The 143,770-nt window shown below is 30.7% G+C and overlaps 17 protein-coding genes, 1 long non-coding RNA gene, 1 other non-coding gene and 1 pseudogene across 23 annotated transcripts in view; 9 read left to right on the top strand and 11 right to left on the bottom strand.

The window, feature by feature from the left end:
- The window catches only part of LOC8282426 (double-strand break repair protein MRE11), a 14,296-nt gene extending 8,071 nt beyond the window's left edge, over window positions 1-6,225 (top strand). For both annotated transcript variants that reach the window (XM_002525713.3, XM_015723347.2), the window contains 10 exons: window positions 1,291-1,353; window positions 1,451-1,511; window positions 1,901-1,983; window positions 2,330-2,443; window positions 2,668-2,745; window positions 3,450-3,521; window positions 3,621-3,910; window positions 4,155-4,272; window positions 5,096-5,281; window positions 5,956-6,225. In XM_002525713.3, the coding sequence (XP_002525759.2) occupies window positions 1,291-1,353; window positions 1,451-1,511; window positions 1,901-1,983; window positions 2,330-2,443; window positions 2,668-2,745; window positions 3,450-3,521; window positions 3,621-3,910; window positions 4,155-4,272; window positions 5,096-5,281; window positions 5,956-5,988 (1,098 nt within the window). In that variant the 3' untranslated portion in view covers window positions 5,989-6,225. The remainder of the gene's footprint in view (window positions 1-1,290; window positions 1,354-1,450; window positions 1,512-1,900; window positions 1,984-2,329; window positions 2,444-2,667; window positions 2,746-3,449; window positions 3,522-3,620; window positions 3,911-4,154; window positions 4,273-5,095; window positions 5,282-5,955) is intronic.
- A 1,558-nt stretch (window positions 6,226-7,783) lies between these two features.
- Window positions 7,784-9,023, bottom strand: LOC107261774. The gene is made up of 2 exons (XR_003079906.2): window positions 8,188-9,023; window positions 7,784-8,055 (listed from the first exon to the last, which is right to left on the bottom strand). It is a non-coding gene; the product is annotated as an uncharacterized LOC107261774 (long non-coding RNA).
- A 27,403-nt stretch (window positions 9,024-36,426) lies between these two features.
- On the top strand, window positions 36,427-42,353 carry LOC8282427 (cyclic nucleotide-gated ion channel 4). Its single transcript, XM_002525714.4, has 7 exons — window positions 36,427-37,147; window positions 39,159-39,374; window positions 39,994-40,307; window positions 40,419-40,527; window positions 40,954-41,190; window positions 41,582-41,668; window positions 41,761-42,353. The coding sequence occupies exons 1-7, from the start codon at window positions 36,563-36,565 to the stop codon at window positions 42,274-42,276; spliced, it is 2,064 nt and encodes a 687-aa protein (XP_002525760.1). The 5' UTR covers window positions 36,427-36,562; the 3' UTR covers window positions 42,277-42,353.
- Window positions 42,354-47,320: 4,967 nt separating this feature from the next.
- LOC125371232 (zinc finger protein hangover) lies at window positions 47,321-48,112 on the top strand. Of its 4 annotated transcripts, none has more exons than XM_048379773.1 (2): window positions 47,321-47,368; window positions 47,625-48,112. In XM_048379773.1, the coding sequence occupies exons 1-2, from the start codon at window positions 47,336-47,338 to the stop codon at window positions 48,018-48,020; spliced, it is 429 nt and encodes a 142-aa protein (XP_048235730.1). In that variant the 5' UTR covers window positions 47,321-47,335; the 3' UTR covers window positions 48,021-48,112. The 4 variants fall into 4 exon arrangements, with proteins under 4 accessions (XP_048235730.1, XP_048235733.1, XP_048235732.1 ...); XM_048379776.1 differs by having other exon boundaries at window positions 47,367-47,477; XM_048379775.1 differs by lacking the exon at window positions 47,321-47,368 and adding an exon at window positions 47,401-47,500.
- A 146-nt stretch (window positions 48,113-48,258) lies between these two features.
- Window positions 48,259-49,626, bottom strand: LOC107261769 (annotated as a pseudogene).
- A 3,060-nt stretch (window positions 49,627-52,686) lies between these two features.
- On the bottom strand, window positions 52,687-53,475 carry LOC8282431 (dynein light chain 2, cytoplasmic). Its single transcript, XM_002525718.3, has 2 exons — window positions 53,188-53,475; window positions 52,687-53,020 (listed from the first exon to the last, which is right to left on the bottom strand). The coding sequence occupies exons 1-2, from the start codon at window positions 53,323-53,325 to the stop codon at window positions 52,820-52,822; spliced, it is 339 nt and encodes a 112-aa protein (XP_002525764.1). The 5' UTR covers window positions 53,326-53,475; the 3' UTR covers window positions 52,687-52,819.
- An 8,384-nt stretch (window positions 53,476-61,859) lies between these two features.
- Window positions 61,860-65,086, top strand: LOC8282432. Its single transcript, XM_002525719.4, has 2 exons — window positions 61,860-62,919; window positions 64,486-65,086. Exons 1-2 carry the CDS (start codon window positions 62,449-62,451, stop codon window positions 64,843-64,845), a joined length of 831 nt encoding a protein of 276 aa, XP_002525765.1. The 5' UTR covers window positions 61,860-62,448; the 3' UTR covers window positions 64,846-65,086.
- A 1,387-nt stretch (window positions 65,087-66,473) lies between these two features.
- TRNAE-CUC lies at window positions 66,474-66,546 on the bottom strand. Its single transcript has one exon. It is a non-coding gene; the product is annotated as a tRNA-Glu (tRNA).
- An 807-nt stretch (window positions 66,547-67,353) lies between these two features.
- On the bottom strand, window positions 67,354-70,640 carry LOC8282942 (vesicle-associated protein 4-1). Its single transcript, XM_048379094.1, has 8 exons — window positions 70,125-70,640; window positions 69,795-69,865; window positions 69,003-69,084; window positions 68,762-68,880; window positions 68,064-68,141; window positions 67,853-67,972; window positions 67,712-67,772; window positions 67,354-67,620 (listed from the first exon to the last, which is right to left on the bottom strand). The coding sequence occupies exons 1-7, from the start codon at window positions 70,408-70,410 to the stop codon at window positions 67,713-67,715; spliced, it is 816 nt and encodes a 271-aa protein (XP_048235051.1). The 5' UTR covers window positions 70,411-70,640; the 3' UTR covers window positions 67,354-67,620; window position 67,712.
- A 7,907-nt stretch (window positions 70,641-78,547) lies between these two features.
- LOC8282436 lies at window positions 78,548-79,263 on the bottom strand. The gene has a single exon (XM_015723366.3). The coding sequence runs from the start codon at window positions 78,954-78,956 to the stop codon at window positions 78,654-78,656; it is 303 nt and encodes a 100-aa protein (XP_015578852.1). The 5' UTR covers window positions 78,957-79,263; the 3' UTR covers window positions 78,548-78,653.
- Window positions 79,264-84,060: 4,797 nt separating this feature from the next.
- On the bottom strand, window positions 84,061-84,634 carry LOC8282438. Its single transcript, XM_002525725.4, has one exon. It carries the CDS (start codon window positions 84,419-84,421, stop codon window positions 84,062-84,064), a length of 360 nt encoding a protein of 119 aa, XP_002525771.1. The 5' UTR covers window positions 84,422-84,634; the 3' UTR covers window position 84,061.
- Window positions 84,635-85,847: 1,213 nt separating this feature from the next.
- LOC8282439 lies at window positions 85,848-86,347 on the bottom strand. Its single transcript, XM_002525726.4, has one exon. It carries the CDS (start codon window positions 86,179-86,181, stop codon window positions 85,909-85,911), a length of 273 nt encoding a protein of 90 aa, XP_002525772.1. The 5' UTR covers window positions 86,182-86,347; the 3' UTR covers window positions 85,848-85,908.
- A 10,765-nt stretch (window positions 86,348-97,112) lies between these two features.
- On the top strand, window positions 97,113-97,566 carry LOC8282440. Its single transcript, XM_002525727.4, has one exon. The coding sequence runs from the start codon at window positions 97,234-97,236 to the stop codon at window positions 97,504-97,506; it is 273 nt and encodes a 90-aa protein (XP_002525773.1). The 5' UTR covers window positions 97,113-97,233; the 3' UTR covers window positions 97,507-97,566.
- Window positions 97,567-98,565: 999 nt separating this feature from the next.
- On the top strand, window positions 98,566-99,234 carry LOC8282441. Its single transcript, XM_002525728.4, has one exon. The coding sequence runs from the start codon at window positions 98,831-98,833 to the stop codon at window positions 99,098-99,100; it is 270 nt and encodes an 89-aa protein (XP_002525774.1). The 5' UTR covers window positions 98,566-98,830; the 3' UTR covers window positions 99,101-99,234.
- Window positions 99,235-100,145: 911 nt separating this feature from the next.
- Window positions 100,146-100,678, bottom strand: LOC8282442. The gene has a single exon (XM_002525729.4). The coding sequence runs from the start codon at window positions 100,532-100,534 to the stop codon at window positions 100,259-100,261; it is 276 nt and encodes a 91-aa protein (XP_002525775.1). The 5' UTR covers window positions 100,535-100,678; the 3' UTR covers window positions 100,146-100,258.
- Window positions 100,679-101,364: 686 nt separating this feature from the next.
- Window positions 101,365-110,023, bottom strand: LOC8282443 (diacylglycerol kinase 1). The gene is made up of 13 exons (XM_002525730.4): window positions 109,613-110,023; window positions 109,301-109,529; window positions 108,711-108,833; window positions 108,455-108,583; window positions 107,952-108,037; window positions 106,906-107,029; window positions 106,473-106,521; window positions 105,787-105,869; window positions 104,923-104,990; window positions 103,314-103,388; window positions 102,548-102,635; window positions 102,253-102,369; window positions 101,365-101,961 (listed from the first exon to the last, which is right to left on the bottom strand). The coding sequence occupies exons 1-13, from the start codon at window positions 109,693-109,695 to the stop codon at window positions 101,626-101,628; spliced, it is 1,590 nt and encodes a 529-aa protein (XP_002525776.2). The 5' UTR covers window positions 109,696-110,023; the 3' UTR covers window positions 101,365-101,625.
- Window positions 110,024-116,679: 6,656 nt separating this feature from the next.
- On the bottom strand, window positions 116,680-117,519 carry LOC8282445 (putative F-box protein At3g16210). The gene is made up of 2 exons (XM_015723349.1): window positions 116,974-117,519; window positions 116,680-116,874 (listed from the first exon to the last, which is right to left on the bottom strand). Exons 1-2 carry the CDS (start codon window positions 117,517-117,519, stop codon window positions 116,680-116,682), a joined length of 741 nt encoding a protein of 246 aa, XP_015578835.1.
- A 7,964-nt stretch (window positions 117,520-125,483) lies between these two features.
- On the top strand, window positions 125,484-127,275 carry LOC8282923 (transcription factor MYB41-like). The gene is made up of 3 exons (XM_025158560.2): window positions 125,484-125,672; window positions 125,899-126,028; window positions 126,473-127,275. The coding sequence occupies exons 1-3, from the start codon at window positions 125,540-125,542 to the stop codon at window positions 127,185-127,187; spliced, it is 978 nt and encodes a 325-aa protein (XP_025014328.2). The 5' UTR covers window positions 125,484-125,539; the 3' UTR covers window positions 127,188-127,275.
- Window positions 127,276-131,599: 4,324 nt separating this feature from the next.
- Window positions 131,600-133,694, top strand: LOC8282924 (F-box/kelch-repeat protein At3g23880). The gene has a single exon (XM_002525734.2). It carries the CDS (start codon window positions 132,086-132,088, stop codon window positions 133,139-133,141), a length of 1,056 nt encoding a protein of 351 aa, XP_002525780.1. The 5' UTR covers window positions 131,600-132,085; the 3' UTR covers window positions 133,142-133,694.
- Window positions 133,695-136,630: 2,936 nt separating this feature from the next.
- Window positions 136,631-141,089, top strand: LOC8282925 (G-type lectin S-receptor-like serine/threonine-protein kinase At4g27290). Its single transcript, XM_048378780.1, has 7 exons — window positions 136,631-138,366; window positions 138,698-138,844; window positions 139,063-139,218; window positions 139,451-139,663; window positions 139,973-140,210; window positions 140,296-140,446; window positions 140,524-141,089. The coding sequence occupies exons 1-7, from the start codon at window positions 137,097-137,099 to the stop codon at window positions 140,827-140,829; spliced, it is 2,481 nt and encodes an 826-aa protein (XP_048234737.1). The 5' UTR covers window positions 136,631-137,096; the 3' UTR covers window positions 140,830-141,089.
- The last annotated feature ends 2,681 nt before the right edge of the window (window positions 141,090-143,770 follow it).

The following is a 143,770-nucleotide window of genomic DNA, read 5'->3' as shown; positions in this document are numbered from 1 at the left end:
TTTGATCAACTTGTTGTGGAGTGAAGGAGACAGCTTCAACTTCATTCGCAAAAGGAGTCCGATTGAACTTGCCTTCATGTTTTCCCTTCCAGGTAGCTTGTTTTTCCATGAAGTTCCCAGCAGTTTTCACGTGTATGCTTTGGTTTGTTGCAGTGGTCACACCAAACACGGGGCTTTTCATCAAATTTCTTCACTTTTCTTGCATAGGATTCAGCTGCTGCTAATGCAGAATTTTCAGTGCTGCTGTTTGAGCCTTTTTTCCCCAACATAACCAGCCTGCGATTTTCCGCACGTCGAACTTCAGCAAATACCTCGCCAATATTTGGTGACACTATCCTCACCTTGATGGATTTCCCCTAGTTTTAGCATGATTCATATATCTGAGACTGATTTCCCACTTCTGAATACATTGAATTGACATTATCCCAAAGTTCCTTTGCTGTGTGATAACACATATAATTGAAACTTATGTCTTCCTCCATGGAGTTGACTAGCCATGTCATAACCATGGAATTTTCTGCATCCCAAGAAGAATAGGATGGGTCATCCATGTCTGGTTCCTTCTTCTCACCAGTTAAGTATCCACTCTTCCCTCTACCTTGAATATACATACGCACAGACTGAGACCAGTGTAGAAAATTCTCTCCATTCAGCCTAACAGTGGTTATTTGGACTAAATGAGAATCAGATGTGGCTAAGATTTTTTGTTGATTGGATGAAGTAGGTATTTCAAAAGGAGGATTAGTGATTGACCCATCAGATGGAGTTGCAGGCATGGTGGAATTGCAGTGGCTAGATTTTTCTTTCAGGCTAGGGTTTTTTTTTTTTTTTCCGGATGGCTCTAATACCATACAAATAAATAGAAAAGATAGGTTGTATTGCTTCTTAATTTACATATATTACATTGTATATATATATATAGGTACAAACATCACATAAATAAAGAAAGAACATAATCACAGCTATATAAGAAATTTGCCTATATAAGAAATCTACCTAATGATTTGCCTAATCTCCTTTAGTGTAGCCTAGAATTCCTATATTTACAGCTAGGTCAATATTTCCTATTCCAACACTACCTAATATTTCAACAGAGCATATAGAAGGTTTACTAATGGAGAAAGGAATTTTAATAGTACTTGCCATTCAGCCTTATTTAAAAACTCTAAATAATATGATTCTTGTTGCAATTTTCTGGACAATAATAGAAGACTTTGTTAGTGGCAAAGTACTATATCACCTCTCTGCCCCCAAATGGTCTTAATATTTGTTTTCTGATTCCTTTTTTAGGTAGATTACTCTGGATTTATGACGATAAATCCTCAAAGATTTGGGCAAAAGTATGTTGGGAAGGTAACTTCAGTCTATTGGTTGTCTCATTGGAGAATCTATGCTTTGTTATCTTGAGTTGAATTTAAGCGTGAATCTTCTATTTCTATAAATTTCTTAGGTTGCAAATCCTCAAGATATTCTTATATTTTCAAAGGCTTCAAGGAAGGGTCAGGGACAAGGTAATCTGAACCCTCCAGTTGATGTCTGTCTGGTTTTCCATGGGTCCCATATGTTCTGTTTGATCTAGGCAGCTGTCTAAAGATTTTCAACTATTGCACCGAAGTTACGAATCGAAATGTTTGCATGCATGCACACATGCACTCGGAAAAAAAGATTTAATGATGCACGTGTGGAAATTTAAAAAAATTCTTACATCATGAGGGACGACCAATTCCCTTCTCAGTCTTGATGGGATGGATTTGTGCAACAATCTGTCAGAACAAATTTCAAACTTCTTATTCATCTTTTAATAATCCTTTATAGTTGGTAATTCCCAGTGTGATACAAAAACTGCTAGTATAACATAGTGATTTGTTATTTTCTTAATTTTCTCATCTCTTAATTTCAGCTAAGATTGATGATTCTGAACGCCTTCGCCCAGAAGAGCTAAATCAACAAAACATAGAAGCTTTGGTAGCTGAAAGTAATCTGGTATTCATCAATATTTTTAATATGCAAGCTGACGCCTTTTTTTTTTTTTTAATTCTTTTCTTGTTATGCTTCATGTTACATAGAGCTTCACTCTAGTAGGAGACATAATATGATATTATAGAATTCTAGGATAGCATGGTCTATTTGGCAGCTAGATTTGAATATCTTGTTTCCAGCTTTAGACAGATGCCTTTCCTGGTTCAATACAATTATTTTTTTTAATGTCACTATTAAATAGAAAGAAAGGCTTGAAATGGAGATAAAATATATTATAACCAGAAAAATTGCATGCATTCTCTGATATTAACTTTGAGATGGACTCCTCGGGATGGTGTCTACCTTGCAGAAAATGGAGATTCTTCCAGTCAACGATTTGGATGTTGCGCTGCACAATTTTGTTAACAAAGATGACAAAATGGCATTCTATTCTTGTGTGCAGTACAATCTTCAAGAAACCCGTGTGAGTATATAATATCATCTTCCCATCTACAAAGAGATTATGTGTGAAATCTGTTGGGTTTTTTTTTGCAGTTGGATGGATATGTAATTTACTTTTTCTTGAGTTACATGGATTAAAGTGCCTGTACATTAATTTCTTATTGATGGTTGCCTTTTCTCAAGGTCAATGCTGGCATCATCTGTCTTTTCATTTATCCTGATGCTTACAGTTGATTCATTCTGCAGAATAAAATTGCGAAGGATTCAGACACGATAAAGTTTGAAAAGGAGGATATAATTCTCAAAGTTGGAGAATGTTTAGAGGCAAGAACTTTGTGTTTTTGATATTTGTCTTTCTAATTGCAATAAAGATAACTACTATTCAATATTATCTGCATATCCTAGGCATCTTGAGAAATTAGCTATATTTTTTAATTTTTTACTGAAGCATGATATGGAAGTAGGTGTATTGTGTAGAGCAGTTCTTTAAAGTGCATTTGTATGTATATGTAATGTGCATCTGTGCATGTATCTACAATTATCAATATTATATATTTGCACATTTTATTACGAGTTAATGGATTTAGCTTAGCTCTGGGTGCATATATGAGGACTAAATTATGGAAGTTAAGAGCGCACCCAGTTTGTTTTATCTTTCTTGGATAGTATTGCTGTTGAGTGAACAAACCAACACTAATGCTGTTTGTTCATTTAGCAGATCCTACCAAAACTCAGTATGGGTTCTCTTATCTATATTCATATCCATGTTTGTCTACTCTCTTTCTATCTACTATTTCTTTAAGTACTCTCATGTTCACTGCTATTAAGCATGTAGGTTTCAATCCTAGGCATCTGAATCCGTTCTAATGTGGTCAGTTGACAGTTGAGAAATCCCTCTTATCCTTCTCTTTGAAGAGTGATTATAATTGCATTTGCTTGAGACCAACTAGTTAAGACATCGTACATCTACACATGGACACTGCACTCAATATGTTTTTATCAATCACAAGTAACGTTATATGTTACAGGAACGTGTCAAGGAAAGGTCTATGCACTCTAAGGATGCTCCACAAATTTCATCTAGTGCACATTCCATAGAGGTAACTGATAGTTTGCTTTGTCGCATGGATTTTTAAATGTGGAACTGGCATGTGGAAGTATCACTTGCTTTCTGAGTTTCTGTTTTCAATTTTGTTTAGGATTTCAGAAGTATAGGTACTGCAGGAGTCGGAAGTGCAGTTTCCTTTAGTGATGATGAAGACACAACACAACTATCTGGTTCAAAGGCCTCCAGTAGAAACCAGAAAGGATCAAGATTAGTTTCTAGGCCTTCTTATGATGATGCTTCAGAGGCCGATAAAGGTAAAACTTCTACAAGAGGAAGGGGTAGGGGCAGAGGCAGAGGCAGAGGCCGAGGCCGAGGCCGAGGCTCAAATAATTTGAAGCAGACAACCCTTGATGTATCTCTTGGATTTCGCCAGTCTCAAAGGTTAATTTTGATAGATGCAAGTTGTTGCATAGCTACCATAACTTTATCTGGTGAATAAAAATGCTGTGGGTGCGATAATGCAACATAACAGGGGGTGCTACTTATTTTGCTATTGCTGTAGAAAATGGAAATAATGCAACATAAATGGAACATTGCTAATCTTAATCGTCTTTATTGTAAAAAAAGCTCAAGTATATTAGTTGTAAGGTTCGCATCCTTTTCTTTAATGTTTTTGGCATGGCAGATCTGCATCAGTTGCTGCAACAGCAGCAGTTAGAAGTATTGCTGATGAAGAGGAAAATGTGGAATCTGCTTCAAGTGAAGATGCTGAGAATAGAATCAATGAAGTTGGGGACAGTTCGGTATGACTTCTGTTTCCATTTATTTTCATGCATCATGGTATTATTGTGTTTCTTTTTTCTGTTTTACTGCCCTGTTAGATATGAATGGATGACACGGTAACATTGGAGAAACTTGGCTTATAGATAGGCGGCATTGAAGCCATAAATGTAAATAGATGAACTAGGGTCTGTAAAAAACCTCAAATGTTAACTATAGAAGTATTTTTGAGATGGCTTGTACAAAACAATTATAACATACTATTTTATGCTGGGGTTAAATCATATAACAAACCCAGCCTTGATAGGTAATTAAACCCTATTAAGCCATCCATCTAACTTTAAAGCCAACTGCTAAATACTGAAGCTAAATTAAATAAATAAACCATCATATTAGTAAAGAAAGATGTGGTCCTGATCCTTAAAATGACCACTACAAGGAGGAGATATGCTTCTGCATCACAAGGCATCTGCTATAAATAATGCTGATGGTATTTATGAAATGTGAAAATGGATGTCGTATCAAGAAATACACCTTTCACTGATAAAAGAAAGAACTATGATCTTTTATTTTCTTAGAAAATGAAATAGCCATACCAATTACAGTTTCCTGGATGTAAGTAAGGGCAACTATGGTACTTCTGTTACCCTTCAGTTTAGCAAAGACTTGCAGCTGTATGAAACTATATGTATCTAACCTTCAATTTGATTCATCATCTTTGTGTTTTACATTATTGACTATATTAGTGCAAAAACTTGAGTTCATTTTGCTTTGAAATAACCTTGCTGACATGACACTACATACAGTCTCCTTTATATGTAATCATTTTTTGTGCCTCTTTTAAAGGATGATGCTGAAAGAATTCCAGGCAAAGGGGGAAAAAGAGCTGCTCCTATAGGAAGAGGTAGAGGTGGTCCATCAAAGCGAGGAAAGAAATCAGATAATTCAGCAATTCAGAGAATGCTCATGGGCAAGGATGACGATGACGATGATGATGATGCAGCAAAGCGATTAAATAAGTCTCAACCTCGGGTTGGTGATGCTTTAAAACCCTCTTTTAGTGTCTCAATTCTCTCACAGGATATTTCTTGGGCAAATATGCTAGTTGCTGAAAGAAATTGCCTGTACTTCAAGAACAAAAATATTTTGGTTTCTTAATGGTGCTATCAGTCTCTTTTCTACCTTACGATTGGCTTCAGGACTCTGGATTTTCTTGGCCTTTATTTTGTTTGTGTTTAGCATTTGCTATCTCTTACCTTGAGAAATTTTAATGAAGTGATTGTTTCCGTACAAGTTTCTCTTCAGGAACACCATCCACTTGCATTACTTTTGTCAAGGCTTGAAATTGACTCACTCTTTTACTTCTCGACATTCTAAAGAAGATATTTATCAATTTCTTGATTGGAACAGGAAGTGATACTGTTAGATCTATGTCATCATTCTAGTTTCATATTTGGATGTCTTTGGTCATTAGGAATTCCTCCAGATTTAATATGATCAGCTTCATGTGAACATTTGTAAAATCCTAGTAGTATCCTGAGGTCATTTGTTAGTACATGATTGGGAGGATTAGAGACCAAAAACAGAAATCAAAATTTGATGGTTTAACTTTTTTGTTTTGTATGAAATGGATTTATGCTTGTTTGTATTTTTGCTTACTGGAATTTTCAGCTGTGCCCTGAACTTGGAAACATACTCCTTTGCAGATAACAAGGAATTATGGAGCTTTAAGAAGGTAAGAACAAGAGGTTCAACATCTCTGCAGCAATAGTGGTCAACTATCAAACATATGGTTTGTTCTGGTCAGACATTATGTAAACCTAGGGGTAAGCAAAACTCTAGAAAACCAGAAAACCAAACTGAACTGGTTCTATTCGGTTCGGGTTGGTTCCTTTCTATGGTTTATCCTTCTGTTTAGTTTATCTCGGTTCATATTTACATATTTACATATAATTCGGTTCAAGTGGTTCTATTTAGTTCGGTTCCTTAGATCTGATTCAAAGTCAGTTAGCCACTAGCATGTTAAGATTAAAGAAAAGTATTTTTGCGAGAAGTCTTGGGGAGATCTTTACAAACCTTTTTTTTTTCCAAAGATATAAATCTTATCGATATCCTTAGGTATTTGTGAAAGAGACCAAAAAAAGAAAAAGAAGAAAGGGCCCAAGAGATCACAGACCATACCTTTACTTATTTGGACAAAGGGTCAATTTGCCCCTTGAACTTGTGTCAAGGGGTCAAATAGACTCAATTTCATTCTTTTTCCAACAATTAGGCTAACAACTCCTATTTTGAGGTCAAATAAATTCAAATCTTGACGATATTCAATGTTTACATTACAAGCGTTTGTCAGAGTGTGAATTGAGTATTTATTAACAAAATAAATTTTATTACTGTTAATTAGTTTATTGATGTGTTAGATGAAGATGGTGGAGTGAGGATATTGAATATAGATGTGACAGGTGGTGGTGGTGGTAGTGTTGTGATAAAAGAGAATTGATTCAAAAGAAAATAAATGAAAGTATATAAAAATATTTTGTTGTATATATAGTAATAGGAAGTGAGATGAAGGATTGATTTGGTTTTTAAATAGAAATCATGGGTGTAACTGTAAAAGATAATGTTGGACTAATTTGATCCAACAACACAAATTTAGGGGTATTTGCCCTTTTGCTTTTATTTATTTCTATATAAGCTAAATATATGAGTGTCCCTTGAACTTCTCTTGGAATTGGCTCATCAATCCAACTATGATTTAATTGCGTTTCCAATTACACAGGTTGTTATTTTCAGCTTTCACTAAGAAAAGTATTAAAATGATAATATTCTCTCACTAACATCTTTAATTATAGGGGTAATTACTATTTACCCTTAATTTTTACCCTAATACAGTAGTTGTTCCTATGTTGATTTTATTACATTAAGTCCCCCTTATGTTTTTTCCAAAACTAACTACTGACTTCCTGTATCCGAAATTAATGCAGTCAAATGATTAAATTGAAAAATAAAATTACAACTTAATTCTTGAACTTTAACTAAGTATGAAATTCATCCAAAATAATTATTTTATCATATTAGAGGGACATTATTCATTTTAGTGAGAGTATTACAGTAAGTTTTTTTAGTATTTAGTATAATTAATAAATTATTATTTTTTCTTATTCTAATGTTCAACACAATTTAATCTTGAAAATATAAATACTAATATAGTAACATTATCAAATTAGCATATAATCTAATTTGAGTTATTAAAATAGATGCATATTTATAGTTAGAAATATTCATGTATATTATTATTTTGATAGACATTAGAATTAGACTATGCTAAAAATGGAATTTTTACTTGAATTTGATAAAGAAATAATTTTGGACAATTTTAATACTTGATAAGAAGTTTAAGGATTAAACTGTAATTTAAATTTTTAATTTAGTCTTTTGACTGCATTGATTTTGAATGTAGAGATTTAGTAGTCAGTTTTATAAAAACACAAGAGAGGTTTAGTATAATAAAATTGACACAGAGTAATAGAGTAAATATCGAGGGTAAAAAGTAATGATCCCTTAATTATAATGATAAACACAATGAAAACAAAGAAAAAATAATGAATTTTTTTTTTCTTTTAGACTAAAACGGTAAGAAAGAATGTAGATACAACCATTGCTTTTTCCATCCTTCAAAAGCATGAATCAAGCTCAGCTTTCTTCATGGCCTTCATAACCACCACTAAACATCACTTTCCCACCTTTACCGTCACCCCTACCACTCTAGTATAACAATATCAGTAATATGTATTAGTAAATGGGTATCCCTGTTCCAAATAGAGAATAACGATGATGAATTCAAGAGCGAAGTATAGCAATTATCAATTATAATTTCAAGTAAAGATGATAACATAAAGAAGAGTCACACATTTACAGAGTGGCTACCGTATAAGACTCACAAGGGCTACCCATGCCTCAAGCTTCTAAAGAAACAACATAACCATGATAGAGAAAGAGAGAGCAGTGATGCGTGCTCATTTGAACAGATTGCCCAATGCGAGCATAGGTCGCCGTATATTACCTCGCCCCAGAAACTTAGAGATCAATATGAAAATACTAGTGTGGGATTGGTGTGTTCACTCTCTACCTTATCACCCCCTAGAAAATAGAATCTTTCATCTTATCATATCTTATCTCATCTTAAAGACCTAATTTCTAGGTATTTATCATTTAATGCAATCACTATAAATAGTAATGGGGAACACCTAATATAAGGTAATGCCATTTTCACTTGCTTAAGCAATTGAGTTTCTCGTCTCTTTCACATACTAACTTAACCATCAGAGTAGTTTTTTAGGCACCATGCTTGATACTGTAATGAATAATTGTCTTTTGCAGGTTGTATCAAGAACTGTTCGCTCCTACAGATCGGTATTTTTTTGGTTCGGATCAATAAGCAAGCACAAGAATAGGCATGTGTAAGGCTCAACTGCTCAAAAGCAATCATTTATTCTTTCTCTTGTTTGGAATCCAAACACATTCTTTGAATTAATTGATTTCAGAGGTTTTATTTATTTATTTATTTTATTTTATTTTTCATAAAAAGGACATAAAAGAAAGAGCTATTAGGCCTTTATCAATTAATCTAACTGCGGTTTTATGGTTCTTAATATCATATTCAAAATCTAAAAAAACCTAATCTAATCATATTTATCAAAGATTAAAACCCTAATCATGCTTCTAAAAATAAAAAATATAAAGAAACACAGGAGGAATGAAATAATCGGTGTTTATGATGGAAGCAGATGTATGGTCGAAGGAACCCTTAAATTATTACCGTGGATATTGGATCTGCGAGTCTTGAGCGATGAAGAGACAGTTGAATAAAAAACTGGATAGGAATCCAGAGCTGGATCTGCTTTTCTGAAATCTTCTGTCGATTGAAAAGAAGTTTCTAAAAATGATCTTTCTTAAGTGACTTGTTTCCTAAAATCACTCTTTCTTAAGTGGCTTGGATCTTCAAATATTAACTATGATATTTAGTGCAATTCTTTCTGTTTGATTTTCTCTCTTTTCCTTCTTTTTCAGTGTTGCTTCTTTCTTGATCTCACTTCCGGTCGAATATTAATTCTTGTCTTCCTCTCTGAAACCCTAAACACCTCTTACTATTTATAAAGGTAGGGTTTTAAAGAAAACCCTAGAAAAAGGTATAAATTTTAGGAAATACCGATAAATATCCATTTTATTTATTTAAAATTTAAGTTATTATAGATAAAACAATGATTATCGTCAATGAAACCTTCTAAAATCTATATTTGGACGTAAAATCATCCAAAAAAAATGATGTCGGGGTATCAAAATTCAATCGGATCTATGAAGAGCCGATTGGCTCCACAGAGGAAGTTTTAAAATTTGCATTTTAGTCCTTATTTTTGTAAAAGTTACTGTTTAACCCTCAAACTTAAACTTTTCGGACAATTAGATCCAAATTGATTTCACAAAGATAATTCCAGCTGGATTGACCTTAACCCTAGCCTCGTATTCGCCTATTCTTTACCTCCCGAGACCCAAGAAAGCAGTAACTCTCATCATAGGATTTTCCATTTTTTTCCCTCGATATCTATATTTGAGAAAGGGGTGCTGACAGCTGCCTCCGATTTGTTGAAATTTATAAGCACGCAAATACGTTAAATAAATTAAGACAAATCAAAGATATGAAGGATATAACAAAAGAATATGTGGGTTGTATAAGCCATACTTCGTAAGCTCTAACTTTGATTAATGATTCGATGTGGCTCTACGCCCGCTTGGGTTGAGGAATTCGCCTGCTTAGGACATCACTCCACTAAGGAATTCCCAATTTCACTCCACCAAAGGTTTGGGGACTTAGCCTACTTAAATTTGAGGACTTCGCCTGCTTGGGTTGAGGACTTTCCCTGCTTGGAATGAGGACTTTGACTGCTTTTCGGGAGCCACGTCCGTTTCAATTGGAAACCACGCCCATGGAATTGGGGGCTATGCCTGTTGAATTAGTGATTACGAAGACCTCCCTCTAGCTACTTTCTGTTCTAGAAGATAATTTCATCGCTTCATGTCGATTTGTTAATTTTCCTCTTTCAAGTACTTGGGTTGAAATTTTCCATTTTAGGGCACAATTTGACTTGCTTTGATGCTTTCCAGAAGATATACTGGCGTTTGGCCCATCTAGATACTAAAATATAAATTTACCGGGTCAGGGACTAAACTTGTAATTTTCTCAAAAAATTTCCCTCAGTGTGTCAATCGGGCTTCTGTGTGTCTTCTGCGAACTTGGACTAAAATTCAATTTTGACAAGTCATGGACCTAAATGACATTTTGGCCCCTCTTCTTAGGACATAAATATGATCTTATCCATTCTTCTTTCTTCACCTTACTCATTTTCTTAGTTTTCTCTTTAAAACTTCTTTTGCTCTTTCTTTGATTTCTTGCCCAATTCTCAACTACTTTCCACAATATCAGTCTCTAAATGGTAAGTCCATCTTCTAGATTTACTAGACGCACTCTAGTTGCACCAAATTGGGAGTTTACTGCCCCGATTTTTGCCAAAATGATCTTGGGCTTGTGAAGGGAAAAGAGATTCCTCTTTTAGTAAAATTGAGCACACATTATGCCTTCTGAACCGTTGGAGAGGTAATTTTCTGACTTAAAATTGTTCTATGTGATTTAGAAACTTAGTGTGCATGTTAATTACTTAAATACATGTCAATTTATAAAAACTTAAAGAAATTCGACAACCCTAACCTGTATAGCGGATGGGCTGTATGTACAGCTGAATCGATTGTACATATAGCCGACTGGCACTATGTAGTGCCGACTCGGCTCTACAGAGTGCAAATGGCTGTACACAGGCCAAGCAAAGGTATTTTAGGGTTTTTTCATGAAAATAACACCGGATAGACACATATTTACCTCCTCAGAGTCTTTTGTATGCATGTGATACTCAAATACCTATTTTTTACCTTCCAGGGCGATGTAGTACCGATCTGATTTATCAAAAACTTTTACGGTGCACATGAGTGGTTTGGCGAGCTGCCTAGCTCTATTCAGGTCAGGATTGGGGACAATGGCTTCCGTCGGTTTGTGGCCATACTTCCTTCAATCATTGGGAGAGTTGATCATACCTCGATTTATGTTTTGCTGGGGAGATGGATGGATACAACACACACCTTCCATACTCCTGTTGGTGAGCTGATTCTTTCTTCTCTTGCATTTTTTGCTATCACTGGCATCAATTTATCCATCATGCCCGTGCCTTTTGACGATGTGATCCACTATCGGCATTTGAGGCTCGAAACCGCTTCATCATTGACTTACTCGGGTTCTCGCTGACACTCAAGAGTGCGAGATGCATTTCTTACCAGTGCATCCATCTCCACTGCCCGAACTTTTTCCTCGAAATGCAAGGTTGACCAGATGGCCCGGGCCTTTCTAGTGTACCTTTTTGGTACGACTCTGTTTAGCGACTCCAGAAACTCATTAAACTTTCACTATCTAGCACCTCTGCGGGACTTGGACCAAGTCTCTTCTTACGACTGGGGTCTGTAGCCCTCGTGTACCTCTATCATCAAATGGACGTCATTGTCCGTGGTGGCAAGAGGATTTATAGTTTATGGTATGCGATCCACATGAGTTGTTCTGACTTTTTTCTTTTAGTTTTTTATATAAATATTATGTGTGCTGACTCGTCGTTCTTGCAGGTTTAGGACTTGGAGATCGATCTCCTGGTAGGCTTACAACCTATCTGTACTTCGCGAGCTTTTTCTCGCTTGAGCAGCTGGGGCTCGAGTAGGACAGTCACATGACAATGGTCACAGGTTCACGTGCACCGCATATGGATCAACAGCCTGACCTGGGATATGGTAAGCATAACTCATTAGTTATAGTCGTGTTTTATTTATATAATTGCTCACCTTTTCTGGTTTATAGATCAAGAGTGATTGGCTGGGAGAGCGTGACCAGTGGGAGCCTTTTATGTTTTTCACAGTTGACCTCGAGCAGAGGAGAGTGCTGCTGGAAGGGCTTGCCTGTTGGGGTTGGTACCTTGGCTAGAGGATTTATGGTTGGGAGCGTGGTCCCAGCAAGCGTCGAGTTCCTTTATCTCCTCCAATCTCTTGTTTTGGATGGCGGATCTTACCGGAAAGGAGCTGGCAGAATGCTTGAATGGGTATAATGAGCTTGGACTTCACCATCCGATCACGACTTACCAATTATACCTTATTCATCCCATAGCTGCTGGAGACTTTACCTCCTAGTGATGACACCATTGTCCATGTATTTTATCAGATTGTTTAGAATTCTCTCTTTTTTATCATGTACTGCTATTTTATTCACCTATTTACAGCTTGTCCGCCAGGCCCCTGCTATTCGCAAATCGACTCAAGCACGGTCTTCTCGACACTCTTGGCCTTCTCATGTTGCAGGCTCATTCACCGTGTGACTTATGAGGCACCACCTACGATTACCTCATATGTGGTCTCGGGGGCTGTTTCATTCCCTCAAGATCTGATGGTTTCATACTAAAGCCCACTCGGTGTGATAGAGCACCGTCTTGCTATGGATCAGTATTTCCCTCGGAGTTCATCCTGAGCAATTACATCCACGTAAGCTTTTTTTTTCCTTTTGTGTTTTCATCTCTTGGCTTTCCTGAAAAGGTTAGTGATATATTTACAAATACATATTTAGAGAGACCAGTTTGAGCATGTATATTGACTGGTTAGGGCCGCAAGAAGACAGTTCTTCGTCCTTGGCAAGGATTGGCGGGTAAGAACCAAGAGAAAATTATAAATTATAAAATGTACAATGTATGCATGAAATGCGTGAAATGTGATAACTAGTTCTCCTTTTGGGTTTTCATCAATGGGACCATGAGAGGATGTAAGGGTGCTAGACGACCAACAGAGTCAGCTTGATGCTCAGCAACGATGGATTGATACCCTGACTCTCCAGTTGTCAGCCTTACAGACCCAAGGGATGGATGCTGAATTAGATGATGAGATAGATAGTTTGGGAGGAAACTCCGATTTCTGACTTTCCTTTGCTTGTATTTCTTCTTTTTTTAATTGAATGTAAAACCTGAAACCTTTATGTAGACTTTTTATTTTTAAAGTATAAAATTTATTGCCTTTTGGATTGCCCCCATTTGCTCATTTCTTGTATTCCTTTCTCTATATGAGCTTGCGCACTTAAAAATTACAATAAGAGGCCATGTAACCAAATTTCTTTTCTATTATTTTGCGGGTTAATTGCATTCGCACTTTTTTTCAAATGGTATCAAACCTTCAATTTATTTCTTTTTGGTACCACTCCTATTATTTCTGTATCTTTCGCCAGTACCAAAGAGGAATCCGACACTTATTTGATGATGTGGCTGCCGGATTTTGAATTCATAACATATCACTTGCCACATCTGTTGCTGACTCAACAACTTAATTTCTAGTTAGCAATTAACTTAATTCCTTGCCACATCTAGTTTTTATTCCCAATTTATAACCCTAAACCCCAAATAAAAAACACTAAAACAGGAAAATTCCTAAATTATGAAACCTAGTTTTTATTATATCGATCGATTTAGTTTCTGTAATAATCGATTATGTAGCTTCCTTGTTCTTTATCGTGTCGTATTGGATTACAGTGTGTTTAGTGTTGGATCTATATATGCATGGTGACTTTGTCTGTCGAACTGAAAGTGAAGCTTCGTCTCTTAAACAGAAAGGAAATCCGGGCGCAAGTTTGGTTATGCTCTGTTATAGTAAGTTTTGGAGATGCTGTCTTAGCTTACATTGATATGTTTTGAGTTGTTACAACTGAGCTGTTGAATGAGTACAAGAATGGATTAATTTGCTAAATTCAAAGCTGCAGAAAATGAAAGAAGAAAGAAGGAGCATGAAGTGCATAATGGACCTGTCTAAGCTTGGCTGTTATGGATTGTTATTTTAAGATATAGCTTTACTTAAAGATGTATTATGGATTCAGTAGTAGTATTTACAACTACTGTTAGTTATGTAATTTACTGATGAATGAATGAAATGATAAATGAGTATTTGGTTTTTACAGTAGTTGTTTAATATTGCTTCATATGAATGTTACTGTTATTATAAATATGCACAGACATGTCCTATATAAAGCAATCCTCGCAATAGACAAATTGAGTGAAAATAATTGTACTCTGTTGATTACTTTAATGAAATGTTTAAACAAAAAGTGAATGGATGTGGAAATTCTGTCCACATGAACCCTACACCCAAGGCTGTCAAAAGCCATTACAAAAATTGAAATTCTGTCAAAGGACCACATGTTAGGTCCACACATATATTAACATATTAACAACACAACAACCAAAATAAATGAATTTTTTAGGGTTTCCAATTGTAATTCCTTTGTTCTTTGCATTTCCTGGAGGCACCCAAGCTCTCTTCTTTGTTGAAACACTTCCATCAATCTTTTGTTTTCCGTTGTCTTGTTTTATTCTTGTGGTAACTCCTTTAGCCCCAAGATCTTTGCTCAACAACCCTGGGGGTTTGAAAGTCTTTTTTCCCTTAGCTTCAGTCCCTCCTTTCTGTATTTCTGAAAGTCTTCCAATGGCCAGATCAGGTGGCAGCTCACTCAACAAATCATTAATGCTTTTACTCTTCTTGCTGGTAGGTTTTAAAGGTGATGTAGTAGAGTGAACTGGAGGTTTTTCTGATTCTTTTGTTGATGGTGTTACATTGAATAATTATATAATAAAGTCTCAAGTTAGCAAACAGTTGACATTACTGAATAAATATTATAAGTGACATATTACTTACTTGTGACAATGGTATTAGCGGTGACAAATTATCAAATGTTGAAGCTGTCCCTAAAGGAGCTGTGTCTGCAGGAGCTACATTATCAGGTTGGTCATCTATATTATGTGCAGCAGTAGTTGCAACATTTGATTCCTTTTCCTTTTCTTATTTTTTTGTCTTTCTCTTCACCTACAATAAGAAAGAAAGAAATTGAAGGGGTATTATAAACCAATTGGATATCAATTACTAATGTTTGGTACCAATTTGATATAAGTTACTAATGTTTGGTACCAATTTGATATAATTTACTAATTTTTGGTACCAATTTGATATACTTACAGGCATAAGTAAATGAGAAGAATGGCATACTTACAGGTAGTTTTTCCCTCCTTGTAGAAGCACCAGCACCATGAAACCTCTTGTTGTGGCCCTTAGCACCACAAACTGTGCATGCCATCACAGAGCCCTTCTTGGTGACCTTAGCATTTCTGATCAGACCCTCCATCTCTTCTTCCTCTAACCTTCTCTTTCTAGCAGGTTTGCCTTTTCTAGGTTTTATTGGTTTAGGGGGTAAGACTGGTGGGACAGTTGCCTTGGGCCAAAATTGTTTACTGGTGGTTGGGTTAATCAAATGGCTATAGCATTTTAGGTATGTTTCAACCTTGTAGAAGTCATGTATATAAAATTCAGAATTCTCATTGTTATACCAAATTGCACATACAGCATGACAACAAGGTATTCCAGTTAGATCCCACCTCCTACATGTGCATGTCATTTCTTGTTTGTCAACTACAAACTGTCCCCCTGGGCCAACCACTTGAAATCTCTCACCTCCAGACCACTCTGTTGTAAACATCTAGCAAAATTCTTTGCTTTTTTCTAGTTTTTTCAATATCTTAGGGCAGTAAGCAGATGCCACTCTTTTCATAGCATCCATGTTCTTATGTATCCTCTTCATTAATTTTGTTCTTATAACCTCATTCATAGCTATGACACCCTTGCTTCTAGCATCTAAGATAAAACTGTTAAAACACTCACATAAGTTGTTTAACAACATGTCACACTTAGCATCAGTCCTAAAATGAGATCTAGACCAGTGATGAGGAGGGATGCTATTCATGTAGTTATGCCCATGATGTGATGCTGCTGCAAACTTCTCCATTATCCTTTGAAAAATCTGGACATAACTTGCCTTAGCAACACCCCAGACAAGTTCTTTTAACCCTGGACTATTAAATTTCTTCCTAAAATTATTATGAACATGTCTAACACAAAATCTATGTTCAGAATTAGGGAATAGTTCTTCAATGGCAGGAATAAGACCCTATTCTAAAAGAACAACACACAATTAATACCATTATGCCAAAATATATGAAGGAATAGAAAAGCAAAATGTGAAGAGTATTTACCTTCTGCCTCTCAGTCATAAACACCCATTGATAACTGTTTGTTATCCCCAGATCTTGAGCCAGCAGCTCCAAAAACCATTTCCAGTTCTCCTTGTTTTCTTTTTGCACAACACACCATGCAATTGGGTAGATGCAGTCATTTGCATCTAAACCAACAGCTGTGAGAAGCTGTCCTCCAAATACTCCTTTCAGCCAACAGCCATCCAAAGATATGAAAGGCCTACAAAACTTAAATCCTTCCTTCAATGCAGCAAAGCACATATACATGCTGTTAAAAACACCTTCATTCAAACCAAAAACTATTGTGCTTCTTGGATTACTTCTCAAGAGTTCTAGCTTGTAATCATGAAGGCTAGAAAGATGTTCTGTCTCATCACCATTGATAAATGTCAAAGCAGCATTTCTTGCTCTCCATGCTTTCAATCTGGACACTTCAACACCAGAATCTTCTTTTACAGCTTGTATGATCCCTTCAATTGCCCAACTGGGATCAGCTCTGAACCTTTCAACATATTGTTCAGCTATCCAATTAGCATTAACATGCCTATTGTATGCCTCTCTTGAACAGTTGTGGATGAAATTGGCTGACTTTATGTGCACTGTTTATTTGTCTGAGTTCAGTAAGTAGGCCCAAATATAAAATTGGCATCCTTTCTTACATTTTGCCTTACATTTCTGCCTTGTATTTGGCCCAAATATAACCTGGTTTCTGCTTTTGATTGATGAGCTCTTCACAGCATCCTTGAATTATTTAAAAGAACTGAAGAGCATTCCAATCTTGAACCAGAGATTTGCCATGTCAGTCTCCTCATTAAACACAGGCCATCTCTGCTTCCTTGATTCTGCATCACTGTGTTCAGATGAGGAGCATGACACCAGCTCATCTGATGGACTATAAACTGTTGCATCTGTTTCTTCAGACAACTCCTTAGCAGGTTGCCTAGCACTTGTAGAACCGGATGGTTTGTCCCTCTCAAGCTCCTTATCAATAAACTCATCAAACATAGCATCATCATCAGCATCTTCATCTCTCAGGTCATAATCAGAGTCCACAAACTCACTGTCCTCTGAATCTGCATCACTATCCTTACAGCTGCCATCATCCTTATTTTTCACAGCCTCCTCCCCAGCTTCTGCCCCAACTTCTGCCCCAACTTCTGCCCTAGCTTGTTCCCTACCTTTTACTTTTGTTTCCCACTTATCCCTACTAAATATATGCATTAATTGAGAACCCTCCACAGCCATTGCCATTTCTAAAGCATCCTTATCAGTTTCAAGGCTTCTCAACCCATCACTTATACTCTTTGTAGGATCCTTCCACATAATCAGCTTTGTTTCAGGATTCAGACCTAGCTCTCTAGCCATTGAATCAATTTCTATCCTGGATATCTTATCTAAACTACAAAAATTCACAGCTCTTATATCCCATAGCTTAGGTTCACCTCTAACATCAACTCCATAATCATGCCAATACAAAGTGAAGTATTCGAAATTAGGCACTGCAAAATAAATTAATTAAACAAATGTGAAACAACCACACACAAGCAGTGTTTATAAACAAACATCATCAACATTCTTTGCATTTTTAAAAAGGAATTAGGGAAAACCTAGCCCTTGCATTGTTAACTTCCAAATAAATGCAGCATGCATTACTCAATGAAAGATGCAAAATAGCTTTCAATAACTACAGAATCACTATCGGTCTGCTTCTACTTACAGTATAGTGGTGGATCTTCGGCTTTCTCCCTTACTCACCAGTCGAGTGTCATTGTTCTACAATGTCCCAAAGTCCAGGTACGAAGAAGAAGGTCAGAGACGAGAAACGAAAGATTCAGAGATTCTTCACAATGGAGGTGGAAGTCGAGCGGTTTGCGTTGATTTTGGAGGTTTCATACCAACGGTTACTTTTGGGTTAGCTTAGAGGAAGAAATTGAATTGGGTGACAATTTCTCTCAAATTTTTAGCTCAAATTTAAAGTAATTAGTTAATTGCTGACTAGGAATTAAGTTGTTGAGTCAGCAACAGATGTGGCAAGTGATGTGTTATGAATTCAAAATCCGGCAGCCACATCATCAAATAAGTGCCGAATTCCTCTTTGGTACTGGCGAAAGATACAGAAATAATAGGAGTGGTACCAAAAAGAAACAAATTGAAGGTTTGGTACCATTTGGAAAAAAGTGCAAAGGTTTGGTACCAACGGTGCAATTAACCCATTATTTTGCTTTTGCCTTAACTTTTTCTTAAACCGCCCTTTCTGGTTTTCAACTTAGCAGATTTAATTTTTGCCTAAGTAACCTTTCAGGTTTTTAACTTTTTGTTCTTTTTTCTTTTTCCTTTTCTTTATCTCTTTTTATAAATTTGCCTGCTTCAAGTATTGATTTCCCTTAGCCTTGCTTGATTCGACAACTAGCTGCTCTATCTAAGGATGCAGATGCAGATTATGTGAAGAATAAAAAAAATTATGCTTCTTTTCAGATCTCATTTATTTTGCTTCAAACTTTTAGTTTTATTTTTTCTTTCAGTTAGTATGTAAAATGATAAACAAACTTACATATGTTTGATAACAATTCAAGACAATTTTATTCATTCAATAAAAACCCAGATGCATACATTTTGATTTCTCACAACATAACTCTATCATCAGCCAGTCTTTTCAGATTTCTAGCTGACTATTTTCTCTCTTTTGCCCTGACTTTGCCTTTCCAGCCTTTTCAGGTTTTCCAATCAGCATGCTATTTTTTCTATTATTCTTTATTTTTCCTTTTTCACACATGGTATATCTTGAGATGATCTATATTGATTGGCTCAGTGAAGTCATTTTCTTCTAGGTCTGAGATCTTAGTGGCACCTCTAAATAGGATCCTTTTGACCAAGTACGGGCCTTCCCAATTTAGCTTGATCTTCCTTCTTGGGTCGGATGCAGTAGGCCTTATATGCTTCAATAATAGATCACCAGCTCTGATCTTCCCTCTTGGATCGATAGTAGGCCTTATATGCTTCAATACTAGACCCACCAACTCTGATCTTTCCTAGCTTCACCTTCTTATTGAACGCCCTAGTTATCCTTTTTTGATACAACTATGTGTGGTATAGGGCTTTCATCCTTTTCCCGTCAATCAAGGCCAATTACTAATATCTTTGCTCAACCCACTGATATTCTGGTATTTTCGCCTCTAATACAACTTTTAAAGATTTCAATTCTAACTCAACTAGCAATACTGCCTCAGTTCCATAAACCACAGAGTATGGCGTTTGCCCAATCGATATTCGCTCGGTTATCCGATATCCCCAAAGCACGAAGGGTGATCGATATGACCAATCCTTGTGATTCCATATCATCTTTGAAAGTATCTTCTTCAGATTCTTGTTGGCTGCCTCTATTGCTCCATTCGACTGAGATCTATATGGAGAAGACCTATAATGCTCGATCTTATATTTCGCTAACAAGTCTGTCGTCTCACCCATGAATTATGCCTCGTTATCTGTCACAATATGATATAGGACTCCAAATCTACATATCAAGTTCCTTTCTATGAATATGGCCATCTGTCTTGCCCCCACGGTGGTGAACGACTCGGTTTTGAACCATTTCAAAAAGTAATCGATGGCTACAACTATGAACCTGTGGCCATTCGAAGGAAACTTTATTTCTCCAATAATGTCGATATCCCAAGCTGCAAAAGGCCAATGAGATGTCAAGTTGTGCAGCTCGGTTGGAGGCACATGACTCAAGTCACTGAATAGCTGGCACTCTCAGTATTTCCTTACTAATGCTATATAATTCTTCTCCATTGCCAAATAATAATGGCCTTGGTACATGAACTTCCTGGTTAACACACTTCCGCTCATATGAGGCCCACACACTCCTTTACGTATTTCCTCCATTACTACCTGAGCTTCTGCCTTAGTTATACACCGGAGTTGTACACCCGACATCATCCTTCTATATAGGAATCCCTCGTGGCTAATGTAATTCCTGATTTATATAGAATTGATGTCAAACATGCACATTTCATGATTATCAAAATGCACACTACTATCAGGAAAAACATCACACAAGTAAGCAAAGTCATTCATACCATTGATCTTAAAAATAAAAGAATCATCATCCTCATAAATGTCGAACGTTATTACATCATCATTATAAAGTACATCAATGATAATATTTTTAATTGGAGCAGCCAACTTCAGCTCTTCCATCTTGGTGGTAACCTTCTCACAGACTTTCTTGATACTTAGTTCGATTATGCTATCGACGATCGAGTTCTTAAAAATCTCGAACCCCAGTACTTTAGTCCTAGTTACACGAATAGGTTCGGGCTCCCTAGAGTAGGGCTTGAACTCTTAGACTAACACATCTTTTAGAGTCTTGCCCTTTGGTTTACCCTCACCTTCCTCCTCAGAATACCCCAAACCTTACCGAGTCTTCTGACCTTTAAAGTCTGGTAGCTCCGCAACACCCTGCTGATTCTTTCCTAACCCCACTCCAAGCATGAAGTTCATTTTCTTGAATATGCTGGCTACTTTAGGATCTATGTAGTCCTCGTAGAGAACAACCACTTGGAATCCAGTAGGGGCATCCACCTCTTTGACAGCTTCCTGGATTGTTGAGATGACCTTACCACCTTCGACGTGAATAATAATGATCTCGCCTTCATAAGGGAATTTCACCTTTTGATGCACTATAGAAGAAACTCCTAGGGCATGGAACCATGGCCTTCCCAATAACAGTGCAAGAGTTATTGGAATGTTTGGGACAGTAAACTCCACCCAAGATTCAATTGGGCCCGTCTTCACCAGTGTTGATAATTTCCCTACTACATCCCTTATTATCTCTTCATAGGCCCTTATGACCATGTCTAACGGTTTTAGGTCCTTCGCAGTCATCCCTAGTTTAGGGAGTATGCGAGATGGACACACATTGATAGTTGACTCGTCATCACACATGGGGTTCTATTTTCTTTCACTTTTACTGCTATGTAGAGGGCCTTATTATGATCTCTTTCCTCAAGTAGTAGGTCCTCGTCTAAGAAGGTGATCATCTCAGTGGTCTTGTTAGTTACCATTTTAATCATCTCTTTAGGGATAGCTGTTGTGCTGACACTTATACTAGATAAAGCCTGGATCAGAGCCTTTCTATGGTTTAATGAATGCATCAGTAGCTCCCAAACATCAGTTGTCTTTTTCTTCTTCCTCCATCGTTCTAGCAATACGGCCACCTATCTTCAGGTGCTTGCTTCTTTTGCTTCAGCTCTTGTACCCCGGCTTCCTTACCTTTACCTGTTGGCTCAGTCCCGGAATCACCGTTTGTCGAGATGTCCTCGGCCTCGGCCTCTTGAACGTCATTCTCATTCCTGGAACTATACCAGATGTCAATAGCCATTACCGACTTATTTTCCCCCTCTTTCTAGACCTCCAAGAGACAAGGCTCATAATATCTTCGATCCAAATATTAGCTGAGAGCGACTTTGAGTATTGGACCCTAAAACCATATTTGTCTGAGCGCTGCCTAAGTAGGTCTCCACTCATATCAAGGATGTTACTCATCCTCCCATTCCTAAAAGTCGATTAAGTCTTGGATCTCGTGTTTGAGACGGTTGCACTGGTCCCTCATATGCCTGCAATATTGGTGATACTCACAATACTGACCATTGCGAGGCTTAGGACCATCTTTAAACAATTGGGGCTTAAGCTTCTTGCTCCATTTTAGTGTCAAAACACCATGGATAGTGGTGCCCCCAGCTCATTGAAGGTTTTTTATGGGTTTTTTTGCCTCGATTGTTGGCTCGGCATAAGGTAGGTCTATAAAAGAGTTTATGATCTCCTCTTCACTGCAGTTTTGGTTAATCATGGACATTTGGTTCGGGAATGGTGTATTTTTATAGCTTGGTAAGGGGTTCCTTCTAGTGCTAGGCTAGTTTAGGTCAATGAGCTTTTCGGCGTCGATGAGGTCCTGAATTTCATGCTTCAACCGGATGTAATTATTAGTATTTGTGGCCAGGTGCTTGGTGAAATTTGCAGTAAGTGTTGGGCTTGTATCTGGGTGCGTTTAGGTTCGGTGGGTTCTTTAGGGTGATAGGTTGGAGCATTGCCATTATGAACCAATCTCTCAAAGATCTTGGAGAGAGGTTACTTGAAGTTAGAAAACTTCCTCAATTGCTGCACAGTATTCACATCCAAGATCCTACTCCTTCAAGTCTAGTAATTTGCCCTTCCGCCAGTTCTCACGGTCTTTCTCTTGCCATCTCTATTTTCTCGACTTGTAGCCTGTCATCATACAAATCCATGAAGGTCTTCAGGTTCATCATCTGCAACCTTTCAGCCCATCCAAGAAAGACATTTTGGACCACCATAAGAACTTGTCCTTTTCAAAAGGCTTGTTCTTTATTAGGGCAACTTTGTTCCTCATCTGGTTAGAAAATTAGAGAATTACTCATTTGGCTTCTACTTAGTGGATTTGAGATACCTGATTGACACTTTCAAATGAGTGTTATAGTCGTACTGCTTGACAAAGGAGTTGTATAAGTCATGCCACTTAGCTTTGGTGGATTTCTCCAAACTGTGGTACCAGTTGACTGCGGGTCCTTCTAGTGACAACATGAATAACTTAACAATCTGGGTCCTACTCAGCTAAGTAGTTCCCATGATGGTCATGTAATACTTCAGATGAACTTTCAGGCTACCATTCCCGTTGAATTTGTTCATCTCGGGCATCCTGAACTTTGCAGGTAGCTTGTCTTCACCTGTCAATACTAGCTCTTCAAAATCATAGGTTGGTCCAAACCTTTAATTTCTAGCCTACCATGCATCTTGTCAAGCCGGGCACTCAGTCCACTTACAGCTTCTTTGGTGGCAAGAGCATTCTCCCTTTTAGCTTGGTCAAGCATGTACCCATTGAAATCCCAAAAGTTCCGAGTCACTCCCCTTCTAGCTGGGTCTTCGATATTGGCATTGGCATGAGGCAGCAGTGGCAGCTATAGTGGCAGCAGGAGTCTTAGCGGCAAGCATAGTCGGGTCAATAACAACAGGTGAATGAGTCGGTGCAATAGGAGCAGTAGGTGGAGCTTGGTTTGCAGTCATCCTAGCAAGGAGTTGTTGAAGTTCCTCCCGAATCACATCCCTTAAGTCTTCGATTACAGCATTCTTGAGGAACTCAACGTCTTATTCGTTAGCTCTTTTGTTGGTCATCTCTTCTTGATGTCTCGGTCTTTCTAAATGCTCTAACACAGTTCTAATTATTGGGAAAAGGGGTAGTCTTTCTAGCCTCCCACTGTCTTGCCTCTTCCAACCCACATGAGAGTTTATATGGATAAAAAAGAAAAGGTTAGTATGATGCATGCTATGCATGATGCACGTGTTATGCATAAGGATAAAAGAAAAAAAAGTTAGCACACATATAGTAGTATACTATTCATCCTTCCAACCTTATTACTCCCACACACGGTTTGTAATGAGTTTTTCTTCCCTAGGATTTTTGGCTTAGGCTTTCTATCAATAAGGATAGTAGGCTCGACACGCAAGCCATAATCTCTCAAAGCAGATTTAAATCAAATAAGGTGATGTTTCTCAGTGTAAGCATAAAGCCTGCATATTTTGAGCCTGGGGCCTAGCTCCACATTTGGGCCAAGACCTTTCAATATTTAGGCTTGAAATACTTACAAGGAAGAACATCTCATATAGCAAGCAACAAGGTACCTATGGAAGATTACTACGATCATTACCATGAGCTGAGTCTTGGATAAGGATAAAAGGCTCCCACAAGCAAAAAGTGTTCTTCCTTGGCTCCTCTCCCCACTCAAGGGTCCATATGACGAAGAAAATACACTCATTACTTGTGAGTGATGGTAACCAGTATCGTAATTCTAGGATTATAGTGGAACCAAAGAACCACTAGCCAACGCCATCAGGGCTATAGGGACCCAAGTGTGGGTGGCAGTTTCGGGTGTGCACCAAATGTCTTTAGCGACTACGGTACTGTAAGGCTTTTCAACCTAATCGAAAACACAATAACTAATCATTAAGATTAGCATGAAGATGGGAGTCGCCACCAGAATAATTACTGAGATACTCTTACTAATGATTGGCGTTTCTCAAATTCCATAAGGAAGCTTACGCTATAGAGTCCAAAGATGGATCTAGAAGCCAACTTCTTTATTTGTGTATATTAGTCTTTAAATTTATTGTTTAACAAAGTATGGAGAGTCCTAAAACTATACAGAGGCGGAGAATACATCGAATATTGCCAAAAATAAAAAAAGTATGGGTGTCTAGTTTGGTCAGCTGACCGACTATGCATGAAGAGTCGATTGACTCTGGGGTCCCAAGGCAGGTTTTATTTGATTCCTTCAATCATCAATACAATCTCACATCCCCATAACCGATTTCCACATGCACAAACGTTAAAAATTAATTAGAATGAGATAAAATGGATGGAAAAATCAAAATAAAAGTTATAGAGGCTAAATAAAATCCAAAATCTTATGAACTAACAGAAGATTATCACAACAAAAAGAACCATATTTTATCAGGCTTAATTACTTAATCATATTAACAAAGGGATCTACATTCTAACTCTATAACATGTTTTTAATCAAATCTTAAACTCTAATTGGCAAAACATCAAATCTAAAGAAATCTAGTTCTTAATATCATATTCAAAATCCAAAAAAAATAATCTAATCATAGTTATCAAAGATCAAAATCCTAATCATGCTTCTAAGAACAAATAATGTAAAGAAACATAAAAGGAATGAAAGAACCGATATTTATGATGGATGTAGATATATGGTGGAAGGAACCCTCAAGTTGTCACTGTGGATATTAGATATGAGTCTCAGACGATGAGGAGGCAGTTAATTAAAAACTGGATAGGAATCCAAAGCTAGATTTGACTTTGTGAAATCTTCTGTCGATTGAAAAGAAGTTTTCAAAAATGAACTTTCTTAAAGTGATTTGTTTTCTAAAATCACTCTTTCTTAAGTGGCTTGGGTCTTCGAATATTAACTATGATCATCAGTGCAATTCTTTTCTTTTGATTTTCTCTATTTTCCTTCTTTCTCAATGTTTTTTCTTTCTTGATCTCACTTCTAATCAAATTTTAATTCTTATCTTCCTCCTTGAAACTTTAGACGCCTCTTACTATTTATAGAGATAGGGTTTCAAAGGAGATCCTAGAAAAAGGGAAAATTTTTAGGAAATACCGATAAATATTTATTTTATTTATTTAAAATTTAAGTAATTATTGATAAAACAATGATTATCGTCAAAGAAACCTTTTAGAATCTGTATCTAAAAATAAAATTGTCCGATAAAATGACATCGGGTCTCAAAATCCGATTGGATCCATGTAGAGCGATTGGCTCTATAGAGAAAGTTTTGAAATTTGTATTTTAGTCTCTGTTTTTATAATAATTACCATTTTAACCCTCAAGTTTAATTTTTTCTACCAATTAGGTCCAAATTGATTTCAAAAAGATACTTTCAGCTAGATTGACCTTGACCCTAGCCTCGGATTCGCCTATTCTTCATTTCCCAAGACCCGAAAAAGTAATAACTCTCATCATAGGATTTTCTATTTTTTCCCTCGATATCTGTATCCGTAAAAGGGATGCTGACAGTAGGTGAAAAATATTAAAAAAATTTAAAATTGGTTAATTATAAAAAAATATAAAATTATAAAAAATAAAAATATAATAAAATAAAAATTAAAGTGTTTCTAAAAAAATTTTAAAAAATCATGTATCAAGTATAAATTCCTCTTAAAAGATATAAAACTATTTAAATTCATAAAAATTGCACATACTAATTAACTAGTAAGCCCAACTCATTTAGATAGTCTGGCTAAATTTTTATATTAAAAATTTTGTCAAATACTAAATAATAATGGACCCACTAAAATATTAAAAAATAATGGACCCACTAACTTAGAAAAAAAAAAAAGATTTAACTCATTCAGTACCTCTTATAGTATGTTATTTTTCGAAAGGGCATCTATGCACTACGTGCACTCTAGAATCTGCACACATTGAACATGATTGACACTTGTTATAAGAAGAGGCTGCTGTATTTACTTTTCCACTCCTATTTCCTTTAACATTCCCTATTCCCACTCAAAAATTGTTAAATCATCACTTAAAAATGTCCATGACAATATGTTTTCAACAGGCATGGAGTTGATTATACATTGAGTTAAATTGGAAAGCTGATTTGATGGTTGCTGAGATCTTAATTTAGCATCCAATGCTTTTGCTACAATACAATTTCTTTTCATATTTTGTTTGTTTGTTTCTGCTAGGAGCAAGAAGATGAGATTCCTAGTGATGTTTGGAGAAAGAAAAAAACAGTGATACATATCTTCCATTGGCTATTCAACATTTTTCTTGCACATTAATCAGTGATGATAGAATATCAATTTTCCTAAATATAGATCTTCATCATTTTTAAAGTAGGTAACATAGATGTCATTGTGATGCATGCATGAGAGCTGATTTTCTTTTCCTAAACAATGGTAAAGGAATGGCGCCCAAAGTACATAGGCAAACACAAATTTGAGCCCCTAAAGTCCTGAATAATAAAAATATTTTTAGAATTGGAAATTTTTAAGGACCCAATTGTATTTAAATTAAGTTGAGGAACTTAATTCGAAGAACATGCAAAGTTCAGGAGCTCAAATACTTTGTTAGTTCCAGTGTTAGTCCATTTGGTGGAACTTGGAGGTGGGAAAATTACAAGATGGGGACTTATTTTTATTTAATATTTTTTAAATGTTGGAGATTAATTTTATTTAATTTTAAATTTTTTTTTATAAATTATCATTTTTATGGTTGGTGTAAGGAAATTATTATTTCATTTCGTTCATTCTATCGAGTTCTCATGAGCAAAAATAGAAAAGATAGAAAATATAATAAAAGATTGAAGAACTTCTTAAAATTTTAGTCTCTATTGAAAAATTACATGAAATATATGGGTAATATTTATTCTTTCTTCTATTTATATTATCAATAGTTATAATATTTGGCCCCAAAGCAACTTTCGGGTTCAGCCATAGGTTAACAAGATTAAATAATTAAATCTTAAATTATATTTTTAGAATCTTAAATTTTAAAAATTTAAAAACTTAATAATTAAATAATCAATATTAGGAAAAGGAATTTATTGTAAATTTAGGTTATTCAATTATATACTATACATCTAAAGGATACTTTTAGTCTTGAATAATAAAAATATTCTTAGAATATATAATATAAATACAAAAACAATTTTAACAAACATATTTAGTTCTTCTATTCAAAAAATAAATAAAAATATAAAATAAAAACAATAACAACCACCTCTTTTAGTGATCAAAATTGTATTTACCATGCCAATGGAGCTCCTTTTTCTTTTTCCTGAAACAAATTTTGTTGACACAATATTGGACAACTACCACTCAAAAATAGCATTACAAATTATCCTAGATTTGGTGGTTGATATCTCTAAGTCCAAACATCAATTGTAGTCCAATCAATTCAACTAAATCATTTAGGAATTATTTTCTTAATTAATGTGAGGCCAAGAAGTTTGATAATAATAATAATAATATTGGATTAGTGTTTTCTTTCAAATTGGTTTGTTGGGTAGCAGAATTCCAAAAATAATTTACATTAGTACTCTATTTGATTCAAATTATGTGAATAACTTATTTCATTTATAATTAGATTTTAAATAGAATTTGTTTGTAAATAGTTTGTTTTTTCTTTTTGGGTTTGGTGTGAGATATAATAAATACAAAATTTATAAAGTTGAAAATAAGAGAGAAAAATAAAAAAGGAGAGATGAATAAGGAAGAAAATAATAAGAAATAAAGAGTGTATTAAGTTAAAGGGAGCTTTTTTATGATAAAGAAATAATCTCAAAATATAAAAATTCATTTAAATAATTTATCAAATTATTTTTTTAGTTACAAACTAATTCAGAAATTTAATGACATAAATTATTTTTAAATAAAATTCAAATTTTATTATGAAATTAATTTATATCAAAGACAGAGTTGAATGATTGATCATAATTTGAGCAGCTTCTTGTTGTTACTAGATTTTCTGCTCCACATGCTACACGTATATGCCTTTTAATTATTAAGAGCCTTTTTGTTTTTTTTTTTTTTTCTTTTTTCTGTGTCCCTATTTTGTATTCATGTTTTGGATGTCACATGTGTTTGGGGTCGCACAAGAAAATTATTAGTCTTTTGGAATTTACTGCATTTCAGCAGTGTTCCAAATTCATGTATTTCCAAAGGTTCTTCTGAGAAATTTGCCCTGATGATGCCACTTTGGAACCAACCCAAATACAACCATGAAAGTTCAGTTTTCTTAGTTTCAGTTCAGAAACTGAATGATTTTGGTTCGGTTCTGATTGAATCTATTTCCGAATTATTTTTAATTTTTTTATTGAAAGCTAAAATAAAATAATTTAAAGCTATCATGCTAGGTTTGGCAATTCCATATCTGTTTGGTATCTATATTAAAGCTGCCCACAAGTTGGGGTTGAGATCTATACCTTATTAATTTGTTTAAAATTATTATTATTCTTTTAAAATAGAAGAGTTCGAATTGAAATTTGATTTTGACGGTTTAGACGTACTTTAATCATTAGCTATATTTGTGATATTCTTTGAATTCATGTGAAACAATCCTTATTTGTGTTTGGTTTTATACTATCTCTCCACTAATTTTTTACACTAATTGCTCCTTATAACTTATTTCTTACACTAATTATAATCTCTTTTATTCAAAGTTAAGACAGTAAAAAAAATAAATTGATTAAAATATTTTAATTTAATTATTAGATTTATTATTAAATATCAGACTTGTCTAAAATTATTTTTTTATCAAAAAAAATTTTAGTGTTCATACAGAAATTTAAAAAATAACATTTTATTACTTGCTCTAATTTTTTAGCGTATTTTAATCCTAGTAAAATTTAAACATTTTAAATTACTCATAGTTAGCAAAATAATGAAAATTCGTTCACTTTAACTTTAGTTCATTAAAATAAAATAAATATTCTTCTAATTATTAATTTTATTACACTAGAATTGTAATTTTGATAAAAGCTTAAGAATCAAATAATTTATTATCAATTTAATTCTTTATTTTATTGATTTTTAAAATACAAAAATATTTCAGTACAATAAATAAATATAAAAAATAGCTTATATATTATAGCAAAAATGGAGAGACAAATAGTATAAAACCAAACTCAAATAATGGTTTTTGACAAAATTTTGACCAAGGGACTCTTTAGTATGGAATTACAAAATAAAAAAATATATATAATTTTTAAACGTTAAGGGATAAATAATGAAAAATACATAATTATATAATAATTACCCCTCGGTTCTTCATGCTCCCAATCCTCTTTAAAATACAAATTCTAGTAAAGAATCCCATCCAATTAAGAAATAAACAAATATAAAAGACAACCAATATATAGAAAATGAAACTTTTTATCTTTTTCCTCTTTTTGAGCATTATGAGGTTGAACAAGCTCCAATTTTTGTTAGGTTAGGATCACCAATTAGCTAGATTGCCTTTGTGTCATCCTTTCTGGATATTTTTATTTTCCTACCAATGTTTAATCATATAAAGTGATATTTTCTTTTTCTCTTTTTCATTTTTTTCTTTCTGTATTTTTGGAATATGAGTGTCCAACTTGTTATAATTGATCCTATTAATAATACAGAGAGTAGGTCTGTCGTCTTGATAGAGATGATTTTTTACTTCGTCGGGTATTTATTTTAATATCTGGAACACGAAATATATGAATAGATTATAAAGTATTAGAACTATGATTCATATTTAATATTCAGATTCTGTAACCAGATTCTAAAAAATTTCAAAAAATGAAAGTTTAAAATTCTAGGGATCCATTAAAAAGATACAAATGTTAGAGACTGCAATTTTTGTAATCTAAAGTAAATGAAACACATATTGGGAAAAGAAAAAAATGCAGAAGCACAAATACAATAAGAATTAAGAAAAGAAGAATATAAAGAATAAAAAATAGAAATATAAAAATTTTAATTTAAGAGAAAGGGCCATATAGCCTTTGGACTAACAGAAGGTTGCTCTTGTATTCAACTCAGAGAATAAAATCGGATTGTAGACAAAAGATATTCCGTATTCGAATAACCACAAATTTTAAATTATTTTCTCTGTTTCATAGTAGAGACATATATTTCTTTGCAATAATGATGGAAAATAATAATAATAATATTTACAGAAATTGATAGCAAGAGCTGCATGCTCTTATCCTTTTTGTTTGGGTCCCAAACAAGCAGATTTGACAAATATTCTGTTCTCTCATCATGCATTATTGTTATTCTCTATTATGCTTCCTATTTTTTGTCTTTATTTTCATAATAAATATATACATATATATATATTAATTAGATTATAATGTTGATAATTAGTAACTAATGATAATCGAGCTCTTTGCACAATTAAAAAGGTTCCCATAATTGATGAGGAATTAGTAGTAAGTGATCACTAATACTGAATGAAATAAATAAATATGATAATTAAGTATAAGAGTTTGGATAAAAATAAAATATTATTTTTATTGATTTAATTACGAGAGTGAGTGAGTGAGTAAGTGGGCGGATAACAAAATGCGACCCTCCTCTAATGTCTTTTGTAGAATTAAAAGAGCAATGGTGGAGCCAGAGGGACCAATAGGGGCCATGGCCCTCCCTATAACTTGGGTATTTAGATAACTTTTTAGTTTTTTATTTTATTTTATTTTTTTGTAAATTATATTTATTTTATATTTATTAGAGTTAGATTTTTTTTTAATGGAATTGGACGACTTTAACTCTGCCAAATAAGCTTTAATTTTTAAGTTGGTTTATTTATTATGTAATTAGATAATTTCTAAAAAAGTTGACTTATTTTAAATTTTAAATAGAGAAAATTTATGCTTTTTAAAATTTAAATAAAAAAAGCTCTTCCATTAAAAAAATTAAATATTTTAAATTATTATAAAAATGTTAAAGTTGAAAACTTAAATCTTTTTAAAATTAAATTCATATTTTCAGGATTAAACTCTCATACACATATATATATATATAGCAAACCGTACACAAAGATAAGGCATTTTTTATTTTTATAGAAACTTTTGTATCAGAAATAATAGTATCTCCAATTATAGCCCCTCTGGGATGTAAAATATATCTCTTCTCACCATCCCTATAGGGTATGAGACAAATATATGCATTTCGATTAAGATCATATTCTATGGTTACGATTCTCCCTTATATGTCCTTTTCATTCCGTCGAAAATCAATTTTACCGTATAAAAGTTTATGACCTCCTCCTCTATGCCTTACAGTAATGATTCCTCTGGCATTACGGCCTTTACCACAAAGATGTAAACCAGTCACATTCATTAGTGGAAGTGAAACAAAAAAGTTTTGTTACACTGAATTTTTTCTAAAAGAAAATGTTTTTATTGAGGAAACCTATCAGTAAGATGTGATTTATACCAATCTTCTTAACTGTAGATTTTTCTAGAGAAGAGAAAGAAAAAAGGATGTTTGATGTTTCAACTTCAAGCATTCTGAAGATCAAAAGAAGGCCTAACAACTAGGCATTATAAAAAATTAATCTCAAAGTTCACCACTGAGCATTACTACTTTTAAATCATTACACAAACAATAAAATCAATACTAATTCTAAATCTTACTCAAAGCACTTTCTCAAAAAGAAAAGAAACCTCTTACTCAAAGCACATGGAGAGACTGGAAATCAAACAAAGGAATGACCCCACTTTGCTGTTGGGTTGGTTTTGATTTGTTTTCTTTTTTTAACTCAAATTAAGCAAAGAAGGTTAAAAGAAAAAGGGATTGATGAAAAAGATTCTTTATGTACTAGAAAATTGACAGCTAACAATAGCAAGGATCTTAATATTGATGTAGATGAAGCCATTCAGATCGGCTATATCTTGACAAGGAGATTTCAGTATTGCTCTTGTATTTGTAGGTGGTCCTCCACTCCCATCTTTTCCTTTGCCTCAATCTTCATGCTTCATAATGAACTTCTTTGATATATCTTGTGTACACACAAGGTATCAAAGGACTCATTAGTTTGTTTTATCCTTGCTAATTAGCTTTGATTTCTATTATATTCTTAATTTTATAAATGTAAAAATCTCGCTCCTTATAATTTTGTTGAATATCTATTGAGATTATTATTAGTTATTAAAAAAATAGATTTTGCTCGTTGTAATTATAAATAAATTTACTGTACATATAAATTGTTGCTTATAGGTAGAACACAATATATGACGCACAGATTATATTTTTACATTTTTCTAGGAGAGCTGAACCATATATATGTCACTTACTATGTTAAATAAACATTAAAATAAAAGAGATATGTCACCTTTATTTTATTTTATTGTTCTTTTTCACTAAAGGGTCAGAAAACTATGTCATATATATATATGTAAAGATATTCATATATGTTATAAAATTGTAAAAATAAAAGGTATTAATCCATTAATTTCACTTTAAAAATATAAAAAAATAGGAGGTAGACAATCCGAGTGCGAGCAAAGTATTTTCTTGACGAGTGACCATTTTACATATTATTTAAAATATATAAAATAGACACAAAGTTACAAGTATATATGAATATATATATATATATATATATATCTCTAAAGCTTGCATGATTCATGGCATAATACAATATGGCACAAGACCAGCCTATGGTTATGGCTAGCTAGACTATATCTATCTATGTGTGTGTTGCAATTATATAAAATTTTCTTGTCCATTAATGTAATAATTTCTCGTGGCATAGTACAAATTTCCCTTCAATTATAATCACCCATCGTCTTATGTACATCAAAGAAGAGAGAGAGAGAGAGAGAGAGAGAGAGAGGTTCAAGTGGGTGAAGGTCGTTTTGTAGTAATGGTGGTACTGTGTGGTATATATATATATATATAAATATGCATGCGTAGGGATAGGAATAGGTATAAATGAAATGAAGGTGATATAATTGAAGAAGAAGAAAACAAAAAGGACGAAACTGCATGGAAGCTGTGTTCTTGGATGTTATTTACTTGTGAATGAGACTTGTAACGGATTTATATACCACATCTCCCTCTCCTCTCGCCATATGCCCGGCCAAAGCATGTTCATTTCTTTTGTCCTTTCTTTTGGTTTTAATTGCCCTCTCCAACTTCCTACAATATCCTCTTTCTATATATATATATATATATATGTATATATTATACTATTTTTCATGTCTTCTTCTAATTAATACTTCTTAATATAAATATAAATTAAATAGTTTTTTTATTTATCTATAAAAGGCCTAATATGCCGTTGGCTACATAACATGAAGTAGACATCTCGTTACACTCGCCATAAAGGCGAAATCTCACCTAATGCAGAGGCGGGAGCTTAAACTCAAGACTTCCAACCCCCCACAGCAACGCACTTACCATTTAAGATAGGTCTCAATTAAAAAATTAAATAGTTTATATATATGGCACTCATTAATTTCTTTTTGATTTCCCCTTTTTTTTGGTGGTACGTAGGTTGTGGTTGTACTTGTGATATTGTAGTTTAAGAGGGAGAATTTGCAAAAGGAAGACAAGGAAAGGAGACAGACATCAAAGTAAAATGATGTGAAAGCAGACATCAACGTAAATCTTTATTTGTTACTTTTACCCTTCAATATATATATATATATATCAACTTCTGTGGTATGATTCACGTGTTACTTTATTAATCTATTGTTTTCGTTCTCAAAAGAAAAAGGAATCCTTTCTTCTTTAAACTAATAACTTAAATGAAATAACTGATTATTTAATATTATAATTATATGAATATCATAAATATTATAATTTTAATTTTTTATATTTCTAATACAAATAAAAAATAAAAAAATGTATAAATGATGTGTTTATTTTTAAATGTAAGAGTTATTTTCACTTCACAAATATAATTACATCCCAGTTGTTTTTATTTATATAATAGTCTCCAGTTTAAAGATTTCTAATTTATATAATGGTCTCTGGTTTAAGAATTTCTAATTTCATTTATTAAATTTTAATAAATCTATACATATTAGTAATTTTATAATTCTCATTAAATATAGTGACCTAATTTATTTAGATCAACATCTTTAAAACAAAAATGTTAAAAATCCTAGTTTCATATATTTTACAATTTTACAATTTATATTATATTATATTATTGAATAAAAAAGAGGATAGACAAGCAATAGTGCAATACTTTCTGAAAATCTTTGTACGTTAGTTCTGCAGCTTCGTAGACAATATAAACAAAGTTTTGTTTATATTTATCATCAATAAATTACGATTGGATTTGAATTTTATATAAAAAAATATTATTTTAGAAATTTTATTTATATTATTACCAATTTAAAATTTAATAAATTAATTAAACTAGAAAAGATTTTATTATTTTATCTATATACCTTTTCTAGTTTAAATTCTTTTTATGTACGGCAACGTGTTAAACTTTTGATGTGGCAGTTGATGGGCGATATGTTGCGAGCAACGTGGCACAATGGTAGTCAAAGCACGTATAACGGACAATGCCAGCAAGGAAGCAAGACAAAGTATTTTTGGACGTTTATGTCTAATAAAAAAATGATAAAGGAAGAGAATAATTACAAGAGAAATGAAAATAATAATAATATTAACGAATATAAAAATATAAATAAACTTAATTATGGCCTAACACATTAATTAAGACCTGATACATTTTTGGTTTTATACATGTTCATTTTTCCAAATTATTGAAGAACCCACTTTCAGTGCGAATTGGGTTCCATGCATTTGTTTTATTTATCATATATCACAATTTTTGTTTGAGTGATATTAATTTTGTGATTTGAAAATAACCGTTTAAATCAATTTAAGAATTAAATATTTTATATGTTGAATAAAAAGTTTCAGCCATTTATATTAAATCTTATAATTTAAAGTTTAAGATTTAAATTTTTTTATCTTAAATCATTTAAAAGTATATATTTTTTTATTAATTCTCATAAATTATGCTTTGAGTTTTATTCTTTTATCAAGCCAGCATATACCCTTAAGAACAAAATAACTCTCATTACAATTAAAGAATTTGTGAAATATTATTTCTACTTGTTTAGTGTCTTTGAAAATATTCATCAAAGGCAGGGGGGCTTCCTAATTTTGGCTTCAACACCAAATAAAAATCTAAGAACACGACAAGCTAATTAATCGATTGGCATTTGAAAAATCTTTCCTACAAGGTATATGATTAGTGAACTGTTACCTCAAATGAGAATCATTTCTAAATATGCTTACTGAAACGATGAATTTAGTGCAAGAGAAATTCTTAAAATAGATAATCCACTCTATGATTCGTTGTTGCATTTGATAAAAATAAGCACATAATAGTGATATTTTTATAATAATTGTTTTATATTATAAATATATATTAAGAAAAAAATATTAATAACATAGCATCATCATTGATTGATGTAAATTATTTTTATTAAATATCTATCAATAACCCGATAAACATAACCTATTTAGAAATTTAATTAAAAAATATATATTGTTTTGATAATCCATACGCTTTATTATTTTTAATGAAAAAAAAAATATTTGTTATATGATTTTTTTAGTGTATTTTCTCTATACATATCATAAAATATGTGTAAATCATTCAATATCAAAATATAAAATATTCTTATATATATTTTACTCTTTTATTTATTATGGTATTTACACTAAGTTTATATAGAAATCTTTTTATATATATATTATTTTGTTAATATTTATTTAATTTTTAAAAATTTAATTACTTATTATAATATTATCCAGATAAGTTATTCCACCGATTATTTTGTTTATATAGATAATAGGACAATCTGATGCATTTCACGAAAAAATTATCCGTACGCACCTTTATGTCTTAAAATTCTACAAGTTCCAACTAGAATACAAAAGCTATTACAATGCTCTAAAAAAATCTAACATAAACTCTAAACTCACAACTCCAACTCTTCTATTACCAACCAAGCACGCCTTTCTGTTTCTCTCCATCCTGTTCTTTCTCTTTCTCTCATGGCTAGTGATAATCAAGAAACATCACGTGCAACGCACATGCAATATTATACAGATGACGACGATAGCGAGAACGGAGGAGGCGGTGGCGGAGAAGAGGAGGAAGAAGATGAAGGAGAGGAAGAGAGCACGCGCGATTGCAGAAATACCCTTTTCATGTGCGGTGCTGGTCTTGTTCCTAAACGAAGTGGTGGGTGGTCTTTAGGGCAAGTTTTGGACCCTAGAGCGAAATGGGTTCAAGAATGGAATAGGGGTTTTCTTCTTGTTTGTGCTACTGGGCTTTTTGTTGATCCCCTCTTCTTCTATGCTCTCTCTGTTAGTGATACTTGCATGTGCCTCTTCATTGATGGATGGTTCGCCTTAACTGTAACGGCTCTCCGGTGCATGACTGATGCCTTGCACGTATGGAACATGTGGCTGCAGCTTAAAATGGCCAAAAAACCATCTATTGGAGGTGGTATCGGTGGTGATTATGGAGATAGAAGTGGACCACGGTTTAGTAGCCCTAGCTCAGTGGCCCTGAGATACTTGAAGGCAAAGAAAGGATTTTTCTTTGATCTGTTTGTTATTCTTCCTCTCCCGCAGGTAATTAAACATTTTTTTTTTGTTCAACTACTTTAATTGGTAATTAAAAGAGAATAATCATATATACTTAACATTATCAACTAATCATCATCATAAAGATTACTCGCATAATAACAATTGGGTACAACAATACATGAGTACATAGATATGACCTATGGTATATTTATTTGGTGAAGGTTCATTTGTCTAGTAGTGTATTAAGAGGTCACAAATGGTTACCATTAGTTGGTTTTATGCATGCAAGATAACTGCTATGAATTGCAGAGCTCTATGTCAGTTAGCTATGAATTGCAGGGCTCCATGTGAGTTAGCTATGTCGTTTCTTTCAGATAAGCAAAAGGGGCATATTAGGAAAGAGTAAACCAACAAGGGGGTTACCGTTAACAATATGCCTACTCTATAAACTAAGCCTCTCTCTTTTTCTGGTCCTGAAACAGTTTTGATAGGCAATATAAGCAAAATGATTTCTTTCAATTTTAACCAAAGAGAGGGGGGCAAAAGGCTATTCGGGTTATTTTCCTTTGTAACTTTTCTTTTGTTCATTTTTTATTTATTTATGATAGGCGCAACCGATAGTTGCACTCTCAACCATTTTTAAAGGGAAAGTAATTCTAACCATTTTTTTATATGGAAAAGTACAAGATTTGATTTCGTAGTCCAACCTTTTCACATAAAGGGTTATGGGTCATTTATTTTGTAAAAGTTATACTCGATAGTTAAACCGTTAACAATTTGTATTTAAATTCACTAACATCGTTAATTCGATAATTATAGCTTATTCATTCATGAATTACTTGTAATTCTGCAACTATTCTACTCCTTTTCTTGGAATTTAGAGAAAAATTGGAGAGATAAAATAATCTTACAACTCAATTTTATTTGAATTTTAAATAATTTTGGCAAATTTTTTATGAGAACTTTAAACTTCGCCATCAATCTAATAAAACTGATTTGCAGTTATTAGACTCTTTTAAAATTTAATTGCCAAAACTATCGATTACTTTTTTTAAATTCAATTGCCAAAACTACTAATAAAATTAATGAACTTGAATACAAATTGCTAATAATGTACATCGTATCATAAAAAACACTACAAAAATTTTAAAATACATATACTTTCCTTTTTTTATATTCACTATTAATGAATAATGTAGAGAATAAAATTTGAAGTTGAACACGAAATCTCTTTTTCTTAAGAACAAAATATATATATATATATATATATATATATATTATGAATTTTGGTCGAGAGCATAAGAAATAAGATAAAAATATAAATAGTCATTATATTTTATATTTTATTTTATTTTTATTATAAAATTTTAATTTAATCATTTTATAAATGAAAGATTACTATATAGTAAAAATAGTTTATAAAAAAAATAAAAAAATAAAAAAAAATAAAAAAAAAATTTATAACTAAAATAACGTTAAATATTAGTTATTTCCATTATTATTCGGTGAAACATGATCAGACCAAGTATTTTCTCCCACCACCACATGCACACATATCCAACATCTTTTGTATTTCAAGAGCATGTTTCATTAAAACCCACCTCCAATTTTCTTTGAAATTGTGCAACAGGCAACATAAAGCCAATAATCCTCTCCTTTCTTAATTAACGAAACCCACCCCACTTCTCCAAATCCAATTACACTATATATCATTCACTCAATTGTCTCAGGTCATAATCAGAGAGCCTAAGATATTTGAAGAAAACGCATAGTGACATGATTAGGACAGTACAATATTTTATAAATCCACGCTCATTTTTAATCACAAACAGATCGTATACATCGTACCAATCACAAATTAGTCCGACTTGTTATCATGTTATAATAAAGGTGAGCAATGATAATGTACCTTCCTTTGTGTCATTTTCTGGTTCATTATAATTGGGTTTTAGAATAGAGTTCGTCATATTACATGTATTTTTATCTTTTTCTCCGTAAGTTTTATCATTGCAGAAGTATGATAAACAGCAACATGATTAATAATAATATATTGCAGATTATATTATGGGTGGCAATTCCCTCGTTGCTGGAAGGAGGATCAGTGACTGTAGTGATGACAATATTTTTGATCATATTCCTCTTCCAATATCTTCCAAAAATCTACCACTCGGTTTGCCTCCTTCGACGAATGCAGAACCTCTCTGGCTACATTTTTGGAACTGTTTGGTGGGGAATTGCCCTTAACATGATTGCTTACTTTGTTGCATCTCATGTAAGTTCACCCTTTTTCTCTTTAACTATGATATAACACCTAAATTTTTATTCTCTTTTACCTATTTCTTTTTTCTTCCTCTTTCCTTGTCCGTCACTTGCAATTGTGCCTGTATTAGTAAATATGCTGTGTTGTTTTGGTGATCCTTTAATGCTGCTTTTTCTGATACTTATATAAAAAGAGAAAAGAGGAAAGATGAGTAAGAGATTACATGTTCTATCCACTGACTGAACAGCATAAAGAGTTTGCACGCAATTCACACATAATCCCGGAGTCTCTACTCTAAGACTGAAAAAAAAATATTATTATTGATGTGATGGGAGTCTAAAAAGCCTTTTTTTTTTCTTTTTTTTTTTTTGTCCCCTCTGTGAGCATTTACCTGTTACACTTAAATTCTAGTGCCATGGAAGAAATGAAATTTCAATTTTGTCATTAAGTAAGATATTTTTGCATGGCATAAATGATTAGTGAAGGTCCACCTATCACGAGTAGGAATTAAACAAAACATCATTTTATTCTATAATAGCTAGAAATTAATATGCATTTCAGTAGTTAAAACCATTTTTTAAGTTTCTCCTAAAAAAAAGGTAATACGAACCTATTTTGCTTTCTTGTGCAGGCAGCAGGTGCATGTTGGTACTTACTAGGAATACAAAGGACTGCAAAATGTCTGAAAGAAAAATGCAGAGAAACACAGGGTTGTGGGTTGAGGTTATTGTCTTGTAAAGAACCCATTTACTATGGAACAGCTAGCAAGGTGAGAGATGGAGCAAGGCTGGCATGGGCAGACAACAAGGTAGCTAGGGCTACATGCTTAGACAGTAGTGATAATTATGACTATGGAGCCTATAAATGGACTGTTCAGCTTGTTACAAACGGGAGTAGATTGGAGAAAATACTATTCCCTATCTTTTGGGGCCTAATGACCCTGAGGTATTGTTGTTCTTTTCTACCCTTCTCTGAAAAAGAAGAGAAACAAAATCAAAATTATTATCTTCTCTAATGTTACACAAATTTCTGAGCATTAATGTGTTATATGATCAGCACTTTCGGCAACCTGGAGAGCACAACAGAATGGTTGGAAGTTGTTTTTAACATCATTGTCCTGACTAGTGGACTCCTTTTGGTCACCATGTTGATAGGAAATATAAAGGTAACAACAATTTAATTAAATAACTATTTGTCAATAATTTTATATCTCAATTTGAATGTGGTTGATCAATCATTCGTGCATATAGGATAAGCATCATTACTTATAGGTTTAAATTTACAAAGAAGACAAAGGAAAAAAATGTTAGAAAATAAAAAAGAAAGGACAAGAATCGAGTCCTTGTGTTTCTCATTTGCATGATTCACAACATGTCGGGTGCTTCTTTTTGTTAACAAGGAGCGGTCAAGATGTATAAATAAAAGATGATCCCATGGGGTCCTCGTTCATCATGTTGTAAGAAAATAATGCATGTGCAGCATTGTTTCTTTTTCTTTTTCTTTGGTCACTATTGAATGGACCTTTTCGAAACTTTTGTTTATGATTTATACAGTAAATATAATTAATGAAGGTTGATTTTTGGGCATGAAGGTTTTCTTGCATGCAACAACATCAAAGAAGCAAGCAATGCAGTTGAAGATGAGAAATATAGAATGGTGGATGAGGAAAAGACGCCTGCCTCCAGAGTTCAGGCACCGTGTTCGTAACTACGAGCGGCAGCGCTGGGCAGCAATGCGCGGAGTCGATGAATGTGAGATGATCAGAAACCTCCCTGAAGGACTTAGGAGGGATATCAAGTATCATCTGTGCCTCGATTTGGTTAGGCAGGTAATGATTTAACAATTTGGACTTCTCTTGGCTGCTCACAGGAAATGACTGATACTAGTGAAATAGTTTAAAATTATAAATATTACCGGATACTTTTATATATATATATATATATATATATATAAGTATCTTACATTTTAATATTAGATGATTCACATATGCTTATTTATTTGAAATTAATAAGTATAAATCAATAATCTTAAATATTTGATGTATAGATATGTACATATATCTGAATTATATAAAAAAGTTTCAATATATAAAATTTGAATTGGGCTAGTTTTGCGTCGCTCTGGCTATCATTTCCCCTCCAAATGATGCTTGATACATGGAAACTTACATTTTTCAGAGTAGTGCTTATCATATCTCTACAACTTCAAATCTGTTTCAGGTACCACTTTTCCAACATATGGATGACCTAGTCTTAGAGAACATCTGTGACCGTGTGAAGTCCCTCATTTTCACAAAAGGAGAAACAGTAAGTTCCAATTAATAACATACACTAATAACAATTTTCAGGGCAGCATTCTATAAATTTATAGGTAATCACATAATTTCTGGTCTTTGTAGATAACAAGAGAGGGAGACCCTGTGCAAAGAATGCTATTTGTAGTAAGGGGTCACCTACAGAGTAGCCAAGTGCTTAGAGATGGTGTGAAGAGCTGCTGCATGTTAGGGCCTGGAAATTTCAGTGGAGACGAGCTGCTATCATGGTGTCTGAGACGACCCTTCATCGAACGCCTACCACCATCTTCATGCACTCTAGTGACCCTCGAGACAACAGAGGCATTCGGGCTGGAAGCTGAAGATGTGAAATATGTGACGCAGCACTTCAGATACACATTTGTTAACGAAAGAGTGAAGAGAAGCGCAAGATATTATTCACCTGGGTGGAGAACTTGGGCAGCTGTGGCAATTCAGTTGGCTTGGAGAAGGTATAAGCATCGACTGACACTTACTTCACTGTCATTTATAAGGCCTAGAAGACCATTATCAAGATGTTCTTCCTTGGGAGAGGATAGGCTTAGGCTTTATACTGCTCTGTTAACTTCGCCAAAGCCAAATCAGGAAGATTTTGACTTTTGAAAAGTTTGAAATAATAGTAATAATATTGATAGTAATAACAATAATCATATTAATAATATGTGTGGATTATAAAATTATTTATTGGTTTCAAAAAATAGAACCAGTTTTTGTTTTTGTTTTTGTTTTTTGGCCTAATGCATATGTAGCACCCTGAACTTTACTTGATTGATCATTTGGCACTCTGAACTTTCGTTTTAACCATTTAGACACTTCAATCGTCTTTTTTTTCTTTTTAACAACAAGCCACTGAAATGTTGACATGTCATTGCGCGTGAAAACACCAAAAAATGAGCAAGTGAAAATGTAGTTTATGATTTTTTAATAAGAAGAAAAAGTACATGTCAATAACAACAAGAATTCAACGGCTATATTCTTTTTCCCAATTTGCAAATAAAAGAACAGAAATTGGCCACAAAAATTTCTTATTTCCAAAGAACAAATTCAAAGCAAAAGTTGAAACCTTCATCTTCTTCCCGAATTCGTTAGCTATAAATTTCTTCTGAAAATCTTCTTTTTGTGAACAATATTTTTTTTTTCAATTGAAAACCCTAAATTTATGTTGAAAGGGAAAACCTTCCTCCTCATTATGTAATTCCTCAATGCAATTGTGGTGAAGAAGCCGAGTTCAAGATTTCTTGGACTGGATCGAACCTAAAAAGGAGGTTTCTTGGATTTAGAAATTTTGGGGTAAGATTAAACTTTAGAGTTTAATGATTTAGGGTGTTTGTTGAGAAGGTTGAATGCTGCTGAGAGGGAAAGTGCTAGTAGAGTAATGGCAACAGAAATTAGCGGGGAAAGAATGGAAAGAAGGGAAAGAGAAAACTGTAATGGTTGTGTGAACAGTGTGTTAGTTGTTTAGTTGTATAACTTGGTTTTTGTTGTGGGTAGGAAGTAGGAACTAATATATGTGTACTCTATTTTGACTCAATGAAACCTTCCTATTGAAATAAGCAAATTGTGCAATTTGTTCAATTTAATTTTGAGTTGGATTTATATATAAAATAACCAAATTAGCACAAAATTGACAATTGAACCAAATGCAAAAAAAAAAGAGTTCAACTTCTGTTAATTCTGAGTAGTGTCAGTTGAAGTACATGAAAAACTTGACAATTGAAGTACATCAAAGATGCTGACAGATATTGCATTACAAAAACTGACTTGGTTGCTATTCAAATACATCAAAGCAGTTGTAAAATGGCAATAAAATAACATTACAAAACCCATTGAAATAGCACATACCCAATGTCCAAAAAAAAAATAGAATTCTTCAATGTTGGTAGCTTTTAGCTGCAGCAGCTGATCTCCTCATTATTTGTTCCCTAACACTTTTTTGTTGTTGTAGTTGGTCAGATGAAACACATTTTTTGCCCTTTCACTTCCTTGTTGTTGGCCTGAATCCGAGGTCTCCAGTAACAACAGATGACCTTGGTAGTGCAGCATTGCTCCTCTGACCAGGTGTTCTTAATATCCCACCACCTGGTCTACCAGATTGCAATTTCAAACTATAATATTAAACAATATTTACACAAACACTATTCCAATGTATAAAAATTTAGTTAGTACCTTCTCGATTGTAAATCCTGTATATCGCCATACTTTTCTTCACTAATCTCAAACCCATTATCACCATTCTCCAGTATATGGCAAGATATAGCATCTGTTTTATTTTTTTCTAATTTTCTCAAAGCAGTTGGTGAGATGTCAGTAATCCAAGTCCAGCAAAATCTCTCATTACCCTAATCCTTGTCATAATTTTAGTCCTAATTGCCTCCAACATACTAATAATCGACCTATGTTTCGCAATTAAAATCCACCCATTAAATATTTCACAGATATTGTTCTCAACAACATCACACTCTTAATCAAACCTCTGGTAAATCCTACACCACTGCTCAATAAGATAACAAAGCAATTCTTCAACTATTTCTAAACCCAATTTGCGCATCTGATTTAACTCTTCTTTTTAACTCAACCTCAAATGGAGCTCTAGTAACCTCCTAAAAAAAATTCTCTCCTTTCTTCTCCTCTCCACTTTTCCAAGTTACTCCACACATGTCTAGCACACATCCGATATACTGCTTCAGGTAGCAACTCTTGAATTGCAGGAATTAATCCCTATATAGAATATACAGACATAAATAATAAATTAATCAATACACACATAACAGCTAAACATAGTGCACACACGAGTAATAAGTATAATCAATACCTTTTGCATATTTGTAGTAATTGTTAATTTCTGCATATCTATGATATCAAGATCAATCTTCAAAACCTTTATAAACCATCTCCAACTTTTCTTTGTTTCCAAATCCAAATCTCCCCAAGCAATGGGGTACATATGATCATTTGCATCTTTTGAAACTACAACTAGGAGATGCCCTCCACCTGGACCCTTCAGGAAACACCCATCAAGCCCAATTATCTTCTTATACCCATCTTTCCAGCCTTGCTTTAAACAATGGGAATACACATAGAATCCCTTAAACATATGTCATACCACCTCTCCTTCCACAACTTCCTCATAATTGACAAAACATGTAGTTCCCGGGTTAGACTTCTTCATCTCCTCAACATAATCATATCATCTGTCATACTCAACCTTAAGGTCTCCAATCACACTATTCAAGGCCATCTTCTTTGCTCTTCTGCATATTGTTAGCCCCACTTTGACTTTTATTTTATCTCTTACCAAGTCTTGAATTTTCCACAATTTTATCCCTGGTTGTGAGATAAACCTCTATTTAAAATACTTTGCAATATACTTCGAGTCATAGAACTTGTTCTTATTTGTCCTAGTGCACTTGTGAACTGGAATATAAGTCTTCACAGTGAAATCATTTGTTTGTTCATCTAGGGCAATATATAATAACCAAGGGCAACCTTCCTTCAAATACCTAACTTTAACTCTATTCTTCTCATTAGGCCTTCTATGCAAAGCTATTCTTTTACTAATGCTATATTTTGCAATAGCTTCTATAAATTCATACACATTCTCAAAGATCATACTAAGTTCCCACATAGGTACCTCAGTATTTGGATCATACCTTATCCTTTCTATGATTTTCTTCTTGGCAATTGTTCACCATCACTTAGTTCATCTGCGTGTCTGGATTCAAGCTTCCATAGTAAGCTTCATCACCACCAACTAATCCCTCATACTTATCAGTCCTATTACCAACTAATCCCTCATAAGGGAATATCATCATGATCAACATTTTTCTTTCTTTGACCTCTTCTCCTTTTTTATTCTCTAATAGCTTCTCTACTTTCCCTCAACGTATTATCAATTTCACTGCCAGCATCTCCATCAACCTCTATATCACCATACTCAGCATCAATGGGTACATTTTCTTCTTCTTCACTGCTACTTCCCTCTCTTGAAACTATACCCTCATTTTCATTCACATCTCCACTAACATGATTCTCAACATCATTTTCTTCTTCTCTACTGCTTCCTTCACTTGAAACCACACCCTTATTCACCAAAAAGTTTATTGAGGATAAGTTATTGCTTGGGGCAAAACTAGGGTTTGCTGCATTATTGGGATCTGTGTTTGGGTCAGTAGCAAGCTCAGTGGGGGCGGGGTCATTTGGAGCTGCCTCTAATAATGCAACACTCGGATTAGATTTTGCATTATCTGAGGCTCATTAACAAGATCGAAAAAATAAGAGGAAAAAAAATGTTTGATTTATCAATTTTTTGCTTAACTAAACTTTTAGAATTATTGATACTATTTATTTTAAAATATATAAATATTTGAATATTTAAAATATTGATTAAGATTTTTGAAGTGATTATAAAACTGAACTAAGCAGTTTTATTAACCAATCGGTTCGGTTTTGTCAGTTATTTTCCTATCTCTACCCACATCATAACAACAAAACCTCAAAGAAATTTATTAGAAAGAAAAAGAAAATACAAGAATTGTTCAAGAAATGGCCAATAAGCTGGCTAAAATACTCACTAAGAACAAAGGGCTAAACTAAAAATAAAAGGAAATTATGAATAGTTATTTAATATATAAAATCCAAATACAATAAGAAAAGAAGTTTGGCTAATTTAATTATTTAGAATACAAAGTATAAGATTATTTAGTATAAATTTTAATTAAGATAAAACGATTTAAAATTTAAAAATAATGAGCCACATATAAGCACGTTTACAGAGATTTTAATTAAAAGAAATTTATTATAATATAAAATAAGGTTATAATAAATAACTAAAGTTGATTTATTTTAGATATTTTTATTTATGATAAAATTTTAACAATAATTAAAAATTATGCAATAAATATCGTGAAATAATAAAAATAAATCTTAAGAGTATTATTTCTATTAACAATATTAGCGGTAGAAAAGAATATTATATTTATATCTCAAATTTCCAAATTTAATAATTTTATTTATGAGTTTAAAATATAATACTTATATGAATTATTTAAAATTATTATTAGAAATTTAAAAAAAGTGTTGTTAATACTAATTTTTATTTTAAAATAATATAATGTAAGTATTTATTACTTTAAATTAGGTTAGTTTAATTAAAATATCAAATACATTATCCGGTGAATTAAAATTAATGTCGAGTATTATTAGACTTAAATTATAACGGTTTTAACTATTTTATGAATAAAAAGAAATAATTTGAAATATACAGTTATTATTAGACTAAATTTGTAATTCTAATAATATTTATATTAATTTTAAAATTGATAATTATTTTATCTTTTATCACCTAAACAATAACAGACCAATTTTTTATATTTATGTGCATAAATAGCATGTTAATAAAAGAAATTATTTCAATTAAAAGTAGACCATTCATTAGCAGTAAAGAATTCTTCACCTAAAAACAAAAGAAAGGAATTCGTCAAAAGAATTTTGTTTCATCCCTCAACCGTCACGTCCGGTCTTAGGTGTCACTATGGTGGCCATTGAAAGATGATGGACTATATATCCACCTGATTTTAAAATTTAATTTTTAATCTTTAATTCTTTTTTATATATCTAAGAAGATTAGGATTAGACCACTAAACAGTCTTGACCAAGCGTTCTCATGATTGGTTTGATCTCATTATTTATTCTTTTGGTCGGTTTATCATAATTGATAAGCTCAAATTAATAAATGCAACAGCAGCCCAAACATCCATTTCAATCATGAGAAACAATAAATTTCTTTTTTAAAAAGAAATTAGTTGGTTGGTTTTGTTTGTTTTGATGAGTTCAGTAAGAAGTAGAATTCTTATTTCAGTAGACTTCTTAATGCATCCAAATCCTAGCCATTTATATATCAGAATTAGTCTTGTCTCTCTCATAAATTATATTAGTTTCTTTTGGGTTTCCAGCTGTCTCCTCCATCAATGGCTAAAGGAACTCTGGGCTATGATGATGATGATGATGATGATGAGGATGATGAAGAAGAAGAAGATGGTGATGATCATCCTGGCAAAGGAGGAGGCAGCGAGGGTGGCTACATAAAGCTAACCAAAAGGGAGCTTGCTTCATCACTGTATGTTGAACCATTGAATTTAAGTTATATTTCCCCAAAGCAAGTTGCAGAAGATGTGTTTTTCGGTACAGATGATATGAGTGATATGAAAGAAATTGCTTACAAGGATCATATACTTGAGTGTTATAGAAGGGAAAGTGCAATGAAGAATTTAAAGAAGAACAAAAATAGTTGGTCCCCATTCAATAACTGTTTTGATTTTCTGAAAGTTATTTTTTCTTTAAAATTCTAGTTTTCTTGTTTTTCTCTTTTTTTTTTTTAAGATTGAATGTTCTTGTTAATACTGATTTCTAGTCTTCGATGAATTTTCTTTTTTCTTTAGAATCTTGCTGCTTCTACCAGTAATTGGGTGACTGAGTTATGCTTGTTTTATCTAATAATATGCTTCTTGAAAAGTTCTTAACCTTCAAACCAGATACTGATTTTTCTGCGTCCCAGTTGCCCACTAATCACCAGATCCTTCCAGTGTAGAACTCCTGTAAACCTCTTGCCAAGTCCTGAAGCAGAGAGCTCCCTGCAAGGACTCACGAAAAAGTATCAAATATCTGGGCAACTTGAACACAAGGCAAACAAACAAGAGAACCAATTCTGTTTTTCTGAGAAACTAGAAACAATTATTTGTAAATGAAATAGGAGATTATGATTAAGCTTTTATGAGGAAAAAGAGCACAGGTTCCGGAAGTGGTAGAAACTTTGTGACTTAATAACAGAACTCCTCTTATCCTCCTCATAATATAACATACCTGCAAAAATAATGAACAAGCAGCAAACCTCACTAATCAATTGTTGTCATTTAATGAGAAATAGTTACTTGAAGTGAAATCAAATTTTAGATGCAAAATGCTGCTAATAAACTAAGGTAATTAACAAGCAGAAGAAAATTGAAGTATTTTGATAACGGGGAAAACAACAGATCGCAATTTTCTACCTGACCTGTCTCTACTAGTAAAATGTATATAAGAGGTGAATGAAGAAAAGCAATCATCTCCAAAACAAATCCATATTTCTAGCCACAGAAATTCAGTTCAATTACAGGCTATCAACCAGAAGACAAAGGAGTGATCAAATTGCCTTGAGAAAAATCTTAATATCCCTGACGAGTTTCTCTCACTTATTTCCCGTTGCTGCTTTCTGTCTTGCTTTGTATTCCTAGTAGCTTCTGTTGTTTTTCATCAGCTCTTATTTCTGCTGCAGGCTTAGGCCTACTTGTTGACTGCTGTTATTACATAATCCCACCAAGCATGCAACTGAGAAGCCCTACTGTCCCAATGAATAATGATTGCACATCCCAAATAACTAGACTGATTACCAATGTTAGTAGCTTTTTCACAGTATATCCTGTCGCTGAAATCACCCTCCGGCGGGAAAACCCAAATAAAGAGATCGATAAACCGAACAAGCAAGATAACCCAACAGGCAGAACCACTTCAAAAGGGTACCAAATGGACTCATCTGAGAATTCATGCCTTATCTTTTCCAATTTACCCATTATAAGCCATTCCAAACGAAAGACTAGAAGGGCCTCTAGATTTCTGTACAACACAGGAACCCGAACCTATGGTCATAATAACATGCTTAATATACACAGAATCTACAGTCATGCTCACCAAAAATGCTAAAGCCCAACTGTATGACTGTGAACTGATAACTGATAATCTGTTAGTACATAAAGCGCACGCACTACCACAAAAAATGGTGGCAAGTGAGACCCATGTTTTCTACGCCGGCCATGGCTGGTGCAAGAACAAGGTTTCACCTATTGCAACAATTTTAGGGACTAAAGAACGGAAGAGAATGACTAAGAGCTCACTGCTGGTAAAGAGTGAGAGGTAGAACATATTTTTCTCATTTTAGGATAAATTAATTAAAATAAATACAATTTAGGTTAGTTTTAATTGTAATTTTCAATTTATGGTGATTTATAAAACTTCTATCAAGTTGGACTGATTTTAGCTTATATAGTATGGAAATGTGAATTTCCACTACTTCTAAAATAAGGAAATAAATTCTTTTTAGATATCTTCTTTTGCTACTTGATGTAGAAGGAGATAAATTAATCTCTTATTTAATATGTCCCCTCACCATTTGAAATGATAGGATTTTTTATAAAAAATAAACAAATTATTTAACTAAATTTAAACTCAAAAGAAAATAAATATATATTTATTATATTGTGTTTAGTTAAAATTTATAAAATTTATTTTTTTAATTTAAAATTTATATATTTTGAATGAAGTGAAAGTTAAATTATAATTCTATAATTTCAAATTTGTATAGAATTGGTTATAATAAACTAAATTCTCATAAAATAGATAGAATATTTAAATGAATTTCATATTAATTTATCAATGTATTATATAATATCAAAATATTTTTTTCAATTTTATTATTTTTTAATTTTAATTAAATATAGCATTTGTTTAGCTTTTTATTTCTTGTAGTTAAGGGCCTCACACCATTGTAAGTAGCAGGAGGCCTGATTTGCAAAACATTAGGCCTCCTACTAGTTGGAGTGGTGGAAAGGCTAAATACAACGAGCTCTCGTCTCGCCATTTATAATAGTGAGATACCACATTCACTTATTTAACTAATGAAAATAATCTTTACAAATACTTTTTGCTTATCAGAATCCTGAAATAAATAAAATGAGGATTTTTCTTATAATCATCCTAAAATCTAAAATTTTAATTAATCCTAAAATGAGAAAAAAGCCTAATCAGCAAGAAGGGTAGTCATGCTCTACAAGTTTGAACCACCCACATAAAAGGATACTTGCATCGCTAGTGAGATGCTACGTAGGGTAATAGCTTCATTGGTACTAAAACCTTGGCATACATTTTTAATTGGTATCAAAATTTTGATATATATTTTTAATAGGTATTAATATTTTAATTTTTTAATATTAAAATTTTAATTTTTGCTACAAATAACGATACTTATTAAAAATCCGTCTAATTTTTTGATAATGTGGGAGTTAAAACTCTATCTCGGCATCCACATCACGCTTAATTTTAGGTATATTTTTCCGTTGACATCAAAATTTTGCCACTTATATCCAAATGATATCAATTCTTTAATTTTTTTTTTTTAGTATCATATACCCATTATTTTTTTTGTTTCAATTGATGGTAGCTGAGCGAACTAAGAACTCACCAATACTCTATAAACTAATGCTAATACAACCCTCAAACACTGTTATTTAAGATCCTACTTAAAACGAATCATATTGTTGTTAGTACCCATCAATCCTTCGATAATTTTTGCTGATGTGGCAGTTGAAATTCACCTTAGCATGATATTAATTAACACATCAATAAAGAATTACTAGAATTCCAATAGATACTATCAATTAAAATAATAAATAATAAATTATAGAATTTATACTATTTGGATATGAGCGGCAAAGTTTTGATACCAATACTCAATTTACCCAAAATCAAAACGTGGTCGATGAGTGGAATGTGATGTTGAGGTCTGCTCTCTACGTCATAAAAAATTGAACAGATTTTCAATAGGTACCGTTGCCTCTAACAAAAATTAAAATATTGGTACCAAAAAGAAAAAAGTTAAAATATGGTACTGATTGGAAATGTAGGATATAATTTTTGTACAACGGGGCTATTTACCCTACTAGAATACAGTTGGAGCTTCAGGCACATGAGAACTTCATTATTGCCCTTTTGTTAATAGTGGAGAAAAATGCAATATCCAAGTCATAGCATACACAAAGGTCGGATGGAGAGTAACCCGCTATATATTAGGTTGCCTGAATATCATTGGCAGGAGACGAAGCCCCTGGAGGTTTTTGTTTGTCACCAAGTTTAGAATTGTCTTCATCATCAGACATCTGAAAATGAAGACATGTATATTGAAGACAATAGGCACAACATAAGGAACATAATAAGGATTTACCTCAAGAGTCCAGGCGCCCTATGCGCAGTGTTAATAAATATGAGACGTTAATTCAAAAATTAGGCAAGTAACTGATTTTTGGGTTAATTAATTTAACATAAATAAAAGAAAATTTTGCTATGAATAAGGAGGAATACTGATTTTTTTTTTTTTTTTTGTAATTGACTTAAACAAATGGAAAAAAATATATAATTAAATAATAAGAAAAGAGTCTTTATTAGAGCTTGACTAGTAAAAAGAAAAAAAAATATGATGTTGAATAGAGAAAGAAGACAAACTAAATGAAAAGGATAAATGGATTTCTTTTAATAAGAAAATATGAATAAAAAAACCAATAGAATTGAAAGAGGAGTTTCTTGACAAAGATTGAAGGTTGTAAGAACTTGAAGCTTAAATGCTTAAAGAGTAATTGGAATCTGAATGCATAGGAGGATTTTGAAACATAATGATTAATTGAAAGGTTAATGCTTAGGAAGAGTTTGGGAGGATTTATATTCCTATTCTAATATACATTCGTATTTATTATAATAATTTTTAATATGCTCTCTTACATCAAACTTGTGGTTTGGAAGCCATGTTGTGTTTTATCCAGACAAATCTATTTTGTCCAGTGCCAAATTTGTTCTATCAACACCCAAAAGAGAAAGAAAGAAGAAAAGCTCAATTTCTTATTATTTCAGGAAAAAAATGGTAATTATTTTAAAATCTTTTGGCTTCCCATTTTCTATACTTACACACCGATATTCGTCATTTTTCCTATATAAAAGAATTGTGCATGTCAACAAGTTTGGAGAAGTAAATGTATATAATGAAAAAAGCAATAATTTAATGAGTTTTGCTAAAACAAAGATCACTAATAATTTGATTTAGATATGCTTGGTAATGACATCAATGGTTTGCTCTAAAATTTCATGTGTGCTTATGCTTCAATATAAATTATGGAACGATGGTTCCAACTTATAGTGAAAATTAAGATAAGGATCATGTTAAGAAATCGAAATGAAGGCAAAATATTAAAGTGATTTGAATGATATACATATTTTTTTTAATTTTTCTTTTTACTTCGTTTCTCTACACTACCAAACGTGGAGATTACAATAGATTAATCGCAAAGGAACGTCAGGCTATGACTGTCTTCAAGGCCTCTAAGGCTGTAAATTGAGCTGGCTTAGGTTCTGGACCAGCTGAACCTCTGAATAGCAAAATTGCCAGGCTCCCAACCTGAAAATGGATAAAACATCCGCAGCAGTGTGTCACAAATGACCCAAAATCTCTTCCTACAATACATTGCCATCCTGCTCCATATGTCCCATCAAATTCCTGCAACAGAACCAACGACCAATGAGCTTCAATCAGCCAGAAATTTCAGCATTTTGCATGAAAAGTGTACTAAACAAAGTTATCTTAAATTATTGAGGAAAACTCTAAAGCAACAGTTATGTGAGGCTGCTTTCTACATATAAAACTTGCAAACATTATTACATTACCTTTTTAATAAAACGGGCAATCTCAGTAGCCTCGGTAACATCAAAGAAATCTAGGGCTTTAGCAGCAACATCAAGTGCATCTTGTTGCATGGTTTGAAGCATGTCGGTCTCACCAACAACTGCTTTGCCTTCTAGCATGGCTAAGGAGCTTACTGAGATTAGAACTGAAAGGAAAACTTCAGCTAAAACTATATAGCCTGTACAATATCGAATTAGCAGCCAAAGAATGAATAAAAAATTGGGATAGTTTTGGATATTGGACCAACTTATGGATGAAGTGGAAGTTAGGACCGGAATTTATACCAAGTTTAGAGAGTATATAGGGGGCTAGTGCTGGTGGGTCAGCCACGTAAAGATTCTCTCATCCTTGTGGCCTGTAACTGATGCCATGGAATTATGCTATTGGAGTACTTGATACTGATGAAGCAAGTGGACCCTTATGGTACCAATTGCCTCACAAATTTGACACTTATCACACGGTATGAAGTATATGTTTTTAGTAGTAGTACTACTACTTGAGGTGTGTGGAAATTTTATTTTAGGGCAACCCATTACAAGGTTACAAAGATTTTTGGTCCCACTTTGTCTTGGACACCTGGTCCAAATTCTGTGGCTTATAGATAGAATTCTGCCATGTGTCAATCCGGCAGCCGGTGATTTTTCTTGTTGTTTTTGTTTTTGTCTGAGCTCAATAATGTTCTGGCTTTGCATGGAAGATGGACTGATGAATCGTGTTCCACATAACTTATGTTTCTGCAATGGTGGAAGATATTGTGTCGAGTGATCACATGGGTACTGGCTACACCCTTCCAAAGAGCTCTAAATGTTATATACCAGGCAACAGGATGTCAGCCAATTTAATTAATGTTAATAATTCAATTATCATGAATAATTATATGTTTACATATCTTTTAATTAAGAATAGATTATTTACATTGTAGTTAAAACATCCCAGAGTTTAGTCCGGTGATCAGACAATTAATGTTGGAGATTAAAGTCTCGAATAATCAAAGGAAATTTTCCATTTATGGTCTAATATTCAAAAAAATCCAAAACTTTGTAGTAGTTTTCTGTTTTGGCCAGTTTTTTAAAAATTATCAATTTAGCTATTATTTGGTCAATGCAATTTTAGTCAAATTGAGTTACTGATCAAAATTATTTGATCAAATAATATAGATAGTAACGTGAATGCAATTTAAAAAAAATGAGAATTCAAAATTAAGTGACGTACATAATAATATAGCATTAGAATCCATCAATTTGAATTTTTCAGTTCCTAATTGACATCTATATCACTGTTCGTATTATTTAATTTGGACAAAGAATTCAATTAGGTAAATAATACACTCAATTAGCTAAATCGTGGCTAAATTGATAATTTTTAAAGAATTAATCAAAAAAATTCATAATCCATGCTCCTTTTTATGGTCTAATATTTAAAATTGTAGCAATGATTGAAGCAATTATTATATATATATATATATATATATTAATTTTTGAAACTTAAAAATTCTTTTTCATGTTTAAATTTTAACGTATAAAATTTTTATTTTTGATATGTGTACTTGTTATGACACATGGGATTCAAGTTTATGTGTAATTTTATAAATTTTTCTTCTAATTTATTTACTAATGAATTACATTCCTATTATACACTAATTCTAATCTTAAGAAATAATATATTAATAATTAATTAGACTTCTAATTAGACAATAATTAGTTTCTTAATTAGATAATAATTAGTTTTTTAATTAGATAATATGATTATTTTAAGAAACATATTAATTATATTTTAATAATATATTAACTAATAAATTAGTTTTTAATTAGATAATAATTCTAATTATAGAAAATAATATCTTTAAAAATTATATTCACTAATAAATTAATATTTTTAATTATATAATAATTTTTTATTTAAAAAAATAATAATATCAATTATATTGATAGTCTTAATTTATATAATATTAGAATTAAATTAATAAATATTTTTAAGATAATTCTTATATTACTACATTAATAAAAAATTAATTTTTTTAAAATATTAAAAATATTTAAAAGTAATTAATTTATTATTATTTTTAAAATATTAGAAATTAATACTAAATACTACAAAATTATTAAATTATATTTGAAAATTTAATTTTATAATTAAAATATAATAATAATTGTACAACATATAATTATCAGTTTTATTAAATGTATAAGATGCGAGGAAAATGAAATCTGGAATAGTGGACACGTGATTATATACAGATGTAGAAATTGTTAAATTGCATGCACGTGATTATAATCTTAACAATATATGTTTTGATGGTGCTGCTTGAAGTGACAGTCAATGAATGGTGAATAATTATCCTAATAGTGTTTATTGAATAAAAAAATAAGAAAAATGAAAACAAATAATAATATTGTGTTATTTTTAGAAAGAAAATAATACCTTATTATTTATTTTTATTAATAAATGTTAGATACAGCAAGTGAGATAAACACTCCCTTGGTAACTGAAAATTTGGTTTTAGGTAGTTATTAAATAACAAATTTAAGTTATTTTACTCATTAACACAAAATCAAAAGGAAAATTAAAATTTCTCAATAATTCTATATAGCAAAAAATGGGTTAATTTAAAATTATTCCTTTATTAATTACTTCTATGTCCGGCAGACTCACTTACCCAGTGAATAAATGGTTAATAGAGTATTAATATATATTCACACTTTCTATTTAAAATTATAAACCATGTAAAGTTGTGGTGTAGAATGCTCCAATTATTTTCGTTTAAGGAAAATAAAGAATTTTATTAAACAGAGGAAAAAACTGTCTTGGCTAAATTATGATCCAAGAAATTACAGGATCTAGAAATAAAACAAAACTTAACATGCATAAAAGGCTTTCACCAGATCGAAAATGTCACCAAAGACATATAGAAATGCTCCAAATTGATCAACGAGTGGATTTTTTTTGTTTTATCATTATATATATATATATATATATACCCAATTAGGAAATCCTCTTTTTCCTATTTCACATCTCGAAATATATCGTTCTCGTAAAAAGAGACGTTTTTATATTTTTTTAATCCGAAATGGCTGAAAAAAAAATTCTTTTTTAGGGTACTTTCGAGAATAGATCTAGTGGAGACAGGATGAGGCCTGTAACTCAGAGGATTAGAGCACGTGGTTATAAACTACAGTGTCGGGGGTTCGAATCTCTCTTCACCCACAATCGTCCAAAAAAAGGAAGGATCTTTCCTTCTAGAGATAGGAAAGTCATAATCGAGATAGCGAACCTAAAACTATGAAACTTGAGCGTGGATCTTTTATCGAAATAGAATGTCCATGCTTTTTTTTTTCGTTAATGGTAGTTTCTTTTCATATAGTATAAAATGATTGTGCAAGTAATAAAAAGACCTAGATTACCTTAGGTTCTTAGCTAAGTTGATGCATTTTTGTTAAATCAACATGAAAAGCTTATAAATGAGCTAAAAATTAAGATAATAATAATATAAGGATGTAAAATTGAGCTATGAACATGCAAATATGAGCTCTGAATATGTAATTAATGATCTAAAAATATAAAATAGAACTTAAGAAATAAAGTTAAAAGCTAAATTAGTATCAGCTAAAGGCGATGATGTGAAATGTAGGCTAAGGATATTAATTGCAATAAATAAATATTGAAACAATAACAGGAAAACTTCTGAAATTTGATTGCATTAAATAATCGATTTACAAATATAATTGAATGCTAAAAAGAACTTGAGAGCTATGAATGTACTATAAACTAAAGCTGAGGATTGCTTAGAATATAGTAAGGATTGTTTTTTTAAACTAAAAGTTATTGTCTAATGTAATGATAGCTTTCTAATATAAAGATAAATGATAAAGATAAAGTTTATAGACTCTCAGTCTGTTTTGATTTGATTGAATTGTTGGGTAGGCTTACTCCACTAGGGGATCCTTGCTTATTTATAGACTTCCATTGCTTGAAAGATACTTTGACATATTCTTCATCTTTAGCTTGGTCCTCAATTAACTCTTCACTTTGAGAGTATGTATTCTTCATCTTTAGCTTGGTCCTCAATTAGCTCTCCACTTTGAGAGTATGTACAGTTGCTTTTTACATTTTGCACATATTGATAAAAGTGTAACTTCTTTGCCCCACTTCTTTACTTTTCTCAACTTCCTAATTTTATTTCTCTCCACTTTCTACTTTTGCTCAACTTCCTTGTTCTCACATTATAAATGTATTTTTTCTTCCTTGAACATACTTCACTTTCGCACTATTTTATCATTGGGTTACACTTGTATTCCTTCCTTTTTACTTCTCAAGAATATTCTTCAAGCTTCCGGAAAATTCTACAACTGCTTTTCACCTTTGTACTTCCTCATTTATCACATATCAATAATTCTTAAGGATTTTCAAACTAATTCTTCGCCAGTTGGCTAAGGATTTACACATGGGTTAGGAATCCATATATAAACTAAAATCCATGGGCTTCAAGATCTGAATTAACATCAAATAGGCTTTTTATGGGTCTGGCCAAATTTAATAGATTTGAGCCAGTACTAAATTAGGATGTAAACAATATTAACTTTTATAAATTTTAATAAATTTATTTCATCTTTTTAATTTTAATGATTTTAGTTGATTTGATTATATTATTATAAATTTAATTAATATGAAAGTATTAAATGAGTGTTTGGTTCAACTGTTTTATACAGCTGCTAACTATTCTTTAATCTAATAGCTATATTGAATTCGTTTGAGAAACTTAAGAATCAATTGATAGATTTAATAAAAACCAGCTTCTAATTTTATCAATTATGTTTTAAAATTGTCAACTATGTTTAAATTTTATCTTATTAGCTGACAATTAATTAGATTATTTCATTTAATTAGACAAATTTATGCTTATTAATGATAATTAATAATAATTTATTTTAAATTAATCTCATATTATTAATTTTATAATAAGTCATAATGAGTAATTATTATTTAAAATTATAATTCATAATGGGCAACTATTATTTTAAATATATAATTATAATTATATTTACGATATTTCTAATTTAGCATTTGAAACTAAAAGTCTTTTATTAGTGAAATTTAAATTCTAATCTCTATTTTAAAATAAGGTTTATAGAATTTAATAATGAATGTAATTGAGTTAAATAAAAAAAATTATAGTATTTTTAACTATTATAAATAATTTATCATTAATTTATATTATTAAAACTGATATTATAAAATAAAATATATTTAAAAAATTTACCAATCATTTCATATATTAATAATAATAATAATAAATAATAAAATTTATTATATAATTTAATTTATTACTTATATCAACTATCAACTATTAACTACTAATTATTAACTATCAGTGATGAGTTGATCGGCCCAACCAATCAAATAACCTGAAATAAAATGTTAGGTTTCTTTAATTTTTATTATAAGTAAAAGAAATTTCTATTTTTCCCCTCAACTCTTTCTCTCTCTCATCTCTTTCTGTCTTTTTCTTTTCTAAACTAGCAGTAAAGAAAAGTTCTAACCTTTTTATTCAATTTTGTCCTATTCGCAATGTACCATATTTTTTATTAAAATATTCAGAACCGTTGCTATATTGCCATCGCTAGCCCGTTGTTAAAATATTAAATTTCTTCTAATATTTAATAATAGTTGTCGCTAATTATTTATTTGATCTTTTTTTGTTACTATAGGTTTATTTTTATAATAGTCGTTGCTAAGAAGAGAAAGGATATTGGATAATTCAGTGACCTCTTATTGTCCTATAAAAAAGACACTGAATGGTATCCTACGGGTAACGCACATGAAAATATTCTTTTATTCCTATCATTATCAAATTAATTTAAATTTAAATCTTATTTTTAAAGATTATTAGATTTGATAATTATTTTTTAGAAATATTCTTTTATCCTTAAAATAATAAACTTATTCAAATTTATATATTAATTATAATTTTATTCCCTAAACTTCTATTAAAATTTTGGCAGAATTTTCCTATAATACAGACATACTCCATGTAAAACGTTTCCAGTTTTTAATTAAAAAAACATTTCACATATGGGCACAAACACAATATATATCTAGAACACATCTATCATTAATTATTTATCACTAATTTAACATATCAATCAATTTAGGCCTAATAATTTTTATTTAACAAATAAATTTAACATGCATCACAAATTGATTTAACATACCAATCAATACGTACATCTCATTTCAATAATTATTTATTCATTAACAAAACTAAGTACATAAAAACTACTAAATTTTGCTAAACAGACTAAGTTATTCAATAACAAAAAGAGTAATAAAATAATTTTATATTCAATACTTATTTTCATAGTACACATAAGACAATATAAAAATTAAATAATTAATTTTACTTATTGCTTGATATCTTCGCATGCGGCAGCAAAGAGTACTGGCTAGGGGTAGGAGGGAGAAACTACCAATTTGGTTTTCTAAAAAAAAATTAAAATGCAACTTAAAAAATTAAAATAAAATAATCTTACCTAAGACCAGCGACGGTGGGGTGGAGGACCAACGAAGGCAGGAAGAAAAAAAAAAGAGAGATTGTGAGAGAGAAGCGAAAGGGGAGAAGAGAGAGAAAGAAGAGGGAACTGCTGCGATATAAGACCTTTTAGGTCTACAAGACGATCTGTTTCATTAAACTATTTAGCGACGGATATCTGTTGTCAGTAACATATTTTTAATTTTTTCGATACCCTTAAACGACAGCATATGTAATGGATCCCTTTAGCAATGGCAAAACACTGTCGCTGAAAATTTTTTCAACTAGCGGCGGCTACCTCATTTAGCAACAATAACTCATATCACTAAATGCAATTTCTTAGCGTCAAACCTTGCGCCATGTTATCGAAAAAATATAGCGAAAGCCTTGTACTATCACTAAAAGCCATCATGTCGTCGCTATCTCATCATTAGTTTTTCGTGCCACTATTTTGTATTTTATTTAGTGATGGCTATAAATTCATCGCTAGATTGTCATTACTAAGACGTTGTACTTTTTTCTAATCTCTAATCCATTTGTCTGCCATCGTTATCCTATCGCCATTTAGCGACAGATAGCTGTCGTCGCTAAATGCCATCAATAAATATTGTTTTTCTTGTAGTGAATTGAATGTGTTTATAGGTGATGTAGTAGATAAAATTTATTTACCATAATAAATAATTAATTAATTATTGTTATATTAATTCTTAAAGTAATATTATATCATATATAAGATACTGAAATGAAATGATTTATTAGAGGTGTAAAACGATCTAAATAGTTCAAATTTGGATCTTTGTAAAATCGTTAGAGCTCATCCAAAAATTGCAATGGTTCAGATTTAATTTTATCTTTAAATTTATTAAAAATTTGAGCCGAGTTTGAGAGAACAAAAGCTTAGCTCTGTATATTTATGAGCTCTTAGGCTTGTTAAAATATGTATATACATCACTTATAATAATAAAACAAAAAATGTATGCTTTCAAAATAAATATTAGTTATCTATAATAAGGATAAAGTTAAACAAATATTTTTTTATTATTTATATTTAAATATATGTTAATAGTTTTTAAATTTTTTAATTAAAAAAAAGACTTCTTGTTATATTTTGAGCTATTTAAGATATTTTTATCTATTTTTTTAGAGAATTTTCATTTTAAACCTATTATTTTTTTCTATTTTTCATAATTAAATTTAGTTCAATATTAATAAAATTTATTTTTATTTATTATGACTTAGATAATAAAAATAAATGAAAATTAATTTTTTTTTATATTCTATAAGTGGTTTGAGTTTGACTCGAATTCGACTCGTTTTTTAATTCGTTCGAGTTCGTTCAAAATATCTCAAATGCAAACCAATCTCAATCACTAAGATAACTTCACTAACCCAACCTGAACAATAACAAATGCAATCGATTCAGCTTGTTTTCACTCACATGTTATATAATTAAATGGATAAAAGAAAAATATTGATTTCAAAAATAATTATCTTTAAATGAATTCTTAAAATTGAATTGATTCAAAAAAAAAATTATTAACATTAAATATATTTTTCTTAAAAAAATAATGAGAATTACTTATATAATTTATGATGATACACTTTCTGAAAAGTAGATGTCTTCTAATTTTTATGTAAAAAAGTTTTCAATGTGTCTACGAAGGGTTCCTACTAGTCCAACACTCAGTTCAAGTTTCTCCCATAAATTATTGTTTAGTGAATGAAATAGGTGAAGCAAAACAAAAGAAAGGTATGTCTCCTATTAGTTAATATAAGCATTTTTTTTTATTTGCCACTAATAGCAAGGCTAATACATTTTGTTTGACTCCAAAATTGGTACAATATTAACATATTCGAATTTTGTTTCAGATTAACTGTAATTCTATAAATATTTTAGTGGAAATAAATTGGTATAATCAAATTTAGTAGAACTGATTGCTTTTTATTAGTTAAAAAAAATGAATGGAAGAGGTGAAGTAAAACAAAAGAAAGGTACATATCCTATTAGTTAATATAAGCATTTCTTATTTGACACTAAGAACAAAGAAGAAGAAAAAGAAATGAAAAAAATCTGAATGCCACAGTTGAAAAGTTGATGCCAGACTCGGAAGAATTCCATATTTTTATGCTTTACAAGTAAGATTACTTGTCAAAGGGAAACCTGTCCCAGTCTGCTTAACCTCTAAGCAAAAAGCTGTGGTGTTGCTGTGCCAACTCTCACTTACTGACACCCAACCCACAGCTCACAAATAACAACGTGTCACCGACACATTCTTGTCGGCGATGCACGCAAGCGACGGTCCCCCAAACCTAACTTCACCACCTGTCCTCATCTGTCTTCTTTCTTCTTTCTTCTTCTTCTTCTTCTGCTTCTTCTTCATGTTAAGATCCCCTTTGACAAAAACAAATATTGGTACGTAAAAAATATGTCTAAAGATAGCTATGCATAAAGCGAAATATTCAATACCTAACCCTCGTTTTGGGATTCCTTCATTTTCTCTTCACCGTCAGCTTTTTATTCTATTCACGTTTCTCCAGCATTACACACCTTTCTCTTGTTGAACCTTTAGCTGTCTCTCGTTCTTAGTTTCTTGATCATTAATTTAGTTACGTACAACACAAACCCATTAATTAAAATTTAATTCGATCCTCCCACATATAATACCAATCTTCCTTGTGTACTTGAATCTTTTTGTTGTTGAGGCAGCGAGAAATAATGGCGCCCCGTCTATTCTCCTGCTTTGGCAAGTGCAACTCCTCCTCATCTTCCTCTTCCACGTCGATGCATGGGAAAGGGAAAAGCAACGTGACCGTGGATGCATCAGCGGAGGAGCAACGCCGCGGCGGGGCTGTCCTTGTCGAGTTGTTTTCCTCTCAAGGGTGTGTTACGTCGCCGGAGGCTGAGTTGTTGGTTTCAAGGCTAGGGAGAGGGGACTTCGCCCTTGAAACACCTGTGATTGTGTTGGGATTTCATGTTGATTATTGGGATTATATGGGGTGGAAAGACCCTTTTGGTTCCAGCCAGTGGACAGTTAGGCAAAAGGCTTATGTTGAAGCGTTGAAGCTTGACACAATGTTTACACCGCAAGTGGTTGTTCAGGGCAGGGCTCAATGTGTAGGCAATGAGGAGGAGTCTCTTTTGTCTTCCATCATGAATGCTCCCAAATTTCCTTCTCCCACTTTTCAGGTCAGCATTTGCTTTCTTTATTATTATTATTATTATTATTATTATTATTGCAATGTTCTTGTAATATATATTGGTTAGTGGGTTCTTTCATCTTTTGGTTTTGGGATTAATTAATTAGTGATTGATTCTGATTTTGGACGCCACAATTTAAATCTTACCAAAAGCAATTCTTTCTTCAATAATCTTAGAAAAAAAACAGATAAATAATAATGGATCCGATAAGCTTAATGATAAGAGATAGATAACCTCAGAAAATGACTTGCTTATTTAGTTTATCATGTAAATGTAATTACTTGTCAATTGGGGTAAAATTGTTAATCAGTTGCTCTAGTATATGATTGGAGAAGAGTGTGAAAGTTCAACTCTTTAAATCAAAACTCTTAAATTCCAAAATAAATTGAAACTTTTTTGTCTAGATTTAGATTTAGTATATGTACATGCGTATGCACCAAACTAATAGATGATTGATTTATATTTATTTATTTTAAATGATAAAATATGTATCAATCATCCAATAGTAAAATATAAAATATTAATACATGTGTCACTCTCCTATTAGTTGAGATGTATACACTAAATTTAAATAAGAGTTTTTCATATAGATTTAAATTAGATATAATAATTATCGAATAGAAAATTAGGAATCGCAAAAACTTCTTTCCAAAATGAATCAAAAGACTCGTCTAATAAAATAATGATATTTAATCTTATTTTTACATGTCAACTTTATCTCTAAAATTAATAAAATAATTAAAAAATCAACAAACCAGTTATTTTTAAAAATAAAAATGATGTAGACAAATAAAATAAAATATCATCGTCTCATTGGATAGATCTTTAAATGACATAGTGTATGATGTTTATATAATAATTTCTCCTTTTAAAAGTGTTCGGTTATAAGTAGGTTCTCTCTTTTTTTTCTTTTGAAAATAAAGCATGTCTCCTTCTACCTTGCTTAATTACAAAGAAATTAGATTAACACTCATGGCTTGTTGAAGGATCACTGTAAGAACATAAATCTTCAATCAATAAAATACTTCTTTTTGTCTTTTCTTTATCGCGAGTCTCAAATTACAGTTTATATAAATAATTATCAAATAAATACTTCATTAATTAATATAAATATTATCATATGAAATTAATTTTTTTATTTTATATTTTAAAAATATAATTTTTATAAAAAAAATAATAAGGATATTTTAGATAAATAATAATAATAAAATAATTAAATGTCTTAATCAGCGTATAAACTGAGAATAAATTATTTCTTTCGAACAGAAAAAGTATATATTTATTAGCCATTCAGAGTTTAACCAAAGAGTTATAGGAAATTGTCAATTGGAATTAGTCCGTTTCATCAATTTACGCTATTTAAAAATGTGAAGATTAAGCATTCATAGGCTTAAATACTTGTTTTCATATTCCATATTTGTATAGGAAAAATAAAAGGAATATGAAGGTTAGAAAGTTCTGGTTACTTTATCTAGAAATCTTGATTGATAAATTTCCCTGTATTGTTATAAATATAATAATTGGTTAACCATCATTGCAAATTTATTATAACAGGCAACCTTCCAAAGGCCAACATCAGAATCCTTGCAAGTGAGTCTATCCGGAGCATTAAGAACAAAAGTTGACAGCAATGGTGCTAACGTAATGGCAGCTCTCTATGAGAGTGGATTGCTGACTGACTGCTCCAAAGGAGAAAACAAAGGTCGTGTCCTGTCTAATGACTACGTTGTCCGAAAGCTTGAAAAGCTCGCCACTGTCAAAGACGTTTCTGCCAAGAAGACAGTATCAGGAACTGTTAATTTTTCTCTCTGGGAAGGATTCAATAGCTCCAAATGTGGTATTGTTGTCTTTGTTCAAGACAACTCCCATCAAATTTTTGGTTCTCAGAATTTTCAGTTGCCAGATAACATATGAATAATACTCGGTTTCGAATTGAGCACTATTTTTATATTTTCTGGCTACCCTTTTAGGCCCTTTATGTACAGGATGTGTTAGATTTAATTCTTCTTTTCTTCTTTTCTTCTTTCCTTTTTTTTTTTTTTTACCTTCTCTTATTCATGGATGATAGAAATTGGTGAGAGAGACATGTTATACGTATCATGATATGATGAATTTCTTCCAGATTGCGAGTGAATTTTCATTCTTGATTTCTTTATTTTGGAATGAGGAAGGTGAGATTGGAACTATTAATTGACTGCATCTGCATTTTCTATGATTATATCACTTTTGATGTAGTTAACTAAAAACATTAATTTTTTTGAGTAACATATTGGGTTCATTTCACTGTCACGGATGATAGACAAGACGAGAACTACTGCTCATAAGAATTGACAATGGATGTATGAGAATTATTCTCTCTTCTATTTTTCTTCTCTTATTTCTAAATAATTAGCTTCTTGACAATACAAATTCAGTGTTCAGAGCTCACAAATGAAGTGCATGATTGTATTCAAGACATTCAGAATGAACCAATCTTTGAACCTGTAATAGCAGAAGGCAGGCAGCACATCATAGCTTATATTTAAGTAGCAATCAATGACCACTGGCATATATTCTATATACAAACAGGATATACAATGTTCATTATGTGTGGTAAACACAATTCAGTTTTTTATATATAGCTAGTAAATATTGAGAAGATGTACCCTTGTAAGAAAGGAAGTTTCCTCCACTATTTATTAGGTATTTTTTTTCCATTCTGAATCTGGATCATACCCATTAATTACTTAATTGGGACCCCAACAACTCAAGTACAATACCATCCTCCAACTTTTCTCTATAGTTTGAAGCTTGTCATGATCATTACAAGTTTTGTCACTAACCTCTACGACTGCACCACCAAAAGAACTTGTTGGAGGCAGTTTAACTTTCATGTTTGATGACCCAATTGTAGTCTTTTGCAGAAAAAGATCAGGAGATCTGGATGTGACGAACATATGATCTTTGAGACAAAATCCAGCCCCTAGGGTAAAAAAAATGCTAGCCTTGTTAGTAAGCCACATTATCTAACCCGAAAAGCAATATTGAAAGAAAATGAAGGCTTGAGACTACGAGTGTAATGTAAGCAAGTTCTCTTCAAAGGGGAGCAAAGTACTATGCATATATACACAAAAGAAAGGCCAAATTGGCCTGAACTGATAGGTGGCAAGTAGTACAAAAAATTAAAATCCACCAAGAGTGGACAAAGATTTCTCTTGAAGGTTACATTTCCTGTTAAGTTGGATGTGGGAATAAATTCTTATGCATGTGTACATGGAATATGATAGAATCTTCCATTTCCATGTTGCCTTGTCCTCTTTTCAAGCTTTTACTTTGCTAGCTACTTGAGGGACTTCCTCAATGTGTTTGGTTTAATGGATTTGCAACTTTGAACCAACAAAAAACTATATCAAGAGTCATGGGAAAATAGCAAAAATTTCCTTGTCCTTTTTTCTAGCCTAGTTGAGGGTCTTCCTCATTATGTTTGGTTATAATGGTTTTGCAAGTTTGCCCACAAAAAAGTCATATCAAGAGTTATGGGAAAATAGCAAAATTGAAAAAGATTCCGTTGCCGGGAATCGAACCCAGGTCTTTCGGGTGAGAGCCGAATATCCTAACCGACTAGACTACAACGGATAGATGCTCATAGCAGCTATACTGTAACCCTAAAATTCGATGATTGCGCATAGACTTCGTATAGACTTTGGCTATCTGAGGATTGAAAAAAAGAATTTTGATAGTGAAGGAAAGCAACAAAAAGGACAGGTGGATTTGACGTGCCGCAAACCAGAGGGAAGGAATTTTATCATTTAATTTCATGTAGATCTTGATCAAGATCTACCTAGGACAGCTGGATTTGATGCCTACATTTACATATAGGTTTGGCATGGTGGCACAGATCTTTAAAGCCTAGCATATTCGTTAAACACATAAAGCAAGACCCTGAGGAATCATACAAATTACAAAACATGGGTTCTCCGCATGAAAGCTTTAAAGCATGGATCCTTTTTCCTTTTTCTCATGGGTCCTCGTCATAGCTAAAGAGGCAAAGTGAGAGTTGATAAAAGTGACTACGACACTTTGCCTCCATGGAACATTCCACAACTTCAATTAGATTAAGCAACCTTGAAAGTTTTCTGCCTTGCACCACTTTTAATCATTTCGGCGGCCCCGCTCAGCCACTATAATTTATAATTTTAATCCCTACCAAGTTTAAATAAATGAAGTCTTGCAAGGAAAGTGTCAAACAGCTCTATAGAAGAGAATGCTAGCACATCACCCAGTGCTGTTGGCAAAATAATAGCTGAAGCAAGGAACCAAATGTCTTGCAATGTAAACCAGCCATTGCCTCCAAGAAAGCAAATGTCAATATTGAAAATTTACAAGAATGTAAAAGATGCACCATATAAGGATATGGCTAGAGACTGATCATGACACAAGTTCTAACAGGTATCAAGTAAATCCATGAACTATATTATTGGTAAAGTACAACTTCCACTCCAGAGGCTTAAAAAGCTCGCGCAAACATGAGCACCACATTCCTATAAATATACAAGATAAAGCTGACAATATTTATTTATTTTCCTTGTACAACAAAATCCATTATTTACAAGGAGGGTAAAGCCCAAATCTGTGAACTTTGACCTCCACACTGTTCATCCCACAACTTCTCCCCAAGGCACCCCGCAGCAATCTCAATCTCTACCTCCACTGACAACAAGAAATCCACGCCACTGAAGGGTCTAATTAATCTAACATTTTAATCTACCAGATGCAGTTTACAGGAAGAGCAAAACCCCACCTCAGGATGAGTCTATTGCTTCAACCTTCTGTCGAGCCAGGTACTTTTCTCTCCGCTCTTTCTGGACAACAGACAGGATACATTGCAATGAGACATGGAAATTAGACTTGAACATCATCTGGAATCATATAATACACTTACCCATTCATCTATTACAAGACCTTCCCCTACTACCCGAGGCCCTGTGTCTGGTGGAGGTTTCTTATGCGCTTCAAGAGCAGCATCAGCTTCTGACAACTGACGCTTCAGTTTCTCCAATGCCTTGAAAGAGACAATCTTATCTGTGTCATTATTGGACAAGAATTTGTGCTCATTATTGGAAAAATGGAGTAAGAGACATGCATTTACTTACAGGACTAGGTTGCTGCACATCCAAAAACACAACCCTCAATATCCGCTCAACTGTTACCTGATCCTTCTGTTCATCAAACTGCAGAAACATTAAAATTAAGTTACAATGACTACAATCCTGAAAGAAATGTCGCCTAAACTATGAATCATTTTAAATTCTAATTTACTCATAACTATCTTGCAGCAAGTTGAGCAGCACATACAAATTAGGATCAATCAAAAAGCAAAAAAATTATACTTCTTGACTAGCAATGGGAATAGGTAAAATAAATTAGGACAGAAAAATTATGAAGCAAGATTAAGTTGAAATACAGCAGTGATATTCGCTCTCACTCACTTAGCATCCTAATTATGAACATGAAAATTAGGTACTGACCTGGCAATCCAATCTCTCAGTAATTAGGTAGTACTTTCTCAGTGAAGGAGTTTTTTCAAGTGGCTTCAAGATTTTAAACCTTTACTTTCTTTCCATAGGCACAAAAAAAAATTTCCTTAACACATGGAAGACCATTTTACAATCTTAACCACAATTAGGAATCCCATATCCTAACCAGATTTTGCATTTCATTTTATTCAAACAATCAAAGCTAATGAAGTGGATTATTACATATATCGGCAATGCTTAGCATTTAAATACATAAAGAATTAAATAAGAAAAGGTAAAAGAAAAGCACAGGAAGCAGGTGTTATAAGACTAACCAACTCAGGCACATATTCTATCCCTCCTTTCACCTTCAAACTCATGATCTTAAACTTAACCTTGCTCTTCTGATCTATTACTTTTTCATTATTCTCTGGAAGCTCCACAAACTTGAAAACTGCCCAATTAAAAGACATACATTACTATCATAAACTTTTCTATAGCAAAGATAGAGAAGAAATTAATCAGTAAAAGTAAATGTAAAGCAACCAAAGCTGTCATGTTATGTGAAAATGTTACCAGTCGCAATAAGGCTCTCTCCTGGCGCCAGGATGCCACCTGGAGGACGCATGAAACAACTCTTTGGTGCAGTTGTTTGAAACTATAATATGAAAGAAAAACCAATCTGTAATTTTAATAATATAGAAGTAAACCTAAATTCAGGTGTTCAAGCAATTTAAAGAAATAATAACAACCTAAATTCAGGTGTTCAAGCAATTTAAAGAAATAATAACATGGCTAATATGCTTTTTTACAACAAATATGAAACAAACCATCATTAAAAAAAACAAAAAGAAAACACATTATAACAAAAAATTAAGATCATATCTCTCAGTTACGAACATTCTTGCCGGTACCGCGCTCATGTGGACCGTCTCACATGGGGGAGTGTGGGTCCCACCATTCCAATGGAGATTGAGACCCAGAATTCACATACAAACGGTCCATCCTGGACGGGGTTCATACCAGAAGTTTACACCACTTTTTAAAAATCATTTCAAGAGAAGAGTCGAAATGGGACATATAAAATACAAATGGAGTAAAAAATAAAGAATCTTATTAATAAATTCACTTATATATTGTTAGTAATTACCTTGTAAGCAAACATAATAATTCCAAAATCCACATTACTCAAAAGCACTCATAAACATATAAAGAACACCAGTGATGTAACGCAGTCACTTATCCTGACTTGCTATTAGCTAACATACAAAACAGTAAAAAAAAAGAAATCATTGTACACTCAAATTAACTGCACTAACTAATAAGGAAACATAATTATTCCACCAAATGAATCAATAGATAATTTACCTTGAAAGCCACGTGTGACCTGCTTGTGTTTTTTAACCTTATTGCAGTCCTCACCTGTTTTCCTGGCTCATCTACAATGCAAAATAATTACAGTTGAGCCATTCTATTAATAAAAAAAATAGAATAAAAAATATTTTAAAAACAAAACAAATTAAAGTAAGACGCTTATAGAACAGTAACAAAAGAAAATTAGAGTTTTAACCATAAGTAATTGCAGTTGACCAAGAGAATAAAAGTCAACGAGTGAAACAACAAATAAGCTAATTATAAAGAGAGAAAAGAGAGAGAGAGAGAGAGAGAGAGAGAGAGAGAGAGGAAACGACGGCGTACAAGGAAAGTAAAGGTTGTTAGAAGGATCAAGACGGAGTCTTCGGCGAGCAGGAAGAAGAGATCTGGCAACAGATGACACTGTTTTCGAGCTGCTAGTAGTACTAGTATTCTTAACCTCAACGTGTCGGTTATTGATTCCGTTACCGTTATAACTCTGAGTCAGGTTCTGTGTAGAAGACGAAGAAGAAGACGACGTGTTCGTTCCGCTTTGCCAAAAAGGACATAAACTAAACACCTTCTTATCTGTATTCTTCGTCGTCTTCTTTTGCCGGTCAGCAACCGCCATAGCCGGTCACTGTTCCTTTTCTTTCTCTACAGTTTTCTCTCTCTCTCTCTCTCTCTCTCTCTCTCTCTCTAGAGTGTTTTTTCTTTAAAAATAATAATAATATCTGTAATTGCTGGATATGGTACGAGAGAAGTGCTGGAAAGCGTGTGATTAGTTTGTTTTTGTTCTCTTTCTGTAAAGAGAAAGCCTCTCTCTCTCTCTCTCTCTCTCACGAGTTTTAAACATCGACCTCTCGGACTTGTAATGGCTTATAAAATATTGGAATTTAGTGCTGGATTTTCAAGTCCGTGAATTAATGCGGTTGTACTTTGAGAGAAGCGAGGGCACTCTAGGAATAAAAGTACAGATGGGTGATGCGCAGTGGGAAATGGATGGGTTTTTGGTTTAATTAGCGTGGGTTAACTGCTGGGAAGGGAAGGGAATGGAGGGAAAGATGTTTGGTAATTTAATTTAATTTAATTAAGGGATTAATAAATGATAAGAGAGTAATTAGGTAAAGATTAAAGAAAGTGCATTTACGGTTGTCGGCTTGGTTTGTTGGCGTAAGTTAGTTGGGGGAGTTGGGTATTAATTAAGTTAACAATGACATTCCTTCCTATTATTAAATTTTACATGGTTTAAATAATTAAAAGATTATTGAGGAAATTTATTTTTTTTCAAAAGTAAAGGCTTCGTTAGCTATGAATTTGGAATTTTGGATTTGGTATTTATTATTGTTTAACTACACTTCTATCCAGTAGACTGTCCTTTTCGTTTTTCATTTTCCTCAAAATATAGTATTTTTAACTTATTATCAAATCTAGCGTACAACTTTTAAGATTTGTAAATTTCAGTACCATTTTTAACATAATTTAATTTTAGTCTTCACTAAAGTTATTAGTAAAATTTGTAAATTTATTGTGTACTCCAGCAGCGTTAAATAAAAAAATTTAGTTAATACTAAAGTTGTTAACACATTTCATTATGAAAATATTATCGTTTAAAGTATTCTTAACAAATTCTTAAGTCATATTTTTTTCTATTATAGGAAGCATATGGCCAAATTAAGATTTCAAGAGACTTCATATTTGATCATCTTTTCTTAAAATGACTTAAAATCACATTTTCTCTCGTTAAGTTTAAAAAGAGAAAAAATAGCTCTTGAAATATTTTTTTATTTTTTAAATATTTTTTTAAGTCATTTTTTAAGATTATTCATTTCTCTTTCCTTTTACTTTATTAATAAAAGAATTAATTAAATAGTACAGTAGAAAGTATTGTTAAAATACACAAATATTGTAAGGTAAGTTAAAATAAAAAGTTAAGTCTTTATAATTTAATAAGGACGCATATTTGAAGTATTGTTGGAAATGCTATTAAGTACATATTTTTTTAATTTTAAAATTTCATTAATTTTATGTGCTTAAACAATAACATTTTAGTAATGGAGGTGTTAACACAGTTTTTCGTCTTTATTATTATTTATTAGATTTTACGCCATATCAGTAAATTTAGTTAATAATTTTATCGAAAATTAAAATTAAAAATAATATTAAAATATGATGTTAAAATTTTTAAAAATTAAAAAATTATATACTAAATTGATAATATTACAAAGTAAATTTTTTTTAGCAATTAAATCTGCACTTACATCTCTTATAAATACTCCCTTTAGGTTTGGCATATAATCTGCACTTACATCTCTTATTTTTTTAATAATATCTACTTTCATTCTCATGATAATTTCTGTCGATTTAAGTATTAATATTGTGTGAAATTACTGAAAATGTCTATAAAGTTTGCTCAATTTTGTATTTTTATTATTTTTTGTAATAGAATTATGCTTTTAGATGGAAAAAAAATAAAATACTGTATTTTTTTCTAACTTAAATAAAAATTATTTTTATTTTATTCTAAAATAAATTTCAGTTTAATATAAACTCACGTAAAGATAACAATATTCTTCTAAATTAGTAAAATGTGATATATTAATACTTTGATCTACTCAAAATTTATTAAACTAGCAGAATATTAACGAAAAAATTATTATGATGAATGACATATAAAAAAAGAATAAAGATATATATTTTTAAAAACTAAATGATATAAGTACATATTATCTCGAAACCATTGCGCATTTGTAATTATCCCGAATCAATAAGACCAACTGTATCTTCTATAATATTTGTTTAAATTTGCAAACCGCCATTCAACAGGAATTCCTCTGCAACAATTCTTCAACAAAATAAGTTTAACAGATTTCTTAATAAAAATTCAATAGATTTATTAACAAAATCACCATTAAAGAAACATATTAAAATCAAAAATCAAAATTTTTTAAAAAGAAAACCATTTTGTTTAAAGAATTGCATCAAAGATCAAAATGGGTTCCAAGCACTCTCTATATCTAACTGATTTTCTAGCATTTAGTTGTTCTAGTTGTCGAATCAGCACCGGTGGCTGAAGCCATTTTTGCTAGTGCTAGAAATTCATATGGTATCGGCTCACATATCTAATATATAATAAAAAAATGATTTATTTTTATTATTTATTAATTATATTATATAAATTGATCAAAATGTATAATCTGTTTAATAAATTAAATTTTAAAATAAATATATCTAAATAAAAATTAATTATTTAAATTTTAAAAATATATTTCCTAAATATAAAATGGTTCAAATTTTGAACTATTATTTTAGAACGTAATTAGATATTTAAATAAATTAATAAGTAATATACAATAAATGAATTAATTTATTTACAATTTGAGCGTCGTTTAACTACGCTCTTGTTTAATCGAGTCATTTAAAAAGTTATGAACCCTATTTACTAACCATGTCACGATGATGATGATAATCTGGTGGAACCCATTCTTCGTGCACTTTGTGCTCTTGAAAATCATGTCCATTCTCTTGTTTCTTTTGATTTGAACAATTTTTATTTGTAGAAAAACCTTTTGGAAAGACCAAGCATTATCTCTTCTTTATCATATATAATAATATATCAAGCATTTTGCTTGTCGGTTCATGTAAGTGTTTTGTGGATAATTTAATTTCATTTAAGCTTTGCTATGCAAATTAAGAAATATTGTCTTGAGATATTATTAAAAATTAAATAAGGCAATACATTATTTTGTGAAAATAATAAAACTAAAATTAAAACTTTCTTTTTTAGTACTATTTCTAAAAATCAACTACTGGGTTTTGTTACTGCAACTTCAATATATATTTATGGCATGTATTTTCTGTCGTTGTTCATTTTAATTACTGGGTTTGTTAATTATGTAGGTTGGTGTGGGTTTATATTGCTGGTGTTGATCTATTTTTATACTTATATTAGACCTGGCCGTCCGTCCAGTTTGGGTCAAAAAACGAAACGACTTAAATTGGATCGAAATCTATTAAAACTGAAGGATTAGAATCGAAAAAAAATTAATTTAAGATCGGTTCCTCTTCAACAAAAATTAAAACTATAGGTTTTGGTTCAAGAACGAACGGTTTGGATTTAAATTATAAATAAAATTTAATTTTTAATATTTTATATTTTTTAAAAATTAGTGAAAACCAATCAAAATCAGAATTATGAACTCAAATATGTCTCAGAAAAACTCTAGCTGCTTCTCCTTATTTTTTCTCATTGAAGTTTTATCTTTTGACTCACCGACGATTATTTTTAGATCAATGATGGTTTTTTTTTATTATTAATTAGTTTTAATAAATAAATATTAGTATTTTTTAAAGAGTTTTATGATCCTGCATTATAGGAGTTTTAAATTCTTCTTCTATAAGAGTTTTACGTTCTTCCATTATAGAAATGTTAAGTTCTCCCTCTACATGAGTGATAAAGAGAAAAAAGAAATCAAATTCGACATTCAAACAATCAGGTTTATCAAAAGATATTTATAAAAGCGATATATGTGATTTAGTGCCACCGAGTGGAGCACTATTCCCATAAAATTGTAATTTACTATTTCATCAATACGATTTATAATTATTATAAATAGATTTATTTATTTATATTTTTTTGATGTATGATATTTATTTTTATCTTATTAATTTTCATTAATAGAAAATCTATATTTACTCTAAAAGAAATCATGATCTAAAACCGATCTGTTACATGTGCCCATATTCCGTTTAAATTTTATTTAAAAAGAAGGTTATTTTCTTTTGTGAAATGATAGCATCCAGTGGAACATACACATAAAAGAGAGGCCAACTATAAAAAAAAAAAAAAGAGGTAAATTAGAAAGGACGATATGGAATTTGCGTAATAGACAGATTGGATAAATATTTACTGTTTGGCCGAATCCAATAGCTATTAAATAACCTTTTCATAAATAATATTCAAATTGAAGTAATAGCTTAGTTAGCACAAAATACACATCAAAAAATCATAAAAATCTAACTTTAAGCATCAATTTTGTTCTTTCACCTTAAAAGTATCATAATTCTTTTCTGTTTATTTATATATTAAGTTATGTCTTAAATATCAACAATTGCACCTAAAAATAAAATCCTTCAAACACATAAATTCAACTTTGGACGCACATAATCAAATACTCCAACTTATTATACTAATTAATTATTAAATTATATAATTTCGATACATATAAACATAAGTAAATGTCAAATTTTTATCCTTAAGTGAAAAGAAAAAAAAAGAAAGCCTAACTACAAAATATTTTTTTAACTCTCCTCAAATTCAAAAAAACCAAAAAAAGGATCATGAATTGTATCTAAAATTTCAATTAGGACCCCAAAAGATAAAATGTAAGAGCATCTCAGCCTTCTCTTCCATTCTTCTAAGTTTGTAATCATAATCATCAGTGTTGATTCTGAGGGTCTGATCATGACCATTAACAGCAGTTGTTGATCCACTCATCTGCCTCTTACTGACATTATAATTAGGTGGTGGTGCTGATGATGATGCAGAAGGCTCTGTGCCCTTCAGTTGCATGGACTTGAATGCCTTCTCTAACTTGCACACTCTTCCATTACTGCCCATTTTTGCTTGCTTCTCTCTAATTATATTTCTCTTATCTGGTGGGTGGTGATCGGAAAAAGTAAAGAATGATTTGCGATCCAACAAGGGCAGTTGGTTGATTCTTAATTGACTGGGTAGAGCCATGGCCTATTTATAAGTGGAGACATGGTTCGTGTACAAATAAAATGAATACTGTGGTCTGTTTGTCAGTGGTTTTCCTTTGAGAGAAAGTGAGGGTGTGTCAGCTCCCAGATTTATGGGTGCTGGTTTTTTTAAATTCCAAGGTTGTGAATAATCAATGGTTTTGCTCTTTTCTTTTTCTTATATTAGTAATTGTTTTGGAATTTTATTTAGTGAAAGATTTAATCAATAAAATTATAACATTTTTTATTTATTTTTATGTGTCGCTTTCATTTTAAGAGGTAATAAAATAATTAATTTTTAGAATTAGGTCACTATGAGAAAAAAGAAAAAGAAAAAGAAAGAATGGAATGTCTTAATTTATTTATTGAGACTTTTAATAATCCAGTGACTCGAGTTGATATAATAATTTATGGAAAATGAGATGGTTTTGTTACTTTCCACTAAATCTGCTGTGAATTTACTGAAACGCCCTTATACTTTGGTGGGTCTTCATATGAATCGAGGTTTTTTTTTTTTTTTTTGAACCATAATAGGATATTGTAGGCAAAAAATTGCAGACTGAAACAATTGAGTAAGAAATTAAATTTTACTAATAATTAGCTGAATACAAATATAATTAAAAATCGGCAAATGGAAACACCACTTAGTATCACATAATTAATTTATTAATAAGTAAAACGTATTTTTTAAATCTATTAATTATTGAATAATTAAATTATTAATTACTCAATAAAGACTGAAGTTGGTCTTTTTAAAAAATTATTAACTAATAAAATTATTATCTTATTAAAAAAAGAGCCAATTATAATAATAAAGTAATTATAACTTTTTATTAGTTCTATATTAAGTATTACATCATATTAAAAGTGAGTCATAATATTTTATATATATATTAATTTTTTTTCATATTACATTTTTTAATATTTTCTTCAATATACACGTAGTTAAAAAAAATTTACCTGATTGGTCTTGGAGTATAAAGAAAATAAAACATATATCTTGCATTCAAAAGATGATAGATCTAATGATTTTAAAAATGTCTTGAGAGGTAGATTGTTGAATGTTTGCAAAAGGGAAATAAAATTGTTTAACTATATAGTCTTGGTCAATGTATATAAACCATTTTAACTATATACTCTTGACCAAACCACTTAGGCGCTAGGTCTAATGTACTGTGAAAATACATGCCACTCAGCCAAAAAAAAAGATGATTAAGAGTTGGCCGAAATGAGCACTAAGTACTTTTTGAGAAATCTCCTCCAAATCACTGGTATGGCTATCAAATTTAACTATATAGTCTTGGTCAATGTATATAAACCATTTAAAAAAAAAAAAAAAACCTAGGCACCAAGTTTGAATCATGATGGAAGTTTATCTACCATATAAAGGGTTGTTTTATTTTGTTGCTTTCTTTATTGTTATTACTACTAGTCCTGGTGCATGTCAAAGTACTGAAAATCTAATTGAGAAATCTAAATCAGTCTAAACATATACAAAAATCTTACCATGAAATGAATGACATAAAAAGTTGAATTAACCATAGACTGGTTCAGATTTTGTTGCTTTGTTTGTGGAAAGTTAGTCATACATTCTAGTCAAGGTTCCATTGGAAAAAATTAATAAGAAACTAGAGTTCCTTCATTCAAATTAGTAACGAGTCTGCCACCCCAAGAAATGGGGGTCTTGTTCATTGTACTACACATGCTAACTACAATTCTATTTCTCATACTTTTCAAAAAAAAAAATATTATTAAATAATTTTATTATAAATCGAGCAAAATATTTCATAATTCTAAAGACGATTATAGTACGAGAAGGCTTTAATATTAATCGTGCACACCCTATTGTTATCTTTCTTTCTTTCTTTTAGTGTCTTGATTAATGCATGAATAGTTGGTCATTAAGTAAAAGGAAGTGTTGGATTTTCATAAGGTATGTAGAGAATGAGGATTAAATGAACTATGATAGAGAAAAGCTTCTAAGTGTTCAAAGTCAAAATAAAAGTTTTTGAGACTCAGCACAAAATCCAATTTTTGATTTCATAACAGCAAAGGATCACCCTTAATGCAATTGGACAGAAGAAGAAGAAGAAAACAAAGCAGAAGCTTCAATCCTTCCTTCACTCTGATCTTCTTCAATCAGACAATAATCAGTTTTTCCTTGATTTTGTGATTTTAGAAATTTCAAAAATTTAGAAACGACAGTTTCCCAGTGGTGATATTTAATACCTTAATAATTACTCTTCTTTTTTATTCTTAATGGAATTTAATTAATTTGTAATACTCATATGCAACAAAGAGAAAAGAAAAAAAATAAGTATACATCAATTTCTGTACTCAGTCAAACCAAATGCCTTCATTGTATGGTAAAATTATAAACTGGTTTTAATGAATTGGGGCTGAGAGGAGGAGAGGAACAAACAAGAGAAAAAGAAAAGGACGTGCATTATAAATTATAAATTAAAAAGAAAGCTTGTACAACAAAACTAATGGATCTCATTATTTCTTGCCATGAAATAGGAAAAGAAAAAAGGACCCGAAATGACATATACTGGATTCAATTAATTAGCATGTCGAGATGTTTTTTTTTAATCATTTAAAAAAAAAAACTATGATTCTAACATTTGAATTTTAGATGAATTGATCTGTCTATATTTATTTTAAAAGTATTTTAAAATAAAAAAATATCATAAATTTATTTTAAAAAATATATTATGGTTATTTTTCGATTGTTTTTTAATTATTTTACTAGAAAGATACCAAAAATTTTTAAAATATAAAAAAAAGTTATTCAGTTTTTTAAATAATAATAGAAATATATGGATATTTTTTGTTTATTTTTCCTTCATTTTAAGCATCCCTTGCCCAGCCCAAATTGATGAGTGACTAGGCCTAATGCAAATTTGGGCTCCTCCCTCGATGAGTGATAATGTAATGCACTTGCTGTTGCTGCTCGGTAAACAAACAAACATACAAATGTCTTATAATGGCAGCCTAACAATTCAAATGGCATATCATGATCAAAATTGGCAGCTCACACTTGGAAAGATTTCTCATTATCTAAAAGATCTATATAAACAAAAATAGCATTACATTCATCCATTCAATTGGAATGACAAAGGTAATAATCATTTAAAATCTAATAGTACTAGGACCCCAGCAGCTCAAACCCATAACTTTCTCCATTGCAGCCTCTTTCTTCTTCAACTCAGCATTATTTCTAATGATTTCATTAGACATTGCAACTGCTGCCGATGATGAAGAAGACCCAGATGAAGAAACTGTGTTGGCTTGAGCAAATGATCTTATATTGTTCTTGGCATGCTGCTGTAGTGACCTTAGAGTGTAATTCCATCTGCAAATGCCTTGGTCTTTAAGTGCTTCCACTGCTCCAATACTAGCTGCCACTATCCAAGCTTTTCTTGCAGCATTCATTTTTCCTTGATTTCTTGATTCTTGAGTTGGGTTTCTTTTTCTTGATTCTTGATTTGGGTCTGTCGAAAATGGAGAGAATTGGGGATTTTCTGTTTGGTGAGTTAAAAGAAAGGAGAGAAATTGTGTGTATTAGATTGCTTGTGTTGGTGAGGTATATATATATATGAAGAGGGGTAGTGAAAAAACCAGAGGCAATTCAAGTGGAAAAGAAAAAGAAATCCATGGTATTTGGTTAATACAGCAAACTACTCTGCTTTTCTCCGAGTTGTTTTATAGAATCCATGGGCGGTAGCTGCAGGAAATTGGAAACTGAGATATTATTTTAGTATATATTGAAATATATAAATTCAAGACAAAGAAAAATATATATAAAGTAATAAGGAAAGTGTATCGCAAGTGACAACTGTTTTCTTTTCTTTATAATCTAATAATAAAACCTACGGGTTCTTGCCGTGTTGGCTTCTTCTTACTTTTCCTTTCGGTTTAAAGGTCAATTTGCCCCCTCAATTTGAAGTCAATTTCCAATTTATTCAAATTTTTAATTTTTGACCAATTTCACCCACCAATTTGACAGAAACAACCAATTCAGTTCAAATTCTCACAAAATTAAGAGATTGTATTCCACGCGCTCAGTAAAAGTTTAATTAAAAGACCTAATTAATAAGTAAAATTTAATTTAATCCTTAAAACTTTATATTAAGTATCAAACTTAATTAAAATAAAATTACTGAATAATTTAAATTAAATAATAATAACTAATTACTAATTTTTTACCCATTTGATCAAATTATGCTAAAAATATTAGAAACTAAGATTAATTATTTAAAAAACTAATTTTTTTCTAATCTTAATAAAAATTTAAATTTTATGAGTTTAATTTTATTATCTAATTTAATTTTTTATTAAAATTGAAAATGTAATTAGATTTGATTAGACATTATTATTAGATTATATTAACATAAAAAATCTTATTATAAAAATTATATTACTAAGTTTAATATATAATATAAAATTCAATGACTAAAATAAACTTTACTTATTTACTTATTTATTAGACTGAATTGACCGTTTTTACTGAGTTGGTAGCTCAAATCGGCTAAAAATTTTAAAATCTCAGTAATTGGCCATCGACTCAAAATTGAGGAGGCAAATTGACATTTAAATCCTTTCTCCTTTTTCTTTAAAAAAACAATCTAGTCCCTAAACTTATTGCTAGATGTCATATATATAGATTCTTTCTTTTACTAGTTTTTTGAGAAATAAAGTTGAATTTGACACTTTTAACTTTTGGCTAGTTTAGTATTAAATTCTCCACTTTTAGTTCAATTAACACTTACTTTTCACTTTTTGAAGAGCATAAAATACATTCTCTGAAAAGGAAAAAAAGTTTAAGATTTGATCTAATAATATGATTTATTTAATTTTTTTAATTCACTTTTATGCTTAAATTTGCATTATATATAATCTTAGTAGGTTTTGAAAGAATTAGTTGAGAAGCAGAAAAAGGATCCCAAATCTATTAGGGTGTTACCAGAAATCCAAACTTTACCTATTGAAACTCTCACACCATTAATTCTTTCTTTCTGCTATTTCTAATTCTTATGTTTAAATCCATGCATGTCAATCTGGAAACATATATATAAAGACATTGAAAATGTACCAAATTTGTATTATATGTACTCTAAATGACTTTCATAAGTTCTTATAAAGTTATTTACAAATTCAAATTTAGTGTTTCTTATACAAATAAAAAGTTTATTTAAAATTTTAACTTCAACTTTACTCATATTTTGGCCACCCTAATCAATTGCTTTGATTGATGTAATAATATTAGAGTTTTCTTTTTCCCGTTTATATAGAGATATGTTTTCTATAACTTTAACATAATATTCAATATATCTCTTTTTTTAAGAAATTTTTTATTTTAATTATAATAAATAGAAGAATGATATGGATATATAAATGTTTTATGATAAATTCTTAAATAGATTTAATTTATCACGCATATGTAAATTAAATCAATTGCATAGTGACATGTGGTTTTATTTATTGATTATAGTATTTTATTGATTGGATTTTAACTATAAGTTGTTATTGATAATAAATATACCAACCAATGAACATATTACGATTAATAACATGTCACCATCTAAGAATTTTTTATATTTTACACTTTAATATTAATAATTGAAATATATTTTATTATTTAAACTAATAAATACATATCAATTATTTATGATTCGGGTATATAGATACAAACATATAAATAATCTTTCTTTTTTTAATTTCTGACATACCGTTTATTCGTACACTTCTAGTTTTTGTTAAATTTTATGAAAACAAAAACAATTCAAACAAATACATAAAACAATACGGGAGACTTAAATTTCCAAAATATATACGTATAATCACTAGCTGTGGGATAGGCACCACCATTTTGTGCTTTTCTTAAGGCTAAATTTAGAGATTGACATCTCTAATCATCATATTCAACTTTATGTATTGAGATTATTATTATTAAGAAAAACACATCTAAAATTCTTGGCTACATCGGTTAAAACCTTATAGTATTGGGACCCAAACATCCCAAATGCAAAATTTTCTCCAAGGATTCCTCTTGTTTCTTCAACTTAACATCTCCAATATTGATCTCATTAGCCATGGATGAACAAGACAAATAAGAAGAAGAAGAAAGAATCCTGAAGGGTTGAGCCAAGGTTCTTAAATTATTCTTGGCATGCTGTTCTAATGATCTTAAAACAGAATTCCATCTGCAAATTCCTTGATCTTTCATTACCTCTACTGTGCCAATACTGGCTGCCACTATCCAAACTCCACTTGTTACATTCATTTTCTTTATCCTTTGCTTTGAGATAAAGAAAAAGAATGTCTAGCAATTGGGGGGTCTCTCTCTTTATATAAGCAAACGGTTTGTGGGTTTTTTCATATGAGGTTAATGAAGAAGCATTGAGAGTTCCTCCAACTGTTTAGGAAATGGCTCCAATTATTTGTGTACCAAAACCTTAATTATTGCTCGGAATATGTACAAAATAATGAATATATTTGCATGTCAAGGAATATGATTGATACATACTGAAAAATTCTAGCCTAATGTTTACCAACATCATCTCATATGAATTATGGGATTCATAATAAACTTACATCTATATTCATATAAAATAGTTAATTATGAAAAATATTCTGGATAAATTTTTTTCGAGAGGTATATATTTACAGCAGAAGATAGAAACTGACCTTTTTAGTAAGAAAATCATTATATATATATATATATATAAATTAATATATCTTGAAAACTTAGAATAGTTATTTATTAGTATATTAATTATTATATAAAGATGAATTATATTCTAACTGAAATTTAATTTTTAATTCAATAAGTGATTATTAAAAAGTGGATATATACTCTAAAAATACATTTAATATCTTTCTTTATCATTAAGGAATAAAATACATTTAGTTTTTTTTTTTCTAAATTTATAAATTTTTTAATCCAAACATTTGTATATTTGGCTCAAATTACTCTTACTTTAAAAAAAAATTTGAAAGAGTGAGAGTTTGTATTTTATTTAAATATCAATTTATAATTTAATTTAAATAATTTAATATAAAAAATTAATATTTTTTTATTTTTATTCCATCTACTTTCTTTCTAAGGAGTTTATAACTTAGTTTCTCATTTTTGTAAGAAATGGTGCTAATTTAAACTAAATATATAAAGATTTGAGCTAAAATGTCTAAAAATTTTAAAAGAATTAAATTAAACTCGAACAATAAATTAATTGCTAAATTAAACTTTATTCTTGTCAATAATAACAAAACTAGTTTTACTTGTTCATATTTTCTTTTTTCATTGAAATATCCCTTTAATAATTAAAAGAAAATATTACTAAAATTTATTAATTATTGAATAATAGGATTATTAATTACATAGCATGGTACTTTTTTATATAATTTATTAATTAATAAAATTATTAATTTATTAAATACTATATATAAAAGGGAATCTTTCAAAAATACTTTAAAAAAAATACTATTTTTAAACTTTTTTTCAAAAAATTTGGTGTGGTTATTTTTTATTTTTCTTTGATTTTTTTATCAAAAAAAAAAAAAACAGAACACAGCCAACACCGTATTTTTTAAAAGAATAAAAAAAGTAATATTTTTTATGTTTGTGTACAGTGAAAATAAGCAACAAAATTTACATTGCATTTTTGATAAAAAAAAATTAAAAATACGGGTATTTTTATTATTTTTCTATATAACAAGGTAGACAGTAGTCTAAAACAGTAGACTAATGATCTATTAAGTTTCTGTTTTATATCGTAATAAAAAAAAACATTTTACTTCTTATTATTTGAAATTGACTAAATAAATAATTATCTCAACTAATCAGACTTAAACCATTGGTCTTTTTTATATACATTTTTTTGGTTAATTGAATTTTAATTAATGTGAACCTGTAATCCAATAGGTTCGGAAATGAATTCCCTATCACTACATAAAATGTTGTCAGTTTAAGAAATAATCATCTTGTAAATAAGAAAAATTAGGTGGTTTGAGTTGGTTGGCTTTCAGTTTAAATCAACATAATTATTGAATTAACTTTTAATTTGATTAAACATTTGTGTATCTCAATTTTACAGTTTATTAATTAGGCCTTATATTAGCATTTTATCTTAAAACTTTTAAGAAATTATTGATTTTAGTTATAAACTAATATTATAATCTTATTTTAACTAAAATCTTAAGCATTTCAAAATTAATTATCTTTTGAATCACTTCTAACTTATTTTGAAATTTATTATAAAAATTAAATCATAAATATATTACTAAATACATTAAAGAAATTAGAAACCTAGCTAACAATAATTTTGTTTTTTTATAAGAAAATCATATTTTATATATGTAAAATTAAAAAAAAAATATATAATAAAATAATATTAATTAGTCTTAAATATATGTGTTCATAAAAACTATATATCTTGGGTTGGTTTGGTTGTTAATCCTCTTAAACCGCAAATCGATTTGGTTGGGTTTGGACTGTTTAAGATTTTCTTTGTAGAGCTCCTAGCAATTAATCTAATTTAATCTACGAAAGAAAAGACTATAAACTTGTGCTTTGAACAAGAATTAACAGTACAGAGTGGGAGGCTCTCAGTTGGGACCCAAGAACTCAAATACATAACAGTTCTAAGTGACTCTTCAGATTTTGTAATCTGATCGTTTCCAAGCTTCTTAGTCAACAGGGCAGAAGAAGAAGAAGAAGAAGAAGAAGACGGTAGAGAAAGCTTCTTATTAGCTTGAGAGTAAGATCTGATGTTGGTCTTAGCATGTTGCTGAATTGATCTTAATGCATAGTTCCATCTGCACAAGCCTTGATCTTTCAATGCCTCTACTACTCCTATACTTGCTGCTACCATCCAAGCTCTGCTTGTTGAACTCATGGTGATAATGATGATGATGATGATTTTTCACCTTTCCTGTTGATATATAGATCAAACTGAATCAAGTTTTGAGAAGAGAATGAGAAACAGATGTGTATTTTTCTTGATCTTTTGTCCTTTTGAATTGAGGAATTGAAGTGTGAGGGAGGTCTTCTATATATATAGAAAAGGGTTTATTAATTAATTAAAGAAAACCAAGAAAGTGACAGAAAAGTTGGTGGTTTGGAAAAAAAAAAACCAGAGGCAGAGATCGTTTTACTTGTAGAATTGGTATAAAGCCAATTGTATTCCTCTCTTGCTTGGCCTTTTGGCCAGTTGTATTTTTCTATTAGGCCACTGGTTTTACTCATTTGTGACATTGAATTGAGACTTTCTCTCCGTGTGTGTGTGTCTGTGAAGGAGGGAGTGAAGGAGAAGAGACAAAATTGGTGATGGGGTGTGGGCTCAGCTAATTTTTATCTGTTTAATTTGTTTCATAATGTAATAGTTCAAGCAATAGTTTTACTGTTAAGCACCTTTTTTTTTGTTTTGTCTTAAACCAAATTAGAGGAACTTTTGAGCTAACTCATCCTTTTCCTGTTGGCTGTGCTTGTAGTGCATCAAGTTGGGAAATCAGGACTTATGTTTTGGCAACTCCCTTTATCTTGTTAGAAACTTTTCTGATGCATCAATCTAAATTAATCTTATCAACTGAAGAGACTATTATCAAGAAACAGTAAAGTCTTTATAAATGATTTGAAACAGCCCAAGAAATAATGGGTCTCACCCAATCTGGAGTTATAGCAGATTATATAAGAAAAAGTCTGGCTAACCATAGCAGCATCATTTTCTGCTAATTGGGAAGTCATAGAACTTGAATGTAAATCATGATTATATATGTATAAGAAAGCAATAATTCGTTTATTAGCATAGAGAGACCAATAGCAGGTATAAACCAATGGTTTCTTTTGAAATTCAACCTCATCTTTTGCACTTTATGTTGCAAATAAATATTTCCTTTTTGATTCATATGGAAGCCTCAACAGGTTATAGACTAAGCAAGAGGAGATAGTCATATCTCTATACTTATCATAAATATATTAACTCATTAAGTGCATAGATAGAATTTGAATTAAATTTCTATCAATTGAATTAAATTTCTCAAGTCCGAAAGTTTGTTGCAGGTAAGTAGAGCAAAAACCATTGTATCTAATGTTTTGTTGTACTTAAATAAAATTTGATTATGCAACAATTAACACATTCAATTATGGAGTCATCTCTTAGGATAAGAGTTTCTGCTTCCCCTAGCTGACCCTTTTCATATCTTTTTTGGCTTTGCCTGTTACCCCCTTAACAGAGAGTGCGGTACCTACTACAATTTCGGCAAAATCTATATTAGGAGTTGAAACAAGATGCAGGAGAACAGAAAAATTATAGCCATAAAAACTTTTAAATCAAAACTGGAATTGCATTTATGGATATGTATATTTACAGATTACACGAGGGGTTCAATTAGGGCCCCAACAGCTTAAATACATAACAGTTCTAAGTGATTCTTCAGACCTCTTCAATTTCTCATCTTTAAGATTCTTAGACACAGCAGAAGAAGAAAGTGGAGAAAGCATTTTAGGGTGTTGAGAATATGATCTTCTGATATTGTTCTTGGCATGTTGCTGAATTGATCTCAAGGCATAGTTCCATCTACACAACCCTTGATCTTTCAATGCCTCCACTACTCCTATACTTGCTGCCACCATCCAAGCTCTGCTTGTTGAACTCATGCTGATAACTTCTTGTGTGTCAACTGATAAACTAGAACTGGAAATAGCTTTCTGCTTGATGTGAGATGCTTAATTCGCTGTATGAATTTGTTGTGGGATATGGAATGTGTTCTTGTACTTATATAGAGATAAATTGACAGAAAGATATACCAGCAAAGGTTCCACCAGTAGTTTAGGGAAGCCAGCAGTTTTTAGCAAATGGTATTATTAAAACAAGCTCCAACTATCATTGAGTGCTGACTGAGACAGCAATGAGAGCGAGACCGATACTATAATAATGAAGGGGTAATTGCAATTTACCCCCCTTGAGTTTTGTCATATTATAATAATCAGGAATTTACTTTTTAATATTACATTAAAACCATTTTATAGTCTGTAATAATATAGTGGTTCCCTCTTCTGTTGCTTATTCTGTTTATTTTGTTGTTAAGTTGAAAGAATACAAATTGCCTCTAATTCACTGAAATTAAATAAAATATTAATTTTCTTTGAAATCTTTCATATTACTCTAGTTAGTCCCTCAATTTACTTTATTATACTAAACTTCTATGTAATTTGTCATAAAATATTAGTTTATCATATTATATTTTTTATTTATAATATAAAGTTTTTAAGTTTCAAAACTATAGGTTAAGATTTTAAATAAAATACTGAAATAATTATTTTATAGTTTAATTGATTTTTTGAAATTTATAAAAATATTTAAGACAGTGTAAATAAATTATAAATACACTAAGAAGTCTAAAAATGAATCTTTAAATAATTACTAAAAATTATAATATTGAAATACATAATTCTACTAAGAGGTAATTACTTTTATTGACTATTTTAAGTATTTTGATTTCTATATACTTATGTAATAATTACTATTTTACATCCTTTTTTTTAATTATTTTCATAAATTTAAATAATTCAATTATAATATAAATTTCAAGTAAATATAATATGTATAATAAAACAATATTTTTCTTGAAAAATTCCAAAGTTGAAGAATTTAGTCAAAAACTGAATATAAATATTAAATGTAAATTTTTGATTGAAATATTTCAGCCTGAAATTAATTAAAAAATTAATAGAAGAGATAATAGTATATTTCCATAAACTACTATAGAAATTTAATATAATATAGAAAGATGAGAGACTAATTAGTGTAATATGATAAATTATAAAGAAAAAATAATAATTATCCATTTATTTTTATTTAGTTAATTAGAATTTTTTTTTATTTTGATTTAATAATAAAATTATCAGAAATATTAATAGAACGGAGAAGTATAATATGTTGTGATGAACTAAAAAGAAAAGTTTAGTAATATAAAAAATCTCAAACGGCAAATTATAGCGAGTGGTGGAGAAGGATCGCAAAGAAAAGGGTGCCTCTGTTAACAAAAACTTGTTTTGTATTCTTGTTCAGAGAACCCGAAAAGGATGTGGGATTCAGATTTCACGTTACTTATTAGAAATCTGATCAATTTTTAATAATTTGGACAGACCATCGCCTGTAACAGAAATTTAAGTAATTAAAAGGATAAATTAAAATATCAATATCAATCCAAAATATAGATCAAATTTTTAATATTAACTTAATTATTTACCAATGCAAATTTGATATAGATTTTAATCCAATTTATTATTTGAAAATTAGAAATTTATCGATCTAATTCAATCCACAAGGCTAAAGAAATTAATCCAATTCAACTTATAGTTGAGGATCAAATTAAACTAAATTATGCGGATTTAATTTTATATATTTTTACTTTTGAATGAACCACTCTTAAGAAATTCAATAGTTTCTTTTAAATTTTAATATTTTGCAAAGCAATTAAATTTGTATAATATAATAATAAAAATTATTTGCATAGAAAATAATAAAAGAATTTCTTATAACACCTTCGTACAACAATCCAAAGCAATCAAATTATATGCTTCTAGCAACATACATCAAAACTAATGAATAAAATATGACCAATCAAAGGAATTAAGGGAGAAAAAGAAGAAAAACTTCAACCAAGGCTAAATATAAGAACACAACACTAATTCAGGGAAAAACTATATTATAAGGTGGACGGGCCACTGCCCCCTTAAAAAATATTACTTATATTAATATATAAATTTGCAATATATAAACCTCCTCTCTAAAAATAAGAAACAGTCTTCCTCCTTAAACTATTAAAAATAATACCTAAAATTTACAATTTTTATATGCCTTTGTTTTAAAGATCGAATTCAACCCGCCAATTCAATTGATTCAATCAAAATTATTAGTTAATCCGGTCTAACCGTCTATAATTGACAGGTTTATATTATGTATATATTATTTATGGTATTTTAGTGCTTTAATAGTATGTTTTATATATATAATATGCTAAAAATATATACATTCACCTCACTTAAGTTTTATTGTCTAATTTTAAATAATATTAGCAAAGAGAGAAAAATATAGAAAAAAATACTCAATAAAGGGCTTAATTAGATATATTCGTATCAAAGTCCAAAATCAAAATGCATAGACTGCTATTTGCTGGGCTAGTCAAATTATACAAGGCCCAATGGAGATTAATTAGTCTTTTGTAATTATGGAACACTAATAGTTATTTGTTTATTTAGAATAGTTAAGAGTCGTAGAAAATAACTCTTAGAAGTCTTATACTTAAAGTAGAACTTTTCTCTATATATATCTTTACAAGCCTAGTTCTAAAGAGAGGAGATGTCTCTCTTATATGCTATTTGCTACATCTTCCATATGCATCTGTCCACCATTATTTTCACTACAGCTCATTTCCTATAAATACCTTAATTTTATTTTTCATTGTTCTTTTAAGATTTAAGAAGCTTTTCAAGAAATAGAGAGTGATAACCAATAATCTTCTTACTTGAAGAATTCTGAATTCAGAGGGAGCTTTGATTTTCTGTTTTATTTTTATGTCTTTCTATTTAATACCATGATCATTGGATTAAATATGTTAGACTAGTTTTCATAAGATTTAATTTAGCTTTTCTACTTTTGTATGAACCTTATTATTTACTTATTTAATGAGTGATTTCTTTACCTTCATATCTTTATTAGTTTCAGTTGTTATTGTTAGTTAACCATCATATTAATTCAATAATAATAATTGTTATGAAAATATTAAGGTTGAAGGTATTATAGACACCATCTTTGCCTCAATCTATCTTGATAGAAAAAACTTTAGTTGCATTATTAGCTTGAGTGATTAAAGAAAAATGCATATAACTGTTTCATTCATTAGATCTAGCCTTAAAATACAACAAAGAAATTACTAAGTGATTGTTAGGCTAAATACTATCTTTAGCATATAGTTTTCATATATCATATCATTGCATATTTACTTTATAGTATATTATATTTTACTTTATGAATATTATTCTATTTTCTCAAAATACTAATTTAGAGTATTTAGATTTACTTTTATTGTTTGTGTTGATAATTAATCTATATAATAAGTAGCTTCATAGTTCTTTGAGAGATCGACCTCGTGGTGAATTTATCACTATAAAAACGATTCGTGTACTTGCGAGTACTAATTTAGATATATCAATGATAACTAGATTTATAATAAAATCAGACTGAACTTATTTAAATCAAATAAATTGAAAAAATCAATTTAACTATTACATATATTTATAAAAAATTTAAAAAATACAACACCAAAGAAAAGTAATAGTTTTTGTTTGTCTATTACAATTTACATTTTTCAAAAAAAAAATTATTGCTTATAATTAACCTTAACATTCCAACTACAACTTTTTTTAACAATATTTTAAATTAAGTTAATTAAGGTCTTTAAGTTTTGTCATATTGCACTAATAGGTCTTTCTATTTTTAATAATTACTTATAACATCACTCTCATTTAATAAAATTAACCGGGTAAATAGCTTCGTTCGTGCTAATTTAGCCTATATTTCGAATTAGCGCTAATACATTTTTTTTGTACTAAAATTCTGATTTTTGTTATAAACCATGATACTCATTAGAAATCTATTTAATTTTTGATGACATGGAGGGGGAAACTCAATATTAGTATTTTACTCACTGTTCACATCACACTTGGCTTTAGATTAATTGTTCTGTTGGTACTAAAGCTTTGCCACTTATATTTAAACAGTATCAATTCTTCAATTTATTTATTTTTAAATACACCTATTATTTATATTTTAATTTATGGTATGGATTTTGGAAATTTTTATTGATATGTTAGTTAATGTCATACTTAGATGAATTTTCAGTTGCCACATAAAAAAAAAATACTACTGATGTTACCAAGAGTATAAAATAACAATAATATAGTTCATTTTAAGGAATGACATTATATATAATTTTGTTAATTAAGTTTGCAGGTAATAGTCAATATATTTTAAAATAATTGGGTTCATATGGAAGATTTCGACGAGACATGGATTGATATGATTGGACTTGATAACTTTTGTTTCTCCAGAGATATTCTTCTTTTTTTTTTTTTAATAAATTTCAATTGTAAGGAATCCATGAGAAGGAAGAATGGGTACATGGTTTAATGCCTTTTGGATATAAAAGAACTTGGAAATCAGTCCTCTTTACAAATAATAGTTGGATGTATAAGTACCATTAGCATGATCAAAGTAGGTAATTAACAAGTTAAGTCCATCACTTATCAAATATAATATCCTCAGGCTTCTTTGTAATACGGAACTTAATTTTATTTCGCTTATTGCTGTGAAATATTGGTTATTTTTATTTTTTACAAACGAGTATTGGAATTGTTTTAAAGACTACGGAGGTACAGAATCTCAACGTTTATTTCTATAAATGGAAATATATGTATTCGCCTTACTAGCCGTTGTTCATTAATGATTCTAATGAGAATTGGCATCATATGGTTGCTCCAATTTAATTATATTATAATGCAAGTAAATACAAGCACTAGACAACTCATGACCCCCCACAAGGATCATATATATATATATGTATATATCACTTCATTTTGGCTGGGTTATTATTTATGACATCATTGATCGTATAAATCCTAATAAATATATTCGCGGTAGTGCCTCATGCAAGATGCGTGTGACAGACCATACACATTTTACACACGGTCCATACACGTCAAAAATAAGACCCTTGTTTATCCAATTATTGATAGATCACAAGATTAATTACTATATCTAGTAATATAGATATAACATACCTAATATAAATTAAAAATTACTATTAGTTATGAGATTTAGGTTAAAATTCCAACTGGGAATATTTGAATGAAGTAGAGCTCATAGGTGAAATTTGAAATATCATTAGGGTTGTCTGTGTATGCAATCGACTGGGTTCACTGTAACTGCATCTTGCATGAGGCACTACCGCGAATATATTTATTAGGATTTATACGATCAATGATGTCATAAATAATAACCTAGCCAAAATGAAGTGATATATACATATATATATATGATCCTTGTGGGGGGTCATGAGTTGTCTAGTGCTTATGTATTTACTTGCATTATAATATAATTAAATTGGAGCAACCATATGATGCCAATTCTCATTAGAATCATTAATGAACAACGGCTAGTGAGGCGAATACATATATTTCCATTTATAGAAATAAACGTTGAGATTCTGTATCTCCGTAGTCTTTAAAACAATTCCAATACTCGTTTGTAAAAAATAAAAATAACCAATATTTCACAGCAATAAGCGAAATAAAATTAAGTTCCGTATTACAAAGAAGCCTGAGGATATTATATTTGACAAGTGATGGACTTAACTTGTTAATTACCTACTTTGATCATGCTAATGGTACTTATACATCCAACTATTATTTGTAAAGAGGACTGATTTCCAAGTTCTTTTATATCCAAAAGGCATTAAACCATGTACCCATTCTTCCTTCTCATGGATTCCTTACAATTGAAATTTATTAAAAAAAAAAGAAGAATATCTTTGGAGAAACAAAAGGTACCAAGTCCAATCATATCAATCCATGTCTCGTCGAAATCTTCCATATGAACCCAATTATTTTAAAATATATTGACTATTACCTGCAAACTTAATTAATAAAATTATATATAATGTCATTCCTTATAAATCAATAAAATAATACAAAAAATTAGAATTTTCAATACTTTATTTAAATAAATACCTTATATAGAATTGTATAAAAATATTTATAAAATAATATTTTTTATAATTAATCAAGTTAATAAATATTGAATTAAGTGAAAATTTGTTACAATTCTACTTTTTAGATGCATGAATAAATTTTGAAAGAATTTGATGATGATAAATTGATGTATTAAATTTTGACTGAATATAATGTAATAGTTTAACTTACTAAAATAAAAAAAATATTAAAATTAACTATTGAATATATAGGAACTACTAATATAATTTTAGAAATTCTAGGAATGTTAAAGTATTTTCCTATTAAAGGTATTTTAGATATTTCTTTCATAGTTAATTACTATTTTTGACAAAATGATATAATAATTTAATAGAGTTTAAAGATAAAAATATTATAATTATTTATTGAAAATAGAAAATTCTAGTAATGTAATATGATAAAACTCAAAGAAATTAGAAGTTTTAATAAAAAGTATGTCTACTTTTAAATGTTATTATTATCTCTTATCGAGTTCTAATGTACCATATGTGTATCATATTATTTAAATTTTAATAATTTATTAGCATAGTTAAATATTAAATTAGTCAATTATATATAGTATTTAGTCATCGATCAATTAAATAAATTATTTTTATTTATTAAAAATTTCTATTTACTTTTAGAATTTAATTAATGGTACTTGACAATTATGAACTTCATCTATACAATTTTGAGTCATTCTAATGTACCATACGAATTGGTATTATTTTAATTTTAATAATTAATTAACATAATTAAATATTAGATTAGTTAGTTATATATATAGTACTTCATTATTGATCAGCCGAATATATTATTTTTATTTATTCAAATGTCTTTTTATCTATTTTTAGAATTTAATTATTGATACTTGATAATTACGAGATTCACCTATATAAATTTGACTTATATGAATAATTAGAAGTTATACATGAATTCATTGATGATCTATATTAGTAGAAGGATGTATAACACAAATAAATTATTTAAAATAATATCCAATTGATTATCTATAATTAAAAAAAAATTTATAATGGTAGAATGCCAGAGTGGTACTCTAGAAAAACTCTATAATTCTAACTTATATAAAAAAGTACAAGCCATTTTAATATACCATAAGTATATAGTACTCTATAAACTTATAAAAATTGATATTATTTTAATTTTGATAATTTATTAATATAATACAATACTAGATTAATTAATTATATATAGTCTTTAGTTATCATTCAACTAAACATATTATTTTTATTTATTTGGCTTATATGAATAATTAGAAGTTATACATGAATTCATTGATGATCTATATTAGTAGAAGGATATATAACACAAATAAGTAATTTAAAATAATACTGATTGATTGTCTATAATTAAAAAAATAGACCTATAATGGTGAATGTCATAATAGTATTCTAGCAAAACTCTATAATTCTAACTTATATAAAAGAGCATGAGTCATTTTAATGTAGTATGAGTGTATAGTAGTACTCTATAAATTTATAAAAATTGATATTATTTTCATTTCGATAACTTATTAATATAATTAATCACTAGATTAATTAATTATATATAGTCTTTAGTTATCAATCAACTAAACACATTATTCTTTTATTAAATCTTTTTACCTAGTTTTGGAGTTTAATTAATGGTACTTGACAATTATGAAATTCACCTATATAATTTTGACTTATATAAATATTTAAAAGTTATTTATGGATTCATTAATAATCTAATTAGTAAAATGACTTATAAACTAATAAATTACTTAAAATACTACCGATAATTATTTATAATTAAAAAATAGACTTATAATTAGTAGAGTGTTATAATAGTACTTTAGCAAAACTCTCTAACGACAATCTAAGTGTATTTAATTAATAGTTTTTTTAAATGAATTACCTGAATCCTTGAATTTTTAATGATTTTTTCAGAGTTGATGATTTTATGAATAATTTTCACAAACTTTACTTAAAAATACTTTTATAGACATTGATAAGATTTTATTAATTTTTACAGACTGTTATTTAATTATTTAAAATAAATTTAATCATTTTACTTTTATTATTTTCTTTATTTTTTTTGCTTTTACTTTAAACATTATTCCATATAATGTTATATGCAACTCCATATACAAGTAATGGACTTCATTTCGTTGTTGTGTTATATTCATACTATTTTTAAATTTTTTTATCTCACAGTATAAACACTATTTTTTTGTCAATAGAATCATTTTTATAAAAAAAAAATAATTATCATACTACAATTTGTTTCCAATTAAACCACCAAATTCATATCATACTCGTTATATTTTATTTATCACTTATTTGATAAATATTTAAACAAAAAATAATCACAGTTACTAATTATTTTATAAATAGTTAAACTGATAATTATGTTTACCAACAGAAAAAATTATCCAAATAATCTTCCTAAAAAAACCTAAAAATCTATATATGGTAGGGTCGTTTGCTTAAAAAAATCACTAAATGCTTCATTTAAAATTTATATCTTTTACGAGGGCCCTTTTAAAATTATATTAAAAAATTTTAATTTATTTTTTATATATGTGAGTACAAAAGAATATTATTAGTAAATAATTTTTAGCTTATGAGTTTCATCTAATTTCTTATATTTTTTAAAATGGAGAATATAGTAAAAAGAAATGAAGACATTAATATAGGAGAATTTGAAAAGAAGAAAAATGAGTTTTCAAAAAATAAAAATCTATTCAAATTTTGAAGAAAAGTGAAGGAAAAATCTTGAGAATTTTTTGATAACGATGCATAAAAAGTCATTAAAAGTATATAAAAGTCCATGTCTATATATATGAGACTTAAATTTTTTTTGACATGTGTACTTAATTCTTAATACATAGAATTTTTGTTTTGACATATATATTTATTTTTGCCACATGAAATTCAAGTTTATGTGTAATTTTATAATTTTTTCTATTAATTTATTGATTAATAAGTTAGATTCTAATTAAACACTTACTAACATACTAATTATATTTTAATATTATATTAACTAATAAATAATTTTCTAATTAGATAATGATACTAATTATATCCTAAGAATAACATATTAATTACATTTTAATATTATTTTAACTAATAAATTATTCTAATTAGAAAACAATTCTAATTCTAGAAAATAACATCTTAAATATATATTTTTATATTATATTTAATAATAACTTAATTTTTAATTACATAATAAATTTTTAACTCTGAAAATAGCAATATCAATTATATTGATAGTATTAATTTATATATATTAAAATTAATTAATAATTAATTTTAAAATAATTTTTATTATTGCATTAGTAAAATTTTAAATTCATAAAAAATTAGAAACATTTAAAAATGGTTAGTTTACTATTATTTTTTAATATATTATAAGTTAATATTAAATATTGAAAATTTTATTAAATTGTATCTGTGAACTTAATTTTATAATTGAAATAATAATAATGGTCGTGCAGTGTACAAGAAAACGACTAGTATATATATTAATTCTTTTGAAATATGAAATAGTTATATCAATTATATTGATAGTCTTAATTTATATAATATTAGAATTGATTAATAAATAATTTTTAGAACAAATTTTATATTAGTACACAAATAAAATCTTAAAATATTAAAAATATCTAATTCTTATTATTATTTTTAAAATATGGTGAATAAATATTAAATATTAAATATTTTATAAAATTTTATTTATAAACTTAATTTTATAACTATATAATAATAACGGTCGTGCAAAGCATGAGTAAACGACTAGTTTTTTTAAAAGAATTTTAACAAATACTTTATGGTTATAAATTTGAAAAATGAAATTTAGTTTTTCATACGAAAAAATATCTTAACTAAACACCATTTCTCTTTTTTAAATCTTCTATAGAAAATCGTCCCCAAAACATGTCTAGTTTCCCATAATTAAACATACCCCAAAATAATTGTATAATAGTTTATCTTAACCTTGGGTTGCTCTTTAAGCAAGAACGTGCATCAGATGTTGTGCAATGGAGAAGATATATACATCTGTTGAAGTAGACACAAGTCAATATTCTTATCTGAATTAAGAAAGAACTACATGAAAATCATTGCAGACGAAAAGAAAATGTTTCATGTTATTTGGTAGAAACAATAGTAATAATAATAAGAAGGCTAAACTTGAGTTTCAGAGAGTTTTCTTATCTGGCTAACTCAGTGTAACCCATGAAGTTGCTGGCTGTCAATTTATGGACACTCAAATGTTAGTTATATTTCTGAGAAATTGTTGGAATTACTAATACTCCACCAAAAGATTTTTCACCTTGTAACAGATGAAATCTTTGAAATTAATTTGGATTACAGCATAAGAGAATCACATAATTTAATTTGGATTGTATCTGGGCATAAAGATTCAAGCTCCAATAATTACACTAAGGTCTTGGAGGTGTGACTCTGAAGACAGTGTGATTATGGCATGGCAGACTGCACATGCTTCAGGATAAGAACAAACCATAATTTTTCCATTATTATTACTTCAAGGAGCAAGTAGGAATTTGGAATCCTATCCCATCCCTGGTTATATTTGTCTCTTTCTTTATGTATTTCCATTTCATTGTACAGTATCTGTCTCCCTCTCAATGCTGTCACTGTCTGCATTCAGTGATACTCGGACCTTGTTTTTAATAATACCACTTGCTAAAAACTACTGGCTTCCCTAAACTATCGGTGAGATCTTTGCTGGTATATCTTATCATTTATTTATCTTTTTGTCAATTTATCTCAAGACCTCCCTCTATATAAGTACAAGAGCACATTCCATATCCCACAACAAATTCATACAGCAAATTAAGCATCTCACATCAAGCAGAAAACTATTTCCAGTTCCAGTTTATCAGTTGGCACACAAGAAGTTATCAGCATGAGTTCAACAAGCAGAGCTTGGATGGTGGCAGCAAGTATAGGAGTAGTAGAGGCATTGAAAGATCAAGGGTTGTGTAGATGGAACTATGCCTTGAGGTCAATTCAGCAACATGCCAAGAACAATATCAGAAGATCATATTCTCAACACCCTAAAATGCTTTCTCCACTTTCTTCTTCTGCTGTGTCTAAGAATCTTAAAGATGAGAAATTGAAGAGGTCTGAAGAATCACTTAGAACTGTTATGTATTTAAGCTGTTGGGGTCCTAATTGAACCCCTCGTGTATTCTGTAAATATACATATCCATGAATGCAATTCCAGTTTTGATTTAAATGTTCTTATAGTTATAATTTTTCTGTTCTCCTGCATCTTGTTTCAGCTCCTAATATAGATCTTGCCGAAATTGTAGTAGGTACCACACTCTCTGTTAAGGGGTTAACAGGCAAAACCAAAAAAGATATGAAAAGAGTCAGCTAGGGGCAGCAGAAACTCTTATCCTAAGAGATGATTCCATAATTGAATGTGTTAATTGTTGCATAATCAAAAGTTATTAAAATACAACAAAACATTAGATACAATGGTTTTTGCTTTACTTACCTGCAACAAACTTACTTTCGGACTTGAAATAAAAATTTCAATAAAAGAAAAAAGAGACTTGAAATAAAATTCAAATTGAAATGCAGAAAATCTTGAACTCGAATTCTCATATTTGTACTTAGTGAATTTAATACATTTATGATGAATATTAGTCTATAATGCATTGAGGCTTCCATATGAATCAAAAAGAAAATTATTTGCAACATAAAGTGCAAAATATGAGGTTAATTTACAAAAGAAACCATTGGTTTGTAACTGCTATCGGTCTCTCTATGCTAATAAAATGAATTATTGGTTTCTTATACATATTCAATCATGATTTACATTTAGTTCACAAGATTAGTTTAGATTGATGCATCAGGAAACTATCTAAAAAAAAAGGGAGTTGCCAAAATATCTGTCTTAATTTCCCAACTTCATACGCTACAAGCACTGCCAATGGGAAAAAAATAGAATGACTTAGCTGTAAAGCCCCTCTAACTTGGTCCTAGCCAATATATAAAAAATGCGCTTAACAGTAAAACTATTGCTCCAACAATGGAACGAAATTAAACAGTTAAAATTTAGCTGACTCACCCCATGACCAAACCTTGTCTCTATATTTTCTTATGATCACTATCCCCTCTTTTGTCTATTCTCTCTGACTCCCTCATAGTCAGAAGTCTCAATTCAATGTCACAAATGAGTAAAACAAGTGGCCTAATAAAAAAATACAACTGCCGAAAAGGCCAAGCAAGAGAGGAATACAATTGGCTTTGTACCAATTCTACAAGTAAAACCATCTCTGCCTCTGGTTTATTTTTTCCAAACCACCAATTTCTTTGTCACTTTCTTGGTTTTCTACATATATAAAAGACCTGCCTCGCACTTCATTTCCCCAAATCACAAGCACAAAATCAAGAAACATACACATCTGTTTCTCATTCTGTTCTCAAATCTTGATTCGGTTTGATCTATATATCAACAGAAAAGGTGAAAAATCATCATCATCATCATCACCATGAGTTCGACAAGCAGAGCTTGGATGGTAGCAGCAAGTATAGGAGTAGTAGAGGCATTAAAAGATCAAGGATTGTGTAGATGGAATTATGCATTGAGATCACTTCAGCACCATGCGAAGAACAGTATCAGATCATATTCTCAACACCCTAAAATGCTCTCTTCACTTTCTTCTTCTGCTGTGTCTCAGAAGCTTAAAGATGAGAAATTGAAGAAGTCTGAAGAATCACTTAGAACTGTTATGTATTTAAGCTGTTGGGGTCCTAATTAAAACCTCATTATTCATTTTTGTAAATATGTAGTTTTCCTTCATCATACATGTATGAGTACCTTCAGCTCATCTATGAATGCAACTAAGTTTTGAATTAAAGAGGTAATATTGATATTTCCAGTTTTGGAAACCAATTTAGTTGTAATTTTTCAGCTCTCCTGCTTCTTGTTTCAACACAAAGCTATACTTCCCAAAATCATATGAACCAGACTCTTTTTAAGGGATAAAAAGCAAAGGGAAAGAAAAAGAGAAGTATTGATTTACTTGGTGCTCTATTTTGCAGAACTATTTATTCTGCTTAAGAGATCCTAGCAGTACTCCCCTCTTGGAGTTCTCCTTTAAAGGAAAAGAAAAGGAAATTGAAATTTCATGAATGAAAAATCCTCCTTGGTAGCTTCTTGATCAGTTATATGTAACCAAAGAAATTTTCTGCCTTCTCTTTTCTTTATATATATATATATATTATGTATACAGTTCCCCTTATTTGTAAGATAGTTACAAGCTATACCTTAAATCCATCAGTATTGTTAACTTGAGGTAACTGTTGGAATTCTTCACATCAGTACCTATTAAGTTCTCTTGAAGGATTACATGATGAGACAGTTGATGTTTCTTTTGAGAATTAGAACTGGTCCTATCTTAGCTAAGACTTTGAATGGACCATAATGTCTTGCTAGCTACTAGCTTGACACACTTCCTCATAGGAATTGATTCTGGATTATAAGGTTTCAATTTTAGGTACACTTGATCCCCAACGTCAAAATTGCCTGTCAGTTCTTTTTTTCCATCTGCAATTTGTTTCTCTCTATTTTGAGCCATAATTAGTTGATCTTAGCAGCCATAACAGTTTCGCTAATATTTTAATTGCTCGGTTAACTTTAGTAAATTTTGAAAGTAAGACCATAGAAAATTGGTAAGATATAAGTATATTAGTTGTGTTTTGGAGTGAGCAGTAGTGTAAGAGTTAAAGTGAGCCTGTGCACTGAAGTTATTTGTGCGAGTGTAAATGTGTAAGGATTTTATGCAAGTTTTATTTATACCAATATTAATTACTGAAATTCCATTCATAGAAGAGATGAAGGTACTCATACATGTAAAACTGAAGGAAAGCTGCATATCTGTACATTTATATAAGAAAAATAAATAAATAATGAGGGTTCAATTAGGACCCCAACAACTTAAATACATAACAGTTCTGAGTGATTCTTCAGACTTCTTCAATTTCTCATCTTCAAGCTTCTTAGACAAATCAGCAGAAGAGGAAAGTGAAGAGAGCATTTTAGGGTGTTGAGAATATGATCTTCTGATATTGTTCTTAGCATGTTGCTGAATTGACCTGAATGCATAGTTCCATCTACACAAGCCTTGATCTTTCAATGCCTCTACTACTCCTATGCTTGCTGCTACCATCCAAGCTCTGCTTGTTGAACTCATGCTGATAACTTCTTTTGTTAAGTGACAGATTACTGAAATAGTTTTTCTGTTTGATGTGAGATGCTTAATTTGCTGTATGATTTGTTGTGGGATATGAGATGTGTTGTTGCACTTATATAGAGGAAAGTGTTATAATAAATTAATAAAAAGATAAATTAATGATAGGAGTGGATTGGTGAGATATACCAGCAAAGGTCTCACCAGTAGTTTAGGGAAGCCAGTAGTTTTTAGCAAGTGGTATTATTAAGAAAAGCTCCAAGTATCATTGAATGGGGACAGGGACAGCATTGAGAGAAAGAGAGGGGTTCTATATAATAAATTGTAAATAAATAATAATGGATGGAGGGGTAGGATTGAAAATTCTTGTTTGCTCCTTGTATTATAATAATAATAATGATAAAATTCTGGTTTGTTCTTATTCTAAACTATGTGCAGCTTGCCCTCCATAGAATAAACAAATGGTTTTTCAGTAAGATCTCCAAGACCCAAGTTTTAGTAATTGGTGCTTGAACCTTCATGCCCATATACAAGCTTGAATTAACTGATTATTGGTTTATGTGATTTTGTGAATAAACAAATGGTTTTCATAGTCGATAACAATGTTGTCTTGCAAATGTTTTTTTTATTAGGATTCTTTCAACAGTTATTTCTGTTCATTCATGCAATTCATCACTAAACAATCTGAAATTAGTTCAGGTTAAGCATCAATTCCACAGTTTTATGCAGCATAGTTGAGTAACAGCACAACAATCTGCAGCTAAATTGCACAAAATTTCTGTTGATACCGTTTTTTGTTTATGGAAATAATCTCATTGTAAAGAGGTGATACCAAACACTGTAAGATGTGGAGTATCGTGGGAAAGTTCAGACATCCACCCATGATTCTGTAAATTGATCTTTTCTTTTCTAGGGTAGATAGTATAGAAAGTATATTTAGCTGTACACTGTGACTGAATGCATTCGGTTCTCCTGATCATGGGAGTCCTCAACTATAGAAAAAGGAATAACCTAAAATGCAACCAAAACCTGAGGCTAATCAGCAGTAGAAAACTATGGAGAATGGCACATGAAAGGAACACCGAGTTCCTTGCTTAACTAAGTTGAGATATGTCAAAATCATCTGGAAATTTGAAAGTGTCAGCAGCTCCAAACTTTCTCCGTTCTTCCCAATCTTCAGCAGATTCATCATCTTCATCAGTATTATCCTCCTCTTCATCATGGTCAATGTTAGTAGGTGATGCTGGATCATGTATACTTTTGGATCGACATAATGGTGTGGCAAGCATGGTCACTTGGCTGTGATTCGAAATCTCCACAACAACTGTGTCATCATCAACAGGGAGTGGTTGTTTCCAAGGTTCCCCATCAATTCTCATGAATGTGTGGTCAGCTGCACCTTTATGGAACTCGAAACGAATTCTACTTGCCTGCAGACAAATAGAGAGATAAAATGTCAGCCTCTTGTAAATTCAGAGTGTGCTTTTGATGTTAAAATGTATGTAATTGTTTACGATATAAATGTCTATTCTCATCATTGCACATATGTTTCAGTAATATTTGAACGCTGATATGTTCAACACAGATATATAATACATTTACCCTAAAATAGATTCTACACTCCCATGATCTCATTTTTGATATCAAAGGAAAAGGAAAAGAAATCTCAAGTAGCAGGAGTTTCAATATCACTTCGCTAAGAAAATTGCATTGTTTCATACCTGTGCAAGACGAGTCCCATGCCCATTTGGAGTAAGAAGAACAAGCCCATGCCAAGCATTCCTAAAACCGACAACCTCAATGAGGCCATCATCTACAAATGGAGGTGTCAGTTCCCTCTGTAAAAGAAAGATTTTGCAAGTGAGAAGATGACTGACTGACAGGAAATGCTCTGAGTAGGAGATAGCAACTTTATTCAAGTCATGCAGCAATATTGTCTGTGTATATGAACATGCATAGTCGCAGGAAGTATATATAATATGTCTGCCTGTGTGTATGTTGAGACAGAAAACTAACATCATGCAATTTCCTCCCGCTGGGTTTTCCCCAAGGATTGAGACCACCAGAAAAACTGGGTAAGTTGAGGCATACGATAGACCTGATGCTGTATATCAAAGATGTAAAGAGTCAGAAAACGAGTCATTGCATTTTTATTGCACTTGGAATGGTTTATCCATGTTGCATGGTGAATTTAATAAGGCATAAACAGAACAAATGCGGGAATAGGAAGAAGAAAAGACAAAGAACCAAATAACCAAATGCAGCAAAAACAATTTTTTTTCAAAGGGTCCATTGTTGATAGAGACAATTGTCCACAGCATAGGAAAGAGGGAAACCTAAAGGCATCTATGCTATGAGATCTTCACTGGATAGATACAAAAACTGGAAGCACTTTGATGCAGTTTACTACAAAGAAAGTTCTAATTACAAGAAGAATATGGAAAGGGAGAAGTCAAAAATAGAAATGGAGTTACCAATAGAAATCAAACTCCAATTTTCGAATTCAGGATGAGTGCAATTGAAAAGTAGAAGAAGAGAAGATGGCATTCCCACAATCCCAATAGTTGGCAGTGATGTTTTCTCCCCTTTAAGAAATGTTAAGCGCTATTTAATTCCCAAAAGAACATCAAGAGCAAAACATTCCCATGTTGACCAAAACACTCATTTTAGGTTTTATAGAAACTCTGTAGTTTTGTGATCAAATCATTCAATTGAGAAACTGATACTAATTTTTAGGGGAAGAGAGTAAGAAGTCTGTACTGCAAAAAGAATATTTTGTCACCTGCTAGGTATGATGAGGTCCTCCCATTGACCTTTTGTTTTCATAATTTTAACCTTTGCAAGTTGTGCTATGTTCCTGCATTGATTTCAAGTCATTGTCAAGAACACGGATAAGCAATCACAATGTCACAAAATATGAAGAACACTTAGACACCCAGGTCCCAAAATATTTAGTCAAACAGAATAAAAAGTTGAAATAAAGCGTTTCAATTACTTCAAACATGTTATAACTGATTATTCAAGAAAAGTGTAATGGCAAGATCTGATCGTAATTATTTGAATTCCGCTTAGTTATTTCGGTAATGTACTAAACCACCGCAGTACTAACTTCAGATAATATTGCTATAAGTAATTCTAAGAACCTTGGATTGTGAATAGTTTAGATTAGGTTATATGATTGACATGTTAAATTGTCTCCAGTGTACAAATAACTCATGCTAAAGATATGAGCATCATATGACATTTCTCTCCACTTAGTAAACTGTTAGCAAAGAAGTTTAGATTTTTCCCACAATGCGATCATTAGCCAAGCAGACTATGAAGATAACAGATTCACACTGCAGCTACTAGCGTCTAGCAGGCACCACCATTCTGGTGGTCATTAGATTAACAATGAGGACGATGAGGTATAAGAAAATTTAGAGGGGAAAATGGAGTTTCTTTCAGGACACCTGTTGTAGTTGTTTCTCTCAAGTCAAAAGGCTGAATAAATAAAGGACAATAGGATAGATAACATCAAAGTATCAGCATCCTCGCAGCTGATTAACCAAACTTAGAACACAAATTTAAGATTCATTTGGACTATGAGAGCACTCAGAAAAGTGAAAAATCATTCACTTAAAATACGTAGGAGAAAAAATATGATTGGGGCGAGAAGAAGGAAACAGTAATTGCAAAGACAAACTTTTGTTAGTAGACCGCATATACTTAAAGAAGAAGATGTATTATGCAACTTCAAAAGTTTGAAAACAAGAATTACTAGATTTACTGGATTAAAATACATTAAAGCAATTCAATTCTCACCAGATCTTGGGGGAAAGGCTTTCAAGGGATTCAAAATAAATGATTGTTGGCCAAAAAGAGGACTACGGAATAAACTCATTTAGTTTTTCGAAAATTAAGTTAAATATGCTTGTCATTTAATTTTTTTTTTTATAGTTTTTTTGCTCTTTCTTGAGCGTTAAAAACTAGAATATCTTCACACCCCTTATATTAATAATTGTGCAACATGCCTTATACCCATATCCAGAGAAGGAATCAGAAAGTACTGGATTTTGGGTAATGTCAATTTCCATCAAATAAATCAAGAGGCTGTTCTTAGATAGGTAATTTTCCATCATTGACCACAAATATGGAAATGGGAATTGATATGGTTTTCTAAACAAAAAATTTCACTTGATTGCAAATAACTGATGAGAGAGACAGCCTCAACTATGCACAATGGCCTACCTTTTAAGCTTAATCTAAGAAGTACATTAAGATAAATCAATAATATAGCATAATCAATAGAAAAACAACAAGAGAGGAAAGAAATTGATAGCACTGACATATATCAAACAGAGAGGAAAGTAACTTCCAAAAGAATCATTCACTCATAACAGGAAACTCACCGTGAAGTAGGATGAAAAAGAGAGGCACAGAACCATCCTTGTGTACATCCAAGTTTTAAATAAGTACTCTAATGAACCAAGAAGATAATAGAACATCAATCAGTAATATGATTTTAACAAGGAATTATTAGATACAAATCCATGCAAAATTGAGACTAGTTCAGTAACGTAAAATCAAAATAGATAATGGATATAAAGTAAATGCAGCGAGGAACCTAACTTGCATTTACAAGCACTAATTATGACAGGAAAGTTATAGACCCATTTAACTGCTTTATATCAGATATGTCTACCATAGTCACTATAAAAGAAGTTATAAGACCATTGCACTTTCTGAAAATTGACAGACAGCAGGTATAAAAGTATCTAATTCATTGTTGCAGCTGTTACTAATCCAGGCCTAGCTGGATCAGTTAAAGGCATTTACCCTTGGAGTTAGAGTTTCCGGATCTCCCTCCATCTCCTTTAGGGTTAATTTTCCATGGAGTAAAACTAAGTAAAGTGTGGGACTCATATTGGCTCACCTAAAAATCTCCCACCCCACTAACAGTAACAACTGCTACATACTAACCATTTCTCTGGCACAAAAAAGAAATTGTTGTAGCTGTTGCCTTTTCTTTTCTTCTTAATTAAGATGGAAAAAATTAAACCTTGAGATTGAAAATAATGTCTTTCTAGCTATATGATGACTTCACATCCTTTAAAAAAAAATCAGAGTCTTTGTCGGGTCACTAAATATGTGAGGTCCAATTCTTTTTAAACCAAAAGCGGTAAAAGGAGAATAAATAATAAGGGGTAAGATCATATGAAGTCTGAATCAAACCCACTAAAAGAATGCATAATATGAGATATTTTATATAATACCTGATTAACCAGTTGATTTTTAAATTTTTCTGGGTGTAATTTCCTCTCAGAGTGGAAGGCATATGATACTTGAGCATCCATTCCTGTAGATAACAGAAAATGTCACTAAAGGAACTTGGCAAGAATAATAACGCAATGTAGACGCTGAAGTAAAAAGCTGGTGGGGAAAAACGTAATATCCATATTTTTGTTTTCAGTTTCAACAGCATAAATAGTGTAGATGGGTCTCATAATCATATCCTATGCAGTAAAATTTGATGCTGTAAGATATTTATAATTTCTAATACAAGTTGCCATTAAGAGGGACTCAAAGGAATAAATTGAGGCATAATCAGGCTCAGAATAGGAGTTAGTAAACAAGTGCACATTGTAAATTATCTATGACTATCAGTATCAATGGTATTTCAGCATCAAAGAATGGGATACTTACATGATTTATTGTAGTTATGAAAGAAAAAAATTGAAATGTTCCAATTAAGCAAAATAAAATTCAAAAGTTATGTTCTTTTGTCAAATAAAACTCTAAATTTCCATTAAAATTTGATGTTATTTTATATCATTTTAACTTTCCCTTTCTCAAATGAAAATAACATTTTAAATTTATCCTCTTTTATATGAACACCAGGATCACTGGACATTTATCGGAACACGGAAAACTATGAAGCATATGACCATAAATGTCTTACCCATACTGAAGTAGTTCCAAAAACCCCCACGAAAAGTGTGATAACCTTCCTGAAAGCAGCCAAAGGAAATTCACAAATAAAGATATCATAAAAAGCAAGACAAACATTAGAAAGGAAACCAACCAGATTCTTCTTGTGAAACATATCCAAAAGTAAGCAGGTAGAAAGCCTCAAGGGAAGAAACAAAGAGCACCGGAACAAGCAATACTAAAATAAATAATGATATAAGTTTTGAGATTGAAATATACGGTGAAGGAACGATGTTCCAGGTCTAAACTGGCACATAGATCCTCTAGGCAATAAAACAATGACTTTTACTTTGACTATATAGCATCAGGTTATCTTTCTGTTACTGTGGAAGTAAAAAATGCATGTATAACAAAAAAGTTGAGCATGGTGTACAACGACACAAAGAATGTAACTGAGAACTCACCATATTTAATGAATCTGATTCAGAGACACGATAAAATGCATGCAGTGAATGGGGTAGTTCAAGGGGTGGAACAGGGTCGCAGGAACCTTCTTTTGGGCATTTCATTCTCATGATGATATGCCAGCTGATAGATAAATACAAAAGAAAAAGAAAACCAACGTTTTTAATCCATATCTGAATATATGAATGTAAAAGTAAGAAAATCTTGTAGCATAGTTAAGAAAAAGGAACCATATTATAGTTCAAGCAAATGAAAGAAGCGAAATAAGTTCAATATCATTTCCATTTTTACAAGTTATCTAAATTGTTCATGTACTCTTCTAAACCTATAAACATTCCAGAACCTCAAACCAGATTCGGCTACAAGTACACGTTTTCTATTTTAATAAAATAGGAACCAAGGGCATGATACATTGAAATTTCAAAGTCTAATATTGATTCTCTAATGTTCTAACTAAGAAAGATAATGTGTGACGTCCTAACTGTCAAGGAGTTTGAAATACTAAATATTTTAGCCTTATTATTGTTTTTCTTTTCTTTTTATTATGAAGTATCTATAACTTCTGAGCCGTACAAACTTATTTCCCAAATATTCCATTAAATTAAGCCTTAATGTTCTAAATTCAAAATCACACAGCCAGAGCATACAATATATCATTTGTGCATGATAATGAGGGAAGCCAAAAAGGTGCAAGGAAATACATGTAATAGAATTTATAGACCTTATGACATTGACAAACCAAATAATCCATGAAAAGTGTAATAGAACGAGATTGTTGAAGACAATTAGACTACTTTCACAAGGTTTTGTTACGATTAATGTCGTGTCTATAGATAGTTTTGTAATCTCTTAAAAATTTGAAAAGATTCAGGCTCAAGAGCTAGAATTGGTCAAATTACAATTTTTCGAGATCTTCTGTCATTATGACAGAGCACTGATGGCAGAAATATCCATCATTAATGTATGATTCTGCCTCTGGGTCTGCTTACGTGCTTGTGTATATTTATACAGTATCATGCGTAAAGCTCAAATATAATTAAATTACCTGTCAATTTTCATTTCCCTAGCAAGTCGTACTTGTTCCAAGAATGATTCTACAGCCAAACGGTCTGTGCCTGGATTTTTCTTTCCCTGTCAAACAAGAACATGATAGAACTATTTTAGTTCAGAATTGAACCAGTATTGAACGTCAAGAACCAGAAAGCACTTTCCCATAGATGAATTAAGTAATCATTTAGCAACTAAAGATACCATCAGCGCAATGTACGGAGATTAGAGAAAAAAAAAAGGTGGCAAGCATACTGGAGCTGCTAGCAGAGAACTACTGCCACATTAAGGTACTTTTTTTCTGTTCTGTTTTTGGCACCAGATGTTACAATTAGATGAAGGGTACTGATGACTCGCACAAAGATATGCAATCCAATGAGAAGCAATTCAATATCTTTGTGGAAAGATGTGTGAACCAAACAACAAGAACATAAAGCAGTGAGAAACCTGACAAATACAATACAAGATTGTATTTAAGTGCAAAAGATCAGTAAATCTCACCCAGCCAAATGAAAATGGGAGGTTATTTCCAGTTCCCAATGGAACAGTAGCAATCGGTGGAGGTTGAGGCAGTTTGAGATCAGAAACTACACCAAGTAGCCAACCAGCTGTACCATCTCCACCTGCAACCTAATTATCTAAGTATATATCAGAAAAGAAACTAATCTGGCTTGAAGGGTGCATTACACAACAGAAAATACATAGGAACACAAGCTAATAATGAAAAATTAGATATAAAACTAATAAATTAACTCACAATAATTCTAAGTCGTTTCTGAATCTCAGTAGCCAATTCATCACCATTGTTCTTCAGTTTTTGCAAGGTAGCATATATTTGATGGAGGACCTTATCAGGAGCCTTTTCTCCCAAATCAATAACCTATAAAACAAATCCCACTTTGAAAAATATTTAATAGTCACGATTAACTACCTTGACAACAATTATATCCAGTTCTAATTTTCTAATTCCTAATCATGGTGTTTAGAAAGTCTAAGAGTTTCAAGAAATCAATTCTATTTAGTCAACTCTCAAGTTTGGAAAATCCACAGTTACTAGAACTCAATTCTTTCAACTTCTAAAAAAAGAAAAGGATAATTTGAAAAGAATCAAATGATATAATTCAATTCAAATGAATTTTATTTAGTTGTCTTCTTGTGTTTGAAAGTCCACAGTAGCTAGAATCAATGCTTTCCAAATTAAAAAGAACAAAGCATTTTCAGAGAAATCAACTCATGGAAAAGAAAGGAACATGATTTTATAAGAATCCAATCCAATTCAAGCCTTGTTTTGCAAGAATTGAATTCCAAACTAAGGATAGTTAATTACATCAAGCTTGTAAAATTAACCTGGTTTTTGTTCAGAAGAGTACGATAAGTAACAAGAAGTTCCCCTCCTAACTGGCCCCCACTTCTAGAGTTAATAAACACGATCACAGGACACGAAGGCTTATGATCATCATCATCACCATACACATTCTCAATCTCTGATCCAGGGACAAGAATGTAATCCGGAATATAGAATTCCTTCATTACTATTCCTTTCTCTGATTTCTCATTTTCCACTTCTACTACTTGACTGCATAAATCAACAAATTCTCTTCATAAAAAAGATTAAATAAATATAAAACAAAAGCAAAACAGCATTGTTATGATATCAACCTTCTAGATATGAAACCGCGAAAAGAATCTTTAAGATCTCTAAATCTAGGTGAAAAGCTGTTACGCAATTCCATTTTTCTCATCCTCGATTTTCTCGCCGGCCAAACGGAGCAAATAATTTTAAAGACTTAGCCAGGAAAGAAAAGAACAGGAATTATATATGCATATAGAATCAGAGATGAATATTCACGTGATAAGGAAAAGTCGCAGTGAAGCGATTCTTGGTTGATTCAAAGCTTCCTTTAGAAGAAGAAGATTCTAAAAGAGAACGCGGTTTTTGATCTGTTTTGTGCTGTTTTACCATTTCAAACGAAGCGAATTGGAGCGAAGACGGAAATGGCTGCGCGTGTTTGGCACCTGCTGCTCACACAAAGGGACGAGAGTAGTTGGTAGTTTAATGATTTGGTGTGGTACAGCTTATGAGTTTATGGTGGATTTGGTTAATCTTGCGCGGATACCTTACTTTATCCTAATTATATGGGTTTGAAAATTATAAATTCAAATTTGGCCAAACTTGAGTTTAACTTTTAGTATCTATTTAATACTTAAGTTTTTCTTTTGAAAAAAATTTAATATTTAAGTTAAATAATATTATATATACGAATGGCAGTTTAATATATATTTTTTAAAATCAATTTAATACTTAGGTCATGCCAATTTAATACTTAGGTTAAGTATTGGCTACTAAATTATTATATAATTGCTCGTTTAATACTTGAACATATTGAGTCAAATGGTAATATTTTTCTATTGATTTAATTATTAATTTTTATCTGCATTATCATAGGTTGTTTTATTAATTTAATTTTTATATTTTTATTTTCATTAACAATATTCGTTAACTTTTGTGGCATTTTATTTCAAAAAAAAACTGTTGCAACATCTAATTATTAATTATAAATAAATTTGATAAGTGGGTATTTATTTTGTACTTAAATTTGTTCATATTAACATATATATTATGTTTTTAGTACTAATGACATTAGAATGGGTTCAGATATGATCTCAAATATTTTTATTAAAATTAAGAAGTGCTAAGTTATAAATCTATTATTTATTAAATATTTTCTTAAATTAAAATTGACTATCTATGAGAGTAGGTATAATAATTTTGATTAAAATAAGTCTTTATTGGATTGGACGGAAACGAGCTTAAAGATAGAATCTTTTAAGTCCAGCGATTTTCAGATTAACTGACGTAAAGGTGTTTTCTTTTCTTTCTTTTTTTTGGTAATAAATGATAAGTCAGTGGATGATTGGATAAATTTGTTGAATGTAAATAGGCGGCTTCGCATCGGATTTGGGTCTTCCACCGAAAATGAATTGACATTGGAAATGACGTGGAAGCTTCCAATTTGCTTACGTGTGAGCACATGAAATAGAAAAACTTTACAAAATTGGGAGGGAACGTGACCCATCCTAACCGCCTTGAGAAATCGTCAAGGAAGAAGCTTCGTTATTTTTGGCGCGAACGTCATGCAAGCTAACCACCCACTAAAAATACTCCATTTTTATCCATCCATCCATCCCCGATTAGGCACGTGTTTTTAGTTCACTTATGTAATTTGTTTACTCATGAAGTAAATTTCAACTTCACAATGTGGTCCCACAATAACAAAAATAAAATTTTACGAGTCCTATCTTTTGGATGGATTCATATCTTTTTTAATTGAATTAAAAACTATTAAGTTTGGTTGAAATAAATTAATTTTATTTAAATGAAACATATAAAAAATATAAAATAAAATTAAATAAATTATTTTAATATTATAAAATATATTAATAAATTAATATGGAACTAGACTGTTTTTATTATATGATTATAAAATTTTAATATTTAATATTTACTTATCATATTGTAAAAATATCAGTAAATTAGATACTTTTAGATTTTTTTGTTAAATTTTTAATATTTTAAGATTTTATTAATGTACTAATATCAAAATTATTTTAAAAATATTTATTAATTAAATATATAATTATATAAATTAAAAACTACCAATATAATTAATATAATTATTTTTTGAATTAACAAATTATTATATAATTAAACAATTACTTTATTAGTAAATATAATATTTAAAATATAAATTTTTATAATTAGAATCATTATCTAATTAGAGAATTAATTTATTAGTTAATATAATGTTGAAATATAATTAATATGCTATTTTTTTAGAATAATTATTATTTAATTAGAAAATTATTTTATTATTAATATGCTATTTTTTAAAAATTAGAGTCAGTATTTAATTAAGAAATATAACTTATTAATCAATAAATTAATAAAAAATCACAAAATTATTGAATCTAATGTGTCAAAAATAAGTACACATGTCCAAATAAAAATTATATGTGATGATAAATGTACACATGTCAAAAAAAATTAGATCTCATAGAAATCATTTGAAAATTAAATTTATTTTGTTAAAAATTAGTTTAGTTATAACTAATATCACAAAATTTTGAATATGTAGAATTTTTAAATTAATTTTTATTTTATTCAAAGCATATAAATTTTAAATTTACAAGTAAGTTCTATAAATTTTATAGATTTTAACCAAATACGATATAAAAAAATTATTATTTTATATTTAACAACTAAAATAATTAAGTTAAAAAATCCAAAAGTAATTTGACTTAAATTTAAAATAATAGAGATGTAAAACTCAATCTAAAGTTAAAGAAATTTCAGTAATTTTACCTTTAAACTTCTGGAAAAAGTTGTACCCTATAAAGACTTGCAATTAGCGGGTATAAAGTAATATGAACAGTTTGAATTCAATTTTAATTTGACTTATTTTTCAACTCGTCAGTTTGAATTATTATAATTTTTAAATAAATTTAATCCCATTTTCAAGCTTGTTAAAATTCAAACTAAACTTAAGATAATAAATGCTCAACTCACTATATTTATGAGCTTTTAGATTCATTATAAATAATATATATTATCTATAATGAATCCATATGTTTCAAAATAAATTTTATTGAATAAAGTCAAAATAGATCTTTTTATATTATGATAATAATTTTTAAATTTTTAATGAAAAGATTTTTAAATTTTAATTAGAGATGGTATTTTTGTAGTTATTTTAGAGGAATTTTTAATTTACATGTATTATTCTTTCTGATTTTCACAATTAGTTCAATATTAATAAAACCTATTCTTTTCATTTATTTTTATTTATATAACAAAAACAAATAAAATTGTTTAAAAGCTTTAATATTTCAAATAACTCAAATTTAATTTGAATTCAGTTTATTATATAAATCGTTAAAAATATTTTAAACTCGAATTGATTTCAACCTCTAATATAATTTTATCGAGCTGAAATTGAATAATGGCATTCTATTTGCAATGATTAGGTCATGATATGGCAACAATTTTAAAATGAAAACTTATAATGAAACAAGGAAGGTATTAGGTGGAAAGTGATGCCCTTAATTTCAATATAGGATAATTTTAATACATAATTTAGTGCTAATTAAGTTAGATCTCCAGTTAAGTTATAATTAGGAGTAATCCATGTTAACAAGTTATCTATAAAAAAAAATATATTTCCATAAGTTATATATAAAAAAAAAGTTTTTCTTACAACAAGATCAAGCAGTTTTTGCCATTTGTGCTTTCAACAGGCTTCTTGTTTAGGCTCGGTTTTGAAGTTATGTATTGCTATAAACAATTTTAAAGGATTTAAATTTCATTGCGAGATTCTTTCAGATTTATTTTAAAACTCGATAAAAATATTATTTTTATTGTTGAGAATTTTTTATTTTTAAAAATACTGTAAATTAAAAAATTATTTTAAAAATATGATAGTATATATTAGATATTTTTTTAACAAAATGGTATATGATATTAGCAATTTGATATATGTTTCATAATTTTTATGGTATTTAATTTTTTTAATATATGTTTGATATATGTTTAGTATCTATTCTGTAATATTAATTTTATTGCAGGTCAATCTATTGAAGAGCCGAATATATACATAACTAGTTTCTAAAACTATTTTTTGGTATCCATTTCATATATTTTAGTATATGTTTTGTTTATATTTAATATATCTCTTAGTATCTATTTTGGATATTTGATATCAATTTTACATATTTTTGTATTATTTTAGTATATATATGGTATATAAATAGTATTTGAAATTAATATCTAAAAGTATCTTTTAATATCTATTTTATATTTTTAGTGTCTATTTAATATATATTTAGTATATATTATTATATATTTTATATATATATACTTATAATTAGTTAGAAATTTTTTTATCATATTAATTTAGGATAATTCGCATATAAATATTATTTAAATTATCTTTAGTATCTATTTTATATTTTTGATATCTATTTAGTATATATTTAATATGCAACTAATATTACAACTATTTTTATTTGTATATAAAATGCAAATTGTTTGAACTTTTCTATTATCTTGTTGTATAACTTATATATATATAATTCACATACAACTTTTGTATCATCAAAAGGATTGAAGTGAAAATTAAAAGAAACAAATTTTGAGAAGTCAAAGAATGTAAACTTGAGATGGTCGACTAAATACAATAGTACAACCTTGAGGAGCTTTTGTCATCCTTCCACCTATTGTAATTTTAGGAATTGCTATCTTAACTGGTTTTGTGCAGCTGTTTCCATGATTTTGTATTATATACTAAAACAATTGTTACTTAGAAAATTTACTTCATTACTCTAGGCGGGTGCTGTTGCTACTGTGCTGGATAAATTGCCGAGCTAGTACTAATCCTATGGACCATATTTTAAATTGATACTAATATTTTAATCTGAATCTAATTGATATTTAAACTACATGAAAGTATATCATTTTAGGGCAGTTTTTCAATTTCCGGCCAATTGATCCTGATTTGGCAATTTAAGAAGGTATATTTTATTTGGTTATTCGACTCAGCATGTGCCATGTCATTAGGGAAAGTTAGAAAGTGAGACCCGCTGGCTGATTGGACCGACTTTTATGACATGACACATGCTGAGGCGGAGAATCAAATGGAATATACATCCTCAGATTGCCAAATCAGCATTAATTGACCGGAAATTGAAGAACTGTCCTAAATTGATATACATTCATGTAGTTTGAATACCAATTATATTCAAATTAAAATATTGGTACTAATTTGAAATATGGTCCAAAGGATTGGTACCAGTTGGGCAATTTACCCCTACCATATACATGAATATATCTTTGATAACTAAAATAAGTTGGCCAAGCAATAAAAACAAGAAACCATTAATAGAAGAAGAGTTAATACTTAGAAACAATGGTGCTGAAGAGGGTAATTTAGACATGCCTTCATATTTGGCAAAGCTCTAGCTTCTGTAGATGACTAGAATTTAGAGCTACAAATTTTTAATAATGCACATTTACTAACAGGCAACATAATATGCAAAAGATCTGTTAAAGGTGAGACTTTGAAATGCAATTAGTTTTGAGCAGAATATATGACATGGTGAACATGAAAATTAGTATTAGATATGCAATCCTTGAAGGACAGGTTCCTGCTTCATCTCCTCCTCCTCCTTATCATTGTTGAGTAGTAGACGGAACCCACACTTGAGCAGTAACGGTAGCCTTGTCGTTTCCCTCCATTTTTGAAAGTGTATTAGTAGTTAACTATCCTGACTCTTCTTGTAAATGTTGAATGCACCATTACTGCGTCGAAAATGCCATTCTGTAACTCCAATTTAATCACCATCCTAGACAAATGCAAGTCTATCTTAAAGCTAAAGCAAATTCATGCTCTTGTAATCACTTTAGGCCTCTCTCAAGATGAGCCTTTTATGTCTAAAATCCTTCCTTTCTCTGCACTTTCAGATTCAGGAAACATCAATTATTCCTGCTGGATATTAATCTCTCTATCGAACCCAACAATATTTAATTGGAATACTGTAAATTAGAGGCTATTCAAAGAGCAAAAACCCAAATGGATCAGTATCAGCTTTTATTCAAATGTTGAAAAAGTTCTATCTTTGAGCTATTACCAGTATGCTGCTTTTCTTTAGCAAGGCTCTTTCCAGACACAATAACTGTCTGTCTCTGCCGCACACTCCATTTTTCTCCATTTTCCATTACCCATAACAACAGATAAACCTTTCATACCTATCGCATCCAGCTTTTCACTTTTCGAGCGCACTAAATCACCCAACTCATATTTCTCCACAGCCTGCATAACTTTTCTTTTATTATTTTATTTTCATCAGAAATCTCTCTTCTTCTTTGCGTTGCCATATAGGTAGGAAGGAATATATAGGCCAAATACGGTACAAAAGAAAGGAAAAATATCAAAACCAGTAAAAATGAAAAAGACATGAAGTATAATTGGAAAAAAAAAAAAAAGCATATTAATATGTATCAAATAAAGATTTATGGGAAAAGTATAGTTATTTTTATAATAAAATAAACCATTAACATGTACATTTGTTGTAATATCAGAAATCATAAGAAAATTAAATTATTGGTTTAAAATTGGGAAAAAGAAAGAAATTAAATTACGAACTCATTCAAAAAGAAAAAGTTTACAAGGGTTCAATTCCAAAGAGAAGTTCCAAAAAATTGTTAATGGGTAACATTGAAGAAAGAAGAATGTTGAAGTGTTGATTAATTATATTATTCCTTTTCTACTAATCCTGTCCAATTAAGATCGCCTGAGAGTGTTTCGTTAGTGTAAAAATTGACGTAATGAAATAAAAAGACACCTAAATAGAAATACTAAAACATTCTCATATAAAGAAAAAGAAAAAGAAAATAATATAATCATCATGTCACTTGACTCAGTTCAATGAAACAAAACTCTCGTTGTAAGGAATAGCTGTGCAACAACATGAATCATATGAAATAGGCACCGTCGTCCCTTTCTGAGGATCATACTTAATTAAGTTTGATGTATCAGAGACAGCTGCCACCCGACCATTTGTTAAAAAGCAAGCTTATCTAAACTCCATCTTATCAACCATCAACTTGATATAAGAGGCTTTTATACCGTAATCTCTCATCGTCCACATATCTCGTAGTTCCGACTTCGAATTCAATTAGGCAGCTTATAGCGTAAATAAATATTTCCGTCAATGGTGGTTGCATCATATAATTTATTATTAGTATCTGGTTGCGGCAACTCTACTACTTCCTCCTTTGCCAAATTAAAGGCCAAAACAAACTTCTCATGAATTTTAGAACGAGTTATGCAATGAAGAGCATCGTTGCAGAGGAATCCTTCTTCAGACTGAATATCTCCATATTTAAAATCTTGAATCTATTTCCTTCTCCAAAAATTTGTTTTAAGAGAGAAAATCATAATTTTTCTTTTTTGACAACCAGATGCCATTGATCTGTCATCATCTATCGCCACCACCTTGTAATCGTTAGTGGATTTATCATGACCAAAACCAATACTATGATCACTAGAAACACTTGACATTGTAGGCAATGCCTTAAAATCTCCTATTGTTGGATTCCATAAATAAAGATTTGCAACAGCAGTGCATGTAACCTCTAAATTATACAAATCATCCAGACTCCTTATTTTGTCTGAAATCAGCCAGTCATCCACACTTAAACATATCAAACCGTTGCATGAACCATGCAAAAAGAAACCAATATCATATGGCAAATTTTTGTTCCAAGGAACATCAAGAGTCTCTGTTATATGATTGATATTGTTGTTTCCCGAAAGTGCTTCAATAGTCACAGATTCCAATTCATAACTATATGTAACCAACAACAATCTACTTGGTCCAAAGTACACTTTCACAAATTCTGGGTCACTGATTATGGAATGGAACAATCTGCAGATGCTCTTGAATCTCATCAAAGACTTGACAGGTGACTTTGCAAATATCTCCCACAATAATTCTACAGGAATTGACATGTTAAAAAATCTGAGACTCAATTGCTCTACAAATTTTTATATTTGTAGGTTGTATTCATTTACAGAGTCCATAAGGAATTCAAATTCCAAGGTTTATTAGGACTAGTAATATGTGATTAGCTAAATTTAGGATTCAGTATTCCATTAGACTACTGATATGCGATTACGTCGAATTCTTTTGTTAATTAACTGTTAATAAGGTGAAAATATATAATTGGACGACAAATTATATAGTATGCAATTTTTTTTTAAAATTTTACAATGAGATTGTTGACATTGATAAATTAATTGTATTTATTGAGCACTCACTCAATAAAATAATAAAAAAAATTAGATAAATTTAATTTATCACATTATTGATCTAACAATGTTACCAAACAAAATTAAGGGATGTTGAGTTTCAAAGACGGAATCCATCTTGTCTTCCTCTAAAAGTTCTTCATCTTCTTGGTCCACTGTTTTTCCCCAAATCTCCTTTTTCTTTTTTAATTTATGGCTAAAGCAGTTGTTAATTATGTATTTCTAAATTTAAATCTTAGCAACAAGATTAGACAAAAATTACAAATCTTATGTGATCTTAAACCATCCTGCATTGTCTCCACATGGAGCTGCAAGCACAAATATATAATTCAATGTATTATTACTACTTCATTATGTACAGCAATGATCACTTTGGAAAGTTCTTGAAAGAGCTGATTCAATTGATCCCAGGTGTCCTTTCTTCTATGCATGCAAGGAATATATATTAATTAGAAAATTAAAACAATTGGGTTGAAAACATTCAATTATACATGTTTTTATATATTTGATTGATACCTTCTACACCATCACTAAATTATTATTATTATTCTTCTCCTTTCTTTCTATATAAATTTAGCATTGCATATGTACAGTTGTAATAAAGAGAACTATCTAGCTAATTGTATAATTTATAGTATATAAAGAAAAGATTAAATGGATATTTATTTTTCTAAATTTTGACTATTTAATCAATTTAATATTTAAATTTTAATTTAATTTAATAGACACGTCATTGTATTTTTGTTAGAACACAATAAAATTATAAAATACTTATTCGAAGATGTTACCTATATTGTTCGTGAAGCTACTGCAGACATCATCAATTAAATAATTACAGAATTTGATAATGTATTAGGTAGACTACCAAAAATTGTGTATATTCTTGAGACAAGTTTGCGTTAGGGTGACATGAATTGTTAAGATAAGGCAAAACCCCCTTAGATTTAATATATACCAGAGCTTACCACATTGAGTATAAGATGTGATTTCTTGTCAATAAATTAATAATTTTAGGTAAATCCTTAATTTGGAACTCAATTACCATAATAAGTACGTGGAATTGTGGTTTATACCCTACAAATCTTTAATATATATGCATGCTACCAAACTTAAGGACATGATCATGATGAGATTTTCTTTTTATTCTCTTGATGAATAGTCTCATCAACCAACTTTGGTATATGACAAATTATTATTATGTTGTTATTTTAATTTAAATGAAAGGTCAAATAAAGTTCATAATTTATCAATTAAATGATAATAATAATAGTAACATTTTATATCTTATTGAAAATTGATTATAAGTTTTGATGTGCTTATAAGAATTTAAATAAAATACTACTAATATTTAGGAGTTAATTTTCGGACCATGTGGACAGGGTCAACCCTGTCTCTAGTTGTTGAATGAGTGATTCATACAGACTCGATCTCTATAACTGGTATCCGTGTCAGTCCGAATATGAAACTAAGTGTTGTACGGAGCTAAGTATTACATCATGAAAAATCGGTAGAAATCACCTCTAAAATCCGTATGAACTATCATTGGAATTCATGACCGACTTAGTAGGCTATAATCATGAGCTATTGGGTTATCCAACTATGACGAGAGCCTCGGAGCTTCAAGTGGGAAGCTTGCAACATCCGTCCTACAAAATAAACTTAGTATCAGTTAGTATAACTCTTGGATTAATAAGGTTCTTTGCTAATATGCCATTAGCAAATGGATGGAATATTGAGACTTCCCCATAGTTTTTAGTTTTTGTTTCCAAAAAGTCACTTCATGTTCTTGGAATTTTTCTTGGCAATTAAATGTGATGTTGCCGATAGTGGAGTAAGAAGGGTCAACAAGCAAATGAGGGACAAAGAGTAGGAATAGTCAAAGTTCTCCTTACTCTCTGTGGCCAATTAATTTCATGAATGAATAATTGAGGCTGAGTGTCCAATCAAATGGGTGGAAAGTTTCTGCATATGGCAATAGATATGAAACAAATTATGGGGTTGTTAGAATCACTTTGTCAGTATTCACTGCAAAACCTTAAAAGTAAATCTCTGTTAATGATTAAATAATAGTTGACTAAAACCTCTTCTGTAATTGGTGGCCACTTCTCATTAATCTTTTCTCCAACTAAAAGAGGATCTTTAATTTGGTTAATTTATTTGTTTATTATGATTTTCTTCTAATAGTAAATATTTTTTTTTTAATTTTCCAAGGCTTAATAAATAAACTGAGAAGAAAATAAAAGGACAAATAAAAATCTTATGAAAGTATTTGCTTATAGAGTCAAAATGCTACTAAAATTAATAAGGGTTTTTCCTTGATTTAAGTCCTTCATTACACGTAAACCCAATATGAAAACTAAAGCATAGGATTGCAAAATATATGAAGAATTGATTTATTTTTAAATTCATTAATTTAATTCGTTAAAATTTTTAAAAGAATATTTTATCTTTTATAAAAATCATATTCGATACACTTTAAATTAAATTTAGATACATATATATTATTAAAAATTCATTAGTTTAGTTTTCACATAAGGGAAAGTAAATTTAAAACATAACCCTTTAACTCTCCGCACATGATTAAACATATTTAGTTTCAATTTCTTTAAGGAATTTTTTTTTTGATAAATTTTATGTTTGATCTGAATTGGGTTTTGGAAACCTATGTAATGGATGCTTATAGTATACTAAGTTTTAAATACTCGCCTGTGTTGCGGTTGCGGCTGACCTTAATTTTAACCATTTGTTACAATCCCCAAATATTTGGTTAGGGCAATTTATCAATGATTCAATGATGATTGAAAGAAGTATAAAGGTACTATGGAATTTGAACATTGAATTTGAAGAAGTTATGAATTTGAAACATTGACACTGTTTTCTCAATTGGTAAAGATGATTTTAGCTTGCCCTTGGACGTAGCATAGGCTAAATGGTCACAATGTGATATTCTATTAAATTGCTAACACATTATCTCATTTTTAAATTAATACAAAGGTACCATCTCAACTATACCTAAAACGAGAGAAAGTAAAGGTACTATGGAATTCATTCCTCAAAAAGGAAAAGAAAAAGAAAAGAAGTTCATTATTGTCTTAAAATAGAATTTAATTAGTTTTGAAATTTTATTATCAAGGCCTTAGCATACCAACTTTTGTTTAAAAATGTAAAAGATATATTAGATTCGTAATAACTAATTGGTATAAGTGGTTATTATTAGGTCTTTGGTCTAAAAAGAGAGCTCCATGAAACTTAGACGGAGATTTGAAATCTCCATTTCTGTTTCGATATAATTTTTTAATCTATTTATAATTTAGAAATAAATCACACATAAAACATCGAAATTATATTTTAAATTGAAAATCTATTTTCCCTCAAAAGTGTTTGAAATACTAAAAATATGGAAGTGTTTGATTTAGCTTTTGAGAGCTAAGTAATAGTTATTTGTCTTTGGATGTTAATTTATCTATTTAATAAATTACAAAATATTAGCAGCTGAGAGCTGATGGGCTATCTAACACTGATAAGCTTACACCTCATTTCCTTGTTCCTGAGCCCTACCAGTTAAGAGTGGACTAGTGGAATTGATAAGCTTGCCAATACCAAGTATATTCAAGGAGTAGATCTTGAAGAACTTGAAGCTTGAAATTTGACCATGGATGTTACTTGTTTGAATGAGAATTGGCAAAAAGCTTGTATGGTCACATATAAGAGATCTGCTTTCTGTGATCTAATCTATATGTCACACCTTATGATCATACATCTTTTTCCATGCCATATATGCTTATCCCAAACTTCTCTTTGATAAGAAAAATACCAAACTTATTATGAGAATCAACTGTGCACCTATAACATATTATGGTAAAAGATGATGGGACCAAATGAAGAAGGTACATTAACTTTTTATGTTCATATATATATATATACATATAGTATGGGTTTTAAATAGTTCAATATCATGCCTAATAACTTAGAGTTTTGCTAAATTTTATAATTTCGTTTACCTTTTCTATTGTATAAATCGAAGCAACACTTCCAAATTGATGGGTACTATAAGAATATAGCGTTGCAGTAAGAAACTCAAAAACCAAGATGGTATTTAATAATTTTATATTTATATACATGAATAAGTTTTTTAATTTCAGAAAGGTCTTATCTAATTTACGTATACATTAAATTAATAGAGAAATTATTAATTTATGTTATTATTTTTAAATAATTAATTATTTAATATTAAAATATAAAAAACTGACTTTATAGTAAAATGATTAACTTTATTTGAAAATATAATTTCTCCGAGCGTTTATTGATGCCTAACTTGCAATGTGCCCTGTCTGACCAAAGATCATCAATTCAATTTAGTTCCTGACTACATTCAGTATCCAATTGGCCAAAAAGGGAATGGATATCATATGGTAACTAGTGATCAACAGTCAATTGAGTGGTGAGGGACAATTGAAAAATGAGGGCTACCCTTCAAAGGACCCTTCGAAGCTTTTAATTTTGTTTTATTTAAGCTTTATTTTCTGAAATGAAATCATTGGAGCACGTGCTTGAAATGCATTCCTTCAAATCACATGTAAATAATTTCATGAAGATGATGTCTTCAATTTTGTTCACTATTAGCACCTGTTTGAAATTATTGTTAGAAATTTTGTTTTAATTGTTTTTTTCCAAAAGCATTACTTTATCTGTAAAAGTAGTTTTTGAAACGAAAAAACTTAAAAAGCAATTTGATTTATAATAAATTCTTTCAAATACTGATAAATAAATCAAATTAAAAAAGAATTACTTTCAAGTAGACCATAAATATAATTTCTTCATTTACGAAAATATAGTCGTTTTTTCTTTCACGTTTTATCTACTTTTTTAATTATTAACTTAGTAAGTAATTATTAAAAATATTTTTATTAATTGACATAGATATTATTACATTCCAGTAAATTTAACTTTTATAGAAAGTCTAACGAACGTATTTAAAAAACCAATGTAAAATTTATTCCGTTAACTGGGAAACTTATATTTTTTAATTCACATGCAAATTAAAAGTGAAGAAGAACTATTTTTCTAGTACATAAGGATTACCATTTTTTATAATTAACTTATCAAATAAATTTACAAACTTAAACTACACGATGCCATTGATTTAACAGAGACCTGAACACATGCATGCACTAATATTTTCAACACTCATTGGGTGGAAATCAGAGGCTCGTCAATTCAAAGTAGACAAAATCACTTCTTAGTTCATACTCACATTTCAAGAAAAATGTTCAACGAATCCATGGAAATATTACTATGAACATGTGCAAAAAAGAAAAAGAGAAAAAGAAAAGAAGAAAAATCATCTGTGACGATCAATACGTTGTGTGAAATGATGGAGCTTAGTGGTGCATTAATTGTGCAATGAAATGTATACATGAACAGGGCAACTTCAAAGGAATCTGTCCAGCTGCCATTAGTTTCTGTACATTTTTGGCTATTGGAAGGTTGAAGATGGAAAATTAATTAAAAGAGAAAGCTTTAACTTTTAGCTATGCTGCTATGGTCAATTCATACGCCGCTCTTCCTCTCTTTCTCCTTTTCTTATTTAATATTTAAAATTAATTTAATACGTGTTAAATAATTTTTTTTATAAATAATAAATATTATTTTAAAATTTTTAATATAATTATATATTTAAAATTTTAATTAAACTAAAATAACTATTATCACATGGTCTTGGATGGCTCTTTTTCTCTCTTTAATTTCCGTGGCTGCTGCTCTTCCAAAATGAAAAGATTGATTCGTAATTCAAAATTAACCTGAAAATATCCAGCAAGAAAACGAAAGCCCCCCAACCTCTTTAATTTGATGTAAAAAAGAAAACAAAAAGAAAAGAAGACCCCAACATTTGGAACTGATGCATGAATTTCAAACCTTTCATTAAAAAGATTATAATTTCATCAAAATCAGCAATGGACCATAGGTTATAGCGGGGCTAGCATACATTATTATCTTTTCTTGGCAGCAAGATTGCTTGTTATTTCGAAATTAATTAAACCACATAACATAACCAAATTAATTAATCGGCTAAATGAACGAATAAAATAGAACACCGCATTTTTATTGGATGGTCAAATATTTAAAATTAAAAGTTAAAATTTTAAGTTCGAAATCTTCTTTTCTTTTTAATTGTGCTGATCTATTTTCTATTTTATAAAATAATTTTTTTTTTTTCAATCTCATATTTAGCCATATTTATTTTAAAGAAAAAAAAAAAAAGGATAAAATGAAGTCGGCTGGAGCTAGCTAGGCAGCCAGCCAACCATGCATATATGTTGGTGCATGTTGTGGTCCTGTTACAGAGTCAAACCCTCGAGCCAAAATAATGCCTATGCAGCTCTACGTGGCACTTAAAATACGACTATCCCGTATGCAGATAAGGACTTCTTTTTGTTTACACAACTGTTGTAGAATATGAGACAGAAAGACAGAACAAGAGAGAGAGAGTTTAATGGGAGACCAGGACGAATGAGCCTTTTATTTGTTTTTATTTTCTTAAAATTTGCTAAATAAAATGCAGTTGCTATGAATCTTTCTCCTGTCTTTTTATTATCAAATATTTACATAATTAAAAAAATTAAAAGTTAAATTAGTAACTGTTTGTGCTTTAAAATATGAAAAATATTTAAAAATTCAGTTTACTACATTATTAGTAAATAAAAATAATTAAATAATGATGTGTCGTATTTATTAATCTTAATTATCAATAATTAATAATAAAATAAATAAAAATAATAATACTTAATAAATAATAAACACTTTATAGTGCTAAAATCCCGTCTAAGCCTATCGAAACTCTGGAATAACCAATGATTTGCTGCCACATTATAGATTTCAATTAGTCTGTGACTTTGTATAAGTATACATTTAAAATTGTGGCCGAAATTGGGACTCGCAAACAATCTATATAGTGGACTTTTATCTTAATTTGTTTTGGGCGTATGTGAATCTTTCTTTAATTAAAAAGACACGTATAAACCAATTGTTAGTCAAAGTGGTATTGGAGAATTTACCCCTTACTTTAATAATATAGATTTAATTTTAGATCACTAATATGAATGCACATGATAAATATAAAATATAATAAAAAAATTTATAAAAATACTCTATATACAAATATCTTCTATATAATTATATAAAATTTTGATTATAATTTAAACCGGTCGTAAATAAAAATAAATTTTATATTATAGTAAACTGTAAATTTTTATAAGTCTTATCTCTATATAATAATATTTGTATATAATTTTTAAAATATATAATATATTATATTTTATCTTCTTAATTTTATTTATATAATATAGTAAAATATTAATATCTTTTATCTTTTATTATTATTATTTTATTAATAAAATTAAATATTAATTTTAAAAATATATTTTAATATTTAGGTTTTCGCTAAATTATAACCTTATTATAGTAAAATCCTGCAGAAACAAATATATGTAAAGTTTTTCAAAAGAGAAAGAAAAGAAAAAGACACGTATAATGTAATAAACAAAAGGCGGTACCAAATATTATTGACTTACCTCATTTGCTTGGCATACTCGAATTTCTTGTCATATATATTCAGTCAGAGCATATCTAAGCTTGCATTATATTATTTCACACAGGCATTTGAATATTATAGGCATAATAATAATTGCTCAATCTCGTTCTTAGTACATATATACACATCATGGGAAAATCTTCCTGCTGCGATAAAAATGGATTAAAGAAGGGTCCATGGACTGCTGAGGAAGATCAGAAGTTGATCGATTATATTCAGAAACATGGACATGGGCGATGGCGGATCCTCCCAAAGAATGCAGGTATTTTTTATACACATACTTTGCTTTTCCTTTTCTTTTCTTTTCTTTTTCTCTTTCATTTTTCTGCTTTTTAATTTTTAAAGATAATGAACGATCGGATTTCGAGCTCAAGACTTTACAGCTTTAGAGAGAATTTTAATAAGATTGTACTGAGAAAGTTTCATTTCTTGGTTAGACAGTGAATTTAACTAATGGGTTATTTCTGATGAATCTTATTACTGAACAGGTCTAAAAAGATGTGGGAAGAGTTGTCGTCTTCGCTGGACTAATTACTTAAGACCTGATATTAAAAGAGGAAAATTTTCTTTTGAGGAAGAACAGGCCATAATACAGATGCATAGTGTCTTGGGGAATAAGTGAGTGTGCATTTGGTTCTCTCTCAACTCTTGTTCTACATCTAAATTTATTTCTTCTTTTTATTTTTTTTTATCTTTCCGATAATATTTATAAAATGATTTATCATAGTTCAGTAAAAATATTTTAATTAGATAGAGAAAATAATATATGTCTGCACTTTTCTTATATCTTAAAACGCATTCTCATTGGTTTTGAATTTGAAATGAAAATAAAGATATCATTATTATTATTTTCAAATGTTGAGTCCATTAATTGTTCAAATAATAGATTACCTACTTCACAGACTAAATGTTTTTTTTTTTTTCCTTTTTTTAATTTATTAAAGAATGATCTATAGGATTATGCAAGTCAATGATATTCACAAGAACTAGCCAGTACTTGAAATAATAATATACCACTAATTAGTGTCTGAAGTTCTTCCTCATGTTTTCACTTTCTGTTAGGTGGTCAGCTATTGCTTCTCGCTTGCCTGGAAGAACTGATAATGAGATCAAGAACTACTGGAATACTCACATAAAGAAGAAGCTTTTAAGAATGGGAATTGACCCTGTAACTCATAAGCCACGGCTAGATCTTCTTCAACTATACTCGGTTCTTAACTCGTCTCAGATGAATATTTCAAGTTTGCTGGGAATCGGGTCCATGTTGAACCCGAATCTACTTAATCTAGCCACTTCTCTCTTACCATCTGATCGAGCCAGCAACCCAGATTCTAGTTCAAAAGATTTTCAGGAAAACCCATTTGAAAACATGCAACCAAACCAGCTGCAGAACCAGATTCAATCCTGTTCTCAAAATCTAAATGAAACCCAATTCCTGCAAGGCAATTTAGAGCAACTTTCTAGTAGCCAAACCAGTTTCAGTTGCCAAGGTTCATGGCAAACTAGTGGAAAATCTATTGATATGGGAGAGAGTTTCACACCATATTGTTGGTATGATGAGATGAGTGATCAAACTATACTGAAAACTTCGTTTGAAAACCTGTCAAATTTGGGTTTCGGCTCACTGCTATCAGCACCTTCCTCTAGCACAACTCCGTTGCAGTCTTCGTCAACAACATATATCAATGGTAGCATTGAAGACGAAAGGGATAGTTTCTGTAGCAATAATATGTTGCTGTTTGATATGCCAAATAGCTTGGATGTCAATGGTCTGTAGTGTTAATTAATGTTAGCTAGCTAAATATTTAATGAATGTTCAAGTCTTTTTTCTTTTTTTAAAAGAAAAAGACTTCATTTTCCTTTTACTTTTTGTCTGGATTTTGTGGATATTGAGTGCATGGAAGCATATTCTTGAAATTGCAGCTCAATAGGCAATATATTTATTTTGTCAAAAGACTTATTAAAATTATTTAATAAATTAATTAAATATAATCTTAAATAAAATGTTCTTAATTATGAGCATCATGTGCATAGCACGCAAAATGACCTAAATCATTTTTCTTTTACTAATGTAACTTTGGACATTACTTCCAAGGAGAAGTTAGAATAATAGGTAATGATAGATATGAAGATTAATTAAGTTATCATTTTCTATGTTGATTATATTATCAACGTAATCAGTTTTATTTTTATTTTATAAATATTTAATTAATTTATTATATAATTCTAAAATAATTTCTGCTTGTTTTAATTATAAATAATAATACGTTTATAAATAGATAAAATTTAATAAATTTTATTATTTTATAATTACTTTTAAAAGTAATGAATTAAATATTTTAAATATCTTTTTGAAATTTTGTATAATATTTTAAGATTTTATTAGTTTTAAAAAACTATTAATATAATAAAATAAAGATTATTTAAAAATTTATTAATTACTTTTTAGTATTATATTAATTAATACTATGAATATAATTAATATTACTATTATTTAGGATTATATATTATTATATAATTAGAGAATTAATTTATTAGTTAATATATATATTATAAATATAATCTAAAATGTCATTTTTTAGAATTATAATTATTTTCTAATTAGAATTAAAGATTTAATTAAAAACTATTTTTTTAGAATTAGAGTTAGTATTTAATTAGAATTGTAACATATTAATTAATAAATTAATAGACTAAGATAAAATTACATATAAACTTGATTATTTTTCCACTTCGCTTCGTCACCGCCACGTCAAGTGGCACAAGACCAGAAACAAACTAGGCTATTGCGACTTCATAATTTTATATACATGAAACTATGATACTGTACACATTAAGGGGGAAGCAATCAGTCGCAGAAGAAAAATCATAATTAAAATATTTATAACTATGAAAGATAAAAATTCCCATCCATAGGGATGAGCTTAAGAACTTCCATACACCAATCATGAGTAGCCTACAATAAAGCTTGTTTAAGACCGCTGGGAATAGCAAAAATATGCACCTTCCTAACACCTTCCCTTCCTCCTTGAACCCTAACTTATCTACAGGATATTCTGCTAGTAGCTCACCATCCGCCTTAGGACCATCTTTTCGCACAACCTCCATGCAATTTTATATGCAAAACTTAGCATAGAGACTAAAGCAGCGACATACGAAAGTAAATAGATTTTTTGCATAACTTTTGATGCCATCTTTATTTGATTGTACCCTGAGAAGCCATCCATAAAAGATAAGAATTTATGCCTCACTATATTATCAATTTAAATGTAAATATGTGGCAAAGGGAAATTATTTTTGGGACCGACTTTGTTAAGATTACGATGTCAACGCACATGCGGACTCTGTTGTCCTTTTTCAGGATAGGAACTATGTTGGCTAACCAGGGTATTTCTTCACTATAACAAATCCTACCTTTAGTTATTTTTCTACTTCTTCTTTGATTTTCATGTCTATTCGGACCTAATTCTTTCTCCTTAGTTTCTGCTTGACTAGCTTGGCATCAAAATGCAAAGGGATTTTATATTGAACTATGTATATACTGAATTCAGGTATATCATCATAGGACCATACAAAGGCATCATTGTATTCTTTCAAAAGGTCAATCAGGCTTGTTCCTTCTTCGAGAGTAAAATGAAAATGGTTCCTATCCCTAACCTTTTAGGTTCGTCTGTGGTCCCTAAATCAGTTGGTTGGGTTTTTTCTATTACCGATTGAGCCTTCCTTTCCTCTGATCTTTCCACCATTTCTAAGAGTTCCGGAGGAGTTCAACTATAGGTTTCTTCCTCATCTACTTGCATAAGGCAATGATCTTTGGAATGGGAGCTAAGATCTACTATTTTTTTCCTTTTTTAAAAGATTTTAAGCATCTCATCATCAACAAACTTTGACACGTAAGCAAACCTAGATTTCATTGCAAACCATTAGTTCCTTGATTACAGACACTCTGGCCCCCAGGGCTGAGCTCTCGACTTTAAAAATGAAAACAGACACTGACATGATAGACTTCATAGTTCAGACATCCTTTAAAGAGGTTATTACACTAAACAGGGACTCAACAGACTTGACTAAGACTAGTTCAAATATAACATTGATAGACTTTAGATGAGAAAAGAGAAGCCCACTTACATGGTGCACTATCAGATGGGATGATGAGAGTGGATGAGTCTTTTACCACTAGGTACGCAATTATCATGAACACCATCCCTTGTTCCCCTGCAGCACTGTCCTGGGTAAACATAAGTTGAAACTGAGTATATTCCTCAATCTCTAATTCAACAACCTTTTTTTATTTCTTCTCTAGGTACCAAATCAAGATCCCTGGTTGTTCCCACTGGTAGATTATTTTAGCTTTCCCCTCATCAAGTTTCCAGGTGCCTTTATTTATAAATAAATATTTCAAAACCTAGCACGTGATTTCAGCTAGCATTGATCCATGGCTCCGGAAAACCGAAAAGGGGAAAGTTATATCCTTCTTTGATAAATTACCCATGCAGAGTCTTTAGATATTTAAAAGCTTTATTACGATCCTCATCCTCTACTGGTCTTCTAAATTTTAGAGATATTCTTGCATAAGTATATACCCCAACCCAAAAGGTGGCTCAATTGCTTGGACATGATTTATGTTCACAATTCCTTGGTGATGCCGGCTGAGTCCTGATATAGAGAAATAGCTCATTGATTAAACATTTTCCCAACAAAGACATTATCAGTAGAAATAGGCAGGGGTAGATATTCCTTGACTATTTCTGCCAACTCCAAGTTCTCATCATGCTGAATTTCTAGCACTTGGATAGGGTCTAGAATTGATTCTTTTAGATTTCCAGAGATAGAAACAACACGATTCCCATATATGAACTTTAATTTCTAATGCAAATTAGAGGGGACCGCTTCTAGGGCATTAATCCACGACCTTCCAAGTAGCATGTTGAAGAAAGTCGGAATGTCCAATACTTGGAATTTTTTCTAATATAAGTGTGGAACTAACTAACTATAATGGAAAGGAGCAGAACCCAGTTGTTCTGAATAATAAATGGGTTGCAAAAAGGAATAAAGTCATTTTCATTAATTCAATTGATTGAGATACATGGATTTCAGGCATAATTCTTTCTCATAGATCTGAGTTCACGAGGTTTGATAGTTCAACTCTATCCATGTTGGTAAAAAGAAAGGCACCCCCTGAAAAGGCTCTTCTGATGATGTGCGGACCATTATAATCATAACTCGAGGTCCACTTTCCACGATGGTCGTTATGAATAGGGAGAATCTTTTTCAACACTAAATCCCCTCCTCTTCATAGTCGATTCATTAGGGTCGTCACCTTCTACCCAACCAATGGAAGTATCCACCGTTTTCTTTGTTTATTAAGCCTCATAGCTAAATTGTAGGACTTTCTAAAGAAAACTGTACTTGTAGTTTATCAACCACTCACAAGAGCACAAAGATCTTTGATTTAGCTCCTAAAGGTAATAATCCACCTAGCCGTGACAACAAAAGATACTTCTTCATAATTTCAACAAATTAGTTTCTTGGCCGTGAAATTTTGTTTGATGAAATTTATTAAAATAAAAATAATAGAATTGAAAGAGATATTTTATTTTATAAAATATATTTACTTGCTAATATGGAATTTATTTAAAAATTCTACCTATTCTATTAGAAATTAGTTCCATAAATTTGATTATATATAATTTTAAATTAATTTTTATTTTAATCAAAATACATAAATTTTAGATTTATAAATAATTGAACAAAAATTATGCCCGGGAAAGGAGAATAAGTAATCCACTGAGAAAAGAAAAAAAAATGGGTACCTTTTTCTTTAATATCAAGATAAATGCTTTAATATATTTTTTAAATGGGAAAAAGATCAATTAATCCTTGGGGCCAAATAAGTCAAACTTTATTTTTTTTAATAAATAAACTCATATTTTCTATTTAAGGGCCAAAAAATCTAAATTTTAGCTAAAATTAGTGAAAGTGGTTTAGCAAAATCGACGGTGATAATAGAATAGTGGCAACAATTACTAATTCTGATTTTTTAAATAAAGTTGAAAAAGATTTTTAAAATAAAAAAAATTAAAGAGTTTAATTTTCATTTTATATATTAATATCTATTTGGATTTTATTTTATTTTATTAATTTAAATAAAAGTATAATAAACATTATCATAGTTTTTTCAAAATCTGAATTGATATGATTTGTAAATGGATTTTCTTATCTAATTATCAAAATGGTTAAAATTAAACTTATTTGCCCCAAACAATAAGTTCAAAGGGATATTGCAGCCTTTGTCCTGCTTTAAATTATTTAGATAAATTAATCACCTCACCCTGTTATCTTTAATCCTTTTACTTTATTGATGATACGAAGCATGTGAACAATTTTATGACACAAATTGAAAATTAAGTACTATAACGGGAAATACACCTAAATGTAGGGACTGCGAATGAAATTTAAGGTAACAGGATGAATCATAAAGAAAGTCTAATTCCTAATTTTGGCTTATCGCTTGTTAGTAGAGTCCTAATAAAACTGGAATTTGAGTTCCTCATAAACTCTACAAATTCAACTACAAATAGCAGCAGTTGAGTTTTGGATTATTTCTTTGTCAAAGAAGGAAAAAAAAAAAAAAAAAAAGAGAAGAAGAAGAAGATCTTATCTTTCTTTCTAGACATGTCAATTCCTGTAGAACTGGTCGTGGAGATACTTGCAAAGCTACCCGTCAAGTCCTTGATGAGATTCAAAAGTGTCAGTAAATCATTGCACTCCATAATCACCGACTCAGAATTTGTCAAACTGCACTCCGGACCAGGTAGATTGTTATTGGTTACTTCTGCTTCTAAATTTCAATCCATAACATGTGAAGTGCTTTGGGGAAACAGCAGTGGCAATCATATAATACAGAATCTCGATCATCCTTGGGATGGAGATTTGGAATATTATCATGATTTCTACGTTCATGGTTCATGCAATGGTCTGATATGTTTAGATATACATGAACGGCTTAATTTCTATGGTCTATGCAATCGTAGAGATCTTTATTTATGGAACCCAACAACAAATGATTTCAAGGCGCTGCCTACAACATCCGATATTTCTATCATGTTTAATAATGTTGGTTTTGGTTATGATAACTCCATTGATGATTACAAGGTGGTAGTAATAGACCGTAGCACATGTGAGCTTAAAAGAACTAGATATATTATGATTTTCACTCTGAAAACAAATTCCTGGAGAAGGAAAGAGATTCAGGATGTTAAGTGTAGCCGTATCCAGTCTGGAAAAGGGATCCTGTGCAATGGGGCTCTTCACTGGACAAGTCATTCTGAAACTCATGGGGACATTGTTTTGGCCTTTAATTTGGCAATGGAGGAAATTGCAGAGCTGCCGCAACCAGATACAAACAGTCGATTAGATGATATAGCTGCCTCTGACGGAAAGATTTGTCTGTTCTATCTTCTCCCGAGGGAATGGAGAGTTGAAATCTGGATAATGAAGGAGTATGGTGTGAAGGCCTCTTACACTAAATTGACGACTGAAACAAGAGATGTAACATTTGGACCACTTCGCTCCTTAAGTGAGAATGGTGGAGCAGCAGCTATCTCATCTGGAGGAAAATTAATGAAGTACAGTCTTGAGAAAGCTATTTTGTATGATTCATTGTACTATGAAATTATTACTTACAATGAAAGTTTAGTTCCATTGAATCCCATTGATCAAGTGGGATGAGGATCATGATATTTACTCTTTTCTTTTCTTTCTTTTTGTTGTATTAACTTCCAAAAAATTAGTCAATTTTATTTTGCTATATATAGAGTCAATTTTATTTCAATTTCCTGAAATGGTGAATATAACAATTCAAGCCTTCAGTTATAGCTGCATCAGCTATACTTGTCGCTTGCACTCTTGGCCCTCGTTTAGAATACAAGGGACAATTTCACAGGCGAAGATTTCAAATCGGTAGAATAAACTTACAAGCAATCATACAATTCCTGTTCTTCACTTTTACTTGCATAGTCAGTCAAAGGTTTGAATACTGGTTGTATTGATGATGACTGAGATTTTCTCAGAAGAAAAGCTGCTGAAGCACCATCTTCAACTGGGATAGACGAGGTTTCCATACACAGACCCAGAAAGGTTGTGATACCTGAGATAGAAGAAAAGAACCCTTTGAATTTTGAACTGAATTGGATGAGTGATGAGATTTTCAGGACCTGACAATAGATCCATCTCTATTTCCACCTGAAGATGAAGATTGATGTAAAAGGACAGAATGAAGGTTGAGAAGGTTAGTGCATCTGAAGCTAATGTAGGGACATGTGTGAAGATTATAGAGCAAGCATAACTCATTCAACAGCTTTCATCAATCCTAGTTAGAAGTTTGTATACAGAGATGAATAATTTTCCATTGCTTATGATGTTTTAATTTTCAAGTTGAGCTATCTCTATGCTTATGAATGTCAGGTAATGTGCATGATCCAATCTATAACTAATCCTGATCAGTATTGCTAAAAGGGAAATGGTACAACAAAACTTGAATTTAGATTGAAGTTGAGCACAAAGCACAAAGTAGAAAATCTGATTTGATGAATCTACAGCTTAAAAGAAAAAGGAGAAAAATGAATCCACTTGCTTAAATCAAATAAATTGGACACTTTCATGTTTGATTCTGCAAATTAATCTTAGCCCAATAAATTAAAAGCAAAACTGAAGCATCCAAAACTTATGTTCAGCTAATGGTCTCACTATCAAACTGCTGGATGCAGGGCAAAATACTATGTCGTAAAGTGATATAATTTGGCAGTCACTGGACCAAATTAATGAAGCAGAATTTCCATGAAATTCTAAGGTATGTGGCAGAATATGATCCAAGTACACCCCATAAATAAATACTAGAAATTGATTGATCACAACTGTTGACGTGGAACACAGTGTGGGTCTAGAGAAAAAAAAAAAAACACTGCGGAGTTTGGTCCTATTGGTACAAATGTCCAATTCAATTTGGTCGGTGAAAAAATCAACAGTACTTCTTTCTTTCTTTGCTTTTTTTCTTCTTCTCCTGTTCATAAGACTAACATTATGCATGGATGAGACCCAATTCCAAAGGAAGAGAATTGATGGAGAATAAGGTATCCTTATGTACTCTAATTTGGAGTATAAAAAAATTTTAACTTACAAAAAAGAATTAATATATATACATAAAATCTTTTTTATCGTTTGTTTCTAATAATAATATAAAAATTATCATATTTTATATAAATTTTAAATTATCTTTCATTAGATTTTCATATTTTTTTATTTTGTTACAATAAAAAGGACTGCTGCTTCATATAAGGTATGTCTCTTTTTTTTTTTTCTTTTACGTAAAAATTATATATTTTATAGCTATTATTTAATGATATTTTTTATAATTAATTATTTCATGTTTTTGTCAAGGTAAAAAAATTATATGCATTTCATTATAAAATTATTTAAAATTAAATATTATAATTAATTAAAATTTATAAAATTTGTATGTATTTTATCATGTAATAATATATTTAATTTGAGACTTATATATTAATTTAAGAATTGTTATATCTTTTAATAATTATTATTTTCTTTCCGTCCTATTCATCTAAATAAATTTTACATATTTTTTTCCCTTTTCTTTAATGATTATTTTTACATAATAGAATAATAATTTTCTCAATTATTTTCTTCGACTTCCTTCTCTTCCCTTTAAATTACCTTTCTTTCTCCTCCATTTTTCATTGCCATATATAATGTAAAGAAAAAAGGAATACCCTGAAATTGTCCCTTGTAAGAGAAAAACATACAGAAAAAAAATAAAATCCATCGATCGATAAGGACTGAAAATGATTTTCTTCCAAGAGTGAAATTTTGACTTGCTAAGTATGATTATTGAGTTGCATACACACACAATACAACCAATCAATATCTGATAGACATAGTGCATTCAAAACGTGTCCCATGCATTTTGAACTTTGGTGATATCTTTGACTTAAAATTCATCATGCACCACGATGTAAAATAATCAAGCGGGTAATTCTTACTTAGACTTTATATATATTTATTATTATTTTAAAATAAACAAGTATCTATTAATTTTAAATAATAGAGAATATATCAATCATCCACTGCTAAAATTTAAAAGGCTCATAATATTTATCACTCTTACTTATTACGATATATATATTAAATCTAAATAAAAAAATTCTTATTCAAATGCTTTGCAATAGATTCTCTTAAGAATTAAATGGCAGGCTTATATGAGTTGTTCCAATATTATCCTAAAACTAATACTTTTTGAAAAATAGAGTTTCAACTTCACAAGTTTACAGGAAAAGGAAGATGATAGGAAAAATATTAGAACTAACAAAAATGTGCAAAAGAAGCCTACTTTGCTGGGCAACTTGATTTAACAACTAAATCCTCTGGCTATCAGTGTCTTCATCCACTGGTCCAATCTCAAGGAGAACTTCCAAATTGTGCTGGCTTCCCTCGTCCTTTTTCTGGCATAAGAAGGCACATACAAAAGTGAAAAACATTAATAATGCATATGCCACAGAGTTTCTTGTGAGGCGTATATCGTTTTTGCTTTCTTGCCTTGCTTAACTTTAAAAAATAAATGTAAAACACATAAACAATGAAATACAGATGTGGGGTTGTATGTACCTTTGTTGGTCTAAGTCTTCTGGTTTAGAATTTCCAGGACCAAAAATACTCTGCATTAGCTTCAGATTTCATTTACCAACACTCCTATGCCACAAATAACACCATATTATTCTTTTTTGTTGTAGTATAATGGCAGACCGTTCTACAATTTTTAATATGTGATATTTTAAATAAAAAGAGATATGTGATTATAAATCATGACAAGAAAATATTTTACTATTAGAAAATATTAATAATGTAAATTTGGTTATCTATTATTATTATTATTATTATTATTATTATTATTATTATTATAGAACTCTTAATTTGACAAAGCGACATAATTTGGCAATTAATGGACAAAATTAATGAAGCATAATTTCCAGGAAATGGAAAGCCATTTGGTTGAATATGATCCAAGTACACATTATAAATACTAGAAATTGATTGATCAGAAGTGTTAACGCGGAACACAGAATGTGGGTCTAGACAAAAACACTACGGAATTTGTTCCTATTGGTGCATATGTCCAATTCAATTTGGTCTGTGAGCAATTTCAGGCTATTCCCACCCTACCCATTCACATCAACAGTACTGTTCTTTCTTTCTTTCTTTCTTTTTCTGTTCATTAGATTATAGAAAAGAAAATACCCGGAAACTGTTCTTTATAAGAGAAAAGCAGACAGAAAAAAGATCCATCGATCAATAAGGACCAAAAAATTATAGTCAACGGGCTCTTTTTCAATGATTTCTTACTACACATGCTACATGTCATAAAGTCCACCGCATACTACACGGCTGAGTTTTCCTCTTGGCATAGATAAAATCAAGAATCGAGTAAAAAAACAACACGAAAACCCTTGTAATTGCGTGCTGTTAAAGAAAATTCTGAATTCAGATGTGTTGCTCTCAGGTACCAAAATTGAAAGCTGTAGCTGTCAGGTTGTTAATTGAAATCCTTGAATTAAGTCTTAGAGCTTCGTGTATTGACCATTGGTATAGCTAAGTTCCCCTGCTTAGTATATCAATGGATGACACCTCCATACTTGTTATATTTTGCTCTTATCTGTTGCTTAGTATAACAACATCCACTGCAGCCGACACCATAAATATAACTCAATCTGTCACAGACGGCGAGACCCTAGTTTCAGCTGGTGAAAGCTTCAAACTTGGATTTTTCAGCCCAGGAAACTCTAGAACTCGATACTTAGGGATATGGTACAACAAAGTATCTGTCATGACCGTAGTTTGGGTTGCCAACAGAGAAACCCCGCTCATCGATTCTTCAGGCGTTCTAAAAATTACTGATCATAGGATTCTAGCACTTCTCAATCATAATGGGAGCAAGATTTGGTCTTCCAATGTCACAATGGCTGCTAGGAATCCTGTTGCCCAGCTTTTAGATTCAGGTAATCTTATTGTGAAAGATGAGGGTGATGATAACCCAGAAAATTTCTTGTGGCAGAGTTTTGATTATCCATGTAACACGCTCCTACCTGGAATGAAGCTTGGCAGAAATATAGCAACAGGCTTGGATAGATACATATCATCATGGAAGACACCATCTGATCCTTCGCGAGGTAATTTCACATATGGATTGGATCCTGCTGGTTATCCTGAGATGATTCTGAGAGAGAATTCTATCGAGCGGTTTCGGGCTGGACCATGGAACGGCCGGAGCTACAGCGGGACATCTCAACTAAACGTAAATCCTATTTTCAAGTATGAATTTGTAATTAACGAGACAGAAATTTATTATGATTTTCAGCTTCTTAATAGCTCAGTTCTGTCGAGAATGGTAATAAATGAGAATGGCATTCTCCAACGTTTTATATGGGCTGAGAGAGAACGTAAGTGGCGGCTTTATTTTACTATACAAACTGATGACTGTGACCAATATGCACTTTGTGGTGCGTTTGCTAGCTGCAATATTAAGAGCAATCCATATTGTAGTTGCTTGAACGGATTTGTACCAAAATTTCCTAAAGAGTGGGATCAAGCAGATTGGTCAGGTGGTTGTGTAAGAAAGACTCCACTGAATTGCTCCAGTGATGGGTTTCAAAAGTACTTAGCTTTTAAGTTGCCAGAAACGCGAAAATCCTGGTTTAACAGGAGTATGAATCTCGAGGACTGCAAGAACATGTGCGTGAAGAACTGCTCCTGTACAGTTTATGCCAATTTGGACATTAGAGAAGGAGAAAGTGGGTGCCTGCTCTGGTTCAGTGATGTGATAGACACTACAGAGTTGGATGGAGATGGCCAAGATATATATATAAGGATGTCTGCATCACAATTAGGTATGAAGTTATCCTCAGCCCTTTAAACCTAGTTCCTGATTTTAAGGTTCTAAAATCTTAGTCAAAATGTTACTAATTCAGTAGCCGAGTAGTTTATCATTTATAACTTAGCAGGGATAGCCTAGTTCTAAGTAATTCAACGAATACTTCGACCTTCACCTTGAAATATAATGTACTAATCTGCTAAGCATACTGGCGACTTCTAAAGCTAGACTATGTTCTTAGACAGCTATCTTTTGATTTTTTGGACAATGAATGCATAAGCAATGATTTCCTGTTGTTAATGTCTTACTTAAAACCAGTTATTCTGATTCTACTGCGCTAGGTGTAGCTCATGATGATGATCCGAAGATTCAGAGTAAATCCAATGTCAAGAAACAAATGAGAATCATTCTAAGCTCTTTGCTATCAGCAGGAATGATGTCCTTGAGCCTAGCTGTGATCTTGTATGTTTGGAGAAAGAAGCAGAAGAAAGAAGGTATAAAATTCAATCCTCTCAAGTTCTAATTTCTAAATTACTGTAAGATATAATCGTAGTAATGTAAGAGACGATAATGGAATTGGTAAATATCACACTGACACTACACTGGAAACTGTAGTGTAAGGAAATAATTCGAATTAGAGAAAAAAGAGTCAGAGATAGCTTGTTTCTTTTTCTTTTTAAAGATTTTAATTCATACCTATTCAATTTATCAGGAAAAGCAATAGGAATTCTAGAAATAAGTGCAAACGACAAGGGGGAGAAGGAAGAACTGAAATTACCTCTGTTTGATTTTGGCACCATTGCTTGCGCCACCTGTAACTTCTCTGACGCCAATAAACTTGGAGAAGGCGGCTTTGGACTTGTTTTTAAGATAAGAATCTGATAGAAGTAGTGAAATAGATTCCCAATTGCATTCTGGAAACTCTTGTCAAAAAAATTTTAACCAACAGTACTTACCCTCTTTTATTCAAAACCTGGGGATGGTTTAGCAAGTTTTCTAACTTGAAAGGCTAAAAAGATGCAAGTAGAGTAGCACCAAGCATTAAATCAGATCTCTAAATCTTATAAACAAAAGAAGTCTTATGGTGTGTTTACTCTAACAGGGGAATTTGAAAGATGGACAAGAAATAGCTGTCAGGAGGCTCTCAAAGAATTCAAACCAAGGAGTGGATGAGTTCATGAATGAAGTCTTGCATATCGCCAAACTTCAGCACCGGAATCTGGTGAGGCTTCTAGGATGCTGCATTCAATCAGAAGAGAAGTTGCTGATCTATGAGTTTATGCCTAACAAAAGCTTGGACTTCTTTATTTTTGGTTTGGATCTTCCCAAAACCTTGCATTTTCGATTATCTTTTACCATTTTGGCATAGAAAGTCTAAAGCTCCCATTTTTTGTACTAAAGGCCTACATGCAAGTTTTGGTTGCTAGATAAATTGGGAACAAGTGTCAATAGATTGCAGGAGAAGGTTGTATCTCATTTTATCACAAGCAGGATCCCAAGAAAATGTACATTAACTTTGGGAGACGTGCATATCAAATTGTTAATCATGCATTACAAATTCTCGCTCCCTTTTCCTATATACTTGCATGTCTGATTATTAGAAGGGTAAAAATGTTGGACAGATCAAACAAAGAGCAAGCTACTAGACTGGCCTAAGCGATACCACATTATCAATGGAATTGCACGTGGACTCCTTTACCTGCACCAAGATTCCAGGCTTAGAATAATTCACCGAGATCTAAAAGCAGGCAATATTTTATTGGATTATGAAATGAATCCAAAAATTTCAGACTTTGGCCCTGCTAGATGTTTCTGGGGAAATGAAACTGAAGCCAGTACGGATAAGGTGGTGGGAACACAGTAAGCACCTCTTACCATTTCTCTGTGTGTGTGTGTGTGTGTGTGTTGTGTCCTCATAGACTTTACTGATCATGAGTTTCTGTAGTGGTTACATGTCCCCAGAGTATGCAATTGATGGTCTCTACTCGATGAAATCGGATGTGTTCAGCTTTGGTGTGATTGTGCTAGAAATTGTGAGTGGAAAAAGAAACAGAGGATTCTATCATCCAGAGCATCAGCTTAACCTTCTTGGGCATGTAATTATCATATCCTTATTGTTTTAGCCTTTAGTATATATGAATCTGTCATAACAACAGTGATGACAATTGTTTAGGCATGGAAACTACATAAGGATGGAAGGTCTACTGAAATGATTGATGGGTCGATGATAAATTCATGCAACCTATCTGAAGTGCTACGATCAGTTCATGTTGGTCTACTTTGTGTTCAGCAAAGTCTGGAAGATAGGCCAAGCATGTCAGCTGCTGTTTATATGTTGAGTGGCGAAAGTGCATTGCCTGAGCCTAAGCAACCAGGATTCTTCACAGAAAGGGATTGCACCGAAGCGAATTCCTCATCGAGCATCAAAAACTTTAATTCGTCTAATGGCCTCACTATCACACTACCAGATGCACGATAAATCCTGCATCACAGTGGTTTACCTGTCCTGTTGTTTTTGCAGGGTCACTTTCTTCAGTGTCCTCACATTCTACCAAGTGTGATCTTTACCCGAGTCTCAGTCCCCGAACTATCCCAGGTGGCATGAAGCACTTGCATGCGGTGCAAGAAACATGACGAAATGCAACAAAATGAAGCTTTAAATTTGTCGTTTTTATCCTACGTCAGTCATTGTAATCAATGTAACTTCATTTGACAGAAAAATGATTCATGTTTTCTCCAGGAAGATTCTCTACTTCAATCAATGCTCTTACTGATCACATCAAAGTTACCAAATAAAGCTTAATAAACCAATATCAATCCTTGAACATAAATAAAAGGAAGGAGATAGGCATAGCTCAAACAACTGAATACTAAAGCATTCCCCTTTTAACAATACTGAACACATTCACAGGCAAAGAGATAGCCCAATCATCCTAAAACATTCACAAGCTAGAAGAAAGCAAAAAATTAATACCATGAGATCATAATGGAATTAGTGAATCTTGAACCTCCATAGTATCGCATTCAATCAAAAATTATGGCAAGCCATGGGAATTCATCAATCTATGTTAAACCTTCTAACTAGAATGACGAGAGTTCTTGAATGAATTCTGCTGTAGTGTTCTCATAGGCAAGATTAAGCGTTTCCTACCTTACCTTACCTTACCTTCCCCAATCTTCAATCCATCTTCTTAAAGCAGTTGAATTTCGTGCTTTTATATAGATAATCCTTTACTATACGAGTAATAATAAATTCAGCTTAGGCAAAATTGTAATCTAATTATAAATTTATTAAATTGGAAAACTAATAATGAAAAATTTAAGTGTATATAACGAGTCTAATTATTAAAATTACTAATCTCACTTTATCCTAATCCTATATCTAATTAATTTAGATTTCTAATTCTAATAGAATTAATTAGTTATTAATTTAATTCAATCCTAATAATATTATAATTTTATATCCATTTCTAATCCTATAAAAAATTGATAAAGCATTAAAAAACAAGTTTTAGAAATTCCTTGCTTGCATCTAGCTGATCCTTCTGCATTTAAAATTGTAGAAACGGATGCATCAGAGTTAGGATACGGTGGGATTCTAAAGCAAGTTCAAAATTCCAAAGAATGTATTGTCCAGTTTACTTCTGCTCACTGGAATGATACCCAAAAGAATTATTCTACTATCAAAAAGGAAATCCTTTCGATAGTTCTCTGTATTTCTAAATTTCAAAGCGATCTTTTAAATCAAAAATTTCTTTTAAGAATTGATTGCAAGTCTGCAAAAGAAGTTTTACAAAAAGATGTCCAAAATATAGCTTCAAAATAGATTTTCGCCCGTTGGCAAGCTATCTTATCCGTTTTTGATTTTGAGATTGAATTTATTCGAGGAGAATCAAATTCTATTCCTGACTTTCTAACCAGAGAGTTCTTACAAAAACAGGAGTGATACAAAATGCCAAGAAAATCGAAGTCCAAAGAAGAAAAGTCCACGGCTAGTTCAAAACCGGCCCAAATTCAAAGACCAGTGAAGGAAGTTCTCCCTTCAACTTCAAAGCCCATAAGGACTTGGACTGAGATAATCCAAGAAGAAATTAATCAACCGGATCCAGTTCAACAACAAATGGATCCTTTCAAAGCCGATCAAGCCAAACAAATTCAGGAATGGCTTGCTCAGCAAGACCCTGAATTCATTCAAAGGGTGGAAGAATACAAAAGACAAATGGTTCAATCCCTGTCTGAACCATCTACAAACGCAACTATTCCAAAAACCATTCAATGGAAAGACATTACACTTCCAGAAGAATGGATCCTTGAAGGTGCAACCCAACCTACTTCTCCAAAGCAAACAGAACCAAACACAAACCTTAAACACATAGCCCAATATCCAGATGGAAAGGTAAAGATCACATTCAACAGAAAGTCAACTTCCTCTAGATTTTCTGATGATGGTTCTTCAACCTCGACCATAGATATTGAAAGGGTATCCAAAATTCCTTCTGTTATCTATGCTCCTTACAAAGAACCAATTCCATCTCAAACTCAACCCAGATTTTCAACATCTGATGTTCCAAATACACTTCAGAATGTTGATTACCAAAGCAACATCCCCAGACTAGTCTACACTAATCCAAAGAAAGATGACGAAGATATAGAGATAACCTCTACCCCATCTTCACCATCACCATCAGCCATTACCCAAAACCTTGAAGCAGAGATCAACATGATTTCAAAAGAGTTTGAAATTGATAAAGAACTCTTACATGAAGATTTCTATTCAAAGAAAAACTATCTTAAGAAACTTTGGTTTTTTAAGAATTTTTTAAAAGAAAAAGATAGTATTCAGGAAAAATACTATCAATTTTGCATTCAAAACAAAGCCCAAATCAAATTTTTTGATTGGTTTCAAATTTACTGCAAAGAAAATGGTATCCTTTATCCCTTTAAGGATAAGTCCATTAGTCCTGTCACAGTAAGGAACAAAGCCCCTGAATGGAAGGTAGGAGAAAACCTAACTGTCCAGTCTGAGCATCCTCCCCTTAGGAAGATAACCATTCCTTGTGGAGAGAGTGAGATAGAGGCTACACCTTACAAATTGATAGGCGAAGACCTAGATAGAAATGTCAAGAACATTGTTCAGCAGAACAATTTCTCAAACACCTGTTTAAACACTATAGGAAAGCAACTGGTTAGAATAGAAAACCAGATCCAAAAGCCCCCTGTAGTGGTGACATCTCCAATCCCCAGTACTGATCAACCAAAAGAGTCGAACCAATCAGAGAAGCTTAAAAACCCAGTTTTTAAGCCTTATCAGCTTACAAAGCCAAGCCAAGACCATTTCCAAAAGCAAACTGAGTTTGCCAAAGCAGTCAGAGAACAGCTAAGTAGATTAGCAACCTCTGAGTCGTCCAAAAATCTAGTGT

The sequence above is a fragment of the Ricinus communis genome, chromosome 9, assembly GCF_019578655.1.
Source record: "Ricinus communis isolate WT05 ecotype wild-type chromosome 9, ASM1957865v1, whole genome shotgun sequence".
Lineage (NCBI taxonomy): Eukaryota > Viridiplantae > Streptophyta > Magnoliopsida > Malpighiales > Euphorbiaceae > Ricinus > Ricinus communis.
This window is presented reverse-complemented; position numbering and strand designations above follow the sequence as displayed.

Bases quoted from the DNA above. Each gene is read 5' to 3' on its own strand.
- LOC8282925 (XM_048378780.1), top strand. From the start codon at position 137,097: ATGGATGACACCTCCATACTTGTTATATTTTGCTCTTATCTGTTGCTT. The intron at 139,219-139,450 runs AGATAAGAATCT...GTTTACTCTAAC, and splicing joins CGGCTTTGGACTTGTTTTTA to AGGGGAATTTGAAAGATGGA. The intron at 139,664-139,972 runs GTTTGGATCTTC...AATGTTGGACAG, and splicing joins CTTGGACTTCTTTATTTTTG to ATCAAACAAAGAGCAAGCTA.
- LOC8282441 (XM_002525728.4), top strand. From the start codon at position 98,831: ATGAGTTCGACAAGCAGAGCTTGGATGGTAGCAGCAAGTATAGGAGTA.
- LOC8282439 (XM_002525726.4), bottom strand. From the start codon at position 86,181: ATGAGTTCAACAAGCAGAGCTTGGATGGTGGCAGCAAGTATAGGAGTA.
- LOC8282442 (XM_002525729.4), bottom strand. From the start codon at position 100,534: ATGAGTTCAACAAGCAGAGCTTGGATGGTAGCAGCAAGCATAGGAGTA.
- LOC8282924 (XM_002525734.2), top strand. From the start codon at position 132,086: ATGTCAATTCCTGTAGAACTGGTCGTGGAGATACTTGCAAAGCTACCC.
- LOC8282427 (XM_002525714.4), top strand. From the start codon at position 36,563: ATGGCTAGTGATAATCAAGAAACATCACGTGCAACGCACATGCAATAT. The intron at 41,191-41,581 runs GTAATGATTTAA...AATCTGTTTCAG, and splicing joins GCCTCGATTTGGTTAGGCAG to GTACCACTTTTCCAACATAT. The intron at 41,669-41,760 runs GTAAGTTCCAAT...TGGTCTTTGTAG, and splicing joins TTTTCACAAAAGGAGAAACA to ATAACAAGAGAGGGAGACCC.
- LOC8282443 (XM_002525730.4), bottom strand. From the start codon at position 109,695: ATGAGAAAAATGGAATTGCGTAACAGCTTTTCACCTAGATTTAGAGAT. The intron at 108,038-108,454 runs GTGAGATTTACT...CTTGTTTGACAG, and splicing joins TCCCATTTTCATTTGGCTGG to GGAAAGAAAAATCCAGGCAC. The intron at 104,991-105,786 runs GTATTATATAAA...TTGGTTCATTAG, and splicing joins AAAATCAACTGGTTAATCAG to AGTACTTATTTAAAACTTGG.
- LOC125371232 (XM_048379773.1), top strand. From the start codon at position 47,336: ATGATTGGTTTGATCTCATTATTTATTCTTTTG. The intron at 47,369-47,624 runs GTCGGTTTATCA...TTGGGTTTCCAG, and splicing joins TCTCATTATTTATTCTTTTG to CTGTCTCCTCCATCAATGGC.
- LOC8282440 (XM_002525727.4), top strand. From the start codon at position 97,234: ATGAGTTCAACAAGCAGAGCTTGGATGGTGGCAGCAAGTATAGGAGTA.
- LOC8282445 (XM_015723349.1), bottom strand. From the start codon at position 117,519: ATGTCAATTCCTGTAGAATTATTGTGGGAGATATTTGCAAAGTCACCT. The intron at 116,875-116,973 runs GCATCTGGTTGT...GGAGATATTCAG, and splicing joins TAGATGATGACAGATCAATG to TCTGAAGAAGGATTCCTCTG.
- LOC8282942 (XM_048379094.1), bottom strand. From the start codon at position 70,410: ATGGCGGTTGCTGACCGGCAAAAGAAGACGACGAAGAATACAGATAAG. The intron at 69,866-70,124 runs GTACGCCGTCGT...TTTGCATTGTAG, and splicing joins TAACAACCTTTACTTTCCTT to ATGAGCCAGGAAAACAGGTG. The intron at 67,973-68,063 runs GTAAGTAAATGC...GTCTCTTTCAAG, and splicing joins ATGTGCAGCAACCTAGTCCT to GCATTGGAGAAACTGAAGCG.
- LOC8282432 (XM_002525719.4), top strand. From the start codon at position 62,449: ATGGCGCCCCGTCTATTCTCCTGCTTTGGCAAGTGCAACTCCTCCTCA. The intron at 62,920-64,485 runs GTCAGCATTTGC...TTATTATAACAG, and splicing joins TTCCTTCTCCCACTTTTCAG to GCAACCTTCCAAAGGCCAAC.
- LOC8282436 (XM_015723366.3), bottom strand. From the start codon at position 78,956: ATGAATGCTGCAAGAAAAGCTTGGATAGTGGCAGCTAGTATTGGAGCA.
- LOC8282923 (XM_025158560.2), top strand. From the start codon at position 125,540: ATGGGAAAATCTTCCTGCTGCGATAAAAATGGATTAAAGAAGGGTCCA. The intron at 125,673-125,898 runs GTATTTTTTATA...ATTACTGAACAG, and splicing joins GATCCTCCCAAAGAATGCAG to GTCTAAAAAGATGTGGGAAG. The intron at 126,029-126,472 runs GTGAGTGTGCAT...ACTTTCTGTTAG, and splicing joins CATAGTGTCTTGGGGAATAA to GTGGTCAGCTATTGCTTCTC.
- LOC8282438 (XM_002525725.4), bottom strand. From the start codon at position 84,421: ATGAGTTCAACAAGCAGAGCTTGGATGGTAGCAGCAAGTATAGGAGTA.
- LOC8282431 (XM_002525718.3), bottom strand. From the start codon at position 53,325: ATGCTAGAAGGCAAAGCAGTTGTTGGTGAGACCGACATGCTTCAAACC. The intron at 53,021-53,187 runs GTAATGTAATAA...GTTCTGTTGCAG, and splicing joins TTGCCCGTTTTATTAAAAAG to GAATTTGATGGGACATATGG.